Source organism: Phyllobates terribilis, unplaced genomic scaffold (genome assembly GCF_046119375.1).
Source record: "Phyllobates terribilis strain yellow unplaced genomic scaffold, ASM4611937v1 Scaffold_7__3_contigs__length_470593459, whole genome shotgun sequence".
Classification (NCBI taxonomy): domain Eukaryota; kingdom Metazoa; phylum Chordata; class Amphibia; order Anura; family Dendrobatidae; genus Phyllobates; species Phyllobates terribilis.
In genome coordinates, this window is record NW_027362767.1 from 361,565,186 (window position 1) to 361,703,501 (window position 138,316).

The window sequence follows — 138,316 nt, forward strand, 5'->3', positions numbered from 1 at the left end:
GCATGGACAGCCTCTTCAAATGATCCCACAGATGTTCAATGATATTCAGGTCTGGGGACTGGGATGGCCATTCCAGAACATTGTAATTGTTCCTCTGCATGAATGCCTGAGTAGATTTGGAGCGGTGTTTTGGATCATTGTCTTGCTGAAAGATCCATCCACTGCGTAACTTCAACTTTATCACTGATTCTTGAACACTATTGCCAAGAATCTGCTGATACTGAGTGGAATCCATGCGTCCCTCAACTTTAACAAGATTCCCAGTGCCGGCATTGACCACACAGCCCCAAAGCATGATGGAACCTCCACCAAATTTTACTGTGGGTAGCAAGTGTTTTTCTTGGAATGCTGTGTTTTTTTGCCACCATGCATAACGCCTTTTTGTATGACCAAACAACTCAATCTTGGTTTCATCAGTCCACAGGACCTTCTTCCAAAAAGAAATAGGCTTCTTCAAATGTGCTTTTGCATACCTCAGCCGACTCTGTTTGTGCGTACTTGCAGAAACGGCTTCTTTCGCATCACTCTCCCATACAGCTTCACTTTGTGCAAAGTGCGTTGTATAGTTGACCGATGCACAGTGACACCATCTGCAGCAAGTTGATGCTGCAGCTCTCTGGAGGTGGTCTGAGGATTGTCCTTGACTGATCTCACCATTCTTCTTCTCTGCCTTTCTGATGTTTTTCTTGTCCTGACACTTCTGGCCTTAACAAGAACTGTCCCTATGTTCTTCCATTTCCTTACTATGTTCCTCACAGTGGAAACTGACAGGTTAAATCTCTGAGACAGCTTTTTGTATCCTTCCCCTGAACAACTATGTTGAATAATCTTTGTTTTCAGATCATTTGACAGTTGTTTTGAGGAGCCCATGATGCCACTCTTCAGAGGAGATTCAAACAGGAGAACAACTTGCAAGTGGCCACTTTAAGTAGCTTTTCTCATGATTGCATACACCTGGCTATAAAGTTGAAAGCTCAATGAGGTTACAAAACCAAAAAAAGTGCTTTAGTAAGTCAGTAAAAAGTAGGCAGGAGTATTTAAAACAAGAAAATGATAAGGGTGCCCATACTTATGCACAGGTCAAATTTTGTTTGAATGCAGATTGCACATTTTCTGTTAGCACAATAAACCTCATTTCAAGGCAGAAACATTACTGTGTCCATCAGTTATTACATATATCAAACTGAAATAGCTGTTGCAAAAACACCAATTTTAAGAAAACATTAAGCTTAAGATTAATAGGGGTGCCCAAACTTTTTCATATGACTGTAACAGACACCTCCACCCTTCCACCTCATACCACCAGAGGAAGCCTGTTAGGGATATATATAGACTGGAAGGTGGAGTTAGAGTCAGAGTGTGTGCTTGAACGAGAGATCAGTGAGAAGCAGCATGTGAGCTGCTGTGCTGAGGGCCAGCCAGGGCCTAAAGCACGTGCTGAAGCCTCAGGGCCTAGAGCGTGGCCGGAGGCAATGAGAAGAGTGAGAGGAGTTATGGGGGCAGAGGAGCATCTTAGGCTCACCCCAGAACACAAGCCGGACACCGGGTCCACGTCTACAGGGTCCTCTACGCCCAGTAGGAATAACTGGTATACCAGGAGGATTCTAGACCCCTGGTCCACCTGAAGATACAATCATTTAAAGAACTAGGAACCACGAAGGTCCCAGCATCCAGGGATAGGGGTAGCCAGAAGAAAGTTCTTACCACCAAGCATGCAGGTGAGGAGAGTGAAAGAGTACAGAAGCTAGGCCTAATTTCAGGCTGGTCAGAAGCTTCAGAGTGAGAGGAAGAAAAGGATCAGGAGGCCTTATACCCGCTCACTGGGGAGAGTGCACCCTTCCTATCAAGTACCCTGGACCGTACCTGCCATCTACACCAGTAAAAGTACTGAAGCGAACCCCCTGTGTGCATGTCTGTTATTCTCCCCTGGCCCGGCTGGGCCACCTCTCACCTGCATCCCTTCCATCAACACTGCCCCGGGGGCCCGCTCCGCCTGTGGGGAGCAGAAACATCCCAGCTGCCATCCTATCACCCCCGGAGGTCTGCAGCAGCGCCGCTACTCATTACCGGGAACCATAGGTGGCGTCACGAGACAAAACTGTTAACAATCCCCTTTTTAAAGAGTGACCCCAGGGTACGGGCCCGGGAGCCGACTGCCGTGACATCCCAAGAAGGTAAAGGCCTGGGTACCGAGTCCCCCATATTCCCCTGGGCGAGTCAGCGACATGAAGTGATGAAGCTTCTTGTGTGACACAAGGTCTTCGGCAAGCTACACGCGAGTTGAGCAGACATCATTGCCTTCCTTCTGCAGAGTCAGTACCATCTCAACCTTTTCTGCGGTTGGAACCTCAATGTCAAAAAAAGCCATAATCTCATTGAGGGACCACAGGCGTATGTTGAAAGTTTTCATTGCTGCCTCAGCAACCTGCGCATTGATTCCTTTGTATGCCACAATTTCTTTCAGTATTGTCAAGTCTCTGCAAAGTGGCTGGGATCTGACAGAAGTACCAAGCCTTCAAGTATATGCGGACAGTAAGGCTATGTGCACACTGTGCGTTTTTGGTGAGTTTTTTGTGCGTTTTTTCTGCGCAGAAATGGGCCAAAAACGCATTGCACACCTTATCCCATGATTTCCTATGACATTTTGCAAGTTCTGCACACATGATCAGGATTTTTCCTGACTGAATATCTTGTGCAGAAAAAGAAGCAACATGTCCATTCTTTGTGCGTTTTTGTCTGCGTTTTTCCAATACAATGCATTAGAAAAAACGCATGGCCAATCCGCAGGCAAAGACACACAAAAAAAGCATGAAAACGCATCAAAAACGTTGTGGATTTTCTGCAGCGTTTTTGCTGCCAAGAGATGCAGAAACGCTGCAGAAATTTCTGCAAGCAATTCCTGATGGTGCGCACATAGCCTAAAAGTGCAAAATTGATGGAGATTTTTTAACTCTGTCAAAGTTAAATGAAATTGGTGACGAAACATGAAGATCTTCAGAGTGTATATCACTTTGGCCATCCATCGGATGCCTGGAGTGTTGATGTGTATGTCTGGGTTTGCCGGCGAACCAAGGAACAGGAGTGCCAGTGTTAACAATTCCTTGTAATCATCTCTTGGATGTGCAAGCTGGTTGGGGCAAAATTCAACTAGACATTCCTTAAGTGGATTTTAAATAGCCAAATATTTATAGTACAGGATAATAATAGTATACTCCTTAGCAATGTATTGTGTTCAGCAAGAGTATTTCTAAAAGATAACCTAACCTTTAATTAGATATTTTAAAATAACATAAACCACATATTAAAGTGCTCTTAGTGCCAGTGCTCAATAAAAATCACGATCTCACCCAGAATTGATGACTCAGTTGGGTCCTATGAACGGCGACAGGCCAGCCAAAATGCAGGGGTACCAATAAATGTTTCTTGTGTACCCTGTCGTGCCCTGTTTGTCTCTCACTCTAAAAAGAGCAGTATAACCTACCGGTATATACAATAATAACCCCAAAAGAAAAAATGCCCTCCCAACGCATTTCTACCTCAATGGCGAGACCTCATCAGGGCAGTGTATTTGAAATAGCTTGGCTTATAGGGACTGAGGGTCCATTTACATATGCAGTGTAAGAAAAGCCATAAAAAGTCTGGATACGTAAAAAGTTACAAGAGTCCTCCATTTTTTTGATCAGGCAGAACTCTGCAAGGACTTTTCATTGTGTGACTGCCACTGCAGTACATGGCAGTGTAACTTTTTGCATGTTCACACCTCTTATGGTTTTTATAGGGTACAGCTTGGGTACTGCTCATCAATTCTGGGTGAGATCATGATTTTTATTGAGCACTAAGAGCACATTATTATGTGGTTTATGTTATTTTAATATATCTAATTAAAGGTTATGTGTTAGAAATACTATTACTGAATACAACTGGACGGAGCTAAGTTGAAACTGTCATCTTCCATTCCAGCCGAAAACTTTTTTTTATCTAGTTCATTCCAGGCAGCCGAAAATCTCTTGAACAACTTTATATTTGGACCTGTTGATGCCGGCCACAATTTATCAATCACTCTTGCAATAATTAGCTCGTGAATGTGGTGCCTACATGGTAAACTCAGTAGTTCTTTCTGCAGTTTCTGTTGCAATAGGACGCATGTACCGGCGTTGTACCAGTGTTACTGTGATGTTCCCTTAATATCTCTTTCATATAGTTCAATCTACTGTTCTATTGTTACCTGTTCATGCTTGTCTGCTGCCCCCTGCTGACCAGAAGCTTTGTGTCACTCCCTCGCTCCTCCTTTTACATTTTTTCTAGAATGTGGGAGTGTCCTGCAGTTCTGTGTACTACCTCACTTCCTGGCATCCATTTTTACTCCAGCCACCAGCGTGAGAGGCACACATCCCCCATTGGGCTGCAGAAAGCAAAGTCTTTTGACCAGCAGCTGCTTCCGCAGCTCAGTAGCGGCTCCAGAGGTGAACACCTACAAGACTATTACAGTACTGGCTACTTGTATCATCTGCACTGTATTACTGTACCTCACTGTCTTCGGGTATGGTTCAGATAAACCACCGCTGATTCATCTCTCTGCATCCACGTTTGTCTTCATCCACCTTGAGCCGCACTAGGTCCTGTCTGCCTCGCTTCAAGGATCAGAAGGTAACACCTCTCATATTATAATTTTACTGCGCACCTTCAGTCGCCTTAAGTGGGGACAGAACAGTCAAAAGACTCCTTTAAGCCCAGCAAAAACAGTGCCTTAAGATCATTATCCGGCTACTGACTCCCTAAGAATCCAGCACCTCACTCTGGAATCTGCCCAGCAACAGCGCTTGCCTGGGTAAGCCTAAGGAAGCCCTCACATCTATGCCCGAGGTTTCCCTCCGCCCATACCCTGATATACTCTTGCAGCATATTATACCACATCGCTGTTGATCGTGGGACCGAAAAACAAACAAAAAGCCCACATTTCTCTACAAAACACCTTAGGAATCTTATCAGGGCATCTTAACAAAGCTGTACCGCGATTTCCAACCCCCAATTCAAAAGTTTTGTTTCTTAAAGACACAGCACACCTTAAACCGAAATGGCCGAAAAAGACCTTGCACAGTTCCCCACTGCTGAAACAGAGCAAATACAACCCGATACTGTCAACGATGAAGAGCAGGAAGCAGAAATCACGCTCCCAGCAGATCAAGTTGTTCGACAAAGACGCTCTGTCAAACCAATAATATAGGCTATAGAGAACTTTCACAATACAAAAGACGAACTATGTGACAACCTTGAAGAACTATGGGAACGGGTTTCTTACCACATTTCAAAACTTCAACCCTCTTCAGGCGACACTGCAAACTTACAAGCTGCCATTGAACGACTGAACACAGCTCAAGAAAAATACCAGAGGCTGTTTACGAGGTACACTACCTTTCTAAAAGTCTCCAATCTTGACGAAGCCCTTTCAGATCTGAGCAAGGCAGAATTGGTATACAGGGAAAGAGACGCCAAGATACAAAATGTCAAAGATGAAGCAGAATACCGTATTTCTTACCAGCAAGAAACTAGGTCTCACAGAACAACCTCATCTAGACACTCCTCTCGGTCATCAAGAGCATCATCCTCAAGAAGCTTAGCCTTGAGTGACAGAATACTAGAGGCCCGCATAAGAGCAGAACAATCCAAGGTGAGACTTTCCTTCACAGAAAGAGAAGTAGAAGCAGAGAAAAAGAGGGCAGAAGCGGAGGCTCGGATAAAGGTTCTTCATTCACAGATGGAAGAGGAAGTTGCGTTAGCTGAAGTGAAGCTACTCCAGCAAGCGTTGAGCCAAGGTCCTGATCCAGTTTGCTCTCCACCACAGGAAATAGACGATCCGGTTGATCGCACCAGAGACTATGTGCTGAACCAGTTACCTGAGTCAACCCCAGGCTGCATCACCGTCCAAGCCAACAACACTGAGATCTCCAAGTCAGCTCCACCGGCAGCACCAAAGCCTTCCACAGCACCTGAGCAAGTTAATGACAGTCACCAAGAGGTGCCTTCTCAAATGCAGTCACTACAGCAAGCTGGCTACCAAGCATTTCTTCATCCACCTCCACAGCTCTAGCAGCAGTCATCAGACTCTACAGAGGCTAAACCACAGCTCAACACTGCCGCAACATCATTCTACCCGGAAACATCTCAACCTTTCACGCCAGGCAACCCATACGCCCAAAGGACATCACAAGTTGTCGTGGCAACAAGCAGTGAGAAATCCGATATGTCGGAGTTTGCCAGGTTTATGGTGATCAGAGAGCTAATCAACACCAGTCTTTCCAAATTTGATGATTGTGCAGAGAACTACAGGGCCTGGAAGGCAACCTTCAAGGCTGCAATCGCCAACCTCAGTCTCACCGCAGAACAGGAGCTTGACCTCATGATCAAATGGTTGGGTCCAGATTCTACAAACCGTATCAAGAACCTTAGAACTGTCTACGTGGGACAAGCAGGAGCAGGTCTCGCTGCTGCCTGGCAAAGACTGGAACGCACCTTTGGCAGTGCAGAAGCAATAGAAAAGGCCCTATTCAAGAGACTTCAGAACGTCCCAAAGATCAACCTCAAGGAAGTCCACAAGCTTCAAGACCTAAGTGATTTGCTTATGGAGCTGGAGCTCGCCAAAAGAGACCCTCGTCTGTCTGGCCTGTGTTACCTGGATACAGCACATGGAGTGAACCCAATCGCGATGAAGCTACCGTACAGTTTGCAGGAGAAGTGGGCAACGTCAGTCACAAGGTACAAGAGAGTGCATGACGTCACCTTCACCCATTCATTCATTTCTGCAGGTTCATCGACGAGCAATCCCAGATGAGGAACGACCTCAGCCTCGACTTCCTACAGCTTAACACTGCAACTTCAACTACACCATCATTGAAGTATGAAGGTGTAATACAGAAACGTAGAGACGTTGAGAACACTGTGAGTGTTAGAAAGCCTAATCTCCCATCACCTGCAGTACCCACCGGTACACAGTACACCGCATCATCAGGAGACAAGTCCTTCAATCAGGAATGTCCCATTCACAAGAAGCCTCACTCACTGAGCAAGTGCAGAGGGTTCAGGTCAAAGGCCCTTCAGGAGCGCAAGAAAGTCCTCACTGAGCTTGGGGTATGTTTCAGATGCTGCGCTTCAGTGGAGCATATGGCCAAAGACTGTGAAGCTGTCATCAAGTGTGAGGAGTGTAATAGCGAAGAATACACCTCAGCTATGCACCCAACCCCGCTCGCCAGAGATTCATCGACTGCAGTCTCCGACATCGCTCCCACTCCAAGTCATGGCGGGGAGCCCCAGAATCAGTCTAACACCACCACAGCCGTCTCATGTTCATGCTCTAAGGTATGTGGTGAGGGTCAAAGGGAGAAGTGTTGTGCCCGAATATGTCTAATCAAGGTCTATCCGGAAGGGCTTCCAGAAAAGGCAGTGAAGATGTATGCCATAATAGACGACCAAAGCAGCCGGTCCTCGGCAGGACCCAAGTTTTTTGAAGCCTTCGGAATTAAAGGTCCATCAGAACCCTACACCTTAAATACCTGTTCAGGCCGTATAGAGACTAGGGGCAGGAGAGCGCGAGGATTCATTGCTTCTCCTATCAATGGAGATACCGAAATACCCCTACCAACTCTTATTGAATGTGACCAAATAACTAATCACAAGGACGAGATTCCTACTCCCGAAGCTGCACTTCACCAACCACACCTAAGGCACCTGGTCAGTGTTATTCCTCCTATGGATGTCAACGTCGAGGTTCTGCTCCTGCTCGGTAGAGACAATCTAAGGGTACACAAGGTGCGTCAACAGTGTAATGGACCTGACTATGCACCATACGCCCAGAGACTGGACTTAGGATGGGTAGTCATAGGAAATGTATGTGCAAATCGTTCAGAGATTAATTCCTTCAAGATTTACGTGCGTGGAGATGGACGCACTACCTTTATCAAGCCATGTCCTCATCATTATGGGGTGAAAGAGAAGTCTCCAGGCCCCACACAGACAACTGTCATTGCTTCTCTATGTATTAGCAACTTGGGAAGATCAGTCTTCCACACAACTAAGGACGACGACAAGGTAGCCCTGTCAGTAGAGGACAAAGAATTTATCAAAATAATGGACTGTGAGTTCTCTAAAGACGAAACAGACCACTGGGTTTCTCCATTACCCTTCCGAGCTACCAGGGTAAGACTCCCAAACAATCGGGAACAAGTTCTGTCTAGATTTAACTCCCTTCAGCGTAACCATGGATCCAGAAGCCCCAACCATTTTGACTCCCGCAATTCTTATCACTCAAAAGATCAACAACGCAATATTGCCTAGCGGAGATTTTACTCATGCGAACATTTATCAGAAGCATTTGAAACGTGTTCAATACTTGGCGGACTATTTCTGGAACAGGTGGAGAAAGGAGTACATCATCATTCTGCAAGTGAGAAGGAAGTGACAACACCCCAAGCCGAACCTCAAAGAAGGAGACCTAGTGCTCATGAAAGATCAACCCACAGAAAGGTCTGATTGGCCTATGGGACTAATTTCTAAAGCACTCCCGAGCCAGGATGGCAAAGTTCGGAAGGTGGAATTGAAGGTCGTCAGGAAAGGCGAGCCAAAGACTTTTATAAGACCCATCCACGAACTTGTTCTGTTGTTGCCTGTTGAGAGCATCCCTACTGAATGAACAGTACAAGTCGTACCTTTGAGTCTTCTTCTTCGATACGGACTTGACTTATGTGTTTTAACATGCCTTTTCTTTACAGGTTGTTTTTAGTTATAGACTCTAGTAGTGAAATCCCCAAAGTGAATTTCAGACGGGGAGTGTGCTGCTCCCTTAATATCTCTTTCATATAGTTCAATATACTGTTCTATTGTTACCTGTTCATGCTTGTCTGCTGCCCCCTGCTGACCAGAAGCTTTGTGTCACCCCCTCGCTCCTCCTTTTACACTAGAATGTGGGAGTGTCCTGCAGTTCTGTGTACTGCCTCACTTCCTGGCATCCATTTTTACTCCAGCCACCAGCGTGAGAGGCACACATCCCCCATTGGGCTGCAGAAAGCAAAGTGTTTTGACCAGCAGCAGCTTCTGCAGCTCAGTAGCGGCTCCAAGGGTGAACACCCACAAGACTATTACAGTACTGGCTACTTGTATCATCTGCACTGTATTACCTCACTGTCTTCGGGTATGGTTCAGATAAACCACCGCTGATTCATCTCTCTGCGTCCACGTTTGTCTTCATCCACCTGGAGCCGCACTTGGTCCTGTCTGCCTCGCTTCAAGGATAAGAAGGTAACACCTCTCATATTATAATTTTACTGCGCACCTTCAATCGCCTTAAGTGGGGACAGAACAGTTACTACTGGTCGTGTCCGATGACATAAACTTCACTTTACCCTATTGCTGCAAATCACCCTAGTATCGCTCATCAACACTTGCAAATTACTATTATAAACTAAAGTAAGTGAATTTCAGGCAAAAATGTAATTAGACAGTAAAAGACACAATGGGAGTGGTATAGGCTGCTGCGGGAATATATAGAGATTAGACTTACCTAAAACAGTGAATAATACTAAATGTCTGTAATCTGATAAGTTTACTTTGAAACAGGAATTAAAACAACCAAAATCCTATTTTATTGGCTATTAAGTGTTCAAGGGCTGAGAAAATAAACAATTTTTTAAAAGATATTACTGATCATTATGTGTAATAATTATATTTTTTATTTTTTCTATAAAACGTATTGTCACTCTAACATATATATATATATATATAAATATATCTACAGCGGGTGAAATAAGTATTGAATATATCACCAATTTTCTAAGTATATATATTTGTAAAGGTTTTCTTGACATGAAATTCTCACCAGATGTCAGTAACAACCCATCCAATCCACACAGGCAAAGAAATCAAACCATACATGTCCATAAATTAAGTTATGTGTAATAATGAGAAATGACACAGGGAAAAAGTATTGAAGGTGCTTACTGAAATTTATTTAATACTTCGTATAAAAGCCTTTGTTGGTGATGAAGCTTCAAGATGCCTCCTGTATGGAGAAACTAGTCGCAGATATTGCTCGGGTGTGATTTTGGCCCATTCTTCCACACAAACACTCCTCACCTCCTGAAGGTCCCGTGGGCTTCTTCTATGAACTCTGAGCTTTAGTTCCTTCCATTCTAGCAGCTTCATTTTCTTTCTCTGAAAGCAATTGAGAGTTTCCTTGGCTGTGTGTTTGGGATAATTGTCTTGCTGAAATGTCCACCCTCTTTTCATCTTCATCCTGGTAGATAGCAGCAGATTTTTATCATGAATGTCTCGGTACATTTGTCCATTAATCCTTCCCTTCAATTATATGAAGTTTGCTAGTGCAGTATGCTGAAAACCAGCCCCACACCATGATGTTCCCACCTCCAAACTTCACTGTTGGTATGGTGTTTTTGGGGTGATATGAGGTGCCTTTTGGCCTCCAAACATAGTGTGTATTATGACATCCAAAGAGTTCAATTTTGGTCTCATCTGACCAGACTATATTCTCCCAGTATTTCACAGGCTTGTCTGAATGGTCACAATATTCAGATTTATATTTGTAAAATATTTAGAAAAATGTGCATTATTTCCTTTACACTTCACAAATACTTTCAACTTTGTGTTAGTATATCACACATCTCAATAAATACATTTACGTTTGTGGGTGTTTATATGCTGGTAAAATACAGATTGTTGGGGTGAAATAAGTATGCTATATACAGTTATATGAAAAAGTTTGGGCACCCCTATTAATCTTAAGCTTAATGTTTTATAAAAATTGGTGTTTTTGCAACAGCTATTTCAGTTTGATATATGTAATAACTGTTGGACACAGTAATGTTTCTGCCTTGAAATGAGGTTTATTGTACTAACAGAAAATGTGCAATCTGCATTCAAACAAAATTTGACAGGTGCATAAGTATGGGCACCTCACCAGAAAAGTGACATTAATATTTAGTAGATCCTCCTTTTGCAAAAATAACAGCCTCTAGTCGCTTCCTGTAGCTTTTAATGAGTTCCTGGATCCTGGATGAAGGTATTTTTGACCATTCCTCTTTACAAAACAATTCCAGTTCAGTTAAGTTTGATGGTCGCCGAGCATGGACAGCCCTCTTCAAATGATCCCACAAATGTTCAATGATATTCAGGTCTGGGGACTGGGATGGCCATTCCAGAACATTGTAATTGTTCCTCTGCATGAATGCCTGAGTAGATTTGGAGCGGTGTTTTGGATCATTGTCTTGCTGAAAGATCCATCCCCTGTGTAACTTCAACTTTATCACTGATTCTTGAACATTATTGTCAAGAATCTGCTGATACTGAGTGGAATCCATGCATCCCTCAACTTTAACAAGATTCCTAGTGCCGGCATTGGCCACACAGCCCCAAAGCATGATGGAACCTCCACCAAATTTTACTGTGGGTAGCAAGTGATTTTCTTGGAATGCTGTGTTTTTTGCCGCCATGCATAACGCCTTTTTGTATGACCAAACAACTCAATCTTGGTTTCATCAGTCCACAGGACCTTCTTCCAAAAAGAAATTGGCTTCTCCAAATGTGCTTTTGCATACCTCAGCCGACTGTTTGTGGCGTGCTTGCAGAAACGGCTTCTTTCACATCATTCTCCCATACAGCTTCTCCTTGTGCAAAGTGCGTTGTATAGTTGACCGATGCACAGTGACACCATCTGCAGCAAGTTGATGCTGCAGCTCTCTGGAGGTGGTCTGAGGATTGTCCTTGACTGATCTCACCATTCTTCTTCTCTGCCTTTCTGGTGTTTTTCTTGGCCTGCCACATCTGGCATTAACAAGAACTGTCCCTGTGTTCTTCCATTTCCTTACTATGTTCCTCACAGTGGAAACTGACAGGTTAAATCTCTGAGACAGCTTTTTGTATCCTTCCCCTGAACAACTATGTTGAATAATCTTTGTTTTCAGATCATTTGACAGTTGTTTTGAGGAGCCCATGATGCCACTCTTCAGAGGAGATTCAAACAGGAGAACAACTTGCAAGTGTCCCCTTTAAGTAGCTTTTCTCATGATTGCATACACCTGGCTATGAAGTTCAAAGCTCAATGAGGTTACAAAACCAAAAAAAGTGCTTTAGTACGTCAGTAAAAAGTAGGTAGAAGTATTTAAAACAAGAAAATGATAAGGGTGCCCATACTTATGCACCTGTCAAATTTTGTTTGAATGCAGATTGCACATTTTCTGTTAGTACAATAAACCTCATTTCAAGGCAAAAACATTACTGTGTCCAACAGTTATTGCATATATCAAACTGAAATAGCTGTTGCAAAAACACCAATTTTTAAAAAACATTAAGCTTAAGATTAATAGGGGTGCCCAAACTTTTTCATATAACTGTGTATATATATATATATATATATATACAGTACAGACCAAAAGTTTGGACACACCTCATTTAAAGATTTTTCTGTATTTTCATGACTATGAAAATTGTACATTCACACTGAAGGCATCAAAACTATGAATTAACACATGTGGAATTATATACTTAACAAAAAAAGTGTGAAACAACTGAAAATATGTCTTATATTCTAGGTTCTTCAAAGTAGCCACCTTTTGCTTTGATGACTGCTTTGCACACTCTTGGCATTCTCTTGATGAGCTTCAAGAGGTAGTCACCGGAAATGGTTTTCACTTCACAGGTGTGCCCTGTCAGGTTTAATAAGTGGGATTTCTTGCCTTATAAATGGTGTTGGGACCATCAGGTGTGTTGTGCTGAAGTCTGGTGGATACACAGCTGATAGTCCTACTGAACTATTAGAATGTTAGAATTTGTATTATGGCAAGAAAAAAGCAGCTAAGTAAAGAAAAACGAGTGGCCATCATTATTTTAAGAAATGAAGGTCAGTCAGTCCGAAAAATTGGGCAAACTTTGAATGTGTCCCCAAGTGCAGTTGCAAAAACCATCAAGCGCTACAAAGAAACTGGCTCACATGAGGACCGCCCCAGGAAAGGAAGACCAAGAGTCACCTCTGCTTCTGAGGATAAGTTTATCCGAGTCACCAGCCTCAGAAATCGCAGGTTAACAGCAGCTCATTGACCAGGTCAATGTGACGCGCCCCCTGGGCCGTGGGGTACTCGGGGCTGGGCCAGTCGTCGTTTGGGCAGATGTCACAGTGGCTGTGACCCGGTCCGTGACCCAGGGCGGTCATTCAACAAGGAGATTATTTACAGGGAATTTATATACAAAGTTCGTGACGCCACCTGTGGTATGCGGCTATGTGGAGCCGCCGCTGCGGAGCAGGTCCTCTGGAGCTGATGTCAGTGCAGCAAAGCTGGTGTGGCTCTCCACATGTAGAGCTTAGCTCCAGGGCAGTGTAGATGGTATAGGTTGTGCTGGGCATTGTAGTGCAGGATTTGATGGCACAGCAATAATCACAGAAACAATGGGGTGCAGTCCCCAGGGTCTTTACTCACGGTTATTGCAGTCTAAGTTACAGGTACCAGCGTAACTTCCCTAGTCGTGCTGCGCTTACTCAGGGAGGGGTTCGGGCAACCCTCAGATATCTCCGGAGTACTTAGCGGGACCCCCTTCTGTGTGTTCTCTTTCTGGCCGTCTCCCTGCACCTCATACCAAGTGTCCCAATCCGGTACCTGCGGGCCTTGTCAGGCGACGTCTGTTCCGTCCCCTGGGTCCTCTACAGCTACCTTCTTGATGAGACTGATATGGACTGTTGGCTGCAGGGCTTGAAATACTGCAGCCTCTGGTTTCTAGTTGAGTTATTCTCATTTGCACAAGGAAAGACTAGAAGCAATGGGATGAAACTAAATGGGAGGAGACACAGATTAGATATTAGAAAAAACTTTTTGACAGCTAGGGTGATTAATGAGTGGAACAGGCTGCCACGAGAGGTGGTGAGTTCCCCTTCAATGGACGTCTTCAAACAGAGGCTGGACAGACATCTGTCTGAGATGATCTAGTGCAGAGGTCCCCAACCGCCGGTCCGCGGACCAGGACCGGGCCGTTGGGGTTTTTCAGCCGGTCCGCGGCACCGCCACAGACAATCACTAAACATTGACAGTGTGCTCTGGTCTGCGGTGGCTCAGAGCACACTGTGTGGGGTGGATGCTGCCCGCTGTTCTAGACTCCCGCAGGGTAGACCTGTAGAGGACCTGTGATGACATCAAGGTACATAACTGTGATGTCACCACAGGTCCTGAAGCAAGGGCGGAACTACCGCCCGTGCAGCCGGTTCATTGAACGGGGGCCCCGAGGGAGAGGGGGCCCCTCCAGCCTCCAGCAGGGCCGCCATCAGGGCATGACTGCCCTGACTCCAGTATGGGGCCCGGCCGGTAGGAGCCCCCTCGGAGCCCCCCTCTTGTGCGTCTCTCTCCTCATGGGGCCCCCGGCCCCATGCAAAGCGCCGGGTCCAGGACATCTCATAATTTCTCTGACTTCCGGTCATGTGACGGTGTCGTCACATGACCGGAAGGCAGGAGAACCTGGTGTCAGCGATTTGGATGAGCGCCAGGATTCTGCAGGGATCGCATGGGGGTAAGTATAACAAGTTTTATTTTTTTTTAAATACAATTAACTAGGAGTGGGGGGAATGGGAGATGCACACGGGGGGAGGGGAGAGATGAGAGATGCACATGGGGGAGGGGAGAGATGAGAGATCCACATGGGGGGGAGGGGAGAGATGAGAGATGCACATGGGGGGGAGGGGAGAGATAAGAGATGCACATGGGGGGGAGGGCAGAGATGAGAGATGCACATGGGGGGGAGAGGAGAGATGAGAGATGCACATGGGGGGGAGAGATGAGAGATGCACATGGGGGAGGGGAGAGATGAGAGATGCACATGGGGGAGGGGAGAGATGAGAGATGCACATGGGGGGAGGGGAGAGATGAGAGATGCACATGGGGGGAGGGGAGAGATGAGAGATGCACATGGGGGGGAGGGGAGAGATGAGAGATGCACGGGGGGGATGAGAGATGCACGGGGGGATGAGAGATGCACGGGGGGGATGAGAGATGCACGGGCGGGATGAGAGATGCACGGAGGGGATGAGAGATGCACGGGGGGTGGATGAGAGATGCACGGGGGGTGAGAGATGCACAGAGGGGGATGAGAGATGCACGGAGGGGGATGAGAGATGCACGGGGGGTGAGCTGCACATGGGGGGGTGAGAGATGCACATGGGGGGGTTATGTTTACATAACTTTGTTGCCTTATGAAGGGCGGGGGGGGCCCCCAAAAATTTCTTGCACAGGGGCCCACTACAGTCTGTGTCTGCCCCTGGGATGAAGTAAATGCAGCTGAACAGCAGCTGTCAGGACAGCTGCCCTGTCCTGCTGCAGGGCATGATGGGGCCTCAGTGATGCGGCTCCTGGCATAGCTCCTGGCGGGGACCTGGTCTACACTATATGATAAGTATGCACTAAACTCCAAATCCCTCCATTACCCCGCCCCCATATGACCAAAGCCCCGCCCACCCCACCCCCTCGTTGCTGGGCCATGGAAAAATTATCTTGCTTCAAGCCGGTCCCTGGTGCAAAAAAGGTTGGGGATCACTGATCTAGTGAATCCTGCTTTGAGCAGGGGGTTGGACCAGATGACCCAGGAGGTCCCTTCCAACTCTACCATTCTATGATTCTATGATTCTATGAGTTATAGAGTGCTCTGCTAGTTGAGGGACCGGTCCCCTTTGTGTGGCCTGACCCCTCCACCTCCTGGTAGATTCGGGCGTATGGGTGGCCTCCAGCACTACCCGTACCCCTGGGGTCCTTTCCTTCATTCCTGGAACCCTTCCTGCTCCTTCTCCTCTTCCTTCAGTCCTGGGCCTCTCCTCAGGCCCTCTGCCTGAGCAGAGCTCCTACAGAGCGCCTGCTCCCAACTCCTCTCATTGTAGACTGTTCTCACTCACTGCTCACTGTTCTGATCTGGACTAAGCTGTCCTCACTAAACAAGATAGCTTCTCTATTTATACCTTCCTTCATGTGCTCCCCTAAGCTACTTCCTCCACCCACACCCACTATATAGCTCCTCCCAACAGCTAGGGACCCAGGACTGTGCTCTCCCTTAGGAGCAATCTCGCCCTACCCCCACTGCGGGTATGTGTTGGATGCAGGTGTTAGGGTCCCGAGCTGTACTCCTTCCTTACCTGAGAGTGAGATACCACACCTCTGGGTGAGATGCAGTACCTCTGTGGCGACCGATCCCTCAGGGGCGCCACAAATGCCACACAGAGGTCTAGCAGCAGACACATCTCTTCAACAACTGTTAAGAGGAGACTTTGTGCAGCAGGCCTTCATGGTAAAATAGCTGCTAGGAAACCACTGCTAAAGACAGGCAACAAGGAGAAGAGACAAGTTTGGGCTAAAGAACACAAGGAATGGACATTAGACCAGTGGAAATCTGTGCTTTGGTCTGATGAGTCCAAATTTGAGATCTTTGGTTCCAACCACCGTGCGACGCAGAAAAGGTGAACGGATGGACTCTACATGCCTAGTTCCCACCGTGAAGCATGGAAGAGGAGGCGTGATGGTGTTGGGGTGCTTTGCTGGTGACACTGTTGGGGATTTATTCAAAATTGAAGGCATACTGAACCAGCATGGCTACAACAGCATCTTGCAGCGGCATGCTATTCCATCCGGTTTGCGTTTAGTTCGACCATCATTTATTTTTCAACAGGACAATGACCCCAAACACACCTCCAAGCTGTGTAATAGCTATTTGACCAAGAAGGAGAGTGATGGGGTGCTACGCCAGATCACCTGGCCTCCACAGTCACCAGACCTGAACCCAATCGAGATGGTTTGGGGTGAGCTGGACCGCAGAGTGAAGGCAAAAGGGCCAACAAGTGCTAAGCATCTCTGGGAACTCCTTCAAGATTGTTGGAAGACCATTTCCGGTGACTACCTCTTGAAGCTCATCAAGAGAATGCCAAGAGTGTGCAAAGCAGTCATCAAAGCAAAAGGTGGCTACTTTGAAGAACCTAGAATATAAGACATATTTTCAGTTGTTTCACACTTTTTTGTTAAGTATATAATTCCACATGTGTTAATTCATAGTTTTGATGCCTTCAGTGTGAATGTACAATTTTCATAGTCATGAAAATACAGAAAAATCTTTAAATGAGAAGGTGTGTCCAAACGTTTGGTCTGTACTGTATATGAATAAATATCTACATATACATATATAACTACAAAACTATTTATTGCTGCAACTGTCCTCCTGTATAGCTGTCACTATCTTGTTTCTGGACTGAAGTTATTGCCTTGCTGGTTTTATCAGTTCCCTGTAGATGGCGCCATCTGCACACATCTGACGTGCCCGCCTAATATTCATCATACACGGTGTAGACTAAGTCTATGTCGGAGCTGCCTCAAATAAAGAATTTAGTGTCATTTTTTAGAACGTATCGTAATATATATACAGAATATAATTATATATTATCATTATTCACACAAATGGATTATGTCGTATTACCTATGCAATGGCTCAATTTTTTCCTTTTTTTTAGGTGCACTGGAATAATAAAACAATAAATATTACACCCTTAAAAATAACATCTTGTCTTTGATTGGTTGTTTCGGGCTACAAGGACAGTTTTTCTGGATACAGTTATAATAAATGAGGCTCATTTGGACTTTAAAAATGTTGTGCTGCGGAGACTTGAGCTATTACACATGACGTCCGCACTCCTAGTCTGGGACACGACAAATGTGACTTCAGCATTATCAATGATCCGATGATAATTTGATTCATCATCAGCTTGGTTATCATCATTTACCAGGTTTTCTCCTATGTGCTCAGCTGCATACCGTGGCGAGGATTCATCACACATCGCTCAGCACATATCAGCTCGTCGGTGCCTCTTCCAGAACGTCATACATCAGGTCACCACCGTATGGGATTAAAGAAATAGTTCTAGAATATAAACATCGTAGATATGATGTGACATGTGGACTCAGCTGTCACTATGTTTGCAGTCTGTCGTTACTTGTAGATGACATGTCAAGGAGTCAGATGTGCTGCTGTGAACCTCTATACGGGTATCTACTATAAGACAAGATTGTGCACAAGCCTCAAGCATCGAGATAGAAAAAATAGAACAAAAAAAGTTGTTTTTTTCTGCAAGATAGATTTGATTACTGGGGGTGCACAATGTGCAGAATGGTAAAAAAAAAATAGAAAAACGGAAAACAAGCAGCACCGAACTGTGATTGTGGCCAATGTGCCAACTGTTTATTTATTTTCAACTATTAAAAGCAAAAGTCAAAACTGAAAAAAATTAAAATGTCAATATTTTTTATGGGACTAGGGTCTCATGGGTAAAGCCAAGTGCAATGCATATGAATGGCAGTACGTGGAGGTCCTACTCAGGAGCCATATGGCATCTGTACAATGGTGCACACGTTCCTTGGAATACCAAATGTACTAAAATATACAATGATAGAAACATGCTTCTACCGAAGAATAACTCCATATATGAAGCATCCTATGGAACAGTTTGGATTTGTTCATCAAGGGCCCATATGGATCAAAAGTCAGAATAGTTTCCTGTGTGGATAAGACAGTATGGATGACCCAGATGATGGTTGTCTGGATGACCAAAAACCAAAGACTTTCCCTAAAGGACTGTTTTCTTTGTTTTTGGCTGCCCTAAAGGCTGTTTGTTTGCATTTTACTTTCTGAACGGTTTATGAAGTCAATAAACCGCTATGAACATTTAAAGGAACATGCCTCCTGTGTGAGTGAGTAAAATACCTACAAGTGGCGCTCCCAGCTGACACGTGTGACTGCTATAAGAAGAACTGCATGTCTTGGGTGAAGTCTACTATAAGCCAGCAAGCATCGCCAGACAAAATGGAGGACCTGCTGAAACACCTCCCTCAGTTGCAGCAGCCGCAACCGGAGACCAACTGGCTGTGGTTATAGCACATTCAGCAGCACCAGCAGGAACAGCGGCAGCAGATTCTGGCAACCATCATCCAGGGCTGGACAAGCGCCCCAACCACAAGTCCGGCTAATGACGCCCACGTCCGGAAGGCGGTAAGACGGCCTTACAGAAAATTACCCCGCGGGATGACGTTGAGGTCTTCCTGACAGTGTTTGAAAGGGTCGCCGAGAGGGAGAAATTTCCGCAACAGCAGTGGGCAGAGGTGCTGACGCCATACCTGACAGAGGAGCCCCAGAAGGCGTACTATGACCTAGCTTTGCAAGACGCTAAGGAGTATGGCAAGCTAAAGACCGAGATACTGGTGCGCTTGGGGGTGACAATGACTGTCAGGGCACAGCGGGTCCACCGCTGGTCATATTTCCGGACAAACCACCTCGCTCCCAAATGTTTGACCTTTTGCACCTGGTCCAGAAGTGGCTGCAGCCGGAGTCCTCTACACCTGCGCAGATGGTAGAGCTGGTGGTAATGGACAGGTTTGTGCACTCCCTGCCAAGGCCCATACAGACTTCGGTTGCCCAGGGTGATCCCCGGAACGCAGATGAACTGGTCAGACTGGTTGAGAGATACCAGGGGGTTGAGGGTTCCTTGGGAAGGCAGCCCACTCAATATCTCAGTAGAGGAAATGATTCTGTGAAGATCTTGGGTCCCTAGAAGGGTCGTCCTCTGGTACATTTGCCAACTAGTCCAACCATATATAGGTTCTTTTTTTCTACTGTATGAGACCCGATATGGTTCTGTATGAAAAAGATTCAATTTAATGTATGTTGTATTTATGATTTGGAGGGGGCATAAGACTCAAGTGTTGGGGGCAATTGTCTATTATTCTAATACGCTTTGTCTCCTGCTTATCTGGGGTTCATAGCATCAGAACTGCTTCTCCAAAGTGGATGACGTGTTTACGTAAACAAACAGTTGGTCACTAACATTTTGACTAGGGATGGACAGACCCAAGAATGTTTGGGTCTGTCAGGTTCGGCTGAACTTTATAAAAAAGTTTGGTTCGGGTACCAGAATGGTAGCTGAACTTGATCCCGAACCCAAACTCCATTCAAGTTAATGAGGGGCCCGCACAGCCAGTGGTTCCCATGCGGTCCTCTGCATAACAGCGTGGGAAACAGTGGCTCTGACCGGCGGTAACCTTACTGAAGTAACCGCTGGTGACAGCGGCTTGGTATCGAGGACTGCTGTGGGTTCCCACGCTTTCACACAGTGGACAGCGTGTGAGCCAGCAGCTGTGACCGGCGATGACAAGGTTACCATCAGCCAGGCACCGGCTGATGACTACTACTGTCATCAGCATCGCCTGCTCTCGCTGATAGCAGAGAGAGCAGGTGACACTGATGAGAGTATTCATCAGCTGGCGCATGTGCATAGCAGAAGCTTTAGGCCATGGCCCCACTCTCAGTATTCGGTCAGTATTTGATCAGTATTTTTTCTCAGGAGTGGGAGCCAAAAGCAGGTGAAGAACAGGTGAGAAAAGGTATAATAGAAAGAAGTCACCAATTCTGCATTTATCACCCACTCCTTAGAAAAAATACTGACCGAATACTGACCAAATACTGATAGTGAGGCCGTGGCCTTATTGCTATCCACAGACACCGGAGACCAAGAAGATGAACGTGGATTACTTAGTGGGTTAATTTCATTAATAAATTGGTGAACGTGGGCTAGTGTGGGGGAGTCTTAAATTCAAATAAAGTTTTTTTCTGTGTGTGGGTTTATTTATTTTTACTATTGGGTTAGTAATGGGGGTATCTGACTGAAACATCTCCATTACTAACCCCAAAACAATTACCCCGATTGCCATCGCCCCATGGCAATTGGGAAGAGCTTAGGCTAAAAGCCAGAATTGGCGCATCAAAAATGATGTGCCACTTCTGGTGTGGCTGCAGGCTCATATTTGTAGGTTGGGAATGGCCCAATAACCATAGGCATTCCCAGTCTATTAATATCAGCACCCAGCTGTCTGCTTTCCCTTAGCTGGTTATTAAAAATAGGGGGGACCCCACGCCATTTTTTAAATTTATTTATTTATTACCAATAAATAAATGAAAAAAATAACACGGGGTCCCCCCTATTTTTAATAACCAGCCAAGGGAAAGCAGACAGCTGTGAGCTGGTCTTATTATTCTGGGAAGTGACCAATATTTATGGACCTTCCCAGTCTATTAATATCAGCCCACAGCTGTCTGCTTTGCTTTTGCTGGTTATTTAAAATGGGGGGAACCTAAAAAAAATACATGGGGTCCCCCCTATTTTTAATAACCAGCTAAAGCAAAGCAGACGGCTGAAGGCTGACATTATCAGGCTGGGGAGGGTCATACAGTAGATATGGGCCCCTTCCCAGGTTAATTATACCAGCCCTCAGCCGCCCCAGAAATGGCGCATCCATTCGATGGGCCAATTCTCGTGCTTAGCCTTGGCTCTTCCTGATTGTCTTGGTGCATTGGCAATTGGGGTAATAAATAGGATTGTAGGGTTGATGTCAGCTGTGTAATGTCCACTGATATCAAGCCCACGGGTTAGTAATGGAGAGTAATCTATCAGACACTCCCTTTACTAAACCAGTAAGTAAAAAGAGAAGAAAATACACAGAAAAATAATCTTTATTTGAAAAAACCTCCCCAACAATTTCCCTCTTTCCCCCATTCATTAAATACTTGGCATGGCTGTGATGAGGCCGGAAGTGCCCACACCAGAAAGCCATGATGATTGGCTGCACTGCAGCCTTTCAACAAGCTTTGTTTGGGCTGCCGTACCTGAACAGTAACATGGACTTCTATGAGAAGTCCCTGTTGGAGTCCGTGCACTGACACTTCGTGTCCAGTACGGACCCCAAACTATAGCGTTCGGGTTCGCCCATCACTAATTTTAACCTATCATACAGATCCTTCTTTTCAGGATCCTATGGACGTATGGTGGACCTGAGATAAAAATGTCTTACAATTATTGATATTAAAGAGAATCTTAGGTTTTTGCTACTACATATAAGAGCAGCAAGATGTAGAGACAGAGACCTTTATTCCAGCAATATGTCACTTACTGGGCTTATTCCTGCAGTTATGACAAAATAACAGTTTTCTCTGCTGCAGATCTAGCAGTTCTCTGAAAGCTGATCTCTGTATAACCCCGCCCACACCACTGATTGAATAGACAGTGACTGTGAAGGGAGAAGCGCACCATAGGGTAAAACCCTAATATAGGAGACAGTAAAAACAATAGGTTTGCTCACCTTGGGTTGGTATCTGAAGACACAACCACTATAAAGGTTTACATAGCCAGCTGCCGCTGCCCCGTGGCTGGGGCAAACATCCGCCAGAGGGAAAATACCAAAACAGAATAAAAACACGTTTAAAAATTGGCTGCGCTGCTGGAAAGAAGTCTCCTGCTGCGATACTCATTGGAAGGTTCTTTATTGTCCGCTACGCGTTTCAATGCCGTACTGGCATCTTTATCAAGTGTAAAAAAACCAACAGGTTACACAGACTGGTACATGGAGATATCTATAGACCAAAATGGGCGCCAAAAAGCATAGGGCACAATCCACTGAGGAACGGGGTTCAAATTCAAAAGGAGGCCTGGAAGACAGGAAAAGGAGGAAGAGAAATAAAAAAAAACCCGCTCTGAGGGCTTGGAGTTCTGGGGAGGCATGGAAGACAGAAAGAGGAAGAAGGAAACAGAGAAAAAAATGTGTGCAAAGTACAAGATATACTACCATAAAGAGTTGATAGGACAAATATGGAAACAACGTTTTCTCTCCTGCAGGTCTTTCACTTCTCTGAATGCTGAGCTCTTTATAACCCCGCCCACACTACTGATTGGCAGCTTTCTTTGTACACTGTGCATAGGCGGAAAGTTGCTAATCAATGGTGGGGGCAGGGCTATGCAGAGCTCATGAACATGGCCACATGATTACTAGTCCTCTACACTGTGTTCATAATTATTATGCAAATAATATTTTCTCAGATTTTCCCAAATTACCTATATGAATTGCAGTCATTGTAATTTTCCAGTCAAATAACTATTAGAGTACAATTGAAAGGTTTTTGTACAAACTGCCTATGATAACAGTATATTTAAAAAAAATTAAAAAACTCAAACTGCACTCAAAATGCATGTTCCAAATTATTATGCACAGGAAAGTTTTCAACCTTTGCATTTTAATAAAGAACAAAAAAATAGTCATTTTTGAAACTATAAGCATTAGCAGGTTATTACAAACTGAAATCAAACAGTTTTCAACTCAAAACTTTATTCTAGGTGATGTTACATTTGCACATAGGACCCCTTGTTCGAAAGGAGCTTCTGAACTCTCTCGTCCATTGAATTTGTCAGGTTTTGGATGGTTTCTGCTTCAATTGTTTTGCATGAGGACAGAATACCCTCCCAGAGCTGTTGCTTAGATGTGAACTGCCTCCCGCCATCATAGACACTCCTTTTGATGATGCTCCAGAGGTTCTCAATGGGGTTGAGATCAGGGGAGCATGGGGGCCACACCATAAGTTTGTCCCCTTTTATGCCCATAGCAGCCAGAGATGCAGATGTGTTATGTGCAGCATGAGACGGGTGTTATTGGTAGTATTGCTTCTTTTGTCACCAATATTCCAATTGTTGAGGTTGCCTGAATTTTGAGTGATACATTTGCAGGTAATCATTGGAAAATCTCTCATGCATTTATGACGCTATGACATAGGTGGCGCTGTTCTCCTGTTTTTGGAGGTAGCGGCGTTTCAATACCTTGGAGAAATTGTCGTTGTTATTTCCAAGGGTATAAATCTGCTGCATCACTCACTGAATGTTTTTTCTGTTTCGGTTGTTTGTAGTCACAGTCCAGGGCTATGCGTGGGTTGTCGTGCAATCCTTAGAAAACTATATTTTCAAAGTTAGGCTATTTGCACGCAGTGATCAGACACTTATCCAGTGCAATTTTTTTGGTCAACCTCTAAGGTGCCACCACAATGAAAATAATTCCAAACTGAATAAAACCTTCATACATAAAATACCTCGATAACAGTGACAAACACTTTTTTTTTCAATAATCCAGCTATACAATCGATAGTGGTTGTAAGTGCCAACTTAAGCAAAAGAAAAAAACACTGTTTTCGACGTGGAGTGAATTTTTCTAGATAAGCTTGTACATGCTGATATTGGCCCTTTTAAAAAATTACCGGTACAAACATTTTTGAATACTCCTAAACAAGGAACTTTTCCTTGTTTCCACTGCCCACAGTGTGGAAACTTACAAAAGGGTGACACTTTTTTTCACCTCCATGCGGGTGAGGGGATTAAAATTCGGGGTTTTCACACTTGCGACACTTCGTATGTCGTATATGCAATCAAGTGTCTATGCGGTCTCGTATATATGTTGGGGAGACTACCAAGCATATACGAGACTGCATCTCACAACATAAGCCTAGTATACGTTCTTGGAAAACATACCTTCCTCTGCCATACTGTTTTAATATAAAAAAAAACACACAATTGCTCAATTACAGTTCCAAGTGTTGGAACATGTTCCCTTACGAGGAGAGGTGGGAACAGAATCAAGACTCTCAAAAATCGTGAATCCTTCTGGATTCACAGGTTGGACACCCTGGATCCTAGGGGATTAAACAGAGAGTATGAAGTACTTAGCTTTATTTAAAATATATTATTAATACTCCTGTTCTTTATTCTTATTTTCCAGACCCATGCCACATGATTCTCCTATGGATGGGCTTGGTGGCACATACTTATCCGGTGGTCTGTATTTTTCCTCACCCTTTAGTTATTATTGTATATCTTTTCGATATACAGTGGGTACGGAAAGTATTCAGACCCCTTTAAATTTTTCACTCTTTGTTTCATTGCAGCCATTTGGTAAATTCTAAAAAGTTCATTTTTTTTCTCTGCATCCCATCTTGACTAGTGTTGAGCCACCCCCGTAGTGTTCGAGTTCGGTTCGTCGAACACCCGTGTGTTCGCCGAACTGTTCGTCGAACTGTTCGTCGAACACCTTCGAACACCGTTAAAACCAATGGCAGGCAAACAAAAACACATAGAAACACATAGAAAACACCTTCAAAGGTGTCCAAAAGCTGACAAACTGCTCAGAAGACACAACTAACACATGGAAAAGTGACAAGTACATATAGTCATGCGAAAAGAAAAGAGGTGGAGGAGTAAAAGGAGGGGGAGACACAGATATAGGCATGTCATGCCCTTCTAAAATCCAAAAAGTGAGAAGTCAACACGCTCAGTCCGCTTCTGCCCGTGCCACCTCCGTGTCGCCGGGTTTGTGCCAGAGCCGCGGTGAACCCTGATGGCCAGCCCCCCTCTCCCAATACTGGTGCCTGTCCGCTGGTGGGTCGAGCGAGCCCCCCTGTGGTGGAGGCAGCTCTAAGCTTTTTAATTTAAATTGTCTCTCTAATTTGAATAAATACACTTTAAATCCATTTACAAGGATCTATTGGAGGGCAAGTCTCATGCCAGCAGCCGCATAATTCCAGCTCCAGTAGCGTCCACTAAAGCTGCTGCAGTTAAAAAGCTTTTATAAGGATCGAGCTCGGCTGTCCACCGCAAGGCATCCTACTGCCAGTCCGAGCCCCTATGCCTTGGGGTGCCTCCTGATGCTCTTCACTGAGTATCCCGTGGTCCCGAAGCATTTCCTTTGAAAAAATGAAGTGTCCAAACTACAGGTGGTGTAGCTTGCTTAACAGCCGGGATAATCCGCTGACTAGCAGACCCTGCTACTAGGCACAAAGTATTTCCTGGGCTAGATGCAGTTAAAAATTTGTAATTAGATACTGTCGTTGGATGCTGAGAAAGCATTCCATAGAGTCTCCTGGCACGCCATATATGATTCTCTTAAAAAGCTTGGGGTAGGGGTCTAGGGGACCCTTTTATAGCCAAAATCACGGCCCTGTATCGCAATACGTCACCTAGGCTGAAGATAAATGGAACTGTAGCACCCTGAGGGCTCGGTTGCTACAGAGGTATTGCACCTCACCCAAAGGTGTGATATCTCACTCTCAGGTAAGGATGTAGTGTGGATCAGGACCCGACACCTGCATGCATTACACCACATTGCCGTGGGGCAGGGCGACCAATATGCCCCTGAGATGGGCACGACAGTCCCTGTCCCTGGCTGGAGTGGGGGGAGGGAACATTGAGGAAGGGGAACCCTGTAGTGCAGGAGCAGGGAGGAAGCAGTTCCTGGGTGCATTGAGAAGGGAGTATAAAAGGTGGGCACCATCTTAGTTCAGTGCAAAGAAGTCTGAGCAGAAGTGGCAGGGAGCAGGGGCTCTGCATGAGCTCTGCTCCGGAGGCGGGCCTAGTAACAGAGGCCCAGGCCTGGAAGAGGGAGAAGGAAGGAAGAGGAGCGGAGAAGGCTCCAGGAACGAGGAACGAAGGGATCTCAGGGGTGCGGACGGGCGAGTCGCCACCGCACGCCCGAATCCACCTGCGTGGAGGGGTCAGGCCAAAGGGGGAGACCGGTCCCCGAAACTAGTGGAGGCAGGAAACGACCCTCAGCTAGAAACAGGAGGCTGTGACATTTTATGTGGCGCAGCCCCTCGCTACACCCGCTAGGAAGGCACCACATAGGGTCAGGGAAACTGGCGCCAAGTTTACCAAGAGGAGGCCCGAGGCAGCCGGACAGAAGGGTTGGTAAGAAAGGCCAGACAAAGGACACACAAAGGGGGTCCTGTGAAGCACTCCAAAGTTATCTGGGAGTTGTCTGAGCCCCTCACCTGGTGAGCACAGTACGATGTGGGCAGCCGTTACCTGGAGACGTGGTCTGGATAATAAGAACTGTGAGTAAAGGCCCTGGACTGCATCACTGACTCCGTGTCATTACTGCTGCTGCCCTGCACCATCACCCCCATCCTCCGCATACACTGCCCTGAGGCTATACTCCTCCCGTGGGGAGTTATGCTACGCTCTGCTGCACCCACAACACCAGCCTCAGCGGTCTGCCCTGGAGCGGCGGTTCACTCTGACCGCAATCCACGGGTGGCGTAGTCGGACATTTAAACATCAAAACCACATAAATAGTTCCGCCACTGGTTTGACCGCCCTGAGCCACAGAACCGGGTTGCCGCCACGGAGACTACAACCACCAGCATCCACCAAAAAGGGTCCGGCTCCGGGTGTCCCAAGGCCCAGGGGGCGCGTCAGAACATTTTCATCACCTTTCACAATCACCAATGGGACAAGGCAGGGATGTTCTCTGTCCCCTCTCTTATACATCCTAGTGACGGAGCACCTGCTCTCATCAATTCGCCATAACCCCAATATTAGGTGGATTGAGGTGGGAGGCACCGAGTACAAGTGCTCTCTATTTGCTGATGATGTCCTAGTATATATCACTCAATCACATATATCCATCCATGCTGTTATGGCTGAAATAGATCACTTTGTTACATGGTCAAATTTTAAAATCAATGCAGCGAAGTCTGAGGCCCTCAATGTCTCCCTCCCCAAATCCATATAGGATTCCATCCAGTCCAACTTTCCCTTTGCCTGGCCCTCACAGGGTATCAAATACTTAGGAATTCCTATTCATAGAGACCTCTCCCATCTATGTTATCTTAATTTTGGGCCCTTTATTGAACAACTCCATACAGACCACGGTTGGCAAGTTAGAACTGTAAGATTCACTACGTGAACCACTGGTGTTTTGTGGAAAAGCACATGTACACTGTGTTCCAAATTATTATGCAAAAAGTGTTTAGGAGTGATAAGGGAAGAATTTGTTTGTTTGTCAGTTAAACTCATTGATGGTGATGTGTGTCAGGGCTCTTTATATCACTGTAAGCAATTGCAGACACCTGTGCTAATTAGTTTGGCAGGTGTGTCCAATGAAAGGCAAGACTACTTAAGAAGGCTGTCTCACATTATTAAGCAGCCTACATTTTCTGCCAAAATGGGAAAGAAAAAGGATGTGTCGGCTGCTGAGAAGCAACAAATTGTGGAGTGTTTAGGTCGAGGCATGACTACAATCAACATTGTGCGATGATCAGGATGAAGTGTCTTGGCAATCAAGAAGTATGTAGCTGATTCACAGTACACACGTGTGCGTGCTGATAAGGGCAAATTGAGGACTCTTTCCTACAGGCAATTACGTCAGGTTGAAAGAGCAGCGGCAAAAAAGCCTTGTCATAGCAGCAGACAAGTTTTTGATGCTGCTTGTGCCTCCAACGTCCCCCGAACAACAAGATGCAGGGTCCTTCAGAGGTTTGCAGCTGTGCATACGCCATCCTGTCGACCTCCTCTATCCACTTCACACAAGCAGAAACGGCTCCAGTGGGCCAAACATTACATGAAGACTGATTTCAAAACTGTTTTGTTCACGGATGAGTGCCGTGCAGCGCTCGATGGTCCAGATGGATGGAGTGGAGGATGGCTGGTTGATGGACACCCCACGCAAACACGGCTACAGCGCCAACAAGGAGGAGGTGGAGTAATGTTTTGGGCTGGAATCATGGGGAGAGAGATTGTCGGCCCCTTTAGGATCCCTGAAGGCGCTAAAGATGAACTCCATAATGTATGTGGATTTTCTCAAACAGCACTTCCTGCCATGGTTCAAGAAGAAGAACCGTGTATTTCACAGCAAGATCATTTTTCTGCATGATAATGCACCATCTCATGCTGCACATAAAACATCTGCATCTCTGGCTGATATGGGCATAAAAGGGGACAAACTTATGGTGTGACCCCCATGCTCCCCTGACCTCTACCCATTCAGAACCTTTGGAGCATCATTAAAAGGAGTGTCTATGATGGCGGGAGGCAGTTCACATCTAAGCAACAGCTCTGGGAGGGTATTCTGTCCTCATGCAAAACAATTGAAGCAGAAACCATCCAAAACCTGACAAATTCAATGGACGAGAGAGTTCAGAAGCTCCTTTCGAACAAGGGGTCCTATGTGCAAATGTAACATCACCTAGAATAAAGTTTTGAGTTGAAAACTGTTTGATTTCAGTTTCTAACAACCTGCTAATGCTTATAATTTCAAAAATGACCATTTTTTTGGTCTTTATTAAAATGAAAAGGTTGATCGAAAAGTTTGGGGGATCTAAGAGTGTGGCAACCCAGTAGTCATGATTACTTCGAATTCTGACAATATGAGGGTCATGCTGCAGGTAGTGCAGCAAGAAGGCACTTATGTGTCTTGCGCATCTCGGAGCCCCAAAATTATTTTCCGGGCTAGATGCAGCTAAAAATTATTATTAATTTTAAATCTGGTGAAGCTTTAGTATAGATGGCCTAATAGGATCAGTGCTGCACACTGCTACAAAGCCCAAATTATTTTCCAGCCAAGATACAGATAAACATGATTAGTAATTTGAAAGCTTAAAACGGTTGGTAGGGTGATTTTAACCAATCATCAAGCTTTTACTCTCCCCAGGATGACACAGGGGTAGAAAAGTCGTTTCGGATCCATGATTTGTTCATCTTTATGAACGTGAGTCTGTCTACATTATCAGTGGAGAGCCGCGTGCGCTTATCTGTCAGCACACCACCAGCAGCGCTGAACACACGTTCAGACAGAACGCTGGCTGCGGGGCATGACAAGATCTCCAAGGCGTAAGTGGCTAGCTCTGGCCATTTATCCAGATTGGAAGCCCAAAAAGAGCAAGGGTCCAGTGACACAGTCGTGGCTTCAATGTTTACTTGGAGATACTCCTGTACCATCGTCTCTAGGCGTTGACTATGTGTCAGACTTCTTGTCTCCTGTGGCCTTGCAAAGGATGAGCTAAAAAAGTGGTGAAATGATTCCGCAAAATTGATGTTACCAGCAGATACTGTGGTTCTGTTACGGTTTGAGTGCTGAACATTTGACGGTCCCACGGTTGGCAAGTTGGAACTGTGAGATTCACTACGTGCACCACTGGTATTTTGTGGAAAAGCACATGTAAGATTCTGCAACAGTCTCTGCTGATACTCCTGCATGCGTGCATCCCTTTCTATGGCAGGAATAATTTCTGAAAATTTACTTTTGTACCGGGGATCTAACAGTGTGGCAACCCAGTAGTCAGGATTATTTCTAATTCTCACAATTCGAAGGTCATGTTGCAGGTAGTGCAGCAAGAAGGCACTCATGTGTGTTGCGCATCCAGGAGCACCAAGTCCCTGTTGTGTTGGTGGCGAGGTAACAATCATGCTTCCTTCCTCTGTCCTCTCCCCCCAACCTCGCACAACAGAAATGTGATCAAGGTCTCCCTCATCTGATGAGTCTTCCATCAGTTCGTCCTCCACTTCTTCCTGGGCTCCTGCACCTTCCTCACTAGTTTGGCTGCTACCATGCGCCCTGGTAAAACCATCTCCCCCACCCTCACATGCCTGCCGCCTTGGTGCTGCCGACCGTCTGGACCTTGCAGATGTTAGCCCTTCCGCATACAACTCCTCCTCCTCTACTTCCTCCACCTCCTCTTGTGCCACCACCTGACTCCGAATTCTGTTTAACATGTGCTCCAGCATGTAAATCACCGGAATAGTCATGCTGATAATGGCATCGTCAGCACTAAACATCTTCGTCGCCATTTCAAAACTGTGCAGAAGGGTGCATAGGTCCCTGATCTGAGACCACTCCTCCAGCGTGATTTGCCCCACCTCTGGATCTCGTTGGCCCAGGCTATACGTCAGAACGTATTGCACCAGGGCTTGTCGGTGCTGCCACAGTCGCTGCAACATGTGCAGAGTTGAATTCCACCGGGTAGGCACATCGCATTTTAGCCGGTGAAGTGGCAGGCCCAACGACTTCTGTAGAGATGTAAGTCGCTGAGCTGCGGGATGCGAACGGCGAAAGTGAGCACACAGCGACCGTGCCCTCTGCAGAAGGCCATCTAGTCTGGGATAGTGGGCTAAAAATTGCTGGACAACCAGGTTCAACACGTGAGCCATACAAGGCACGTGTGTGACATTGCCCCGGCGAAGGGCCGCACCCAGGTTTGCAGCATTGTCGCACACGGCCTTCCCTGGTTTCAGGTCCAGTGGAGACAACCATTCATGAAATTGGTTCTCCAGAGCTGACCACAACTCCTCAGCTCTGTGACTCACATTTCCCAGACATTTCAATGTAAAAACCGCCTGATGACGTTGAGCCCTACTGCCAGCATAGTAAGGAGGTGTGCAGGATCCCTTCTGCGCAGTTAGAAAGCTTGTGGCATGACCAGACAGGCTTTGGGTGCAGGTGGAAGACCGAGAGGAGGTTGAGGAGGCAGAAGCAGTGGAGGAACTTTGACATAAAGAGGATTGACGCACAACTCGTGGGGACGGCAAGACTTGGACAGCAGCCCCTTGTCCTGCTGTCACCATAGTTACCCAGTGCCCAGTCAGCGACATGTAACGCCCCTGTCCATGCCTACTCGTCCAAGTGTCTGTGGTGAAATGCACCCTGTCACACACAGAGTTTCTCAAAGAAGCGGTGATGTTGTGTGCGACATGCTGGTGGAGCGCAGGCACACCTTTCTTTGAGAAGTAGTGCCGACTGGGCATCTGGTACTGGGGCACTGCGACGGACATAAGGTCTCGAAAATCCTCTGTGTGCACCAGGCGGAAAGGCAGCATTTCTGTAGCCAAGAACTTGCAGATGGTGAAATTCAACCTCTTAGCTTTCTCATGGCTAGGAGGAAATGGTCTTTTACTTGTCCACATCTGAGGGACCGAGGGCTGGCTATTGTGCTTAGACGGGGTTGATAAGGGTGTCCCCGGCAAACTGCCGGTCTGTGAGGAAGATGCAGGCGGACATGTTAGGTTGCCTTGATCCAAAGGTGGTGCTATCGATGTCGGACAGCGCTCAACACCAGCTGGTGTTACCACCTCCAAAGAAAATGATGACCTGCCAATCACGCTGGCTGTTGCGGGTAAAGATGTGGCAGGTCTGCGCCCCAAAACAGGTGTGACTGCTGTCCCCCCAGTCACAGAGGATGAAGAGGCCGCGGATGCACAAGATATGGCAGACGGTGGTTGGCCCGGCCGGCTAGGCCGCATTGTAGCACACTGAGCTTCCCACTGCAACTTATGCTTCATGTCCATGTGCCGGTTCATGCATGAAGTACTCAAACTATGTATTTTTTGGCCTCTACTTAGCTTTTGCTGACAAATGTTACAGATAACACGAGTTGGGTCATCTTTATCGATCTGAAAAAATGCCCAGGCTATGCAAGGCTTAGCACCCATGCGACCTGAAGAGCCACCACGACTTGTGGTGAGAGGCAGAGTTGTGTTTGAGGATGCAGTTGTTGACGTGCTTCCAGTACTACGTCTCTGTCCAGGAAGGCGCAACCTGACCTCGTCGTCACTAGCATCTTCCTCCACCTCCTCTGCTGACCTCATCTCTTGGCTGACTGTGGGTTGACAGTAAGTGGGATCTCCAACCTCATCATCATCACCCTGTGCGTTATCACACCCGTCGTCCTCAGAGCCAACCTGTTCCTGCCCTGACAAAAAACTAAAGTTGTCGCTCCAATCAGGTATTTGAGTCTTATCATCGTCTTCCTCATTGTCTCCACCAACAGGAGTTACAGTTTGGGAATGAGGGTCTACATTATGGTCAGAACCTTCTGCGTCTGGTCCTGGATCCGACTCATAAAGATTCTGGGCATCAGTGCAGATCATTTCCTCGTCTGGATTCACAGAAGCGCTGGAGTTGACCTCTGATTCCCAGGCTATAGTATGAGTAAACAGCTCTGCAGACTCAACCATCTGTTCTACCTCATACTCAGACGGGCAGCTGGAGATTTGGGAGCTGTGAGGAAGCAAGTGCGATTGGGGTGACACCTTTGAGGACTGGAGTATTTGTGATGTTGAAGTTGATGTGGAGGAGAGCCCACTTAAAGGAGCACTTGATATCCGTTGAAGCACCTGCTGTTTTTGTGCCTCATCTGGAATTTGTAGCGATTGGCGTGGCCGTAAGAAAGGGATCTTATCACATTGTCCGCTAAAAGAAGTAGACATTTTAGTTTGGCTGGAAGATGGTCTTTCTTCTGCAGATGTTACTGTTGCTTTAACACCTACCCCACGGACACAACCTTTTTTCCCCTTCCCAACACGCCTATTCCCCTTTCCACCAGCAGCAGGCCTTTTTCCACTCATTTTGGTGGTTAACTAATTAACAACTCTGGAGTTGTTTGCACAAAAAAACAATGGATGGGAACCGAGCAGAGCTGAGTGGCCAAACTGTGGTATTAGGCCAAAACTATTGGCTGGGTTAGATGCAGAAAAAAATTATATTCAATTTGCAACCTGATGGAGGTCAGTATAGATGGACTAATAGAGAAAGTCCCACACACTGCTAGAAGGCCAAATATTTTTTCAGAGCTAGATGCAGATAAAAATTATTTTTAATTTGCAACCTGATGGAGGTCAGTATAGATGGACTAATAGAGAAAGTCCCACACACTGCTAGAAGGCCAAATATTTTTTCAGAGGTAGATGCAGAAAAAAATATATTCAGTTTGCAACCTGATGGAGGTCTGTATAGATGGATTAATAGAACAAGTCCCACACACAGCTAGAAGCCCAATATTTTTTCAGAGGTAGATGCAGAAAAAAATATATTCAGTTTGCAACCTGACGGAGGTCAGTATAGATGGACTAATACAACAAGTCCCACACACAGCTAGAAGCCCAATATTTTTTCAGAGGTAGATGCAGAAAAAAATATATTCAGTTTGCAACCTGATGGAGGTCTGTATAGATGGATTAATAGAACAAGTCCCACAGTATAGATGGACTAATAGAATGATGCTATGCCCAAAAGATTTTACTTCACTAGGTGCAGTAAAAAAATTGGTATTCTATACACAGGTGGTATATCTTGCAACACAGATAGGCTACTCCACTGACTAACACACTCTGCAATAGGCCAAAAAGGATTAGCTTTGCTAGATTCAGCCAAATGCTGTGAAAAAAACTTGCACAGCACTGGCACAGACCTGCCTGGCAAAAACTGATAGGAACTGATGTAACCTAGTCCTGAAAAGGACTCCAATTACAATTAGTCTTTACTCCCACAATCTATCTATTTAAGAGCACAGACCTGCCTGATAAAAGTCGTAGGAAATGCTGTAACCTAGTCCTTAAAAGGACTGCAATCACAACTATTCCCTACTCCCAAGCTATCTGTAGATTTGTGCGAAAATTGGCTTGAAATTAACAAGGTATAGCGCACACAGCAACAGCGGTGCCGTCTAACACGCAGCTGCAGCAGTGAGAAAATGGTGGCGACGGGGAAAATGGCTTGGTCTTATAGGGCAAGGACATGTGACATACACTGCCTTGCTTGTGTGAAAAAAAGCACTTCGCTCCGTGTGTGCGCTGCTGATAGGCTGACAGATTGCACCTCCCCACTGTAAATGCGGGAAAGAGAAAAAAAAAATGGAGATCTTCATTGTTCCTGCAGAGATTCATCCCCTGCCCCTCCCCCCACCCCGCTGTACACTCAAACTGCGTATTAACATTAATTTTCATCATTACTGAGAAAAAATCCAGTTATGATTTTGGTGCACGAACAGTTATCGAACATAACCTCGAACAGCCGAATTTTTCTCAAATTGTTCGTGTTCGCCGAACGGCTCGAACACCGCCCAAAACAGCTCGAATTTGAGATTGGCGAACAGTTCGAGTAGAACAATGCTCATCTCTAATCTTGACTAAAAAAAAAAACAAATGTAGAAATTTTTGCAAATATATTAAAAAAGAAAAACTGAAATATCACATGGTCATAAGTATTCAGACCCTTTGGTCAGTATTGAGTAGAAGCCCCCTTTTGAGCTAGCCAGCCATGAGTCTTCTTGGGAATGATGCAACAAGTTTTTCACACCTTGATTTGGGGATCCTCTGCCATTCTTCCTTGCAGATCCTCTCCATCAGGTTGGAATGTGAATGTTGGTGGACAGCCATTTTCAGGTCTCTCCAGAGATGCTCAATTGGGTTTAGGTCAGGGCTCTGGCTGGGCCAGTCAAGAATGGTCACAGAGTTGTTCTGAAGCCACTCCTTTGTTATTTTAGCTGTGTGCTTAGGGTCATTTTCTTGTTAGAAGGTGAACCTTCGGCGAAGTCTGAGTTCCAGAGCACTCTGGAAGAGGTTTTCATCCAGGATATCTCTGTACTTGGCCGCATTCATGTTTCCTTCAATTGCAACCAGTTGTTCCGTCCCTGCAGCTGAAAAACACCCCCATAGCATGATGCTGCCACCACCATGTTTCACTGTTGGGATTGTATTGGGCAGGTGATGAGCAGTGCCTGGCTTTCTCTACACATACCGCTCAAAATTATCACCAAAAAGTTCTATCTTCATGTCATCAGACCAGAGAATCTTATTTCTCATAGTCTGGGAGTCCTTCATGTGTTTTTGAGCAAACTCTATGCAGGCTTTCATATGTCTTGCACTGAGGAGAGGCTTCCGTCGGGCCACTCTGCCATAACGGCCCGACTGGTGGAGGGATGCAGTGATAGTTGACTTTTTGGAACTTTCTCCCATCTCCCTACTGCATCTCTGGAGCTCAGCCACAGTGATCTTGGGGTTCTTCTTTACCTCTCCCACCAAGGCTCTTCTCCCACGATTGCTCAGTTTGGCTGGACGGCCAGGTCTAGGAAGACTTCGGGTGGTCCTAAACTTCTTCCATTTAAGGATTAAGGAGGCCAGTGTGCTCTTAGGAACCTTGAGTAATGCAGAAATTCTTTTGTAACCTTGTCCAGATCTGTGCCTTGCCACAATTCTGTCTCTGAGCTCCTTGGGCAGTTCCTTTGAGCTCATGATTCTCATTTGGTCTGACATGCACTGTGAGCTGTGAGGTCTTATATAGACAGGTGTGTGCCTTTCCAAATCAAGTCCTATCAGTTTAATTGAACACAGCTGGACACCAATAAAGGAGTAGAACCATCTCAAGGAGGATCACAAGGAAATGGACAGCATGTGACTTAAATATAAGTGTCTGAGCAAAGGGTCTGAATACTTATGACCATGTGATATTTCAGTTTTTCTTTTTTTATAAATTTACAAAAATTTCTACATTTCTGTTTTTTTTCAGTCAAGATGCGGTGCAGAGTGTACTTTAATGAGGAAACAATTAACTTTTTAAAATTTACCAAATGGCTGCAATGAAACAAAGAGTGAAAAATTTAAAGGGGTCTGAATACTTTTTGTACCCACTGTATTCCTGGATTTATATAATCTGGGTAGAATCCTATCTACTGTCCTGACTTCTCTTCTGGACTTATATCCAGCCTACAGTTATATGAAAAAGTTTGGGCACCCCTATTAATCTTAAGCTTAATGTTTTATAAAAATTGGTGTTTTTGCAACAGCTATTTCAGTTTGATATATGTAATAACTGTTGGACACAGTAATGTTTCTGCCTTGAAATGAGGTTTATTGTACTAACAGAAAATGTGCAATCTGCATTCAAACAAAATTTGACAGGTGCATAAGTATTGGCACCTCACCAGAAAAGTGACATTAATATTTAGTAGATCCTCCTTTTGCAAAAATAACAGCCTCTAGTCGCTTCCTGTAGCTTTTAATGAGTTCCTGGATCCTGGATGAAGGTATTTTTGACCATTCCTCTTTACAAAACAATTCCAGTTCAGTTAAGTTTGATGGTCGCCGAGCATGGACAGCCCTCTTCAAATGATCCCACAGATGTTCAATGATATTCAGGTCTTGGGACTGGGATGGCCATTCCAGAACATTGTAATTGTTCCTCTGCATGAATGCCTGAGTAGATTTGGAGCGGTGTTTTGGATCATTCTCTTGCTGAAAGATCCATCCCCTGTGTAACTTCAACTTTATCACTGATTCTTGAACATTATTGTCAAGAATCTGCTGATACTGAGTGGAATCCATGCGTCCCTCAACTTTAACAAGATTCCCGGTGCCGGCATTGGCCCCACAGCCCCAAAGCATGATTGAACCTCCACCAAATTTTACTGTGGGTAGCAAGTGTTTTTCTTGGAATGCTGTGTTTTTTTGCTGCCATGCATAACGCCTTTTTGTATGACCAAACAACTCAATCTTGGTTTCATCAGTCCACAGGACCTTCTTCCAAAAAGAAATTGGCTTCTCCAAATGTGCTTTTGCATACCTCAGCCGACTCTGTTTGTGGCGTGCTTGCAGAAACGGCTTCTTTCGCATCACTCTCCCATACAGCTTCTCCTTGTGCAAAGTGCGTTGTATAGTTGACCGATGCACAGTGACACCATCTGCAGCAAGTTGATGCTGCAGCTTTCTGGAGGTGGTCTGAGGATTGTCCTTGACTGATCTCACCATTCTTCTTCTCTGCCTTTCTGATGTTTTTCTTGGCCTGCCACTTCTGGCCTTAACAAGAACTGTCCCTGTGTTCTTCCATTTCCTTACTATGTTCCTCACAGTGGAAACTGACAGGTTAAATCTCTGAGACAGCTTTTTGTATCCTTCCCCTGAACAACTATGTTGAATAATCTTTGTTTTCAGATCATTTGACAGTTGCTTTGAAGAGCCCATGATGCCACTCTTCAGAAGAGATTCAAACAGGAGAACAACTTGCAAGTGGCCACTTTAAGTAGCTTTTCTCATGATTGCATACACCTGGCTATGAAGTTCAAAGCTCAATGAGGTTACAAAACCAAAAAAGTGCTTTATTAAGTCAGTAAAAAGTAGGTAGGAGTATTTAAAACAAGAAAATGATAAGGGTGCCCATACTTATGCACCTGTCAAATTTTGTTTAGATGCAGATTGCACATTTTCTGTTAGTACAATAAACCTCATTTCAAGGCAGAAACATTACTGTGTCCAACAGTTATTACATATATCAAACTGAAATAGCTGTTGCAAAAACACCAATTTTAAGAAAACATTAAGCTTAAGATTAATAGGGGTGCCCAAACTTTTTCATATAACTGTATAAGGTCCCATCTTGCCCATCCTCTTTATCCTATTAGATCCTACTTCACCCTTTTTTTCACTCCCTTCTCCTTTTAATTTTGTCTTTTTTTGTTCCTCTGTGCGATCGGAATTTCCAGTGACACGTATATCCTGACACACTGAAACGCACACTGGAACGCATACCTTATTTCCGGTGAAGCGCAGGTCAACCCGAAGCGCGTCACTCAGAGGTAGCGCCACACACATGTAGACACAGCATCACCGCTATATAATGGCCTCATTGCCCACAATCAGGTACCGTCTTTTCCACAGCACGCAGGTGTTTCTTCTCCTTGGGCGTCATTCTCTGGGTAAATAGCTATGTATCATGGTATTTACTGGATTTGATTAGATGCTTAGCTTTCTGATGCATCGCTTTCTGATGCTTCATCTATATGTTTATACTCATGGTTTTCTTTTCCTTTTTCCTTTTTAGTCCTCCACTAAGTAACACATACTGTACCTTAAGGACGTATGGGTAATGATCGTCCAATTTTCTTGTTTTGACTTCACCAAATATTCCCCTTTCTCTTGATTGACAATAGCATGCTGTGTACTTACATGCTCTCTGTTAGCTCTGGGGACTTGATCAGGGCCAGACTGGGTCAAAAAAGCAGCCCTGCCACACAAACCCCACCAGCCCACATACTATGAGGGTATGTGCACACGGTCGGTATACTTTATGCTGCGTCTCAAGCGCTGTGGTCTGGAAAGACGCGCCACATATCCGTGTCCGTGGGTGATCTGCAGGTGCACGGAGACGCATAGTGGGCATGGGATTTCTACAAATCCCATCCACTTTGCTGTAACATCTGACCGCTGTGGACTGCACGCAGCACAAGTGCGCTGTGTGCAATCCACAGCAATTACTGATCGTGTGCACGCACCCTAACACTCATTACCCCCGATCAGTGAATTTTGCTTTACTTTGTCGTGCCCCTCACTCTCCTTAAAGGAGTTATTTGAAGAGCCGCATGTGAATGGCGCCACAGTGCGTATGATCGGCCACAGCTCCTTTTACATGGTGCTCTACAGAGCTCCGATTCTCAGGATCATGGGGGTCCCAACAGTTGGATCTCCAGCGATTGGACAGTTATCCCCTATCCAGAGGAGAGGGGATTACTTGGGATAATCAATTTAAACAGATTTACCTTCCAATATTTATTTTTATTTGGCCATAGTATTATTGAAAATACTAAACCAATATTAACACCTCTCTGACAACAGGACTGGAGAAGTGGTACTGTGCAGTGTATATATACAGGACAGGAGAAGTGGTACTGTGCAGTGTATATATACAGGACAGGAGAAGTGGTACTGTGCAGTGTATATATACAGGACAGGAGAAGTGGTACTATGCAGTGTATATACAGGACAGGAGAAGTGGTGCTGGGCAGTGTATATACAGGACAGGAGAAGTGGTACTGTGCAGTGTATATATACAGGACAGGAGAAGTGGTACTGTGCAGTGTATATATACAGGACAGGAGAAGTGGTACTGTGCAGTGTATATACAGGACAGGAGAAGTGGTACTGTGCAGTATATACACTACCGTTCAAAAGTTTGGGGTCACCCAGACAATTTTTTTGTGTTTTCCATGAAACCTCACACTTTTATTTATCAAATAAGTTGCAAAATGATTAGAAAATATAGTCCAGACATTGACAAGGTTAGAAATAATGATTTTTAGTAGAAAGAATAATTTTCTGCTTCAAACTTTGCTTTCGTCAAAGAATGCTCCCTTTGCAGCAATTCCAGCATTGCAGACCTTTGGCATTCTAGCTGTTAATTTGCTGAGATAATCTTGAGAAATTTCCCCCCATGCTTCCTGAAGCCCCTCCCATAAGTTGGATTGGCTTGATGGGCACTTTTTGTGTACCATATGGTCAAGCTGCTCCCACAACATCTTAATGGGGTTGAGATCTGGTGACTGTGATGGCCACTCCATTACAGATAGAATACCAGCTGCCTGCTTCTTCCCTAAATAGTTTATTCATGATTTGGAGGTGTGCTTTGGGTCATTGTCCTGTTGTAGGATGAAATTGGCTCCAATCAAGCACTGTCCACAGGGTATGGCATGGCGTTCCAAAATGGAGTGATAGCCTTCCTTATTCAAAATCCCATTTACCTTGTACAAATCTCCAACTTTACAAGCACCAAAGCAACCCCAGACCATCACATTACCTCCACCATGCTTGACAGATGGCATCAGGCACTCTTCCAGCATCTTTTCAGTTATTCTGCGTCTCACAAATGTTCTTCTGTGTGATCCAAACACCTCAAACTTTGATTTGTCTGTCCATAAAACTTTTTTCCAATCTTCCTCTGTCCAATGTCTGTGTTCTTTTGCCCATATTGATCTTTTCCTTTTATTAGCCAGTCTCAGATATGGCATTTTCTTTGCCACTTTGCCCTGAATGCCAGCATCCCAGACTCGCCTCCTCACTGTAGACGTTGACATTGGCGTTTTGCGTGTACTATTTAATGAAGCTGCCAGTTGAGGAGCTGTGAGGCTTCGATTTCTCACACTAGAGACTCTAATGTACTTGTCTTGTTGCTCAGTTGTGCAGCGGGGCCTCCCACTTCTCTTTCTACTCTGGTTACAGCCTGTTTGTGCTCTCCTCTGAAGGGAGTAGTACACACCGTTGTAGGAAATCTTCAGTTTCTTGGCAAATTCTCGCATGGAATAGCCTTCATTTCTAAGAACAAGAATAGACTGTCGAGTTTCACATGAAAGCTCTTTTTCTGGCCATTTTGAGAGTTTCATAGAACAAACAAATGTAATGCTCCAGATTCTCAACTAGCTCAAAGGAAGGTCAATTTTATAGCTTCTCAAATCAGCCAAACCGTTTTCAGCTGGGCTAACATACTTGTGCAAGGGTTTTCTATGGTTTTCTAAACATCCATTAGCTTCTTACACAGTTAGCAAACACAACGTACCATTAAAACACTGGAGTGGTGGTTGTTGGAAATGGGCCTCTATACACTTATGTAGATATTGCAAAAAAACAAGACGTTTGTAGCTAGAATAGTAATTTACCACATTAACAATGTATAGAGTGTATTTCTGATTCATTTAATGTTAGCTTCATTGAAAAAAAATGTGCTTTTCTTTCAAAAATAATGAAATTTCTAAATTTCCCCAAACTTTTGAACGGTAGTGTATATACAGGACAGGAGAAGTGGTACTGTGCAGTGTATATATACAGGACAGGAGAAGTGGTACTGTGCAGTGTATATATACAGGACAAGAGAAGTGGTACTGTGCAGTGTGTATATACACAGGACAGGAGAAGTGGTACTGTGCAGTGTATAGATACAGGACAGGAGAAGTGGTACTGTGCAGTGTATATATAGAGGACAGGAGAAGTGTTACTGTGCAGTGTATATATACAGGACAGGAGAAGTGGTACTCTACAGTGTATATATACAGGACAGGAGAAGTGGTACTGTGCAGTGTATATATACAAGGCAGGAGAAGTGGTACTGTGCAGTGTATATATACAGGACAAGAGAAGTGGTACTGTGCAGTGTGTATATACACAGGACAGGAGAAGTGGTACTGTGCAGTGTATATATACAGGACATGAGATGTGGTACTGTGCAGTGTATATACACAGAACATAAGAAGTGGTACTGTGCAGTGTATATATACAGGGCAGGAGGAGTGGTGCTGTGCAGTGTATATATACAGGACAGGAGAAGTGGTACTGTGCAGTGTATATATAAAGGACAGGAGAAGTGGTACTGTGCAGTGTATATGTACAGGGCAGGAGGAGTGGTACTGTGCAGTGTATATATACTGGACAGGAGAAGTGGTACTGTGCAGTGTATATATACAGGGCAGGAGGAGTGGTACTGTGCAGTGTATATATACAGGACAGGAGGAGTGGTACTGTGCAGTGTATATATACAGGACAGGAGACATGGTACTATGAGGTGCATATATACAGGACAGGAGGAGTGGTACTGTGCTGTGTACATATAAAGGACAGGAGAAGTGGTACTGTGCAGTGTGTGTATATACATATACTTAGATTTGCAGGGTCTCAGCCCAGCACCTTGTCACTTCTGGAACCCTTGCCACCTTAACATAGCTCAGCTCTGCTTCATGAACACTGTCATTTTGTAACCACATTAGTATTTTCCCAGTGAATACTGGAGGAATGTTACCTCTGTGAATGACTGTTCTGACAATGAAAAACTCTTCTGAGCAAACTGTGCAGTTAGAGGCATTAGAAGCTATTAATTGGTGCACAATATACAAGACCAGCTTTTCAAAGTCAAATCGGTGTCTGGATTGCCCATCCTGAACTCTTAGAACTCTGAGTTGTCCAGTCATTTGTTTATTTACCTTTCATAAAGATAAGTAGATAAGCAGATAACCTCAGACTACACACAGAATGTATGACTCACTGATACACAATGGTACACTGACAACAGTAGCCAAGCAGCCCATTTTATGACCTAACAGATCAGCCCACCGGGCATCTGCCCGATAAGGCAGATTAGCAGTCATCACTCTCTGAGGAAGCATGTTGCGAAACGCGCGTAGGAGTGGAGGTAGGCAGGCAGACGTGGGCATGAGTACTGGTTAGTTTATTGTACCTAAACTTGATATTTGTAATCTACTAATTGTCATGTGCAATTGCATGCTCTATGGACTATTAACTATATTGTTTTGCACTATGCATTTATAAATATTGCTAGTTATGCCTTGCACTTTGCACTTTATATTTAATCATGCTTTATAACAATGAGATTTATATATGTATAGTGAGAATTGCTCAATTAATCATGCCGTTGTAGATGCCCTCAGTCCCCCTCTTTTTTTCTACACACTTTTTATGGTTTTTTTAATTGTCATGTGGTGTCTCCAATAAAATTTGATTGTCATTTGTTTAAATCACTTGCTGGTGATTTATTGGGTTTCCGATTGGACTGTGTAGGTTTCAGACTAACAGTCTGGACTTGATTATCATCATCCCTATCCGTATGTGTTTGATTTTATGTTATATATTATTGCTATATATTCTATTGCCATATACGTAACTATTCTCGTTTCATGCATAGTTTTGATTACTTGTACCTATATTCCACATGGTTACAGATGGCCATATTATGTTTTTTGTTCCCCTGTATATGATATTATACTGATTATTGTTTGTTAATTTGTAGTTCTGAGGAAGGCCAAAAAGGCCAAAACGTCAATCATTTGCTAAACAAGTGGATATCTTGTATATAATAAAATTTTGCGTTGCATCAATTTTTTCTGGAGTACCAAATTCCTTTTACACAACTTAAGCAAAAGAATCACAGAGCTAGTCGAAAACTGCATTCTATAATTTGGAGGGTGGGATGGTCTCTATAGCTAGTTCTGCCTAGTGCAGATCTCAAGATTTAGAGAGTGCCGAATCTAGAGTCTGGCCTTTGAGGCATAAATTTGGTCTTGTGTTCTATGCATTCTGCAACAGGGCCACCAACTACCATGTCCCATTTATATTTCTGGTGTCTTCTTATGTGAAAGAGGGACCTTTGAACCCTCAGAGCCATCAAGGCCAAGGTGCAACTCCTACCTCTCCAGCTACTATACCAATGTCTTTGTCATGCACCACCCATTTAGATCCTGCACTGGAAGTAATATTCTTTCATTTTTCTTTAAGTGTTCCTTTAATATAAATTATAACGAACAGTACTGTACAAAAGTTCTAGGAAGGCATGTAAAAATGCTGCAAAGTAAGAAAGCTTTAAAAAAATAGAAGTGTTAATAGTTTATTTCTATCAATTTATTTATTTCTATCAATTAATTAATGCAAAGTGAATGAAAAGATAAATATAAATATTTGGTGCCCAACCTTTGCCTTCAAAACAGCATCAAAGCATCAATTCTTCTAGATATACTTGTACATAGTTTTTGAAGGAACTTGGCAGGGAGGTTGCTCCAAATATGTTGGTGATCTAACTACAGATCTTCTGTCGATGTAGGCTTGCACCAGACTTGATGATGTTGACATCAGGGCTTTATGGGACCATATCGTCACTTACAGGACTCCTTGTTCTTCTTTAGGCTAAAGATAGTTCTTAATGCCATTGGCTCTATGTTTGATGTTGTTGTCCTTGCTGCAGAATACATTTTTTGACCAATCAGATGCCTCCCTAATGGTACTGCATGATGGTTACGTATCTGCCTTTATTTTTGAGAAATGAGGCAACAGAAATGGCAACATTCAGGACTGTAAATTTATGCAGTAGATGAAAGACACCTCATGCTTACTTCACTTGAAGATTGGAAGATGTCCAGCAGTGCCATCGTCTCAGAACTGGCAGCAACCAGTGGGATCCACCTACACCCCTCTACTGCTCAGAGAAGTCTGTCCAGAAGTCAAAATGTGAAATATTTGGCTGTAAAAGAAGGCAGTTTATTTGCCGAAGAGCTGGTGACTCGTACAATGATGAGTGTCTACAAGCAACAGTTAAGCATGATGGAGGGTCCTGGCAAGTTTGAAGCTACATTTCTGAAGTGGGGTATAGGGCCAGTTTGCTGTGGGCCGGAATTGAGTTCTCTTTGCCCTGAAACCCCTCTTTTAAACAGGAATTTGAGTGGAGTATACTGTGTGTTGGAATTCGTTCTTTACTCACTGTTACTTCAGGGGTACTCGTTACCTCCCCATCCATGGGACCAGATCCAGCTACAAACAAGACAGGAGACCTTGGGTCCAGGTTAACAGGTTTGGCTTTAGTGTGCAATTCATTTACCCACGGCTGCAGCATACAGATAAAGACAGAGTCTCTTTTTAATGATGCTCTCTTGGTTCTGTGTCTTAACAGTCCTTGTCCCTGTCCTGTCCTGAGACCCACCATCTTCCTCTCGCTCTGTGACAGAGGTCTGCTTCTCAGTACCTATTCCAGACCTTAGGCCCAAGACTGTCCTGGCGTCCAGATGGAGCATTAGATGTGTCCTCATTCTATTAGAAAGCTTGCACTTCCTCTCAGCCGCATCTGCTTTCGGAACCTGTTTTCCTGTCTGTTCAGCCTTCTTTCTCCCCACTCCATCTCCTTTACTGAACTTTGTGAGTCATGCACTCTAGTGTAGACTGACTAACGCCTTTTCTATAACCCCTCCCAAACTGTGGGCTAATCACAATGTTAACTACTTAGTGTCCTATGCAGTGTAATGAAAACTGAATCCCTGTCTGCTGTATGGTTCCCCTAGTGGACAGACCTCCCGCATTACCAAGGACAGCCTTAGGCAAAGCCTAGAGGAGAACCGATATACAACACCAGCCATAGGGATAAAATATAACACTCTTTTATCACGCTTAACAAAACATAACATAGCACATCACACTTAACTCTTTTATTACCACGGCATCTTCATTATAAATATATAAATTAATTAGCACCTGTACTCTTTCCCCCAATTCATTACCAGTCACACTTCTGCATCCTCAACGCCTCCCACTCTGTACCTCTCAATCCCCAGATTCATTATATTTACATGCCCACATCAGCCCCAATTCATTTTGTCAAGTCCACTTTCTCTCCCATCCCCATTTCATCATCATTTACTCTCCCCCACCCCCAATTCATCATCATTTGTAGTCCCCCACCATCAGTTCATTATCCTTTCCTCTCTGGATGTTGGGGAATGTCACAGTGGCGGTGACCCGGTCCGTGACCCAGGGCGGTCAATAAAAGGGGCTATGGATAGGGAATTTATAGTGTTTTTATAGAGTTCGTGGCGCCACCTGTGGAATGCGGCTAAAGGGAGCCGCCGCTGCGGAGCAGTCCTCTGAAGCTGATGTTACTGCAGCAGGGATGGTGTGGCTCTCCACAGGAAGAGCTTAGCTCCAGGGCAGTGTAGATGTTGCACGTTGTGCTGGGCATTGTAGTGCAGGGGTTGATGGCGCAGCAATAATCAGTCCACAACTTGATGGCAGTTTACTCTTGTCTTTACTGGTGGTGATTAGACAAGCCGGGACTAGGGTACTGGTTAGAAGTGGAAGTCCGGGCAGCCTGGAAGCAAGTAAAGAATCCTCCATGCCAGGTGAAGTTGGAGGCCTTCCCTTTCCACTAAACTCTTTGGCCCTGCTGCTTGTAGCTGTGCGGTGGCCCTCGTCCCTGAGTGTAACGTTTCTGTGCTCACCCATATGGCAGACAGCTCGGGCCTTGCTGGTGCGTCGCTCCCATGTGGCGATGCTGGGCCCTCTGTGCTGCTGAGCCTCCAGGCGTCTGATGGGGCCAGGAGACCTGCAGTTTCCCGCCCTCTGGTTTCTGCTGCTGGGCCTTCGTTGCCCCACAGCCTCAGACTCCGGTGTCCGGTTCTTCTGTGCTGGTGCTTCTGGGGTGAGCTGCCGCGTAGCTCCAGTCCCCAGCTCCTCTCTTCTCGACGTCCTCTCTTCAACTCCTCACACTAAGACTAACTAACCCCGCCCCCAGATCCCAGTTGCCAAGGGGAATGGCTCCCCTTGCTGGTCTGGAGCCGGGAAAGTATTGCATGTTTAGTATACCTGACTAGGGGATCCCTGCTTGCTTCCAGGCATGGCATTACCTCTTTTGAGGGAGGCAATGCCACTGTGGCAACCGGACTCCAGGGGTGCCACACTCTCCCATGCTCAATTCATTATTTTCTCTCCCCACCCCCACTCCCTATTCATCATTTGTTTCCCCCCCCACTCCCAATTCATGATTTGCTCTCCCCACCCCCCACTCTCAGTTCATCATGTGCTCTTCCCACCTCCCAACACCATTTAATTAATTCTATCTAAAAATATAAAGTTTTATATACTTACCTCTCATGTGATCCCCTGCAGCTCCACTTCTGGACTGACATCCTGGCACTCGATGCCGGCGAGTACGCGATGACGTAATTGCGACGGCGCCATCTCCAGCCACAGAAGAGGCGGAGGAACTCCCTTGGAGCTGCATGGATCCCTGCGCCGAGATGTATGCTGCCGGCGGCGGCACGCCGGCACACGATACCCTGGGGCCCTGTGAGCAGAAGTACAAGAGGGGGGGCCCCGGGCCTGGGCCCCCACTCTGTATTTCTGGTCACCAGGCCCCATACAGCAGTAAGGGCAGTAATGCCCTGATGGCGGCCATGAATGTCATTAAGAACTATTTTTAGTGTAAAGAAGAGTAAGGAGTCCTGGAAGTGATGATACGGCCCCCAGAGAGCCCTGATCTCAGCATCATCCAGTCTGTCTGGGATTACATGAAGAGACATAAGGATTTGCACAACCTTACATACACAGAAGATCTGAGTTTAGTTCTCCAAGATGTGTGGAACAACCTCCCTGCCGAATTCTTTCAAAAACTGTGTACAAAGTACCTACAAGAATTTGATGCTTTGTTGCTGTTTTGAAGGCAAAGGATGGTCATACCAAATAGTGATTTGACTTTGATTTCTCTTTTACTCATTCACTTTGAATTTTGTTAATTGATAAAAATAAATTATTAACACGCTCATTTTTTAAAGCATTCTTACTTTGCTGCATTTTCCCCACCTGCCTAAAGATTCTGCACAGTGCTGTATATCCTCACCTGAGGTTTACATCCTTTATTCAATGGAAACTGCTGGAAGTGAAATAGAAATCAGATAAATGAATTGTAACTTTTGGCAGATCTACCAGATTCAGACAATGAGTTACTTGTATGAGTCTGCCAACAACCAACCTTTTTATTAAGTAAACATCCATTATATAACAATTCTTTATTCACGTGTTCAGTGTTCATTATTTCATCCTTAGCTGGAATTTATAGGGTTAGTCACACAATATTGCATCCTCCAATCCCAAATATTGTGAAACAATAGTGTACAGCACTGAAATCAACTGAAGAGTAATAAGTTGCTAAAAAGGATCATTGGGTTACGTGAAATCAATCAGTGAGCTCATTCTGATGACAGCGTCTGTAACTCTTATCTCTCTACTCGTGAACTCTTCTAAGCTGAGTTATAACCAGTTGAACATTCAACATCAATTTGTCATAAATCAGATTAAAAAATGGTTCAGTGGAAGAGAGATAAGCATTACAGACCTGGTCATCAGACAAGCTCACTTACAAATTCACAGTTAACTCATTCTGCAGTCTGCTATGTAGACTGATGCACAGAGGATGTTGAAGCCAAATTGCCCAAAAATTATTTTTCGCAAAAACCTCCCATGCGCTTGCCATTCCTGTGGTGTCACTATTCACTCTCTAGGGCTTCCATGTCACAACAACCGCTCGAGAGCCCCGGGGAGAGCGAGTGCTGCACTGCAGGAATGACGCCAGCATGGGAGGTGAGTATAGGCTTTACTACTTTATGGGGGCGAAACATTTTGATCAAGTAGGGGTTGTCCTAGTAGTGGACAACCCTCTTAAGAAAATAAAGGTCCCCAAAGGTGTTTACATGCTTTACTATTCCCTGCATTAAAGATGTTTTTGTTGTAACCTTAGGCTTATTGAAGATTTGTAAGTTCAATCTTAAAGTTATAAGCACTATGGTACTCAAGAATTATCAATATCCCACACACGTCAAAATGATGATGTCATAGAGATGTGACTTAGACCAGCATGGTACGGTGCTGATGCAGACTAGGGTCTCATGCACATATAGCGCTATGTGAGTGGCGAGTTTACAGAAAAGTCGTCCCTATGGCTCTGTAATGGGAGCTGTAGGCACCTTGTGCACCACCATATCAAGCCTTTTAAGGCTTCTTATTTTACCCTATCTAGCACTGTTGCCGGCGCTCCTGCATGGTTCCCCTTCTCCCTCCATGTAGGGACGCTGGCTTACTCACTGCCCCAGCTCTCAGCGCGGTCCCTAACGTGCTACTGCTCCAGCCTCCTGCTTCCTGGCATGCACTCCGCACTCTGTTCAAGCGGTGCATCTAGTGCAAGCATGCGCTCCCCTGCTCTTAAAGGGGCAGCGCACACATTTGCTAAATGCTCCCAGCTAGCAGCTGGGATGTATTTAGTTAACGTTCTCACCTGCAAGGTGTCTTCCAGCCAATAGCTGGGATACATTTTGTATAAAAGGCACCCTCCCCAATAAGGAGGTACCTGAGCAACCACTATGGTTATGTTAGGTGGTTAGTGTGTGCAACTGTATGTTGCCAGGTCCCTCGTCCCTAGTCCGTTAAAGTTATCCTGTATCCCGTATCCTAAGTCCCGTAGTCCAGTCTAGTTTGCCCTTGTTCCTGTGATGCTTCAGCGGGGTCCGAATCCTGAAACTGCATCAGAGGTACCTGTCTGCCACCCTGGGGGCTGAATACCCAGGCCTGAACTCTGAACCTGTCCCAGTGGCCATAACTTGAACCTGTCCCAGTGGCCATCCTGTCTGCACAGTCTGAACCTGTCCCAGTGGCCGTTCTCCCGGCATAGCTTAAACCTGTCACAGTGGCCGTCCTGTCTGCACAGTCTGACCTGTCCCAGTGGCCGTCATGTCTGCACAATCTGAACCAGTCCCAGTGGCCATCCTGTCTGAACCTGTTCCAGTGGCCATAATATCTGCACAGTCTGAATTTGTCCCAAATGGCGGTCCTGATCTGTATAGGAACCTTAAGTACCGTCTCTGCCCCTTGGGCAGCCCTGGAGTGGCACCTGCCAGCTATCTGCTGCACAAACCTGATCTCACCACTAGAGGCTCCATTGAACACCAAGTTAGCTGCTTACTTACCCCCCTCCAGGGTAAGTCCGATTTATGGCACTGTGGGTCCACGAACCATGTGCACCACCTAGGAGCGTAACACCCTACAAGTAACATTTCTAGAAATGAGCATCTGCCAAAAACAGCATGCAACATGCAATGGAACGTGTCAAGATTTTTCATAAGGAAGATATAAGAGAAAGTCTATATTTAAACTCCAAGGCTTATGGTGCTGAAAAAAGGGTCCCATACAATTCTGGTTTTACTTATAGAGTTCGGTGGTGTACAGTTCAGTCTGAAGAGGTTGGAGGCATAATGCAGACCTTAAAATCTGTCTATGTAATAGTTAAATGAAGCTAGCCTAAGGATAAGTGCACACGTAGTGTTTTTGATGCGTTTTCGCTGCTTTTTTTCCGGGCGGAAATGCATCAAAAACGCTATGTAATCCTTCTGCCAGCTAATGCAATGACAATCGTGATGTGCTGTGCACCTGATGCGGAATTTTCCGCTCAGGATTGTCATTGCGCTTAAATACGCAGCATGTCCATTGTATGCTGCTTTTCTGCAGCGTTTCCCGCCCATTGACTTTAATTGAACCGCAGCAAACCCGCAGGTATAAATATATCTGCGGATTTGCTGCGGTTGTTTTCTGCATATTTGACTAGTCAATGGCTCAAATACGCTGCAAAAACTCATATACAATTTGTACCCGGGTCGGCTGAGGATGACAACTTCTCCCATCATCCGACCCCCGGTCCCGCTGATAACACATGAGAGTGGCACAGCTGAGGGGAGCAGTAGCCTCCTCAGCCGAGCCGGCGCCTGTGTGCGGGTGCTGGGCGTAAAAAAAAAAACACTATTCTCACCTGTCCGGCATCCCCTGATGTTCCCCGGCAATGCGATCAGCCCTGCGGCACACTGCTGGGAGCATTCTCACTCCCGACAGTGTATATTGCTGCTGCCGGGACTGAGTTCACGTGAGGTCATCAGCTGAAGATCATCTGATGATCTCCAGGAACTCAGTTTATGGCACTGGTGCTGCGTGACCCCATACTGATACAGTATCGGGGTCACAGGGGCTGATTAGCTGATCTTCTGCTGATGAAACCAAGTGACCTCATCCCTGCAGCAGAGATGTACACTGACAAGAGTGATTTTACACTCCTGTCAGTGTACAGAGTACTGTCTTCTACAGCAGTGACATCAGTGATTGATGTGACTGCTGTAGAAGTGACCCAGATCGGCAAGGGACAATCTGGATTACATTGTGACAGCGGACAGGTGAGGGATATGGTTGTTTTTTATTTTTGTTTTTTTACAGAAGATCGAGGGGTTCGGGACTGAGCGTATAATAAAAAAAATATTAAAACCGTGTGGAATTTGATTTCAATAAAATACTTTATTTTGGCTGTGTCTTTTATTGAAAAAGTGTTGAAAACTTAACTACGCAGCTAGAAATGAGGGCGCCTTTATAGACGCCCTCCATTACTAACCTGGGCTTCATTTCAGCAGCCAATACAAGGCTGACATGAACCCCAACCCCATTACCCCACTCGCCTCCACTACAGTGGAAGAGCAGAGGCTAAGCCCCAGATTTGGCGCATCTTATGGATGCGCCATTTCTGAGACTGCTGAGGGGTGATATTATTAGCTGCGGAGGGGGCCAGGATCCATGGCCCCTTCCCTGGCTATTAATATTAGCCCGCAGCTCTCTGTTTAGCCTTTTCTGGTTAGCTTTTATAGGGGGACCCTACGTAAATTTTTTTCTATGGTCCCCCTTTAATCTAGCCAGTGAAGACTTTGCAAACAACTGTTAGCTGTTATTAATAGCCAGGAAACATTGTTGGCTAATGGCCCCTTCCCTGGCTACTAATATCAGCTCCCAGCGGTTGGCTTTCCCTCTGCTGACTATAAAAATGACGCAGGAGCCCACGCCATTTTTTTTTACATTTTAGGCTCTGTGCAGCGCTTTGGATGCACCATATTTTTGCTGCGCCCAAAACGTTGCATTCTATTGAACACAGGTAAATCCACATGTGTTCACTGAACAATGCGGATTTACCACATTCTAGTGGTCAAATTTATGTTGCGGAGACTAGCAACTCCGCAAGAGAATTTGACATGCTGCGGTCCTGAAAGACGCGTCGCATGTCAGTATCCGCTGGTGATCCGTAGCCTCAGATGCACACTTAATGGACATGGGATTTCTAGAAATCTCATCCACTATGCTGTAACATCTGGACGCTGCGGGTTTGACGCTGTATAAACACACAGCTTCAAACCTGCAGCGGCTCCTGACTGTGGCTACGTACCCAAACTCACCTGCAGCATGTCAATTTCTGTAGCGGAGACGCTGCAGATTTTGACCGAATGAAGTGTCATGGATTCATATGTACTGACAACAAAAGATCGTCATCACAACACCGCGTTTTGGATGCAACAAAAATACGCTGTGTCCAAAGCGCTGCTTGTTGCTGATTGGGGGGACGTAACGGCTGACAAAACAGCTGTGAGCTGATAATAATAGCCAGGGACCATATTTGCCTAATGGCACCTTCCTAGGCTAAAAATCATAGAATCATAGAATGGTAGAGTTGGAAGGGACCTCTTGGGTCATCTGGTCCAACCCCCTGCTCAAAGCAGGATTCACTAAATCATCTCAGACAGATGTCTGTCCAGCCTCTGTTTGAAGACGTCCGTTGAAGGGGAACTCACCACCTCTCGTGGCAGCCTGTTCCACTCATTAATCACCCTAACTGTCAAAAAGTTTTTTCTAATATCTAATCTGTGTCTCCTCCCATTTAGTTTCATCCCATTGCTTCTAGTCTTTCCTTGTGCAAATGAGAATAAAGATGATCCTTCTACAATGTGACAGCCCTTGACATATTTGTAGACAGCTATTAAGTCTCCTCTCAGTCTTCTTTTTTTGCAAGCTAAACATTCCCAAATCCTGCAACCGTTCCTCATAGGACATGGTTTGCAGACCAGTCACCATTCTGGTCGCTCTTCTCTGAACTTGCTCCAGTTTGTCTATGTCTTTTTTAAAATGTGGTGCCCAAAACTGTACACAGTATTCCAGATGAGGTCTGACCAAAGAGGAGTAAAGACCGATAATGACTTCACGTGATCTAGACTGTATGCTTCTGTTAATACATCCCAGAATTGTATTTGCCTTTTTTGCTGCTGCATCACACTGTTGACTCATGTTCAGTCTATGATCTATTAGTATACCTAAGTCTTTTTCACATGTACTGTTGCTTAGCTCTATTCCTCCCATTCTGTATATGCTTTTTTCATTTTTATTGCCCAGATGTAGTACTTTGCATTTTTCCCTGTTAAAAACCATTCTGTTGGTTGCTGCCCACTGCTCCAGTTTATTTAGGTCTTTTTGAATCCTCTCTCTCTCTTCTCTAGTATTAGCTATCCCTCCTAGCTTTGTGTCATCAGCAAATTTAATCAGTTTACCCTCAATTCCTTCATCTAAATCATTGATAAAGATGTTGAACAATACAGGTCCCAGGACGGAGCCCTGTGGTACCCCACTTGAGACATTCATCCAGCTGGATGTGAAGCCATTTACAACCACCCTTTGAGTCCGATCACTAAGCCAGTTATGAATCCACCTAACAGTTGCCTGGTCCATTGCATACTTGGTCCTTTTTTCAATAAGGATGGTGTGAGATACTTTGTCAAATGCTTTGCTGAAGTCAAGATATACTATATCTACAGCATTTCCCTGATCCACCCAGTCAGTGATTCTGTCATAGAAGGAAATTAAGTTAGTCTGACATGACTTGTTAGTTACAAACCCATGCTGACTCTGGTTAATCACTTCATTCTTATCCAGGTACTTACATACATGTTGTTTAATAATTTGTTCAAAGATCTTTCCTGGTATAGAAGTCAGACTCACCGGCCTATAGTTCCCTGGGTCCACCTCAGCTCTCAGCTGCCCCAGAAATAACATGAATGGGAATGCTAATGAGATTGGGTATATGGGATTAGTTGACACCTAGCTCTTTTTTTGGTGACAACAAGGTGTCAATCAGACCCTTTCAATACTAAACCTAATTAAACTAAAGTAAAGAGTTAAATAAACACACAGGCACAGAGCAAACAATTTATTTGAAATACAATGGACACATTCTTAAATTAACCAATATACTCACCCCAGTTCTGACGGTAATCCAAGGGTTAAAGCAATGTCCCACATTTCTTTTTCAAATAACTTTATTTAGCTTCCAACAACATGTATTTCAGTACAAAAACGCTTAAAAAAACGCATTAAAAACAGCATCAAAAATGCATCAAAAAATCGTGAAAATGCGTTTTTTTTTCCGCAGCATTTTTCCTGCCAAAAGAGATGCAGAGACGCTGCAGAAATTTCTGCTTCAAATCCTGAACGTGCGCACATAGCCTAAATGAGGTTTTGCAAGCTGTGTCCACTTTCGTTGGGCATAATTAGCTTGTTACTTATCTGTCCCGGCTTCAGAACCAGGAACCAGGCTCTCTATCCTCCCTCTGCTTCTCTGCATGTCAGGGTTATTATGTTAACCAGGGGTTCACCTCTGTAGTCACACCCAAAGGCCACGTTCACACATTCAGTATTTGGTCAGTATTTTGCATCAGTATTTGTAAGCCAAAACCAGGAGTGAGTGAAAAATACAGAAGTGGTGACGTGTTTCTATTATACTTTTCCTCTGATTGTTCCTCTCCTGATTTTGGTTTATACATACTGATGAGAAATACTGACCAAATACTGAACATGTGAACGTGGCCCAAGGCCTGAGTATTTAGGTAGTTGACACACTTGTCACAACTAGTTTACCATAGGATTCTGTTGGACTCTGCTATAATACTTCAGTCATTTGACATGCCCAACTGGGGTGTGCCTCTTTTCTCTGCTACATCAACACATTTGAGTGTCCTGACATAACCAAGTCTTCTGTGCTGCTGGGCTCTGCTTCATCTCTACTTGTGAGTCTCATGAGATACCCAGCTCTGCTGTTTTGCTGGGCTCTGCTATAGTCTTCAACTCTGCTGCTTCGCTAAGTCTCCGACTTCCCTGCGGCACACTACACTATAGCTTCAGTTACTCCAGCTGCCACCCAGCTACTATAGCCTCCATTTCCTGTACTGTTTTACCTTGCTGCGTCAACACCTCTAGTCCGTGCTGCACATCCATACCCATAGCTTACAAAGTCTACCTCAGCAGGTGAATCATAGCAGAGCTCAACAATTTAAAAATAAAATGAAAGTATAGCTCAGCGGTCCTGTAATCTACTCCTTTTCTAGCCACACGGTTAATTGGCATGTGGGTAATGAAAAAAAAAAAGAGGCTATCCAGCACTCGGTAAATGGACTTGAAAAACTTGTAACTTTTATTTTGGAAACTTATACATGAGCAGCATAAAAAAGAGTGTCTGTTCAGCAAAAACCAACGCGTTTCAACCGTAAGGACATAATCATGGTTCAGAGCTCAACGATCTTTGCATTGGTCAAGGAAATGGCTAAAATTGCCTCAATCTTCATATTTTTATATACAGGGTGGGCCATTTATATGGATACACCTAAATTAAATGGGAATGGTTGGTGATATCAACTTCCTGTTTGTGGCACATTAGTATATGGGAGGGGGAAAACTTTTCCAGATGGGTGGTGACCATGGTGGCCATTTTGGATCCAACTTTTTTCAATGGGAAGAGAGTCATGTGACACATCAAACTTATTGAGAAGTTCATAAGAAAAACAATGGTGTGCTTGGTTTTAACTTAACTTTATTCTTTCATGAGTTTTTTACAAGTTTATGACCACTTATAAAATGTGTTCAAAGTGCTGCCCATTGTGTTGGGTTGTCAATGCAACCTTCTTCTCCCACTCTTGACACACTGATAGCAACACCACAGGAGAAATGCTAGCACAGGCTTCCAGTATCCGTTGTTTCGGATGCTGCACATCTCGTATCTTCACAGCATAGACTATTGCCTTCAGATGACCCCAAAGATGAAAGTCTAAGAGGGTCGGATCGGGAGACCTTGGTGGCCATTCAACTGGCCCACGACGACCAATCCACTTTCCAGGAAACTGTTCATGTAGGAATGATCGGACCTGACACCCATAATGTGGTGGTGCACCATCTTGTTGGAAAAACTCAGGGAACGTGCCATCTTCAGTGCATAAAGAGGGCAACACATCATCATGTAGCAATTTCAGATATCCAGTGGCATTGAGGTTTCCATTGATGAAGAATGGCCCCACTATCTTTGTACCCCACATACCACACCATACCATCAAAATACGAGATGTGCAGCATCTGAAACAACGGATACTGGAAGCCTGTGCTAGCATTTCTTCTGCGGTGTTGCAATCAGTGTGTCAAGAGTGGGAGAAGAGGGTTGCATTGACAATCCAACACAATGGGCACCACTTTGAACACATTTTATAAGTGGTCATAAACTTGTAAAAACTCATGAAAGAATAAAGTTACATCAAAACCAAGCACACCATTGTTTTTCTTATGAACTTCTCAATAAGTTTGATGTGTCACATGACCCTCTTCCCATTGAAAAAAATAAAGTTAGATCCAAAATGGCTGACTTCAAAATGGCTGCCACGGTCACCACCCATCTGGAAAAGTTTTCCCCCTCCCATATACTAATGTGCCACAAACAGGAAGATGATATCACCAACCATTCCCATTTAATTTAGGTGTATCCATATAAATGGACCGCAGTGTATATAAAGGGTGGTCCAAAAGTAGGTGGACAGAAAGTGTAATAAGGTTATGAAGGGGGAGATTTATCAAACACTAAATTGCAGCCGCCTGTCTGGATCATCCTCCAATAAACCATGAATTAGATGTGGACGATAAGCTTTCCACCCAATAGATTTCAGGATTCGCATGATAGAAGCTCATGAAATTCCCAATTCCAGAGAGGCTCTTCTGTGGACTTATTTGGACTCTGAACAAATGTTTCAGCAACAAGTTGTTTATTATCTTCTGTACAGACTGTTTTGGGTCGACCAGTTTTTGGAGCATTAAGGATTGAGCCAGTGGCAGTGAATTTGTCACGAATGCGGTAAATGGTTTGTCTCTTTGGGGCTTGAGCACCAAATGTTTTCAACCCAATTTGCTCTAACGGTTTCAGCATTTTGAGATTTCCAATACTCTGTTAAAATCCATTTTCTTTGATCTGTATTTACATTATTTGCCATCATGTGTTATCTGAATTATCTGAAAAGAAAACAGATTTGGGGGAGATCTATCTGTGAAAACTAGATCTGTGAAACTGGCTCAGTTGCCCTTAGCAACCAATCAGATTCCACCTTTCATTTTACAAAGCGTCTGTGAGGAATAAAAAGTGGAATCTGATTGGTTGTTAAGGGCAACTGAGCCAGTTTCACTTTACACCATGTTTGATAAATCTCCCCCTTCATAACCTTATTACACTTTCTGTCCACCTACTTTTGGACCACCCTGTATATATGTGTGTGTGATTGTTTCACCGACCATGTTATACTAGCTCTCATTTTACACAACCTATATGTCTTCACATTTTTATTTTGGGTAAAGTCACCGTCCACAAATGAAAAGCACTGTGAAAACAAAATTGTTCTCATTACTTGAGAGGCAAAAGCTGATTTAAATATAATTTGCATATCTTTCTCTTTCAGCATAACAATATCATTGCTAATAAATTGTCCTGAATGACTACATCATATGCAGCAGTAAGAAGCAGCTGAAATAATTGCACTGTTTAACTCATCTAACTTTGGACAGAAGCAGAAAATTATAATTACTTCCAGGAGCGATCTTGAATTACATAGTATCAAAACATAATTGTAGCAGTAAAAGAAGCACAACAAGAGTGTTGCATAAATTATAGGGTTGGGATTGAAGTTCAGACAAAACGTATCGCAGATAGTCTCTTATAATGTAAAGGCTGAATATAGAGGACAGCGCCCCTCAACCTTCTTCTGTATGAGGAAAACTCAATGACCTAGGGAAAGGTATTGGAACCAAAGCTTTGACGTTTATCCAAAAACAAAAAGCATAAAGTCATTAATAATACTTTTCCTTATTGTGTCTATTCCTGTGTATCAAAGACTCAAACAAAGGGCAGGTACAGCTGAGCGTATTTTTGGTCCGAGTACAATCCAACAAAGCATTGGATCACACTTAGACCAACTTGTCTGATTTTTTTATTTCGGCTCGGTCCGAGTAAAAAATCCCTGCATGTCCGAGTTGATCCAAAATTCGGGGCGCACTCGGCCATGCAGCTCAATGAGTGCGTGGAAAACATCAGACTGCAATCCAATTTCCACAAACTGACAGAATTGAGAACATATAGACATGTTTTTCTCCATCTTCTCCTCATCCAAAAGAATCGGCTTCACACTATGATCACACTCTGATCAGAGTTTAATCAGAGTGTGATTTGCATAATCAGCCCAATAATCTTGGATGAGAGAATCTACAGCCGGCTGCACCGCCCAAAAACTGCATGTATGGTTTGAGCTTCAAAGGGAGTAGTCTTATCACACATAATGCACCATGGCAATCAGCTGATTGCCATAGAACCATCTCCTGGCACCACCAGTAAACAAAGCCCATCCTGTGTTCAAATAAATGATCTTTAATAACATTTGAGTCCACAAGAACATTAGGACATCGTATTACAGTGCTGTACATAAGCATCAAGCAACAACACAAATAGCAAGGAATTTATTAAGACTAAGCTTTCATATCCCAACCTTGAACCAACAGCCCTTATCCATGTTCAAGAGAATGCAATCTAGATTACAGCTCCAAAGTACATTTGTGGTCTGGAGTACATTATAGTAAATGTGACATATGGTGGTGGTTGACCACGTCTCTTTGTTATAGGGTTATTTGCAAGTTCTTTAATGTGTAATTTTGTAAAAAAAAAAACATAAAAAAAGGAATTTTGCCATCTACATTTTATTAAAAATCCTTTCCATTCTCAAGAACATATGGATTTTTAGTGTTACTTTTTACTGTTTGCAACCTAGCTTACCAGTCACCTCTGCAGTCTATCAGTGGTGACATGTCTCCCAGGCAAGGGGCACAGCATTTTCAAGCTCTTATCAATACAGCTTGTAAGCGCTGCTCTGAAGCTGGTTGGAACGCTGGATCCTGTTAGCTTCAGTTCTCTAAAGCTGCTTTGGCTGACAGCATTGGAGACAGCACAATTCGGACCAGCGGTGAGACGATGCTGCTGCCCTGTGCGGTTCAATCACAGGGGACAAGCCGAAAGTTAGCAGGCAGGTGTCCTTAAATAAATGTTGAGAAATCTGTAGCACCCCGAGGGCTCGGCTGCTACAGGGGTATTGCACCTCGAACCAGAGGTGTGATATTCCACTCCCGGGTAAGGATGGAGTGTGGACCAGGGCTCAGTAAGCTGCATGCACCACACACACCCCATTTCCGAGGGACAGCTCAACGGTGCTCCCACTAGACAGAAGTGCAGGCACGACAGCATCTGTTCCTGGCTGGAGTGGGGAGGGGGAGGAAAACCCAGTGGTGTAGGAGCAGATAGGGGTGGGTCTCTGGGCATAGGTAGGAGCCCATTGGTTGCTAGTCACCTGGGCTCGGGTGTTAGAAGGAGGTATAAAAGGTGGGCACCATCTTAGAACAGTAGTCAGTGCAGTGCAGAGAAGAAGCTAAGAGTGAGAGGAGAAGACAGGAAGCAGAGCCCCTGCATGGGCTCTGCTCCGCAGGCAGGCCTTGTCAGGAGGCTGGAGCCTGAGAGAGAGAGAAAGGAGAATGAACAGAAAGGACAGTAAGAAAGGAAGCAAGGAACAGGAACACAGAGAAAGGCCCAGAGACACGAGGACAGAAGGAACCCTAAGAACCCACGAGATAACGGGTGAAGGGTTGGCAGAGCAGGGTACCGGAACCCAAATTGGTGGAGGCGACTAATTCTCAGCCAAAACCGGAGGTTGTGACCACATCTTGGTGCGACCCCTCACTACATCCACCAGGAAAGCATACCACATAGGGTCAGGGAAACCGGAGAGAGGTTTCGCCAACAGAAGGCCCGAGGAAGCTGGACAAAGGTGGGTCACTGGTGGGGACGGCCAGAGAAAGGAAAGGAAGGGAGTCCTGTGCTACGCTCTGGAATTGCCTGGGAGTTGGTCGAGCCCCTTGCCTGGTGGACGCAGCACGGCTTGGGCAGTCACCGCCAGTACCGAGGTGACTAGGACCAGTAAAGAACTGTGAGTAAAGCATTGGAAACTGCAACCACACGTCTCTGTGTTTCATCGCCGCACCAGCACCATTTGTACTGGGACGCTCACACCATCACTACCATCATCTACTCTAGCTGCCCTGAGGCAATACTTCTCCCGTGGGGAGTTATCCCATTCTTGGCTGCGCGTATAACATCAGCCTCAGCGGTCGGCAGCGCAGCGGCGGTCCCCACTGACCGCAATCCACGGGTGGCGTAGTCGGACAATTACAATACCAATAGACTGCCACTGGTTTGACCGCCCTGGGCACGGACCGGGTCGCCGCCACTCGGAGACTACAACCCCCAGCATCCCACCAGCGATCCGGCTCCGGGTATCCCCTGCACAGCACAGGCCCAGGGGGCGCGTCAAATCCTCTTTAAGTTAGTTTACTTTGTAGAAAAAAAAGTTGGGACTGGCACTAAAGAAATACAGCAAAATTTGAGTACAAATTTCCTTTGTAATAAATTTGCAATTTTCTGGCACCACAAAACTGGTTAACGGAATGATAAATTTCCACGATAGTGCCGACAGGTCCATAGTACCAAACAGCAGGGACTCTAGGTGTTGTCATACTGGCTCTGTGTGCAAAGCGATGCCATATTCATGACGTCTAATAAAAATATTTTCTATGGGCTATATACTATAGGAGACAGCTAGATTACTTGTCATGAAGTGGGGGACAATTGGTACCTACCCAATCCCTCGAGCTAGGGGCACCCTACACTAGCCCTGTCCCGCGGTTTACCCCGAGTGATGGAGATGCCGGAGTCTCGTACCTTGCTATCCCTATTTTGTTCCCGCCTCCATCTAGAGAAGTGTGGGACTGAAGTGCATTGGAAAACACAAACCAGACCGACAGGGTAAACAGACAGGAATAAAAGAAAACTACTATCATAAAAATACATTCACAAAACAACAGAGTGGGAAGCGGGATGTAACGGGTCTGGGAGGCGGAACCTGTGAGCAACTTATACAAGGGGGCGGTCCTTGTAAGGAAGCGGGTGGCGACCAGGGAAGACAGGCAGGCAGTCACAGCAGGTGACCGGGACAGTCTCTGGGTAAACGGGCAGGAGGTCACAGCAAGTGACCGGGACAGTCTCTGGGTAAACGGGCAGGAGGTCACAGCAAGTGACCGGGACAGTCTCTGGGTAAATGGGCAGGAGGTCACAGCAAGTGACCGGGACAGTCTCTGGGAAAATGGGCAGGAGGTCACAGCAAGTGACCGGGACAGTCTCTGGGTAAACGGGCAGATACGACCTGTGACGGCTGAGCCTCCAGGTAGGCTAGCAGGCAGATGGCAGATGAGTGCTCCCAGGTGAGCAGGCGAGAGTCTCTGGACAGGCAGGTGGTCACAGCATGTGACGGCGGAGCCTCCAGGTAGGCTAACAGGCAGGTAGCAGATGAGCGCTCCCAGGTGAGCGGGCAAGAGTCTCTGGACTGGCAGGTGGTCACAGCACGTGACGGCGGAGCCTCTAGGTAGGCTATCAGGCAGGTAGCAGATGAGCGCTCCCAGGTGAGCGGGCAAGAGTCTCTGGACTGGCAGGTGGTCACAGCATGTGACGGCGGAGCCTCTAGGTAGGCTAACAGGCAGGTAGCAGATGAGCGCTCCCAGGTGAGCGGGCAAGAGTCTCTGGACTGGCAGGTGATCACAGCACGTGACGGCGGAGCCTCTAGGTAGGCTATCAGGCAGGTAGCAGATGAGCACTCCCAGGTGAGCGGGCAAGAGTCTCTGGACTGGCAGGTGGTCACAGCATGTGACGGCGGAGCCTCCAGGTAGGCTATCAGGCAGGTAGCAGGTGAGCGCTCCCAGGTGAGCGGGCAAGAGTCTCTGGACTGGCAGGTGGTCACAGCACGTGACGGCGGAGCCTCCAGGTAGGCTATCAGGCAGGTAGCAGGTGAGCGCTCCCAGGTGAGCGGGCAAGCTGGTCCATAGACAGACTGACAGGTGTCGGAAGGCAGACCGTCGGACCTCCGGCTAGCAAGCAGGAAAGCGGATGACAGGCAGGAATCAGGCAGCAAACTGGCAGGAGACTGGCAGGTAACTGGCAGGTAACTGGCAGGTAACTGGTAACGGGACCTGAGGGCTTAAGCAGAGTAGTGAACAGTGCAACAACATTGCTCGGGCACCTCCATTTTGGAGGAGGTGCCTTATATATGGAGGGATCCTCCGGCCATTGGCCGGGGACACCTTAGGGTGACGCGCGCGGCCCCTTTAAGAGAGGGGAAGCGCGCGCGCCCTAAGCACAGTGACCGGGGGAGAGCGGGCGCTGCAAACAGAGCGGGAGGAAGCCGCCGGGCACGGAGCAGAGAGGTGAGGGGAACAGCGTCCCTGCCTAGCAGGAGGCAGGGACGCCGACGCTACACGGGAGAAATAGGAGAGAGAAACCAAATGGGAGAGGATGAGGATAAACACGCAAACCAACTCGACGCAGATATCTCCTAAAAAAATCTCCAACCGCCTCCTCCAAACACTGAACTTTCTCCTTCAACTCCAAACCAGGAAGTAGAAAACTATCACTGGCAACTCCCAAGTGCCAGTAGCAAGCATATATACCAGAGGGGAGAGGCCAACACGAACAGCTGAGACAATTCATGATGGAGAGCTCCAGGAGATCAACAGAACTGATTAACCCTTTCTATGACAGAGCAAGGAAAACGTGCACTGTTAATAAGAAGGTTAAGCCATTCTAATCAGTGCAGGAGTTTGTGCAACCAGACACCGTAACCGGTTTGTGTAACCAGATCTTTTGGCCCCTCTCTGTCGCTGTATCCCTGTGACATCACATGAAAGTAATTTTGATACGTGAGCTGTCCGTTGTGCATGGCCAATTGTAGCTTATATGTTAGGTACCTATGGGCTCAGGTTCATGTGGATGAGAGCACAAAGCTGCACATGGGGCTAAACATGTCCGAAATTTGTGCACGTGGCTAGTCCGATAAGTCCAGCACTTGTCTGAACTTGGTTCAAGAGTTAAGATATCTTTGGAGGCCTATAAAGTACATCAATTCATAAACACCCCAAAAAATAAGGTACAAAAAACAAATGTCTGATAATGTTGACCACCGTTTATTCTTGCAACCAATGTTATCAATGTTGTAACAAAGGTTTACAATACTAAAAAAAATGCACAGAAATTGTGATGATTCTAAATGATATGTGATAACATCTGCTTCCTCAGTATCAGCTCATCACATTACTTAGACCCTCTATAATTAGGTAATGACTAGTGTTGAGCGAACATGCTCGACACTGCTCGGTACTCGCCCGAGCATCACGCTACTCGGATGTTCGGCGAGCACCGAGCATTTCCGGGTTACTCGGGCGGGAGCTCGGGTCTCCGCCCTGCATGTTTGGCGCTCTTTACAGAGCCAATGAACATGCAGGGATTGCCAGCCACTCACTGTAATTCCGCAGCCATGTTGTTTGTGGGCATTACAGTGATTGGCTGGCCGCACAGCGTCACCTCGAGTATTTAAAACCGGGCGCCGCCATCTTGGACACAGTCGCTCCAGATCAGACAGTGTAGCGACAGCGCTGCTGATTTAGGGAGAGATATATCCTGCAAAATAGTTAGTGTAGGGTCTGTAAAGGCTGCCAGATCAAACAAACAGTCCTTCTCAGGACTAATATCCATCCCAGGTATATCAGGCAGGCAGGCAGGCTGTATAGGAGACACAGTGGTTATACCAGCAAACGCTGCATTACAGTCCTGTGTGCTGCTCCTGTTGCTGAAATTGCTGGACTTAGCTCCAGGTCCCGGGGGCCAGGAAAAATCCTTTTTTTTTATCTAAATCCTCTTTTTTTTTCCTCCTTCACAATGTACAAATACCCATCTTATTAACCTTTTGGTGCCCCCCCCAAAAAAAAGTGTGCCTCTGATTTTTCAGACACAAATATATCTGTTGAAAATAGTCTGGTGTAGGCCAGAGAAATAGAAGTGTGGTTTTGCAGTTCTATGGGCCATTTGTATCTAAAAAAAACAGTTTGAGTGTGTCGCTCACTGTTCAGCCGCAAATATATACAGTACAGACCAAAAGTTTGGACACACCTTCTCATTTAAAGATTTTTCTGTATTTTCATGACTTTGAAAATTGTACATTCACACTGAAGGCATCAAAACTATGAATTAACACATGTGGAATTATATACTTAACAAAAAAGTGTGAAACAACTAAAAATATGTCTTATATTCTAGGTTCTTCAAAGTAGCCACCTATTGCTTTGATGACTGCTTTGCACACTCTTGGCATTCTCTTGATGAGCTTCAAGAGGTAGTCACCAGAAATGGTTTTCACTTCACAGGTGTGCCCTGTCAGTTTTAATAAGTGGGATTTCTTGCCTTATAAATGGGGTTGGAACCATCTGTTGTGTTGTGCAGAAGTCTGGTGGATACACAGCTGATAGTCCTACTGAATAGACTGTTAGAATTTGTATTATGGCAAGAAAAAAGCAGCTAAGTAAAGAAAAACGAGTGGCCATCATTACTTTAAGAAATGAAGGTCAGTCAGTCTGAAAAATTGGGCAAACTTTGAATGTGTCCCCAAGTGCAGTTGCAAAAACCATCAAGTGCTACAAAGAAACTGGCTCACATGAGGACCGCCCCAGGAAAGGAAGACCAAGAGTCACCTCTGCTTCAGAGGATAAGTTTATCCGAGTCACCAGCCTCAGAAATCGCAGGTTAACAGCAGCTCAGATTAGAGACCAGGTCAATGCCACACAGAGTTCTAGCAGCAGACACATCTCTACAACAACTTTTAAGAGGAGACTTTGTGCAGCAGGCCTTCATGGTAAAATAGCTGCTAGGAAACCACTGCTAAGGACAGGCAACAAGCAGAAGAGACTTGTTTGGGCTAAAGAACACAAGGAATGGACATTAGACCAGTGGAAATCTGTGCTTTGGTCTGATGAGTACAAATTTGAGATCTTTGGTTCCAACCACCGTGCCTTTGTGCAACGCAGAAAAGGTGAACGGATGGACTCTACATGCCTGGCTCCCACCGTGAAGCATGGAGGAGGAGGTGTGATGGTGTGGGGGTGCTTTGCTGGTGACACTGTTGGGGATTTATTCAAAATTGAAGGCATACTGAACCAGCATTGCTACCACAGCATCTTGCAGCGGCATGCTATTCCATCCGGTTTGCGTTTAGTTGGACCATCATTTATTTTTCAACAGGACAATGACCCCAAACACACCTCCAGGCTGTGTAAGGGCTATTTGACAAAGAAGGAGAGTGATGGGGTGCTACGCCAGATGACCTGACCTCCAGTCACCAGACCTGAACCCAATCGAGATGGTTTGGGGTGAGCTGGACCGCAGAGTGAAGGCAAAAGGGCCAACAAGTGCTAAGCATCTCTGGGAACTCCTTCAAGATTGTTGGAAGACCATTTCCGGTGACTACCTCTTGAAGCTCATCAAGAGAATGCCAAGAGTGTGCAAAGCAGTCATCAAAGCAAAAGGTGGCTACTTTGAAGAACCTAGAATATAAGACATGTTTTCAGTTGTTTCACACTTTTTTGTTAAGTATATAATTCCACATGTTTTAATTCATAGTTTTGATGCCTTCAGTGTGAATGTACAATTTTCAAAGTCATGAAAATACAGAAAAATCTTTAAATGAGAAGGTGTGTCCAAACTTTTGGTCTGTACTGTATATATTTTAAAAAGCCTGGTATACACCAGTAAATTATTACTGTGGTTTTGATGTTCCACGGTAAAACATCTCTATTATCCTGTTTTTGGCATTTTTTGCTGTATAAAAATAATAAGTGTCTCCGTGATTTTTCAGACACAAATATATCTGTTGAAAATAGTCTGGTGTAGGCCAGAGAGACAGAAGAGTGCTTTTGCTGTTCCACGGTAAAAAATCTCTATTATCCTGCTTTTTGCATTTTTTGCTGTAAAAAAAAAAAAATAGTGTCTCCCTGATTTTTCAGACACAAATATATCTGTTGAAAATAGTCTGGTGTAGGCCCGAGAAATACAAGTGTGGTTTTGCAGTTCCATGGTACAAACCTCTGTATTATCCACTTTTGGGCCATTTGTATCTAAAAAAAACAGTTTGAGTGTGTCGCTCACTGTTCAGCCGCAAATATATATATATTTTAAAAAGCCTGGTATACACCAGTAAATTATTACTGTGGTTTTGATGTTCCACGGTAAAACATCTCTATTATCCTGTTTTTGGCATTTTTTGCTGTATAAAAATAATAATAGTGTCTCCCTGATTTTTCAGACACAAATATATCTGTTGAAAATAGTCTGGTGTAGGCCAGAGAGACAGAAGTGTGCTTTTGCTGTTCCACGGTAAAAAATCTCTATTATCCTGATTTTTGCATTTTTTGCTGTAAAAAAAAAAAAAATAGTGTCTCCCTGATTTTTCAGACACAAATATATCTGTTGAAAATAGTCTGGTGTAGGCCCGAGAAATACAAGTGTGGTTTTGCAGTTCCACGGTACAAACCTCTGTATTATCCACTTTTGGGCCATTTGTATCTAAAAAAACAGTTTGAGTGTGTCGCTCACTGTTCAGCCGCAAATATATATATATTTTAAAAAGCCTGGTATACACCAGTAAATTATTACTGTGGTTTTGATGTTCCACGGTAAAACATCTCTATTATCCTGTTTTTGGCATTTTTTGCTGTATAAAAATAATAATAGTGTCTCCCTGATTTTTCAGACACAAATGTACCTGTTGAAAATAGTCTGGTGTAGGCCAGAGAGACAGAAGTGTGCTTTTGCTGTTCCACGGTAAAAAATCTCTATTATCCTGCTTTTTGCATTTTTTGCTGTAAAAAAAAAAAAAAATAGTGTCTCCCTGATTTTTCAGACACAAATATATCTGTTGAAAATAGTCTGGTGTAGGCCCGAGAAATACAAGTGTGGTTTTGCAGTTCCACGGTACAAACCTCTGTATTATCCACTTTTGGGCCATTTGTATCTAAAAAAACAGTTTGAGTGTGTCGCTCACTGTTCAGCCGCAAATATATATATATTTTAAAAAGCCTGGTATACACCAGTAAATTATAACTGTGGTTTTGCTGTTCCACGGTAAAAAATCTCTATTATTCAGGTTTTGGTAGTTTTTTCCGTAAAGAAAAACAGTAGTGTCTCCTGACTGTTGTGACACAAAAATATATCTGTTGAAAATAGTCTTGTGTAGGCCCGACATCCCAGTGTGGTTTCGCAGTTCCACGGGTCAAATCGCTGTACTATCCAGTTTTGGGCCTTTGGTATCTAAAAAAAAAGCAGTTTGAGTGTGTCGCTCACTGTTCAGCCGCAAATATCTCTATTTAAAAAAGTGTGGTATACCCCAGTAAACAATAACTGTGGTTTTCCTCTTCCACGGTTCTAATCTACTCTTTATTACCCTTTTTCCATTGATAGTGCAAGTGTAAGCTATTTTACTTCATTTACAATGGGAAAGGCGCGTGGCAAGGGACGTGGAAGTGGACGTTCTGGTGATGGTTCGTGCAGAGGACGGGGCCGTGACCAAGGTGAAAATGTTCCACAACCAACAGCCACATCTTCTCGCTCCCACTTCTTGACCGAATTACTAGGGAAGCACAGAACAACACCAGTATTGAGAACTGATCAGTGTGAACAGGTTATTAATTGGATAGCAGACAATACTTCCAGTTACCTGGGCACCACCACCTCCGGTCTGTCTTCCACACGGTCAACTCTTAGTAGCCGTGAGTCTCGACCGAATACTCCTCCTCACCCTGATGCTCCTTCCTCCCACCATGCCGAGTGTCGTCAGACAGCAACTGATCCCACACTTGGACACTCTGAAGAGCTGTTCACTGGTCCATTTCCATATTTGGGCCCCTCGCCTGATACGCTTGAAGTGGTGGAAGAGGAGATCCCATGTTGCGATGCCCAAATATTTGAACAGCCACGTCCACAGGAAGTCGACGTTGGCAATCTGTCACAAGAGGTGGACGATGACGAGACACAATTGCCAGGAAGTGAGGAGGAGGATCGTCGTGCGCAAGTGGAAGAGGAGGAGGTGGTGGATGATCTAGTAACTGACCCAACGTAGAAGGAGGACATGCAGAGTGAGGCCAGCAGCACACAGGGGGAGGGAGGCAAAGTACCCCAACAGGCAGGAAGAAGCAGTGTCGTGGCCGCAGACAGAAGGCAGGCAACAGTTCCCCGTAACACCAACACGAGGGACGTTGCCAGTACAAGCGGTAGGTCTTCCAGAGTCTGGAATTTTTTTAAAGACTCTGCTGATAACCCCAAAAAGGCCATATGTTCCACCTGCCATGCCAGCATCAGCAGGGGTGACAAAACTACCAGCCTGACCACCACCAGCATGATCAGACACATGGCAGCAAAGCACCCGACTTTGTGGGGTGAAACCCAGGGTCCACGACCAGTGTCAGCGGGTGTCACCACTGCTTCTTCCACTGTTGTGCGTGCAATAGAACCCCCTGTTGTGTGTGTGACTCGCCCCCTGGGCCGTGGGGCACTCGGATCCGGGCAATAGGGAACGATGGGGGTAGTAGTGGCAACCCGGTTCCGTGGCTCAGGGTGGTCAGGCCAGTGGTAGTCCGTTATGTGCTATTGATTATGTCCGACTACGCCACCCGTGGATTGCGGTTATTAGGAACCGCCGCTGCATGCAGACCGCTGGGGCTGATGAGGTATGCAGCTAGGATAGTGTGACTCCCCACGGGAAGAGTGCGGCCCCAGGGCAGTATAATGGATGTTGGGAGTGATGGTAGTGAGAGTCCCAGTGATGATGGTGCTGGAGGAGCAAGGAGCACGCAGACAACAGGTTGCAGTCCAGGGTCTTTACTAGAACAGGTAAGTTGACCCACAAACAGTCCCAGCTAGGAGGGGACCTGGATGTCTGAGAGCAACGGGGAAATTGGCCCTGGTCAGGGTGAGGGTGTAGGCCTACCGTGCTTTCTGTGCTCCTTCTGGCTATCTCCTCGTTATAGGGTAACAGTCCACGTTTCCGAGCTTTCCGTGTATTCTCGCCTGTATGGTCTGCAACGTGGGTTCCTTTCTGCTCCCAGCCTTGTACGGCTTTGCTGGTCCCTTCTGTTGTGGCAGGGCCTCCAGGCTTCTTAGGCCAAGGAATATACAGTCCCTTGTGGACTGGTTCTCTGCTGGAGGATGTAGAATCCTCCCAGCCTCAGACACCAAAGTCTGGTAAAGTCAGTCTCTTATCTGCCAAGACAGGCTTGCTTTGCCTCTTGTCTCTGGCTTGTGGCTCTCCTCCTGCCACACTTCCTCTTAGGTGCAGTGCAACTGTCTGTCCCTGCTCTGCTCTGGGACAAGTCTCAGTGCTGAGACAGTCCATCAAGTTCTCCCTAACCCTGCCCCCAGCACCAGCTTTTATAGGGGCAGCCTGCTCCCCCTACTGGCCTGAGACAGGAGACATTGCATGCTAATGTTCCCCTGACTAGAGAACCTCCCCCTTGCTCTCAGACACAGATTTAATTACACTTGTGGCATCCAGGCCAGGGTGACACATGTGCAAGGCAATCCCCTGTCCATACTGCATGTAAAGATGCCCCCTCCTCTCAGTCTTCACTTGTTATGGCAGTTTCTCAAGAAACAGCATCAACATCCACGTCCACGTCCCACCGCAGCGTTCAATTATCCATATCCCAGACCTTTGAACGAAAGCGGAAATTCACAGCTAACGCCCCACAGGCCACAGTCCTAAATTCGCACATTTCACAACTGCTTGCATTGGAAATGCTGCCTTTTAGGCTGATGGAGACGGAATCCTTCCGCAATCTTATGGCGGTGGCCGTCCCTCGGTACTCGGTCCCCAGCCGACACTATTTTGCCCGGTGTGCCATCCCTGCACTACACAAGCACGTGTCCCAAAGCATCTGCCGTGCCCTCAACAACGCAGTTACTGGGAGAGTCCACCTGACAACGGACACGTGGACAAGTGCTTGTGGCCAGGGATGGTACATCTCTCTGACGGCACACTGGGTAAACATAGTGGAAGCCGGGACCCAGTCGGACCTTGGGACGGAACACATCCTCCCCACACCGAGGATTGCGGGCCCTATGTCAGTCAGAGTTGCCCCCACAGTGTACAGCTCCTGCGCATCCTCCTCCTCCTCCTCATGTTCAGCCTCCATCTCAGATATCACCACATCAGTTACAAGCTGGAAGCATTGCAGTACTGCCTCCGCCAAGCGGCAACAGGCTGTGCTGAAACTCATAAGCTTAGGTGATAAACCTCACACTGCTTGTGAGTTGTGGACAGCTGTGAAAGAGCAGGCAGATCTGTGGCTGAGACCGCTGAACCTACATCCCGGCATGGTCGTGTGTGACAATGGCCGTAACCTGGTGGCGGCTCTGAGGCGAGGCGAGATCACACACGTACCATGCCTGGCTCTTGTGCTTAACCTCGTGGTTCAGCGGTTTCTTAAATCGTACCCCGAGTTGCCAGATCTGCTCGTGAAAGTACGCCGCCTGTCAGCTCATTTTCACAAGTCGGCTACAGCTTCCGCCGCCCTTGCTGTGTTGCAGCAGCGTTTGCAGCTTCCGGCACACCGACTGGTGTGTGATGTCCCCACACGTTGGAACTCTACCCTCCACATGTTGCAAAGGATTTGTGAGCAGAAGAGAGCAGTTGTGGAGTACCAGCTGCAACAAGGCCGTCGATATTCAGGTCAGACTCCACACATAAGACCTCAGGAGTGGACCTGGATGTCTGACATATGTACCATCCTGACAAACTTTGAGGAGGCCACCAAGATAGTGAGTGGCGATGACGCCATCATTAGTGTCAGCATCCCACTTGTCTGTCTTATGCAACGCTCTCTGCAGAGAATTAAAGAGGAGGCATTGCAGCCAGAGTATGATGAGATGGATCAAGAAGCCGTAGCGGGCGATTACACACAGCCCAGCCTCATCTCATCCCAACGTGCATTGGGGGACAATGAGGGAGAGGAGGAGGAGGAGGAGGAGGAGGAAGAACAGGAGCTGCTATCATGCGTTGTAGACGGTAGTACCTGTACAAGTGTCATACCGTCGGTTCAGCGTGGGTGGCCTGAGGACAGGGGGGAGGAGGAAGAGGAGGAGGAGGAGAGCATGGTCAGTCGTCATCTTGGTGAGGACACGGAAATCTTGCCCGTTACCAGTCTGGCACGCATGGCTGACTTTATGTTACGCTGCCTTAACTGTGACCCTCGCATTGTCAAAATGTTGGGTGACAGTCATTACTGGTTGGTGACACTTGTAGACCCCCGCTACAAGGAGAACTTTCACTCTCTTATTCCTGAGGTGGAGAGGTCTACAAAAATGGGGCAATACCAGAAGGCCCTTGCTGCAGAACTCTTAAAAAAATTCCCATCTGAACACGCTAGCGGCAGAGGTCACAGTTCGTTGCCCAACCAAGGCGTACAGGCGAGAGAGATGCAACTCCAATCCAGCAGAGGCAGGGGAACACTATCAACGTTCTGGGACAGTTTTCTGACACCTGCCCAGCTTACAGGCCCTGAGGCGCGGGGTACTCTCACAAGGAGTTTCAAAAGATGGTGAGGGAATACCTTGCCGATCGTACCAGCGTCCTCCGTGATTCCTCTGTGCCTTTTAATTATTGGGTATCCAAGCTGGACACTTGGAATGAACTCGCTCTGTACGCCTTGGAGGTCCTGGCCTGCCCTGCCACTAGCGTGTTATCGGATCGTGTTTTTAGTGCCGCTGGGGGAATTATAACTGATAAGCGCACTCGCCTGTCAACTGACAATGCTGACAAGCTGACCCTTATCAAAATGAACAAGGGCTGGATTGGGCCAGACTTCTCATCACCACCAAATGACAGCAGAGTAACATAAAGTCAAATCCACTGTGTTATTTCGGGAGGTGTATTCACATGCACCGCTTCACACCCACACATGGGTATACGCTTCCTCGTTTCGGCTGTTTAATCTTCTTCTCCTTATCCTCAGCCTCCACCACCACTATACCACCAGGGTGCCAGCATTGCAAGTTCCTCCGCCCTAATTTTTGGCAGCTTTTCTGGGAAAGCATAAGCAAATACCATGGGACACCCACTCCCCAATAATGGGACTTATGTTTGTAATATGCTGTACTGCATGGCTCTTTTAAGGGGCATTGCAAGTTGCTCCGTCCTAATTTTTGGCAGCTTTTGCTGGGAAAGCATAAGCAAATACTATGGGAGACCCACTCCCCAATAATGGGACTTATGTTTGTAATATGCTGTACTGCATGGCTCTTGTAAGGGGCATTTCAAGTTGCTCCGTCCTAATTTTTGGCAGCTTTTGCTGGGAAAGCATAAGCAAATACTATGGGACACCCACTCCCCAATAATGGGACTTATGTTTGTAATATGCTGTACTGCATGGCTCTTGTAAGGGGCATTGCAAGTTGCTCCGTCCTAATTTTTGGCAGCTTTTGCTTGCAAGGCATAAGCAAATACTATGGGACACCCACTCCCCAATAATGGGACTTATGTTTGTAATATGCTGTACTGCATGTGACGCGCCCCCTGGGCCGTGTGTCACTTGTGTGGGATACCCGGTGCCGGGTCTCTGGGGTCTGTAGTCTCCGTGGCGGTGACCCGGTCCCGTGGCTCAGGCTGGTTAAACCAGTGGCAATCTTTCTTAGGTTTTGAGGTTAATTGTCCGACTGTGTCACCCGTGGATTGCGGTCAGGGAGTACCACCGCTGCGAGGCAGACCGCTGAGGCTGGTGTTGTGTGCGCAGCATAAAATGGGATAACTCCCCTCGGGAGGAGTATAGCCTCATGGCAGTGAGTGTGGATGATGGGGGTGATGGTGCACGAGCGCAGCAGGAATGACTCAGAGTCTTTGCAGTGCTGTTCAGGGTCTTTACTGATGATTATAAGGTAGACCCTCCCGGGAGTACTGGCTAGCATAAGAGGCCTGGTCAGTCTGTGAGCAAGCAGGAGTTCCCCTGGCCAGGTGGAGTTGTAGGCCTCCCCGTCTGTCTGCACTCTTCCTGGCTACCATGCTGTAAGCGGGTAGAAGTAGCCCACGTCCCTGAGTGTACCGTGTAGTGCTCACCCGTATGGCTGGTGACTTAGGGCCTTCTGTTAGCCTCTGCTCCACGACGGCGGTGCTGGTCCCTTGCTTGTGACTGAGCCTCCGGGCTTCTATGGCCAGAGGACCTGAAATCCCCTGCCGGCTGGTTTCTGCTGCTGGATATATAAGTCCTCACAGCTTCGGACTCCTGTGTCCGGTTCCTATTGTCTTCTGCCAGGGCGAGCTCTGCTCAGCTTCCAGCCCCTCGTCTTTAGCTCCTAGCTCCTACAGAGCTCCTTGCTGTTACTTTCCCTTGCTCTCACTCTGACTCTGACTGTTCTCTGTTCTCTGACTCACTCAACCCCACCCCAGATCCAGTTTATAAGGGCAGAATTCTCCCCTCCCAGGACTGGGGCAGGAGGATGTTGCATGTTTAAGGGATCCTGACCAGGAAACCTCCCACTTGCTCTCCGACGTAATCTCTATTACTGTGGTGACCAGACCCCTGGGGTGCCACACATGGCTCTTGTAAGGGGCATTGCAGTACCTCATAATTTTTGGAAAGCATTACATTCACTGCTTAGGCCAACAGTGCACAGGAGACCCAGTTGCTATAAATGGAAAAAAAGGTTTAGTTAACGCCCTCTGACCTCTATGTCATTTCCAAGGGGCATTGGAGTGCCTCGAAATTTTTGGTAGGCATTGCACTCACTGTATGCCCTATAACTGTGTAGCCGAACCGCTCCTTTTGTTACAGAAACATATCCTACAAGACTTATCTGGTTGACTGGCCTGATATTGATGTGAATGGTCCCTGTTCCTCCTGCTCTTTCTCCTTTGCCACTACCTCATCCATCATTTATCACCTGAAGCTTTGTTTTAACGGGAGTCATAGAACTTGGATAGTAGCAGGAAAACATCCAGCAATCCTCGGAGGAGGTAGGATATGCGCCAAAACGCTGACCTCCTCAGGCCTAGCCGCTACTACATACATGCGCTTGCATTACAACAAAACAAAGCAGATGCTAACTTCTATCATTCTCATCATGCTCCTCACCTTGGCACTCTCAACTCCCCTGATGGAGAAGCCAGGGCCCACCGGAGGAGTCTGATAGTCCGGTGGGCTCGGCCCATGCTGCCCTAAAGCAGGCCAGGCTAAGAAAAGTGTGGGAAAGGTTACCGGTACAAATAGGGGTGGCTGGGGACCGAGTATGGACACCCGGCCACCCCCTGGAGGCTGGCGAGCAAGCAGGGACACCCGGCCACCAGGCGGCTGGGGACTGAGTATGGATATCAGGCCGCCGACACAGCCATGGCGTGGTGGCCAGATTCCGCCTCCACATGCCTAAAAGGCCCAATTTAAAGTGCAAGCAAGCAAGCAGTATGGTATTGCAGCCTGGGGGTGGGTGGGTGGCAGGCTGCATACTTGCGCTTGCATTGCAAGGAATGGGAGAGGTACAATTGAACACTGCCCTGGGACAAGGACTTGAATGGGGATAGTTGCAAGTCTGCAACGACAGATGCAAGGTGGGAGGCATCTTCGCATGTACCATGAACAGGGGTTTGGCATGCACACACTACAGTGGAATAGGCTCTCCTTCCCACTAAATGCACTGGGGAGGGCACAGGTAATGTTTTGGTATACGCGCTTAATCTTATGTATAAGGCACACCAGAACAAATAGGGGCGGCTGGGGACTGAGTATGGATACCTCGCTGCCGAAGCAGCCATGAGGTAGTGGCCAGCTTCGGCCTCCTCTAAACTAAAAGGCCCCATTTCAAGTGCAAGCTAGCAGTATGAATTGCAGTCTGGGGGTGGGCGGGTGGCAGGCTGCACACTTACACTTGCATTAAAAGAAAACATAGCAGATGCTAACTTCTGTCATCATCATCATGCTCCTCACCTTGGCACTCTCAACTCCACCGATGGAGAAGTCAGGGCCCACCGGAGGAGTCTGGTTCTCTGGTGGGCTCGTCCAATGCTGCCTAAAGCAGGCCGGGCTAAGAAAAGTGTGTGGGGGGATGTTCCAAGGAGAAATGGGAGCGGCTGGGGACCGTTTATGGACACCCGACTGCCCCCAGGCGGCTGGGGACCGTGTGGACACTCGGCCGCGGGGCGGCTGGGGACTGAGTATGGACACCCGGCTGCCGGGCGGCTGGGGACTGAGTATGGATTCCAGGCCACCAACACAGCCATGACGTGGTGGCCAGATTCCGCCTCCACATGCCTAAAAGGCCCAATTTCAAGTTCAAGCAAGCAAGCAGTATGGTATTGCAGCCTGGGGGTGGGTGGGTGGCAGGCTGCATACTTGCGCTTGTATTGCAAGGAATGGGGGAGGTACAATTGACCACTGCCCTGGGACTAGAACTTGCATGGGGATAGTTGCAAGTCTGCATCTTCTGATGCGGCAAGGATCACTTATGATGGGCACACTTTTAGACAGTGACCTGGTAGTCAGAGATGCTTCCAGGGGTCTTCCCCATGCTGTTCCCATGTCTTTTCAGCACTTTATGCATGTGTCACACAGCACATGGCCAGATAAGGTTGTAAAACGTTAAAATGACATTTCCCGGTGAATGCATTTGTCATAGTTGAAAGCAATACAAAAGTGCAAAAACGCATAAAAAATGCTACTTGTGAACATAGCCGAAGGTGTGGAGGAGTATTTTTGTTTTTGGTCATTTATTTTAACTTATACACAAGTCTTTTCCCTGGAAAGGATGTTCCTTAACATATTTCACAGGAAAAAAGTTTCACTTTCGTTTTATTGTGAGCCTGTAAAAGTGGCTTAATACCTCTGACCACGTTGTTGACAGCAGTGACCTGGGGGTCAGAAATGCTTCCTGGGGCGATCCCCATGCTGTCCCCATGTCATTTGAGCACTGTCACTATCGTTTTGGGCACTTGTTAGGCTTTTAAAAGACTGCCGAGGGTGCCACCGCAAAAATGCTCGAGTCTCCCATAGACTAACATTGTGCTCGTTGCTCGGGTCGAGCACCCGAGTATCACGGCGAGCTCGGCCTGAGCTTCGAGCACCCGAGCATTTTAGTGCTCGCTCAACACTAGTAATGACCCTTTAAAAGGGTCCCCAGATAACTCAAACTGTTCCCAGAAGATCAGTGTAGCTGGAGATCTGTTCTATAGTAAAAATCTGAACATTCCTAAACTAACTTGGCCCCGACTATAAAGTAAAACAGGATATGCAAAAAGTCTGACATCTGTTGTGAGATAAATAAAAAGGCAATGGCTTAAAGGATAGAATAAAATAAATCAGCTCAAGAAGCCAGAGGTCTTTAGTAACCCTTTTATTACTAGGAGGGATGCAATTTCAAAGCTGGTTCCATCACATTACCTAAAAGACTCTAGACAATGTGTTGTGCAGAATTATCTTCTTACCAGGTGTAATGTGAATGCCATGGTAATCTACAATTTTTAGCCGCAACACTGAGCTATGGCATTTGTTGGGAATTTGACCTTAAAGGGTTATTCCTAAAATAGTAAATTATCCCCTATCCATAGGGTAGGAAATAACTTAATGATTGGTGGTAGTCCGATCACTACAGAGATGCATATGTTCGATCTCTGTTCCTCTCGTTGCCAGAATTACCGAGCGTTGTTCTATTTTGTGTGTTTTTGATAATTTTTTTAATCCTTTTTTTTTTGCAATAATGAACAGAAAACCATGAATTTGAAATTGGTTTTATCTTTAGTTTTTGGGGTATTCGCAGTCAGTATAATTACCATTTGAACTTTATTCACCAGGTTGATACAATTACAGCGGCATCAAATGTATAACTTATTTTTTTTAGAACACAGATAGTTGTAACATTTGCAATGTAAAGTTCTCATATTGTGTAAAACCATGGGAAGCAACATATAAACTGGTAAACTAAGAAATCATTTAATTATTACTTTTTAGACACAATGTATTTGAGAGAACTAAACCAAGATATAAAACTACAAATGTTTTGATCTCTTCATGTTTGATATTATGTGATGAAGACAAAGTCTTGGCTTGACCGAGGTGCAGCTTATGGAACTATGTAAAATAAAACAAAATTTTTTCACTATCTCATAACACCAAACAATAAAATATTGAATATCTTACTAATTGCAGCACAATGCATGTTGTCTATGTTATTCAGTGTGAACAGTACCTCATCCAATACGTAGGATGCATGAGAACCATCAGATAGGAGAACACATCATGGATATTAACAATTCCATTAATCACAATGTTTCAACTGCATCACAACACTTAATAGGCATTTTAAATTACTTTAAAGCCATTCCTATTGACTATGTAAAAAAAACTACAAAGTGGGGATTGGCATATAAAAAGTATTAGGTAGGGAAGCAATCTAGATTTTGGAATTGGAGACTCGACATCTAAAGGGGTTATGATTACGGTCAGATTTAAATTATATCTATCAACCCAAATTTTGCATCTGATACTTATACTATAATATCCAATTCTTGATATATTATATATTTTGCATTATTCAGTGGTGATATCATGTGCCTTTTTTTAATCCAACTATTAAAAGAAATGACGGTACGCACCTTAATCATAGATATTTACTAAATTTGCATTGTGGGAGTCCACTCTTCACACATAAGAAAGCAGGTCAGTAGCTTACTAGGTATGTCATGATTAAAAACAGTTCAGATATACTGGTTCGAAACGCGTAGGCCAGTGTTAGTCTTTTGCCAGGATGTCCTGTTTTTGTGGATGTTTTTTATCCAAACATGGATTGAATAAAATTATATTTTATCTTACTACTTTTGGAGTCTTTGTGTCGGACTACTCACCCCCTACTTTCCTGTGAATGATCTTCATGTTTACCTGATTCCAATCAGGGTTCTTTTTGACCTTGTTTCGTAAGAGGTGAGCTGAACAAACATGCATTTTTTTGTGAATGATAAACTCCAAGCATTGATTAGGCAAGAATGTGTTGCCATCAGTGAAGATTTAGCCCAGATGATATTCAGCATGCCAGGGCGAACTGTGAAGACCAAAATTTGTGCCAGTCTCAAAACTTTTGACCACAACTGTACATTATTAGACCTTGCGAGCTGCTCTTTTAAGAAAATAGCTGATTGCAGATCATACACAAACCATGTGCTCTGCAGCCGGAGGAAAAAGCTGGAACTGATCCCAAAGTCCTGGAGGTGAGATGTGCTGTTGACTGGGACTTTACACTGCACATTCAGGTTCTAGAAACTCCCAGTATTACAGGGGGTGAGCACAATTGTGGTATACCAAATAAAATGTAAACTTTTTGTAATGTAACCAGGATGTTCCTTCTTTGTGGTGATAACTGAGAGGAAACAATTTCATGTTATGCAACTAAGAAGTAACAGATCATTTTTTGCCTTATTTAGTCCAACGTAGACTGAACTTGGTCTCATGATCTATAAACCAATGAGAAAGTTTGAAAAACTTACATTACACTAGTTTAGTATACTTATGTTAACTTTAGTTTAACATATATATAAAAATAGACCTTTGTTGCATATACTTAGGGATACAGTAATACCTTGCGTATTCGCGTTTCAGGATTCACAAATTCACGGATTCGCGAAATACTTATTGTAACCTAATAATTTGCATTCACAATTTTTTCACAGGTCTGCGAAACCATGCCGTATAACTCGTGCAAGGATCGCACCGCAAACTCCGCACTGGCGGTCAGCTCACCTGACCTGAGCGTGACAGCCACATAGAAGTACATCACGCTGTCATGCTCAGGCCAGGAGAGGTGCCGGGACAGCCCGTGCAGCGTAATGCGACCATCGCATGAGTTACTGTATATGGCATGGTAGTCTATCTCTGCCCAAAGTGTTTAGCTCAGATGCTGCATCGGGTGTGGTGTGGGCTATGATGTAGGCTACATTACGACACACTATTGGCTGGAAAAGTTGGAAAGTATCCAGTCACACGGGTTATTGCTGATTGATTGTTGTGGATGCTTTGTGTACAGTACTATACGAGGGAACTCTCAAGATGCCTAAACGTCCCGCATATTTTAAGGCCCCTAGCAGTGTTCCTAAGCGTCAGAAGACGGTGATGACAGTACAAGAAAAGTTAAAGTTTTAGATATGTTGAATTCTGGTGAGACTGCTACAAGTGTAGGGTGCCAATATGGTGTGAATGAAAGCACCATATGCTCTATAAAGAGTAAGGAGGCCGAAATAGAAAAATTGGTCTCCAAAAACTACCTGCATCTAGCAAAGCAGGTTTCGACCAAAAGCGACCCGTTCATTGTTAAGATGGAATCTGCCCTTTCATTATATATTGAAGACTGCCGTACAAAGGACTGCAACGTGATTCGGGAGAAGGTTTTAAATCTTTATAAGAAGCTTGTTGAAGAGGATACACAAGACCCGCAGCCAGGAACATCGACAACAGCACACTCTGAAATTTTTCAGTCCAGCAGGGGATGGTTTAAAAAGTTTTCAAACTGCTATAACCTAAAGAATGTGAGATTGCATGGAGAGGCTGCATCTGCTGACGTAGAAGCCGCAGAGAGATATCTGGAGACCTTGAAAACAAATCATCCAGAAGAAGGGATACAGACCCGAACAGGTCTTCAACATGGATGAAACTGGATTATTCTGGAAGAAATTGCCATCGAGAACACACTTGATGAAGGAAGAGGCCAAAGCTCCTGCATTTAAGGCACAAAAGGACAGAATTACGCTCATAATGTGTGGAAATGCTGCTGGCCACTTGCTTAAACCAGGCCTGATTTATAAGTCTGCAAACCCCAGGGCCCTCAAGAACAAGAATAAGAATGCCCTGCCTGTCTACTGGATGAATAACCCCAAGGCCTGGATAACCAAAGCATCCAACTGGTTACACCGGTGTTTCATCCCTGAAGTGGAGAATTACCTTCTCAACCTAAGCCTTGAATTTAAGGAATTGCTAGTCATGGACAGTGCCAGAGGGCACTCCCTAGATCTGTCATATGATTGTGTGCAGATCGAATTTCTCCCTGCCAAAACCACCTCCCTCATACAAACTATGGACCAAGGCAACATCCGTGCATTTAAGGCCCTCTACACACGTAACTCTTTGCAACACCTAGTCAATGCCATGGACATGATGGAGGACTTCACCTTAAAAGAATACTGGAAGAAATTCACCATAACATCGTGCTTTACAATAATTCAGTATGCCCTCAAAGAAATGAAAAATGAAACTCTCAATGCATGCTGGAAAAAAACTATGGCCAGATGCAGTACCTGACTACAAGGTCTTCTTGCCGGAGGAGATTCACAATGAGGTTGTCAACAAGGCTGTGAGACTGGCAAAATTGCTTGGCGGTGAAGGATTTGATGTTTGCACCGAAGAAGAAGTCAACACACTCATCGATGCCCACTCTGACCCCCTGACGGATGATGACTTGCTTGAGCTGACCAAATCTGCAAGTGAAGAGGAAGAGGAATCAGCTCAAGAACAACAAGAGGAGGACGAAGGTCTTTTAATTGAATGTCTTGGAATAATTTTGAGGGTTCAACAGCAGTTGCAATCCAACATAGAAGAGTGGGATCCCTATTTTGAACGTGCTCTGAAAACGATAAATGGCTTAAATTCAGACATGGAGACATACAAAACCCTCTACACCACTATGAAAAAACAGCAGCAGCAGAGCAAAATAACTTGGTTCTTTGATTGGAAACCAAAACCCTCACTCGAACCACCCAAAGAAGCCCTGACAGAAGTAGTCCTGGCAGAAGTGTCTCCTCTACCTGAAGAGGGGGACTCTGAGGAGCTGTAACTCCTCAAGTACGCTGTGCAGTCATTTTCATTATTTTCACTGTATTGCACAGCTAATTCATCATTATCTTCAATCAATATTCATCATTGATGAGTACCCATACCACTATTTTTTTAGTAAATATTTTTAATGTGAACAGTACGGTATATGTATTTTTATTTTAAATGGAACTAAGAGCATAATTTGGGTCATATTTAGGGGTTAAACTCTAAAAATAAGCATTTATTAGCATTTTTAGTGACTCGCACCAAACATTTGCGATTCCTCCAGATCCACGACGGGTTCTGGAACCTAACCTCGCGAATGTTCAATGTACTACTGTATACAACTTTTTTTTTGGTCTGATGGCAAATCCCATAGGTTGCAAATCCCATAGGTTTGATCCCATTTTGACACCCTTTGATAGAATGGTCACAATACACATTTTGGCTGTAAACACATGGCTCCTGCAGCTAATCACAAGGCTCAGCTGTATGTAATTTGCATATATGCGGTAATGTGCCGACTAGATAGGCACGGCCTCGCTCAATGCAAGTGCATTGAGTGACGATGGATATGTCTACTCTGAATAAGGCAGGAGTATGCCAATCACATACTTGTGGTCACATGGCTGCCCGCTCACGGCCCTGGCATCGGAGGGTCTTCACAGCATGTAGTGCACATGATGTGAGGATTCACAAGTCTGCAGTCACAAAGAGTAACTGCAGACTAGTACTCTAAGGCCGGACAACCCCTATAACTCCCCTCTCCATTGTTCTGCAGTAGTAGACATTTCGCACCCTGTTCTTTACTCTCTCCACTGCTCCCAAGCATTTCTCCCCTTGGCTCAGGAGAAATGGGGATGACATGCAAGACAACGGATACATCATATGCAATGTCAGTGAGTACCAGAACTTTATCCCACTCATAAGCAGTTTATGTAATCTGTGAAGCTATTGAGTAATTACAGTGCTACCTTATACCAATAAGCAACTGTAAATTACAAATACATTAGTAATCCTGCTCACAATAAGTCCTGGCAGCATGAAAACAAAGGTGCTGCACAGAGCTAGGTAAAACAGTTTAATACCTTAACAGTAGACCATACAGGTGGAAGATGTACCATATTTATTAACCCCTAACCGACATCTGCCATACATGAGTGGGAGTGGTGGAGATGATGTTCCACTCTCTGACACCCCAAGTGGTTAAATGTATTTGATAGCAATGTATGTTATCTGAAAGCAAAACCCCCTGGGGATGCAGTATAGCCTAGACAGGGTTGACCGTAATGGCCGGCCAAGATTGGGTAGGGGGAACTGAGAGTTAGTGTCAAGTTCAGGAAGTGTTAGCTCAGTTAGAGAAAGTGTGGTGAAGTGATAGCAATGGTCATAGGCAGTAGGCTGCTAGGGCCAACATGAGCCCGTTACTCTGGAAGTGGATTGGCATAGAACCCTACTGTGTGAATCTGTCTCTCGGCCAGGGGAGCTTGAGATGGATGTCGAGGCCTTTGGGTACACTAAGCCTGCTGCAGGGAAAGATGGACTCAGACTCTCAGAGGCGGAAACTAATGGAATCCGGGAGCACTGCCTTAGGTGGAGAAGAATTCCTAGTGCTAGAGGAGTTAGCAAGAGGGATGCTCTACACAGACCGAGAACTAGGGCTGAAGTTATGTCCGGTACCTTTGGGAAAGACTGTAACCTGTTGTGCCCTATCCTACATGTTTCATTGTAATGACCGTAAACTGCTCAGTAAAGGTTTGACTATTATCAAGCATTCAGTGTCCCCTGGATTGTGTGCTGCGGTTCTGGAACATGGACGCCTGGAGCCAGTGGAGACTTATGGGCCACAAGTAAGTGTGATGCACCGCACACACAGCAGCACACTGGACACAATTTTCCTGTAGGGTGCCAGAGTGTGCAGAAGCAGCAGCTCGTCCACGACTACCTCACTCAGGCACCTTATACATGTTCGGTGCAAACTGGGAGCGGGAGTATGGAGCTGGCTCACAGACTGAGCATGCCCCATAACCAGTAGATAATGGCTGTGTGTCACAGACAGTACCTGCCTCTAATAGCGGTGGGTGGAACGGTAAGGAATTTTCAAGTAAAGTAAATAAAATAAATAGTAAATAGATACTTCATTTTAGATATCTGAAAACTCATTTAAATAGAAAAAAAGTAATTGCAATATCTTAATTGTCTTTAGTAAAAATGTCCTAAAATTTTAAGTCCTGAGCAACCTCCATGGTAACTGACTGCAAACAAACTCTGAATGTAAACAATTTATATAACTAGTTTTGAGGAATAGAATAAAGTTAACATGTAACCTCAAAAAATAAAATCTATGCTTTATTAAGTAATTTTAAAAAACGGACTGACAGACAAATATCCAACCTAGAGGACACAGAAAACCATATTGGGTCACTCGATTCTTATGCATACTTATATGGTGAGATCAGAACTCATGGATCAAATAACATGTCCAACCAATGCAGATAACAATCTCACTACTAGCAGAATCAGTGGTCTGAGTACACCCTCAACAATGGGTATTAAGTGTCCTCAGGACAAAGTGCAAAAAAAGTGATATAGTGCAAAAAGAACACAAAATTACTTAATAAAGCATAGATTTTATTTTTTGAGGTTACATGTTAACTTTATTCTATTCCTAAAAACTAGTTATATAAATTGTTTATTCACTGTTATTGGCTGATTATGGCAAGTTTTTTGACAGGGCCCATTAATACTGACTCATGGATTGAGGATACAAGCCAGGCTCTTTTTCTGTCTGAACAGGGGCCAAAATCCAGTAATTCCCTTTCACTTAAATATATATTCAATGAACTCTACTCTACATATAAGGAGCAAATCAGATCTTGGTGGGAGGTGAAAGCATTAGAAAATTATACCTAGAACAGAATAGTACCCAAAGGTAAGATATTGTAATAATGTGTAAACTTCTGAAGATGTTTGTCACCGCACTATTGTTGGATATCCCGGGGCCATGGGGCTCCTTCCCTAACCCTAAAGCTAGGGGCGCTTTAGCTATCCCTGCTCCCCAGATTACTTCTAATGGTGAAGACGCTGGGTCCATGTGCCTTGCTGAGCTCCTGAATCAGCCCTTATCTGTCCCCTCCCCCACCCAGAGAAGTGGAGAGTAGTAGTGTATAAGAATACACAAACCAGGCTAACAAGGGAAGACGTAGAGGAATAAATGAAAATACCAATCATACAAATATGCACTCAAAAACAACAGAGTGGAACACCGGGGAGAAAAGGAAGGAAAAACCAAATAGGAGAGGATGATTATATGCACACATACTAATCACCAAGCAACAGTCTTTAGAATAACACACCAAACGCCTCCTCAAACAACCAACTCCTCCAACACCAGAACCAGGCAGTATGAAATTAACACTGGCAATCTCAGATTACCAGAGGCGAGTATATATAGCAGAGGGGAGTGGCCAACACTGAACAGCTGAAACCATCAAAGCAGGAAAGCTTCAGAAGTTCTCAATTGAACAGATTAACCCCTGCACTGCTAGCAGAAACCTGCACTGTTTAATGTGATGGTGAAGTACTTCTAATCAGTGCAGGAGTACATGAAATCAGACACCGCAGTCTTCTGGCCCCTATCTGTCTTGGTAAACCTGTGACAATGTAGCTGCATGTCATCAGGAAGTTAAAGGGTTATTCCCCAAAATTATCCAAGAATAGGAGATCACTGGGGGTCAAACCACTGGCAGATGCATAGATAGATAGATAGATAGATAGATAGATAGATAGATAGATAGATAGATAGATAGATAGATGGGCAGACATATCATTGTTGCAATTTGGGCAGCCACACAGGAACCCAAGAGGTCAGGGGGCCACATCCACCTCCAAAGCAGGTGAAATTGTGTATTACGATAAGCTTTTGGGCTTCAAAGGGTCCATATATTATTCTTGCACAGGGGACTCTTCTATCTGTGTCCACCAGTGAATAGATAGATAGACAGACAACAGAGACTAAATTTTTCTTGCTTCCTGTATTACAACTACGTATCAGACATATTTGACCATTGCTATAGTATAATATTAGCCTCTAGTGATCAATCCTTGTGATGATGTCTTTTCTTTGAACACAGCTCTGTTTTGCTTGACTCTGGTTAGTCTGTATTTCATTCAGCTTTTATGATCTTATTACTTTGCCCAGATAGATTCCTGTCCACAATAAACCTCATGCTAGCCCATCTTTCTAGACCTTGAGAGCAGTAGTTTTGGGATCAAAGAAAAGTAATGATTGATTTTGATTTATTAAAGCCAGGAGCCAAGAAAAAAGACTTTGGTAAGTGAAAAAAAACACTCCAAATAAAAAGTAAATTCCTGATGACCTTTTATGGTTAAATACAGGATTATAAAACAATATAATAAACTACAGCTCATAAATTATAAATAATTTCGATTAAATCTAGCTAAAAGTTATTTCAGGAGGCCCTGGAGATTCCATTTACAACAGACGCAGAAATGCTTAGTGGTAACGATCACATTTTACTAGTCCAATAAATCCAGCATTGCAGTACAGTATCAAACACTCTGATATCTGTCCACGTAGGTCTCCTCTTGGTTAATCTAGAACTTTTGCTTTAAAGTGTATTGCAATTATATTGTTATTTCTACTGAAAAGTGCATAAAATGTGGTTACAATTTGGTAAGTGTTTTTCCTAGTTTTTGTGGATTTTGTTTCTCCCCAGGGTGAGATGCAGCTCAGTCTGCCATGCCCATGGAACGGGTTCGGTATTTTTGCCATTCACCACGCGGAAAGAACGTGAAAAAAAGTGACCCACTGTAAGGTGCCAAAAATGATATAGAGCAAGTAGCGAGGGGGAAGAGGTGGTAGTCTGTGCTGCCGATGTTGGATTCAGGAAACCAAAGGACATTAATGGAATATGACCATGCGGTTTCGAAGTTGGACCAACTTCTTCATTAGGAGAACCATAGTAATCAAAGATGATAAAGAGTCAATGTTCCTGTCTCGCAGGTTTCAACAAATGATATTGGTTACGAAGGGAGAGTCGTTTGTACACAATAAAGTCTTGCAGTGTTCAGGAAGAGCTGTCTTTTCTTGTAACGGGCATAGTAAAAGCTGTGGCAACTGCAGTTCACTTGGCGTAAGTTGATCCTACAGTGCGCACTGAAGATCAAGCGACTAGGGTAGTCTGGACTCTTTCAATACAGTTGTTTTTGCACCTCCACCAGACAAGGGCATGAAGTGTTAAGACAAGTCTCCCATTGCCACTTCCTCTTTACACTAACGTTAAAGAATTGTGCCTCTCTGTAGGAGGTGATTGTGTTGCTCATATGTTGGCCAGATGGCTACGACTTCTAAGGACCATCCTGATGGATTGCAATCTTCTTAGTAATGGTAAATTGTTGGAACAACAGACTTGTCTTATCCTATTTATGGTGCACAACTATCACAGCACAAAGATTTAGATATGAAGGGTCACTACATCCATAGTCCATATAGTGTTTCTTAGCTTAATGTGTACGGGTCCCAGTGCTCCAGCTGACTGTCCTTTTCACAAATATAGAAAAAAAGAGCGGTACATCCAAGGAATAAAATAACAGAATATACAGTACTTTATTGCATAACAAAAATGGATAACAAAACTTTGCAATGGAAAAGGTTCACATGATAGCCATGAAGGACTGACGCGTTTCCAGCGAAACAATATCGCCCCTACTTATAGTCTAGATCAGTGTTTCCCAAACTCCAGTCCTTTCCCAAACTCCAGTCCTTGAGTAGGTGATTGAATCATTATTAAGGTTTCAGACACTGCCACAGGTTCTCACACCTGTGCAATATTAAGGAAATCCTGAAACCATGATGTGTTGGAGGCCGTGAGGACGGGGTTTGGGAAACACAGGTCTAGATCTACCCCATCTTGGTTGTTGTGATCTGTAAAGTCACAATAGTCAATTTCATGCCAGAAACATTTAGACTTTTTTTTTTACGAATAGGCAGTGAATGTTTAGCATCGCACAATTCTTTTAAGAACTGTGTTTCAACTTTAAAAGTCAAAGTCAAGTTTTATGAGGATGAGTTACAAATGTATTATTTATTCGTTGGGCTAAGCCAATATTTTTTTTTACACAATCCTTTTTGCAAACACAAGTAACTCGGGTATATTTCCACTTCATAGCATGATGTTTTTAATGGATTGACCAGTTTGAAGTTTCTCTGTTTGTTCCCAGTGACCTTGGACACGTCATCCTTTTTTTGCCATGTGCGCGCTGCTCTATAAATAGATGGTAATGGATTCAATGTACCTGCATTGTTCCAGAATGCAGAGCGCACTGTGCCCAGGCTGACACCATCTGAAAGAAATGGAAATAAAAGCCAAAGCAAGTGTATCAGTGAGACAGAGAGGATGGTGCTGGTGAGCCTGGATTTAATACTGATAGAGAGGCAGGATGTGTTTCTGTCCTGTGCAGATTCTGCTGGTCTAGCAAAGCGTATTTATTCTGCATGTGTCTAGGACAAGGTGACTAGCGCAATATTTCTTCAAGCTTTTAATAAATTCAATTACTGCTTACTCTGCTGCCGCTTCATTTACTTTACTCTTATAACAGCTTTAACCTTTTGTTTTTTATTCATTTTAAAGGAGAACTCCACCCGCAATCATAGTGTAGACCAACCATTGCCTTGGCTGCCTTCTGCCTCCAGTAAAGAGGTTCTGTGGATAAAACAATGGTCATGTTATACTGTATATGCCTCCATCCACGTGAGCACTGATTCTCAGGGACTTTGGTTTCAAGGGTACAAAGCTCTGAATTTTCATTTAATAATAAACATTGGAGTTATGTTTTAACACCATCATATTCCACAGCACCTTACAGACATCATCTCTGTCCCCATAGGGGCTCACAATCTACATTCCCTATAAGGATGTCTTTGGAGTGTGGGAGGAAACCAGAGAACCCGGAGAAAACCAACGCAAACATGGGGAGAACATACAAACTCCTTGCAGATGTTGTCCTTGGTGGGATTTGAACCCAAGATCTCAGAGCTGCAAGTGCTAACCACTGAGCCACCATGTGAAACCATTTAAGTCTTTGGTCACTTATAGCCAATCAAAAGCTTTTTTGCTCTAAAGTTACAAGCACTCAAATCTCCAGTGGTTTGTTACAACTGGCAGTAGAGCACCTAACCTACTATCTGCAGGAGGTTCTGAATCTTACAATGAGTTATTTGACCGTTCATCACTTCACACACTAGTGGAAATTTTGGACAATTAATTTCTGTTCACCCTACTAGGAAATTTGTAGGTAACAGATTGTCAGGCATGATAAATGTTAGGCGGACTCAACAAACTATTTCCAATGGTGTTTGGAGTGGGCTCCAAGCAGGGAAACTGGACAGAACTTCACCTGGGAAAGCATTCTTTTTCTTTTAACTAGAAATTTAATTTCTTTAGCACATACATCCAAAAATACTAATTTATTTGTAGTTTTTTTGTGGCACAGAAGCAGAGTATTAGATTGCAAACATGCCTTTTGGACAACTCCTTAATTGGCATGTTTTCCCAGAGTAAAATAACAACACTTACAGTACACTCACCTCCGGTGCTGTGTCGGCACTCACTCTCCCGGGGCTCACCTCACATTGTTATGTCGCTCGAATCCTGCAGATTATCAGTGTTGGCTTCAATCTCCACGCCTTAGGATGGATCAACTAAGGCAGCTCTGACTTCCTCTTGATGTTTGATTCATTTAAAGGTGGGGACAGTGAAGACTTTGGCTGCAGGGCTCGCGTGACATAACCATGTGACGTGAGCCCCGGGAGAGCGAGTGCTAACAGCGCCAGCACCGGAGGTGAGTATACGTGTTGTTATTTTACTCAGGGCAAATATGCGGATTGAGAAGGGGGTATCCAAGTAATGGACAACCCCTTTAAGTTGAAAATGTTATTTGATTAATTTATATTTCAAGATAATGATTTTTCAGCAATCTTTCCACAGAAGAATCATTGATGTTATGTTCATGTATACCTGGATCTATTATCCATTCTTAGCGAAACAGGTAAGGGAGGACTTTGCCTGGAGGGTGCAGGAACTGAATCCGCTGGTAGAAGAACGAGTCAAACTTGTATGGAGTTCTCCTTGCGGTGGATGGGACTTTTCTCAAAGTACATGCACATAATACTGAAAATGAAAACTTGTATGGCTTATGTTGTAGATTAATATTTGTATGGTTTTGAATTGTAAGTATCCGGGCTTTGAATGGTATATACTCTTGGTTTTAATTGCACAGGATATTGACAGTTTTTTTATTTGCATTTATATGCTGGACATTTAAAATTATGTTATTAATCTGATGAAGGCGTAAGCTCTGTGCTGAAATGCATTGTTCCCATATTTCAATGCATTGTTCCAATAAAAAATAAAATAGTTTATGTCACAATGGGCCTTTAATGTCCAGCACCCAGTCCACAGAAGCAATATCAGTTTTGCATTCGTATATGCAAATGAACCAGAAATAAGTTGGGAAAAATTAGAGATGGCACTATTAACGCACCTCATTTTGCCAAAGTTCTGCCACATAACCTCTTTGTGTAAAAACAGAATTCACTGGATTGAAAATTTTCCGTGGTTGGAGGGGGACGGTCACAGCTTTATGTAATTTTTATCTAAAATGTAGACATATGAGAATGATAACTTTTAAATAATCCTGGCAGTCAAGCAGTATGCTGGCACTGGACTTTAGTGGGCAAGTCCGCCTTCAATTTCAGCACTTTTCATAAACTTTACATTTCACTCTCTGCCGGCTGTGATTTCTCCTTTGGATAAAGATAATATTTCCAATAGAAACTAGAAAAAAAGAATAACATCTCACAAGAGTAGAATAACGCAGCAGCAGAACCGCGCGGAAGATGGCATTCTCAAAAGTATGGGGGCGCTTTCTGTTGACCATCATATATCTTTTTAATATACAGTTGTACAGTTATATGGGGGGAAAGGAGTAACCAAACCAGAAATGGGGGTTTAGTAAACAAGTGTGAGGAATAAGAGGGAATAAAGAGGTGTTACGAACCCATTACCCCAAGACGCTTTCAAGATCCTCAGTTAAGAGTTGAAGGCAGTCAGTTGGGTCATCCAGCATCTAGAGTCAAATTCAGCATTCTTACAATATCCAATTGATGTTGACCAATTGGCAGAATATTAACATTTAGTTGTCAATTTATATCTACATTTTCAGGAAAAATAACAGAGGATTATCACTTACAAAACAAAGTGTTACAGAATCGTTATTTTATGGGGAATATAAGTAGCTGGCCATAAAATACATGCAATGTTCATTTTTCTTATGAGATTTTCACACCGACGATCAAGTATTGGATTACAAGTCAATATTCTGCTTTCCTGCAAATGTGAACCCCTCTTATATGGAACTGATCCTGACCACATAATGAAATCTTGAACTGCGGAGAGTTAATCTGATATGGCTCCCTCTATGTCTCGTATAGATTTGATTAAACAAGTCAGCATAAGTTTCTCATCTAAACATTACTTAAAATGCTGAAATAATATAAATGTTATTGGACACGATTGCAAAACATTGCATGCAACAGATGGCAGATAGAAGTGATTATTTTGCAGTTTATTTTTCGTTATAGTTAATGGTTAGACACGAGGAGTACACAAACACACAGCCTGACAGAGTAGACTATAAACTGCTGCAAAATCTCAGGATAGGTAGTTTTAGTAGAGTTCATTAGCTGTGATATGTGCAATATCCAAGTTCTTTCTTACATACACACATGGTCAAAATTGTTGGTACCCCTCGTTTAATGAAAGAAAAACCCAGAATGGTCACAGAAATAACTTGAATCTGACAAAAGTAATAATAAATTAAAAATCTATGAAAATGAACAAATAAAAGTCAGACATTGCTTTTCTGCTTACACAGAATTTAAAAAAAAAATTAAACTCATGAAATAGGCCTGGACAGAAATGATGGTTCCCCTGAAAATAATGTGACAAAGGGGAAAGGTGAAATCAAGTTGTGTCCACTAATTAGCATCACAGGTATCTACAATCTTGTAATCAGTCAGTGGGCCTGTATATAGGGCTACAGATACTCTCTGTGCTGTTTGGTGACATGGTGCGTACCACACTCAACATGGACCAGAGGAAGCAAAGGAAAGAGTTGTCTCAGGAGATTAGAAAGAAAAACAAGCATGTTAAAGGTAAAGGTTATAAGACCATCTCCAAGCAGCTTGATGCTCCTGTGACTACAGTTGCACATATCATTCAGAAATTTAAGATCCATGGGACTGTAGCCTACCTCCCTGGACGTGGCCGCGGGAGGAAAATTCATGACAAATCAAAGAGACGGATAATATGAATGGTAACAAAAGAGCCCAGGATAACTTCTAAAGAGATTAAAGGTGACATTCAAGCTCAAGGAACATCAGTGTCAGATCGCACCATCCATCGTTGTTTGATCCAAAGTGGACTTCATGGGAGACAACCAAGGAGAACACCATTGTTGAAAAAAAATCATAAAAAAGCCAGACAGGAATTTGCCAAACTACATGTTGACAAGTCACAAAGCTTCTCCTATGGACAGATAAGACAAAAATGGAAGTTTTTGGCAAGGCACATCAGCTCTATGTTCACAGATGGAAAAATGAAGCATATCAAGAAAAGAACACTGTCCCTACTACCTAAATCCTATTGAGCATCTTTTGGAAAGAGCTGAAACCTGCCGTCTGGAAAAGGCAACCTTCAAACACAAGACAACTGGAGCAGTTTGATCATGAGGGGTGGGCCAAAATACCTGTCGAGAGGTGCAGAAGTCTCATTGACAGCTACAGGAATCGTTTGATTGCAGAGATTGTCTCAAAAGGTTGTTCAACAAAATATTAAGTTAAGAGTACCATCATTTCTGTCCAGGCCTATTTCATGAGTTTAATGTTTTAAAAAATTCTGTGGAAGCAGGGTTAAAAAGCAATGACTGACTTTCATTTGTTCCTTTTTGACAGATTTTTAATTTATTATTACTTTTGTCAGATTCAAGTTCTTTTTGTGACCATTGTGGGTTTTTCTTTCATTAAACAAGGGGTACCAACAATTTTGACCACGTGTGTAGGTGTTATTTAGAAAAAAAAAGTCCTAGCAACATTTCTGCATGCTTGGTGTCTGTATGACGACATACAAAGTCATCACAGCTCTGTAATATATAGCAAAACCAAAGAAACGAGCCGGAGCATAAGTTGGTATATGTGTAGAAGCACATTCACACTGTGGCCATTTCACAGACAAAGCCCAAGAAATAAGCAAAATGAGCATATACCTTGTAGTAAATAAATAAGTAAATAGTAATAGTGCATGTAAATAACATAGGGTACTTAGTTAACACTATTTTGATCAAAAAAGGTATAAAAGCCATCCCACCACGACAAGGTGTACTCAATTGGGACGGTCTACCGCCACCGGTGCCATTTTACTGAAGACTGCCGGGAGATCAATCTGCGCAAGGGCAGCCTGCGGCTATGACGGCTTCAGCATGAAATTTAAAACAGGAAGAAGATAGGGATAGTGCTGGGATAGGGAAAGTTAATGTCTGGGACTAGTCCAGAGTAGGAGGGACTAAGATGAAAGGAAAGTGACAGTTTCCTGTCAGAGAGGCAGATAGGGCCTGGAGTGCTTAGAAAGAGGACCTAAGGTCCAGTGTGGGCAGTGCTGTATTCTGGGGTGTCCCTAAAGTGAGAGGAGACTGAAGGAAAGAGATAACGAGATCCAGAGCAGAACTGACTAAGGGACAGAGTGATTTTCCGGAGATGGGTCTCGGGAGGGGATGCCTAGCGGCGAGGTCCAGACTTTATAACTTCAAGAGGTAACGGCGCCGGGATTTGACAGCTATAGTACATGTAAAAATGTTCACTAATATTAAATATAGTCACGTGCTGCAAATATATAAAAAAGATATAAAAAAGATCCGCACTGCAATAGATCATGTGAAGTTTACATAAGGTACAAAGAGTAAGTAGATAGACTCACAGTGCAAAGATAGTCAATGAGGCAGCAAATTGTATAGTGAAACAGAGTATAAGGTAAATATGAATAACAGAGCTGTACTGACCCGTAAGACCTAGATCCAACGCGCGTTTCGCCTGGGCTTTAACGAGGATATCACATGATCTATTGCAGTGCGGATCTTTTTAATATCTTTTTTATATATTTGCAGCACGTGACTATATTTAATATTAGTGAACATTTTTACATGTACTATAGCTGTCAAATCCCAGCGACCTTTGTTTGTGTTGCTTTCCTTCCCTTATTATATTTATGCATTTTTCATTGTTTTTAATACATCAATAATAAATGTTATATTTTATATATTATTGTCCAGGTGTCATATTATAGGTTTTTGCTGTTTATGGAGACACATGGGCATTTTGATGGTTCTGTGTGACTTAGCTCTCTGATCCAAGAGGTAACGGGTCTGAACAGGACAGTATGTGAGATGAATATATTGTCCCAGGCGGGAGTTCCAGAGCGTCAGCATATTGGCACCATAGCTTCTTTAATGGGAGAGAAGACGTGGAACCGCAGGCCGAGTAAAGGACCCTTGCTAAAACAGGACTGTAGTGTTGAGCTGGGTTGTGGTGAAGTAGTGTGAAACAGTGAATACAAAGGGCAAGTACAAAAAATAAAGAAGAAAGTTGAAGATAGAGAAAGAAACTGTGTGGAAAAATGCTTCGAGTTGTAAAGGAAATGTTCATAAGACGGTGTACCTGCTATCTACTGTATATATTCCCTACCAAGTTCCCGTTCAGTAAAAAGTTTATTTTGACTGGTGGTCTTTCTCAATGAACTGTAAAACACTGAGCCAGGACCCCTATCCTCATGTAACATGCTGGGGCGCAGGAGTATCTCGCCCATGGCTAATGCTTCTCGCCACATACACAAACTTCTTATCAGAAGATCTGCGGATAAATGAAGAAATGAAGATTGCTAATTGAAACTTAGTGCAAAGATCTGTGAAGAGGGAATAAAGTATATCAAAGGGCACAGAAAGCAAGCTACAGGCAATAAGTAAAGCACACAAGAAGTGTAGAATCAGAGCTGTTCTGATACATGAGTTAAAGGGGTTGTCCAGTCAAAAGTGATAAGTCTGCAATCAATCTGTGTGACTGCAGACTTATTAATCCCCCAAGCACAGGCACTGTGCATTGCGGGGATTCGCCGGTATGAGACCTGGGACCGGAGGCTATGTATACGTTATACATACCCCCGGCCATTCAGCCCCGCCTCGCCCCGTACACTTGTACGGAGTGAGGCTGTGGCACCCCTGCGGGTCCAGTAGCCACAGAGGTACTGCATCTCACCCAGAGGTGTGGTACCCCACTCTCAGGTAAGAACGGAGTACTACCCAGGACCCACACACCCACATCCAATACACTCCACTTCAGTAGGGAAGGGCGAGATTGCTCCTAAGGGAAAGCACAGTCCCTGGTCCCTAGCTGGAGGGTGGAACTAGGTAGAGGAGGTCGGTGGAGGAAGAATTTCAGTGGAGCACAGAGGGTAAGAGTATAAGAAGAAGGGGAATCCTCTAGAAGTAGTCAGTTGAGAGTCCAGTTCAGAGGAGAGACAGTTGGGAGTGGGAGCTCAGGAGGAGCTCCGCTCAGGAGAGAGATGAGTCGTTCCTAGTAAGAGAGGCCCAGGAGGTGAGTGAGAGAGGACGGGAGCAGAAGGAAAGGCTCCAGAGACATAAGGGATCCCAGAGGCACGGTGAGTGCAGGAAGCCACCCGTGCGCCCAAATTCATGCTGATGGGGAGGGATCAGGCCGCAGAAGGGGACCGGCCCCAGACTAGTGGAGAACAACCAGGCTCAGCTAGCCAATCGGAGGCTGCAGCATTTTCAACGTGTTGCAGCCAAAACCCACAATTATATCGCTGAAAAAGTGGCCACATAGGGTCCAGGGGATTGCAAGTCGCCCGACAAGGCCCAAGGCTACTGGCTTGGGACACTGATTGTGAGGTGCAGGGCAGGAGGGTGAGAGCCAGCGCAGTGAGACGACCAGGAACGGTACATAGAACGGGGTCTCGTCCAAGTGCTCCTGAAATACCTGAGAGTTTGCTGGATCATTACCCCGGAGGACACAGGACGACGTGGGCAGTTGCACACTGGTGACTGTAACTTGGAGAACTTAAGAACTGTGAGCAAAACTTGAAGACTACACCCCACTGTGTCTGTGAATAATTGCTGCGCCATGGCCTGCATTACACCTCACCAAAAACATCAACTTCCACAATTCTCCATCTACTGCCCTGGAGCTTAGGCCTTCCTTGTGGAGAGCTGAACCAACCCTGCTGAGTCACCATCAGCTCAAGTGGATCAGCGACAGCCTCATATAGCCGCATACCACAGGTGGCGTCACAAACATTATTCTCTAAAAACTTTATTCCCCTTTTCCTTTAATTATTTGACCACCCGTGGCCACGGACCGGGTCCCTGCCACCTTGACATCCCCAGCACCGACCGGCCCGGTTACCGAGTACCCCACGGCCCCAGGGGGTGTGTCAAGGCCACTCCCCGTCTAGTGATATGGACAGCCAGTGGGCGCAGCCTCGCACAATACAAGTGCATGGAGAGCAAAGCCGCGACCACTGGCCCTGGGTGTGTATAACACATACATACCCTCCGTTACCGGGTCTCATACCGGTGAATCCCCGCAGCACACAGTGCCTGAGCTGGGGGGATTCAGAAGTCTGCAGTCACACAGAGTGACTGCAGACGTATCACTTTAGACCGGACAACCCCTTTAAGGAAGAAAGTCCTGGATCTACAAAAATCTCTCATCCAACCTGTATTACTTGGAGACACATAGAGCTCACATACAGCCTATATTACTGGGAGAGAGATTCCTACAACAAAAAAAATCTAAAACTTAAGTCAGACTGTAAACTTCATAACAGGGGGTCTGATGATGTATGAGGAAATAAGAATTACAGAGTGAAAGTTAGTGCAATTTTATTAATTAAAGGTAACCACTAGCAATTGTAAGAATCATATTAACGGCGTCCATAACCTGTAAAGGAGCTATCTCATCCAGAAAATGCCTTCTCATATAAGAACACCTTGCTGATCATATGAGTCTGACTACATAGGTTGTACACGGCATCAAAATAAACATATCTAGTACATGAACCATTATTTGCTGCAGCTTCCCTCTTTGACTAATAGAAAGGGTCAACAAAAAACCTGTGTTCCAAATGTGTTACTTATGTGCTGCTTTGGTGCATTAGTGGTGCGGGTTCTCAGTCATCATCATTCAAATGAAGAAATCCTAGTCTGATTTGCAATGTAATGGAGGCTATCGTAAATGTTCTGCTTCTAATGTGTTTTTTCCTGTGAATTTTCTCCCAGCTATCATGAGGAAATCAGATTCCAACTATGTAACTAAAGCATGAGAGGAGCACTATATGCAGAAATGTCACTGTGTGCGATGAATGCTTTTTCTCTGTTAAATCTTTTTTTTTTTTTCCAAAAGTGCTGTAAACAGTGAATCAGTCATAGCTTTTAGATACTTCTGCAATTATGCATACAAACGAATGCTGAGAAAAAGTGTAGTGCTACTTGTGATGACCAAACAGATGCCTGGTTACATCCATATGTTCCCAATGTGTTAGATTATATTAGTACATTACTAATATTGAGTTGAGAGTCTCTAATGTACAATGATATATGCAAAACATAAAAAAAAAAATATTTTGAGTTGCACACAGAAAACGTGTGGCTCCTGTACACACACCAGCGTTTGTTGGATCAGCGTAGGGTTACTAGTCATAGAGCACCGAATCTGAGGCATTCAGGAAACTCTAACTTTTCCACAGTATAGATAATATATGTAGGATCCATTTACATTAGTGAGACAGATGGAGATAGAGCCATAGTCTCATAGAAGTGAACAGAGCAGTGCACGCATGATCACTGTAGCACTATTCATTTACACAGAAGTCTTTGCAACGTCCATTCTCGGGAGCAGTAATAAATGTATTTCGTGGGAAGTTCCCTTTACTAGACCCAGGGCCGGCGTCAGCACCCGGTGTACCCGGGCAAGTGCCGGGGCCCTGGACCATCAGGGGGGCCCACTCGTTATCGGGGCCCGGGCTTCCCCGGCATCTGTGCAGGGCCACCGGTGCTGTTCAAGCCCTGCTCTGCTACATGCAGCAGCAGTCAGTGTGCGGTCAGTGTGCTGCTGCTCCACCAATCAGGCCCAGTGCTGTCACTTTCCAGACATGGCCGCTGTGCGCAGTGCGGCTGTGTCTTTTAGTAATGACAAGCAGGGGCGACACTGCGCCTTTAATTGTGCTTGTGTGTCGCCCCTGCCGCGTCATTACTACCAGACACAGCGCACAGCGGCCATGTCTGGAAAGTGACAGCACTGGGCCTGATTGATGGAGCAGCAGCACACAGACCGCACACTGCTGCTGCTGCATGCAGCAGAGCAGGGCTTGAACAGTAACGGTGGTCCTGCACAGATGCCGGGGAAGCGGCCCGGGCCCTGAAGGCGAGTGGGCCCCCCTGATGGTCCAGGGTCATGTGACACGCCTGAGGCCCTGTACTGCCACATGACTGAGGAGCTGGACGGGACACAGGCCAGGGGGCAGGTGAGCGAGCTTCCCCAATCCCCATATAAAAAATATTTCTAATGTGTGTGTGCATGTATGATGTGAATGTCTGTGTATGTCAGTGTGTATGACTGTGTATATATATTTATGTCTGTTTTATATGTGTTTTTAAGAATGTGTTCAAATATGTATGTGTATGTATCAGTGCGTGTCTGTGTATTGTGTGTGTATATCTGTGTACCATGTTCATGTGTGTATGTGTGTGTGCATGCCTGCACACCGTATGCATGCGCATGTCTGTGTACTGTGTGTGCGTGTCTGCGTATTGTGTGCATGTCTGTGTATTGTGTGCGTGTCTGTGTATTGTGTGCGGGTCTGCGTATTGAGTGCGTGTCTGCGTATTGTGTGTGCGTGTCTGCGTATTGTGTGTGCGTGTCTGCGTATTGTGTGTGTGTGCGTGTCTGCATATTGTGTTTGTGCGTGTCTGCGTATTCTTTGTGTGTGTCTGCGTATTGTGTGTGTGGGTGCGTGTCTGCGTACTGTGTGTGTGTGCGTGTCCGCGTATTGTGTGTGTGCTTGTCTGCGTATTGTGTGTGTGCGTGTCTGCGTATTGTGTGTGTGCAAGTCTGCGTATTGTGTGTGTGCGTGTCTGCGTCCTGTGTGTGTGGGTGTCTGCGTACTGTGTGTGTGCGTGCGTGTCTGCGTGCGTGTCTGTGTACTGTGTGTGTGTGTGCGTGTCTGCGTACTGTGTGTGTGTGCGTGTGTAATAGTGGGGAAGGGCGTAGCCTTCCCTTGGTACTGAGATAGTTAAAGGAAGTATTCCTGAAGTCAGACCTCTCTGAACTGTTGGTAGACCAAGCTAAGGGGTTAGCTTTAGTGGTCCAGTCAGTAGAGTAAAGGGGGAACTTAGTGTCACGGGTGTGTTGCCACGAAGATCGTCACGAGTACACAGCCTGACTTCTCGCAGCTGACTTGTTGGTGCTTTGTGTCTCTCGGCAGTGAGGGAGTTAATTCTCTCTCTCTCTGGGCTAGATGAGGTCCAGCCTCGCCCAGCTGCAATCAATACTTCTGTAGTGAGACTCCTTCATATACCTGCTGGTCTGTTTGGGAGGTGTCGGTGAAAGCATTTCTTTCAGACTGACAGAGCGGATCGTGGTGTTTGGAGTTGTTGAGATAAGTGTATTTGGAAGTGTTTTTCCCTTTCCTCGCTTTATCATTTATCTCCTTTCCCGTTGGTTTTCCCTCTGTTGTAGTTGAGTAGTTGTTTGTATGCAAGGTGGTTTTGGTTTTTCCCTTGTACTGTCTCGTTCGTCTAAGTATTGTGTTTGGGCATATTATGTCTTGTTCCCTTTGGTTGTGATCGGGGTCCTTCTCAGGACTAGATTACTGTGGTGCAGGGATCTTCAGGAGGTAGGGGTTACGCTGGCGGCCTGGACCTCTGTACCTTTAACAGTACCTCCAGGTTGAGGGATTAGTCAGGGCCCCAGCTTAGGGTCAGCTTAGGCCCCCTACCTCCAGTATACGGAGACAGCGTGACATTTTCACCGACCCAACTTAGTTTTTCTCCAGCTACCATGGATCCAGCAGCCGGTCTAGCTCGGCAATTGCAGAGTTTGTCCATGGAGCTGGCGGACGTTAGGTCCAAGGTTTGGCATCCTCAGGAGCAAGCCGGACCAGAACCTAAAGTAGCTCTCCCTGATAGGTTCACTGGGGGGCGGGACAAGTTTTTTGTTTTCCGGGAGGCATGCAAATTGTACTTTCGGCTGCGGCCTTGGTCATCGGGGAGTGAAGAACAAAGGGTGGGAATTGTCATCTCGCTCCTACAAGGGGACCCACAATCCTGGGCGTTCTCTCTTCCCCCGGGTTCCCCGGCTCTCCAGTCAGTGGATAGGTTTTTCGCTGCTCTGGGACTCGTATATGATGACCCAGATCGGATCTCCCTTGCTGAGTCTAAGTTACGTAGGATCCAGCAGGGAGATCGTCCGGCGGAGGAATTCTGTTCGGATTTCCGTAGGTGGGCCACGGACACCCAGTGGAATGACCCGGCTCTTAGGAGCCAGTTTTGTCATGGTTTATCCGACAAATTACAGGATGTGTTGGCACAGTATGACTCTCCCGTGTCACTGGAAGCCGCTATGGCCCTTGCTATTCGCGTGGACAGACGGCTTCGGGAGAGGTGCGGGATAATTCTACCCCCTGTGATGACTCCACCTCCTACAAGGTCCCCTCATATGGTGGTTCCCCTGGTCAGTCCAGAGGAGCCTATGCAATTAGGAGGGACATCATTTCGGGGGAGGGGACCGGTGGTGTGCCATAAGGCAGGAAGGTGTTTCTTCTGCGGGAGAAAGGGACATTTTATTGGGGGGTGTCCATCCCGTCCCTTGCAGAGTGAAGAGTCGTCGGAAAACTGTTAATCCCAGGTTGTGTGGTGGACGGCAATCTGGGAGTAGGTATTTCGTCCCTAGGTTCGTCTCAGTTTCTCGTACCGGCGGAGGTGGTGGTGGGTACGAGAACTGAGAGGATATCTGTTCTTCTGGATAGTGGGGCCGGGGCTAATCTGGTTGATGCTCGGTTTGCCCGGGTCCAAGGTATGCGGTTGAGTGAGTTGGCTAAACCCATCCCCATATTCTCGATCGATGCCAGGCCTCTCGGTCAGGGAAGTTTTTTGCAAGCTGTGCATGACGTAAAACTTCAAGTGGGGGCAATACATAAAGAACTGTTGTCTTGCTACGTGTTGGAGGGTCTTCCCACTCCTATTGTGTTGGGCCTTCCTTGGTTAGCTAAGCATAACCCGGTTATTAATTGGCAAACCAGGGAGATAAGCCAATGGAGTAAATTCTGTAATAAAAACTGCATGAACACGGTCATTGGTGCGGTTACTCCTTGGGTCTTACCTCCATTTCTGGCGGACTTTGAGGATGTATTCTCGGAGAAAGGGTGTCAGGAACTACCTCCTCATCGCGTGTATGACTGTTCTGTAAAACTGCTCCCTGAGGCCAAGTTACCTAAAGCTAGGTTGTATAACCTTTCTGGTCCTGAGAGGCAGGCCATGAAGGATTATATCTCAGAAAGTCTGGCTAAGGGGCATATTAGACCTTCATCTTCACCGGTGGCTGCGGGGTTCTTCTTTGTTAAGAAGAAAGATGGAGGCCTACGCCCTTGCCTGGATTTCCGTGAACTTAATCGGATTACGGTCCGAGATCCGTATCCGCTCCCACTTATTCCCGATCTCTTTAATCAGATCGTGGGCGCCAAATGGTTCTCTAAGTTGGATCTCAGGGGGGCGTACAATCTGATTAGGATGAAAGAGGGGGATGAGTGGAAGACGGCGTTTAACACTCCGGAGGGGCATTATGAGAACCTTGTCATGCCATTCGGTCTGACTAATGCCCCGGCGGTGTTTCAACACTTTGTTAATGACATCTTTCGCCGCCTGGTGGGACAGTTTGTTGTCATATATCTGGATGATATCTTAATTTACTCGCCGGATCTGGTGTCTCATCAGGAGCACGTTAGGCAGGTGTTACAGATCTTGCGGGATAATAAACTGTATGCCAAGTGGGAAAAGTGTGTGTTCGCCGTACAGGAACTCCAGTTTTTAGGCTTCCTGGTTTCAGCGTCCGGTTTTCGTATGGACCCTGGGAAAGTGCGGGCAGTTCTTGAGTGGGATCGGCCAGAGAATCTTAAGGCACTACAACGTTTCCTGGGGTTTGCTAATTATTACCGGAAGTTCATTCGTAATTTCTCGTCCATGGTTAAGCCTCTCACAGACATGACTAAAAAGGGGACGGATTTTTCTAGGTGGTCTGACAAGGCTTGTCAAGCATTCTCCTCTTTGAAAAAATGTTTTGCCTCGGCGCCCATACTCATTCAACCTGATGCGTCTCAGCCATTCATTGTAGAGGTAGACGCTTCCGAGGTAGGGGTGGGAGCAGTATTGTCACAGGGTTCGTCCCCTGGTAAGTGGCATCCGTGCGCCTTTTTCTCTAAAAAATTGTCGTCCGCTGAGAGGAATTACGATGTCGGCAATAGGGAACTCTTGGCCATTAAGTTAGCTTTTGAGGAGTGGCGCCATTTTTTGGAGGGGGCAGTTCATCCGGTCACCGTCATCACCGATCACAAGAACCTGCTATATCTGGAGTCTGCGAAACGTCTGAATCCCAGACAAGCTAGGTGGTCATTGTTTTTTACCAGGTTTAATTTTGTCGTTACATATCGTCCTGGGTCAAAAAATGTAAAGGCGGATGCCTTATCTCGTAGTTTCCCGGGGGCCGGGAATACGGACGACCCGATTCCTATCCTTCAGGAGGGGGTGGTGGTTTCGGCAGTATGCTCTGAGCTGGAGGAGGAGGTATTGGAGGCTCAGGGGGACGCCCCTGTTGGACCTCCAGGGAGACTGTTTGTTCCAGATCAGTTGCGACAAAAGGTGATCGAGGCACACCATAACTCTGTTTTTGCAGGACACCCGGGGAGTAAAGCAACTGTGGATCTCCTCTCGCGTCGGTTTTGGTGGCCTAACTTACATAAGGAGGTGGTAACTTTTGTCGCATCCTGTGGGGTTTGTGCGCGCTCTAAGACCTCACATACCCGTCCGTCTGGGGCCCTCTTACCTTTGAAGATCCCGGAGCGTCCTTGGACTCATCTGTCTATGGACTTTATTACGGACCTCCCTCCGTCTTCGGGTAAAACGGTCATACTCGTTGTAGTGGACAGGTTCAGCAAGATGGCACATTTTATCGCTCTTCCGGCTCTCCCTAATGCTAAAACTCTTGCGCAGGTGTTCATTGGGGAGATTGTGAGGCTTCACGGGGTACCCTCCGAGGTGGTGTCTGATCGGGGGTCTCAGTTTGTGTCTAAGTTCTGGAAGGCGTTTTGTGCACGGCGGGGGATGCAGTTGTCATTCTCTTCGGCTTTTCATCCTCAGACCAATGGTCAGACGGAACGTATGAACCAGAGCTTGGAGACATATCTCCGGTGTTTTGTGTCAGAGAACCAGGAGGACTGGGCTTCTTTCTTACCTCTGGCAGAGTTTGCTCTTAATAATAGGCGGAGCGAGTCCACTGGTAAGTCCCCGTTTTTTGGAGCATATGGTTTTCACCCCCAGTTTTGTACTTTCAGTAGGGGGGGCTCTTCGGGGGTTCCTGAGGAGGAACGATTTTCCTCATCACTCGCTTCAGTATGGAGAGGGGTGCTGAAGAATCTGAATACTATGGGGAACCGATACAAACGTATGGCTGATAGGAGGAGAGTGTCTGGTCCGGACCTAAGTGTGAAGGATCGGGTATGGTTGTCTACCAGGAATATTAAACTTAAGGTTCCCTCCTGGAAATTGGGTCCCAGGTTCATTGGGCCGTACAGAATCAGTTCTATTATTAATCCGGTGGCATTCCGTCTTGATCTCCCCCCTACGTTTAAAATTCACAACGTGTTTCACAGATCATTGCTTAAGAGGTATGTGGCGCCGGTGGTACCGTCACCTTTACCTCCCCCTCCAGTGGTTGTCAATGGTAACTTGGAGTTCCAGGTATCGAGGGTCATTGATTCACGCTTTAATCGCCGGTCCCTTCAGTACCTGGTTCATTGGAAGGGGTATGGTCCTGAGGAGAGGATGTGGGTTCCTGCGTCGGATATTAACGCAGACCGATTAGTTCGGGCCTTCCACACGACTCACCCGGATAAACCTGGCCCTGAGGGTCCGGAGGCCCCTCGTAGAAGGGGGGGTACTGTCACGGGTGTGTTGCCACGAAGATCGTCACGAGTACACAGCCTGACTTCTCGCAGCTGACTTGTTGGTGCTTTGTGTCTCTCGGCAGTGAGGGAGTTAATTCTCTCTCTCTCTGGGCTAGATGAGGTCCAGCCTCGCCCAGCTGCAATCAATACTTCTGTAGTGAGACTCCTTCATATACCTGCTGGTCTGTTTGGGAGGTGTCGGTGAAAGCATTTCTTTCAGACTGACAGAGCGGATCGTGGTGTTTGGAGTTGTTGAGATAAGTGTATTTGGAAGTGTTTTTCCCTTTCCTCGCTTTATCATTTATCTCCTTTCCCGTTGGTTTTCCCTCTGTTGTAGTTGAGTAGTTGTTTGTATGCAAGGTGGTTTTGGTTTTTCCCTTGTACTGTCTCGTTCGTCTAAGTATTGTGTTTGGGCATATTATGTCTTGTTCCCTTTGGTTGTGATCGGGGTCCTTCTCAGGACTAGATTACTGTGGTGCAGGGATCTTCAGGAGGTAGGGGTTACGCTGGCGGCCTGGACCTCTGTACCTTTAACAGTACCTCCAGGTTGAGGGATTAGTCAGGGCCCCAGCTTAGGGTCAGCTTAGGCCCCCTACCTCCAGTATACGGAGACAGCGTGACACTTAGTGCCCTGATCAAGCCTTGAGTGACATAGAGCTTGTTCCTGGCATAATTCCTTGTGGGCTGCAGTACCTGTAAACAGCCACAAGATGCCACTGTTCTGGGTGCAGATGTCAGGTTGAGTCTGCTAGCAGGGGTACAGACAGTGATGAGTTAATGCTGTGTGATGACAGCTCACCGAGAGTGGGCACTTTAGGAAAATTCCTGTTTAAGTTTCCAGAAAGCAGGAAGTGTAGTCCAGTAAGAGATTGGACAGAGAATCCTACAGGCAGCCTGAATATATTGGCTGCTAGGGTAGACGGGAGCTCCATACCCTCAGACAGTGGGATCACTAGTGTGCAAGTCTCCCTACGCAAGAGCACGAGTCCTGTTAGCCGGCCGGAGAAACTCATCAAAGGTAGTGTGGACCCGGGGCACTTCTAGTCTGCAGGAAGCAGAGAAAGATAAATAGGACTCCAGGCTAAGACGTGGGGGAGAGATTGGATCCAGATCACTGTCAGTATTACAGAAGAGTCTCTTGGGCTAGAGATAGAGTCACAGAGATGCTTCACTCAAAGAGGGAACCAGGGCTGAAGGAGTTGCCAGCGCCTGTGAGAGAGATGATAACCTGTTGGGCCTTATCCATTATATCTGCCTGTAAATACTGTACATATTCCTCTTCCCCAAGTAAAGTTCAAGTTCTGGTTAAGAACCTCGTGTCCTCTGAATTTATTGCCGCCCTGGTCCCAGAAGAGAAATGCCTGGAGACGGCCGCGATCGTATAGCTTGAAGTAAGTGAAGAGCACCACATACACAGCCACACTTCAGAGGGAGGACACGTATTGTCTGTAGGGTGCCAGAGCAAGAGGGGGCTACAGCTCGCCCACGACTACCTCGCTGGGGCACCTTACACGTGCATGTTTGCGTATTGTGTGTGCGTGCATGTCTGTGTACTGTGTGTGTGCGTGCATGTCTGAGTACTGTGTGTGTGCGTGCATGTTTGCATATGTGAAGGATGAGGGGGCACCCTGGGACCTGTGTTGTATACCTATATTTCCCCACCGTATCTGTGCATCATGAATCGTGGTATGTGCTATAGGGGCCCACTGAGACTCTTTCGCCCGGTGCCCACAAAAACCTGGAGCCAGCCCTGACTAGACCATCCACAATACACTGACAATTATAAGAACCTTCTACCCCAGTAATGGGGAACATCTGGCCCTCGGGCAGATTCCTGGGGACCATAATGCTTCTGCTGCCGGCTGTCATGCTACTGAGTTCGAACCCTTGAGCTTGTGTTTTGTAGTAGTCTTCACAGCAGACACACCTTTTCTCCGAATGTTTAGGTTCTGTTAATCTGGCTGCAGTCTGTTTAGCATAACACAGATGTTTTCAATTGTCTATGTGGCGCCTCTGCGGGTTCAGTCGCCACAGAGGTACTGCATCTCACCCAGAGGTGTGGTATCTCACTCTCAGGTAAGGATGGAGTATTGCCCGGGACCCACGCACTTGCATTCATTACACTCCACTTCAGAGGGCAGGGCGAGATTGCTCATAAGGGAGAGCACAGTCCCTGGGCCCTAGCTGGAGGGTGGAACCATGTAGTGGGTGTGGGTGGAGGAAGAGGAACAGGGGAGCACTTCAGGAGTGGTATAAAAAGGGAAGCCATCTTGGGAGCGGTCAGAACAGTGGAGAGAGAGACATGGAGAGGAGAAGTAGTGGGAGCAGGAGCTCTGCAGGAGTTCTGCTCAGGAGGAGCGGGCCTGAGTGAGAGAGGCCTAGGAGGTGAGACTGCCTGAAGAGAGGAGAGGAGCAGGAAGGAAGGCTCCAGAAGGAAAGAGGGGATCCTAGGGGTAAGGGAAGTGCTGGAGGCCACCTGTACACCCGAATCTACCAGGACGTGGAGGGATCAAACCGCAGAGGGGACCAGCCCCTAACTAGTGAGAATTGCAATATTCAGAAAGAAACCGGATGCTGCTCACAGCCGCAACTATATCGCCGAAAAGGTAGCCACACAGGATTCAGGGAACTGCAGGTTGCCCACCAAGATCCAAGGTTACCGGCTTGGGACACTGGTTATGAGGCGCAGGGCAGGAGAGTGAGAGCCAGCGCAGGAAGACGACTTAGGAAGGCACACAGAAAGGGGTCCCGTTAAGTGCTCTTGAATTACCCGAGGGATTACTGAACCCCTCCCGTGGTGAACGAAGGACAACGTGGGTGGTTATAATCTGCAGTTGTAACCGGGAGCAACGTGTTAATCGTGAGTAAACCCTGAAGACTGCACCCCACTGTCTCTGTGAACTATTACTGCTCCATCATCCCCCCTGCACTACACTGCACAACAACACCTACCTCATCTATAATCACCACAGCAATGCCATGGACCCTAGCTCTACCTGTGGAGAGCTGAACCAACTCTGCTGCATTACCAACAGCTCCAGAGGACCTGCTCCGCAGCGGCGGCTCCCTATAGCCGCATACCACAGGTGGCGTCACGAACATTTATATAAAAACTTTAATTCCCCTTTTCTCAACATCCCCTTTTATTGATCCCCCTGGGTCACTGACCGGGTCACCGCCACTGTGACATCCCTAGCAACGACCGGCCCGGCACCAAGTACCCCATGGCCCAGGGGGCGCGTCATCTACCCTATCACCTTTTGGGTGCTTTATATTCTGCTCCCATGCTGGCATTTCCTGCTGATGATAGTTTTTTGTGGATGTTTAGCCCTTCTGCTGTAGTTTAAAGCGCACCTGTCAGCAGGACTGTGCTCAGTAAACTACATACAATGTCTGGTGGGTGACATTACAATGATTAATATGATACCTTGGTTGATGAAATCCGTTCTGTGGTTCTTTTATAATCTTTACTTTCAGTTTAGAGATAATGTTATGCCCGTGCTTCAGGGGTGGCCTTTGGGGGGCGCTCTATCTGGTGCTCTCCTTACATATTCATCTGTATGTTCTTATGACAGCTCACTGTGCCTTCACTGACACCTGCCTCCTATATTATCTAGCCCCGCACTACTAGATGCATTATGTAAAATTATGCACGAGCACAATCTTAAATACTTTATACTTTATTTTGTATTTCAATCTTAATGCTTTATACTTTATTTTGTATTTCATGGTTTATTTTATTCACCCTGGAATCTTTTCCTTTTGTCAGCACACTTTCACTTTTGTCGGTAATTCACACTCTACTCTGCCTTCCAGTTCTGTAGGAGGAAAATGACGCACTCGACGGCCTTTTAGGCAGCATATTTCTGAGTTGCCATCTTCTAGTCTGTGGTTAGGGCAATCTCTGCTCACGCAGGAACCACTAGGGACTGTGGGGTCAGGATCTCTCGTCTCTACAGGAACTAGCGGGGTCAGTGCAGTAATTAGATTTACCTATAATCTCGAGTGAGTAGCTACTCTAGCATACCACCGGCCCTTTAATGCTCCCTACACTGTGAGCACATGCACGCAGCATTCACAACCGAACACTGTGAAGCATGAAATGAAGGCTCCTTTGTGAGTGTGGTTAACATGTTTTGTGCTTCCGACCCTCTGATGATGAAGCCAGTAGTTGCAGCATCTCCTTTGTGATGTATGCACCAACCCCACTGTCTCACTGTCTTCTCCAATATAATATATACACCAGTCTCAGTGTCTGTTATGTGAGGTATATATACCAGCTGCAGTGTCTGCTATATGATGTATATACACCAGCCCATTGTCTCCTATGTGATGTAAAAACACCAGCTCCAGCGTCTCCTATGTAAAGTATATACTGCAGTCACACTGTCTTCTACGTGATGTATATGCACTTGTCCTGATGTCTCCTATGTGATGTATATATGGAAGTCTCAGTGTCTCCTATGTGATTTATATACAGCAGTCTCTGTGTCTCTTATGTGTTGTATATATAGCAGCATCAGTGACTCCTATGTGATGTATATACAGCAGTCCCAGTGTCTTCTATGTGATGTATATACAGCAATATCAATGTCTCCTATGTGATGAATATACAGCAGTTCCAGTGTCTTCTGCGTGAAGTAAATGCACCATTCCCGGTGTCTCCTATATGATGTATATACAGTAGTTTCGGTGTCTTCTACATTATGTAAATGCACCATTCCCGGTGTCTCCTATATGATGTATATACAGCAGTCTCTGTGTCTCCTATGTAATGTACAGTACAGACCAAAAGTTTGGACACACCTTCTCATTTAAAGATTTTTCTGTATTTTCATGACTGAAAATTGTACATTCACACTGAAGGCATCAAAACTATGAATTAACACATGTGGAATTATATACTTAACAAAAAAGTGTGAAACAACTGAAAATATGTCTTATATTCTAGGTTCTTCAAAGTAGCCACCTTTTGGTTTGATGACTGCTTTGCACACTCTTGGCATTCTCTTGATGAGCTTCAAGAGGTAGTCACCGGATATGGTTTTCACTTCACAGGTGTGCCCTGTCAGGTTTAATAAGTGGGATTTCTTGCCTTATAAATGGGGTTGGGACCATCAGTTGTGTTGTGCACAAGTCAGGTGGATACACAGCTGATAGTCCTACTGAATAGACTGTTAGAATTTGTATTATGGCAAGAAAAAAGCAGCAGCTAAGTAAAGAAAAACGAGTGGCCATCATTACTTAAAGAAATTAAGGTCAGTCAGTGCGAAAAATTGGGAAAACTTTGAAAGTGTCCCCAAGTGCAGTTGCAAAAACCATGAAGCGCTACAAAGAAACTGGCTCACATGAGGACCGCCCCAGGAAAGGAAGACCAAGAGTCACCTCTGCTTCAGAGGATAAGTTTATCCAAGTACCAGCCTCAGAAATCGCAGGTTAACAGCAGCTCAGATTAGAGACCAGGTCAATGCCACACAGAGTTCTAGCAGCAGACACATCTCTTCAACAACTGTTAAGAGGAGACTTTGTGCAGCAGGCCTTCATGGTAAAATAGCTGCTAGGAAACCACTGCTAATGACAGGCAACAAGCAGAAGAAACTTGGGGTAAAGAACACAAGGAATGGACATTAGACTACTGGAAATCTGTGCTTTGGTCTGGTGAGTCCAAATTTGAGATCTTTGATTCCAACCACCGTGTCTTTGTGCGACGCAGAAAAGGTGAACGGATGGACTCTACATGCCTGGTTCCCACCGTGAAGCATGGAGGAGGAGGTGTGATGGTGTGGGGGTGCTTTGCTGGTGACACTGTTGGGGATTTATTCAAAATTGAAGGCATACTGAACCAGCATGGCTACCACAGCATCTTGCAGCGGCATGCTATTCCATCCGGTTTGCGTTTAGTTGTACCATCATTTATTTTTCAACAGGACAATGACCCCAAACACACCTCCAGGCTGTGTAAGGGCTATTTGACCAAGGATGAGAGTGATGGGGTGCTACGACAGATGACCTGGCCTCCACAGTCACCAGACCTGAACCCAATCGAGATGGTTTGGGGTGAGCTGGACCGCAGAGTGAAGGCAAAAGGGCCAACAAGTGCTAAGCATCTCTGGGAACTCCTTCAAGATTGTTGGAAGACCATTTCCGGTGACTACCTCTTGAAGCTCATCAAGAGAATGCCAAGAGTGTGAGTGTCACCCTGGCCTGGATGCCACAAAATGTAATAAAGCTGTGTCTGAGAGCAAGGGGGAGGTTCTCTAGTCAGGGGAACATTAGCATGCAGTACCTCCTGTCTCAGGCCAGTAGGGGGAGCAGGCTGCCCCTATAAAAGCTGGTGCTGGGGGCAGGGTTAGAGAGAACTGGATGACCTGTCTCAGTACTGAGACTTGTCCCGGAGCAGAGCAGGGACAGAAAGTTGTATTGCACCTACGAGGAAGTGTGGCTGGAGGAGAGCCACAAGCCAGAGACAAGAGGTGAAGTGAGCCTGTCTTAGCAGATAAAGGACTTAATTTACCAGACTTTGGTGTCTGAGGCTGGGAGGATTCCACATCCCACAGCAGCTAACCAGTCCGCAGGGGACTGTATGTTCCTTGGCCTAAGAAACCTGGAGGCTCTGCCACAACAGAAGGGACCAGTAAAGCCGTACCAGGCCGGGAGCAGAAAGGAACCCACGTCGCAGGCCATACAGGCGAGAGTACACGGAAAGCTCGGAAACGTGGGCTGTTACCCTATAAGGAGGAGATAGCCAGAAGGAGCACAGAAAGCACGTTAGGCCTACACCCTCACCCTGACCAGGGCCAATTTCCCCATTGCTCTCAGACATCCAGGTCCCCTCCTAGCCGGGACTGTTTATGGGTCAGTTTACCTGTTTTAGTAAAGGCCCTGGACTGCAACCTGTTGTCTGTGTGCTCCTTCGCGCCTCCAGCACTACTGGTACTGGGACTCTCACCACCATCACTCCCACCATCCATTATACTGCCCTGGGGCCGCACTCTTCCCGTGGGGAGTCACACTACCCTAGCTGCACACCTCATCAGCGCCAGCGGTCTGCATGCAGCGGCGGTTCCTAAAAACTGCAATCCACGGGTGGCGTAGTCGGACATAATCATCAGCGCATAACGGACTACCACTGGCCTGACCACCCTGAGCCACGGAACCGGGTTGCCACTACTACTCCCATTGTTCCCCTACTGCCCGGATCCGAGTGCCCCACGGCCCAGTGGGCGAGTCATGTGCAAAGCAGTCATCAAAGCAAAGGGTGGCTACTTTGAAGAACCTAGAATATAAGACATATTTTCAGTTGTTTCACACTTTTTTGTTACGCATATAATTCCACATGTGTTAATTCATAGTTTTGATGCCTTCAGTGTGAATGTACAATATTCATAGTCATGAAAATACAGAAAAATCTTTAAATGAGGTGTGTCCAAACTTTTGGTCTGTACTGTATATATAGCAGTCTCTGTCTCTCCTATGTGTTGTATATACAGCAATATTAGAGTCTTCAATGTGATGTATATACAGCAGTCCCAGTGTCTCCTATGTGATGTATATACTGTATACCTGCTTGAGTTCTTTAAATGTAATGTGAGCGGTGATGAATTTCGCACTGTGAGGAGACCTGAATTGTAATATATATTGGCGCTCAGAACTTACTGCTGCGACTTGTTGACAAAATTTATCGCAAAGAGTCACCTGTGCTCCAGAATTGTGTAAACTTGGAAAAGCATTTACGAGTAGCAACATAATCCATACCACCTAACATCACAGCCTCACCAAAGAAAAGTAGTTCCAGCTATCACATAAGGGTTGAGTTAGTTAAATGTATGACTAAATATAGCAGGATAAATTCCAAGTGGATAATTTTGTGTGGCCCCGGAGTGATGGTCTAAATATCCAAATGGCCGCTGGCAGAAAAAAGGTTCCCCACCCTTGGTCTAATCAGGTCATGATACCTTAGTGAAATTCTCTATGCTCCATAAGAAGCTATGTTTTATAATCCGTTAATGTAGCCATAGATAGTATGAAAAATGCCATAAATGGTTTTCACCCTGATTTTTATATGACAGCAAGTTTTTAGGAATATGATTGTTTCTAGATCTCAATAATCTTTTATCTGCCCCAGAGGTGGTTTAGTTTAATTGTGTTGTGCAGATATTTACCTGCGGGTGTAACCTGTGTACTTCAGCGTGGAGCAATAATGAACAATATCTCCCTTAATCCTTGTTTATCTAAATTTTATGGGACCGAGATTAATTTCCTTCATATTGAATGGGTTTTTCAGTATTATGAATCATATGCAGTGAAAACTTGTAAAAATTACTACCACAAGTTATTACTATTTGTACTCAAATTTTAACATTAAAGGGGTTGTCCACTTTCAGGAAAGTGAGCCCCAAATTGTACCTAAATAGCTAAACTCAGCAGGCACTCACCACCCCTCGGTCCAGCGCTGTCTCCCCGAGGCTGCTCCAGTCCCTGTGTTTTGGCTGCAACGGTGACGTCAAGTCAACAGTGTGCGTGTTAGAACCTTGCTCTTAGGTTTTTTTTTTCCTTTGCTGGTCACATGACCTTGTTGGCCTATTTAAGCCTGCTCCGCCCTTCTGGCTTTGCTGGACTTCATTGTATATCTACTTTCTAGCTAGCCTGTGCTCTGTGTCTTGCTCTGTTAGTTTGCTTGGTCTACTGACCTCTATGTTCTATATATTTTGTTTGTTCGTCTGTCTGCTACTATTTCTGTTAGGAGGTTTCCCATATTCCTCCCAGTCCTTAGTACTTGTAGGGATTCCTTCCCCACATCTATAGGTCTCCGTACAGACTAGCTTAGGACTTTAGCAGGTCTGATCGCAGGATCAGGTCCCCTGTTACATCGTAGGGATTAAGCTGAGTTCTATCGTAGGGACAGATCTCCTCTCTTTCCTTAGCTCTGGTAGCAGAACATAACAGTAAGTCCAGCCAGCAAATTCTCTAAGCAAAGATTTTTCTGTTCCATCATGGTGTCGGTTCAGGATTTGGTTCATCGCCTGCAGGGACTCTCTCTGGAGGTGGCCGAGCTCCGTCAGCACGTGAGTAACTGTCCTGGAGCACATTTCTTGGAGCCTAAGGTATGTTTGCCGGATTTATTTTTTGGTGAACACCGAGAATTTTTTTCATTTAAAAATGCTTGCTTATTGTATTTTCGTTTGAGACCTAAGTCCTCTGGGGATGAATCCCAGCGCGTAGGGTTCATAATGTCACTTTTGCGCAAAGAGCCTCAGGAGTGGGCCTTTTCTTTGCAACCTAGTGATACATGCTTCAGATCAGTGGATAGTTTTTTTTCTGCTTTGGTACTATTATATGATGATCCTGACCGTGTCGCATCAGCTGAGACTGAGTTGAGACGTTTAAAACAGGGATCAGGTAATGTGGAAAAATATTGTACTCATTTCCGTCGTTGGTCTACTCAAACAGGGTGGAACGATTCTGCTCTGAAAAGTCTATTTCTTGCTGGGCTCAGTGAAAGGGTTAAAGACCTGCTAATTGCTTATCCTACACCTGAAGATTTGCAACAGGCTATGCAATTAGCTATACGGGTGGATAGGAGACTGCGTGCTAGGGTTAATGAGAGCAAATCCTCTGCTATGTCAGTTTCTGGTTATGAGAATGTGTGTACTAACAGTGGTGAACCGATGGAGATTGGATCGGTGGCACCTCGCTCTCAAGAAAAAGACCGTCGATTTTCTGAAGGCTTGTGTTTCTATTGCGGAAAATCTGGTCATTTGATTAAAGGTTGTGAGCTTCGTATGAAGAAAGAAAAAAAAATGGTCAGTCACGCCCGTATTGCCTGTTTAAATTCCAAGGGTATATTTTTAGCTGCTTCCACGATTGCTCAGAAAAAATTAATGGAATTTCGGGTGTTTGTCGATTGTGGGTCTACTCTGAATGTAATTGATGGGGGATTCGTGGAAAGACTCAATTTAAAACCTGAACCTTTATCATCCCCCATTGCTGTGGTTTCTGTGGATGGTTCCCCTTTGAAGAATATTACTCTCAAGGTCTGTGAATTTCCTCTCACTATTAATGGTGTTCACCATGAGAAATTGGATTTGGTAGTGTTGAATAACTTGCCTTCTCCAGTAATATTGGGATTGCCCTGGTTAAAATTTCACAATCCTGTATTGGATTGGTCTACCAGTGAAATTAAATCCTGGAGCCATAAATGTTATGACAAGTGTTGTAACGGGCGTATTGCAGCTTTGGATAGGGGAGAATTGCCGGTTCCTATTCAGGATTTTTGGAGAGTTTTTTCTGAGAAGGAATCGCAGGTTTTGCCTCCCCATAGAGACTATGATTGTTCTATTGAATTTGTCCCTGGAGCGACTCTTCCTAAAAGTCGTTTATTTAACCTTACTATTCCTGAGAGGAAGGCTTTGGAATAATACATACAGACAAGTTTGGCCGCCGGTCACATTAGGCCCTCTAAGTCTCCTGTGGCGGTTGGATTTTTTTTTTGTAAAAAAAAAGGACGGCGGTTTACGTCCTTGTCTGGATTTTCGTGAGATTAACAAAATTACTGTACGCAATCCTTACCCACTGCCATTGATTCCTGATCTGTTTAACCAGTTAATGGGGGCCAAGTGGTTCTCTAAAATTGACCTTAAGGGGGCATACAATCTGTTGCGCATGAAGGAGGGTGACGAATGGAAGACTGCTTTTAACACTCCTGTGGGTCATTTTGAGAATCTGGTTATGCCTTTTGGTCTTACTAATGCTCCTGCATTTTTTCAGAATCTGATTAATGACATCCTTAGACCTTTGATCGTCAAAAATGTGGTTGTGTATTTGGATGACATTTTGATTTATTCGCCGGATCTGGAGTCTCATTGGCGGAGCGTGCGTGAGGTATTACAGTTATTAATGGACAATTCGCTTTTTGCTAAGCTGGAGAAATGTGAGTTCGCTGTACAGAGAATTAGTTTTTTGGGCTACATTATCTCCAGCAAAGGTTTTGAGATGGATCCGGTTAAGGTTCAGGCTGTGCAGGAATGGCCTAGGCCTATTGGTTTGAAATCGATACAGAGGTTTTTGGGTTTCGCCAATTACTACAGAAAATTCATAAAAAAAATTTCTAGTATTGTCAAACCTCTGACTGATCTCACCAGGAAAGGTGCTGATGCGGTTCAGTGGTCTTCTGAGGCCATTGAAGCTTTTGTGTATCTCAAGGAGAGGTTCACCTCTGCTCCCATCCTTATGCAGCCTGATGTTACTAGGCCGTTTTTGGTTGAGGTTGATGCTTCCTCTGTGGGGGTTGGCGCAGTATTGTCTCAGGATAACGGGGATGGATTACATCCCTGTGCCTTTTTTTCAAAAAAATTTTCGGAGACTGAACTGAATTACGATATTGGTAATCGGGAATTATTGGCTATTAAACTCGCATTTGAACACTGGCGCCACTTCTTGGAAGGTGCGGAATTTCCCGTTCAGGTTCTTACGGATCATAAAAATCTGATATATCTTGATGCTGCCAAGCAGCTGAATGCCCGTCAGGCTAGGTGGGCACTGTTTTTCTCGCGGTTTAATTTCTCCGTTACTTACATCCCTGGTACTAAGAATGTTAAGGCGGATGCCTTGTCTCGCAGTTTTTCTCCCATAGTCGGTGCTGAGAAAGAGGAGAACATTTTACAAGAAGGTGTTGTGATAGCTGCTTTGGACTCCGTTTTGGAAAATGAGATTCTTAAAGCACAGGAGAATGCCCCTTCTAACACTCCTCATGGGAGGTTGTTTGTGCCTGGGACCTTTAGGAGAGATTTGTTTGTTGAGTGTCACGAATCTCGGTTGGCAGGTCATCCCGGAATCTCTGAGACCAAGAGACTGGTGGGTCGCAGTTTTTGGTGGCCTGGATGGCAGAAGGAAGTCATTAAGTGGGTGCGTCAGTGTACTATATGTGCTAGATCTAAGTCCTCACATACTCCTGCTGCGGGGTTGCTTTGTCCTTTGGAGGTTCCCAGTGCTCCTTGGACACATTTGGCTATGGACTTTATAACTGACCTTCCCCCCTCTGAGGGTTTTACTGTCATCTGGGTGGTCGTGGACCGTTTTAGCAAGATGTGTCACTTGGTTCCCTTTGTCAAACTGCCCTGCGCTAAAACTCTCGCTAAGGCCTTTGTCAAGGAAATTGTCAGACTTCATGGCGTTCCTACTGACATTGTTTCTGATAGGGGTCCTCAGTTCGTGGCTCGTTTTTGGCGTGCCTTTTGTGACAGGTTGGGAGTTCATTTATCGTTCTCGTCCGGATATCATCCTGAATCTAATGGCCAGACAGAAAGGAAAAACCAGGATGTTGAGCAGTTCTTGCGTTGTTTTGTGGCAGACAATCAAGAGGGGTGGTCTGAGTTTCTGCCACTTGCTGAATTTGCTCTGAACAATCATACATCTTCTTCTGCTGGTTGTTCGCCTTTTTTTTGTTGTTCTGGGAGACATCCGTCGTTTGGGTCGTTCTCCAAGTTGGGATCTGCCGTGCCTGAGGAGGAGAATTTTTCCGGTGATTTGGAGAGAGTTTGGACGGATGTGCGTGGTAATCTTCAGGAGGCCAACAGAAAATCTAAGGACTACTTTGATAAGAAACGACAGGAGGTTTTGTTCGCTGTTGGTGACATGGTTTGGTTGTCCTCTAGGAATCTGCGGTTGAGGATTCCTTCTAAGAAATTGGGTCCCAAGTTTGTAGGGCCCTTTAAGGTGCTTCAGGTTGTCAACCAATCTGCTGTTAGGTTGGAGGTTCCTACCTCCTGGAGAATTAATCCGGTATTTCATGTCTCTCTGTTGAAAAAAGCTGTTGTATCGGATTCTGACGCCTCTGCCTCTGTTCCTCCGGTGGTGGAGGACGGGGAATATGAAATTTCTCGCATCCTTAACTCTAGACTGTATAGAGGTAGTTTGCAGTATCTTGTGGCCTGGAAAGGTTTCGGACCCGAGGATAACTCTTGGGTGAGGTCGGATGATGTTTCCGCGTCCAGACTTATCAGAGCGTTTCACAGGAGATTTCCTGATAAGCCTGGTCCTAGGGGATCCGGAGGATCCTCTTAGAAGGGGGGGTACTGTTAGAACCTTGCTCTTAGGTTTTTTTTTCCTTTGCTGGTCACATGACCTTGTTGGCCTATTTAAGCCTGCTCCGCCCTTCTGGCTTTGCTGGACTTCATTGTATATCTACTTTCTAGCTAGCCTGTGCTCTGTGTCTTGCTCTGTTAGTTTGCTTGGTCTACTGACCTCTATGTTCTATATATTTTGTTTGTTCGTCTGTCTGCTACTATTTCTGTTAGGAGGTTTCCCATATTCCTCCCAGTCCTTAGTACTTGTAGGGATTCCTTCCTCACATCTATAGGTCTCCGTACAGACTAGCTTAGGACTTTAGCAGGTCTGATCGCAGGATCAGGTCCCCTGTTACATCGTAGGGATTAAGCTGAGTTCTATCGTAGGGACAGATCTCCTCTCTTTCCTTAGCTCTGGTAGCAGAACATAACAGTGCGTCACCGTTCTAGCCGGGCACTGATCTCAGCAGCTGTGCAGACTGGAGCAGCAATGGAGAGCTAGCGCTGGACCAAGGAAGGGGAAGCACCTGCTGAGTTTGTTATTTTAGGCATTTTACAGCGTTTGGGGCCCGCTTTCCTGAAAATGGACAACTCCTTTAACATTATATCTCACTTGAGGTCACACAGGATTTTGCAATGATCCCTATATTAACCCGAAACCACAAGGAATACTTGCCGCAACTCCTCTGGCAATAACTTGTGCACTGTTTTAGACTTCCAGTGATGGCGTCATTAAATGGGTTGTACCTAGTGTGGAAGTTATCCTTTATCCATTAGATTGCTGGGAACTTCACCAATCCAGAGAACCCAGGCTCTAAATAGCGGTGATTGATCATGAGCATATCAGCTCCATTCATTCTTATGGGGAGTGCTGTAGACAAGCAGCGATCAGGAACTATTTATTAGGGTGTAACGTGGGGTAGGAACCTTCAACCACCCCCTCACAAGGGAATAACTTCCAAACTTTAACTTTTTGTCTTCCCTAGACCACCAGAAATACCAACAAGATTACTTTCCATCCCTAATGCTCAACAGGTTATATTAGTGTACCTCATGTACATAGTGCAACATAAAAACTCAGATTATTGTTTGTGTTCCCATTGGCTGTATAAAGAATCATCCCAATGAACAATCATCCACAAAATTACAGATTATTCTCGGTGTTTGTTGCTTGTTGTAGACTTCATATGTAGTAAAAAAAATGAGACGTATCCTCTTCCACAAAATAACAACCGTTCTGTTGTGATCCCTTACCCACTTGGCACTCTCACCTCTGTCCTGCAGAAATAAAACAATAGGTCTCCTGTCAGCCAGCAGGTGCAGAGGGTGGTACTCCCAGCAATGTCTTACCTTACTGAAAACAAGACCAAGGTGTTTTCTTTGCTATTTACCTTCATGATGTTGGCAGCTTAGAAAGTCATATTGTCTTTGCTCACTAAACAGATAGCATGTCCTCCAGTAATGCCATAATTGTCAGACTTCATGTGTCTCCCAATCTACATGAGCCACTATTGCCAGTTTTTAATGTTAGGGCAGTGTGGAAGGTGCATCAGAGTTGGTTCTTGACTTACCTGCTGTCCTTATGTAGAGTGTACTAATATATAATCAGTTTTAATATTAAAAGGGTTGTCCAGGCTTAGGCTACAAATCTGCAGTTACTCTATGTCACTGCAGATTTGTGAATCCTCACATTGTGTGCACTGCACGCTGTGAGTATTTTCCGGTCCAGTGCCGAGAGCGGCAGGCGCGAGAGCACAAGTATGCGATTTGCATACATGCAGTCAAGTGCCAACTAGAAGTGTGCAATCTCACCCAATGCAAGTGAACTGATCAAGTCCAGACCACGTCTAGTCGGAATGTGACCGGTAGTGTGCAAATCACATACTTGTGGTCACATGACCTCTCGTTCCCAGCTTCAGCACCGGAGAAAAATGATCATGGCACAATGGTTCACCCATATAGGCCCCCTTCACACATCCATCGACTACATCAGATTCCCTGGACTTTGTCGGACCAGCATGTTTTTTTTCTTTTAATAATTTGGCGAACCAGGGAAAGTGTTGGGGAGTGTTTATTCAAATAAAGTATTTTTTGTGGTTTTTTTTATTACTGGGTTAGTAATGGGGGTGTCTGATAGAAATCTGTCCATTACTAATGGCAGGGTTTGATGTCAGCTGTGTTTTTTGACATTTCACAGTTGACTTCAACCTTTCAACCCTAATTACCATTTCCCCGATTGCCACCGCACCAGGGCAATCAGGAAGAGCGAAGGCGAAGCGTCAGAACTGGTGCATCTAATGTGATGCGCCACATCCAGAGTGGCTGTTGGCTGGTATTTTTTTAGACTGGGAAAGGCCCAATAACCATGGACCTTCTCAGCCTGATTATATCAGTTCTCAGGTGTCTGCTTTACCTTTGTTGGTTATCAAAAATAGGGAGGACCTCAAGTCATTTTTTTCACTCATTTATTTATTTATTAGCTTAATCCTCTATTTACCACATATCTATCTATCTATCTATCTATCTATCTATCTATCTATCTATCTATACATATCTATCTATCCATATATCTAAAAGAAAAAATCCAAAAACAGCACAAAATATATATTCAGGTGCACATGGCTTGAGAAAGGTCCCCAGTTTGGTACCGAAACGTCGCCACAGCCACATGGGCTATTAAAACAACTATTTTTCACTTTATGCTTGAGTGCTGCCTCCAATTTTTTTGGATATTCATATATCTATCTATTCAATAAGAAAACAAGGCAGCACTCCAAAAATTGTGAAAAAATAGGGACTTTATTAGTCTATCAGATGTGGCCACATCTGATGGACTAATAAAGTCCTTATTTTTTCACAATTTTTGGAGTGCTGCCTTGTTTTCTTATTGAATATATAATATTGGACAAAGGGAATCATTGCTGTTCCATTTTCTTATTTAACATATATCTATCTATATATTTATCTACCTATCTGCCCATCTTTATCACCTAAACATCTGTCATTTCTATTCTGCATTCTATTCCGATACAAGTCCCATGGACGGCACATGGACGGCACATGGATGGCACACGTACACACGGATAGCACACGGATGGCACACAAATGACGTACACATACACACGGACACGAATAACACCGGTACTGTTTTTTCCAGTACCGGAAACATCAGGATGAGTGAAGGGGGCCTTTGGTACAGTTCACAAGATTATTGCTTAGAACAATGCAATAGATATTAGGTTGTGCAAACTCTGCAAGGTGATATAGCCATTGGCTTGAGTAGATCATTTAAAGGGTTGTGCCATAAATGAAAGTCTATACACAGGATACACAATAACTTGCTGATCACTGCGCTGAGCCACCCACGGATTCAAAGAATCAAGCCCTAGAGTACACCATATGAACAGAGCAGTGGACCTGCGAGCCAACCATCATGTGCTCAAACAGTAGGTTTTGAACAAATATTGATGCATTCATGCGAAATTGGCAAACAAATTGTGAAGATAATTCTCCTTATGAAAGTAAAAAATAGAGGCTAAAGCAAGATTTTAGTGGGATAAAACCTAATTTTTACATCCTATTATTATAAACGTTGGTGAAGTAACTTTGGCTTCTAAATAGTCACTTCGCTCATGAATTCTTTGAGCATGTAGTTTCCAAAGTGGTGGGAGGGGGAAAGGGTTGCCAACTTGACTTTTTATTTTTCCTGGACACCTTATGAAAAAATCACTGACCGACAATATTTTTTACGGACATATTGGAAAAACCATAATAAATCATTATGATTATCAGTGATCCATGTCAATAGCCCATCATTTTAACATTAAGTCATTGACTGTATTCACTGTAAAATGTAAAATGATGAGAATTACAGTCAAGCTTTCTTCAAAAAAATCACAAACGCCCTAATTTTTTTTTTCACGGAAAGGAAAAAAGTGCCCTATTTTTACGGACTGTCCTGGAATTTCTGGACTGTTGGCAACCCTGGGGGGGAAATGCTTCTGCTGTTTTTGCACCTCCAGGGCTTTTGCAAATTAAACATGCATTCCAGCCTAGTTAACGCTGAAAAACTCAAATGATGCACCCTATCTGACATGCCATGCTGTGTGCCCAAACAGTAGATTCCAAGCACAAATAGAGTATGGCCTTATTTAGGAGACATGGGGTAATTTATTTTGGTGTCCATTTTCTCCAGCAACCCATTGTAAAAATAAATACTTTTTGAGGAAAAAATAAATACATTTCCATTTTTTGTCGCAATATTATAAACTTTTGTGAAGCACTTTTGGGTTCAAAATGGTCACTAAACCCCTATATGAACTTCATGAGGAGATTATGAAGTTCTCAGGATCATTGTGGGTCCCAGTTTAGTAGATGGTAACTTGCATTTATAGCACAATCCTTTTAATAGCTGCAAGTTAAGGTGTATTAACACTGGCCGATAATAATCAGGAAAGAGCTTCCCAATTATCAGCCAGGCTGATGATCGTCCAATGAATAAACAAAACACTTGTTTGTTGGGTGAAATGATTTTTGCAATATTACATTTTAAATAACATACATGTACCGGTGTCCAAAGAACACTGGAAGACAAGATTCAAGTACGGCACAGCAGACGGGGAGGCAGAAACAAAACTCCGGCTTTATTATGTACAAAGGAATTATAAGTCGAGAGATGTGAATAACAGTATTTACAATGATAATATTAATAACATGAATATAGGAAGAAATAGCTGAAGCGAGTGACAAAACTATGCTCCAGCTATGGCAATGAAAACTCAATACAAACAGTACAAATCAAGTTTCACAAACTACTCTAGGCTAATTCTCTATCTGGCTTTCCGCTAATCGGGCCATGCTGCTACAGCGTCCTAACTAAAGAAAACTACACTAAACCCTAACAGTTCACCACTGGTGAGTCACTCACAATTGTGCAGGTCAGGAACAGAAAGACAGTTGCTGCTTGTTTCGGAGTAGCTGAGCCGAATCAGTTACATTTGAGTCCTTTCTCCTGTATATTGGATCTCTTTCCCTCTGCAGGTAGGCAAGCCTTGTTTCACTTTCAATGTTGAGAGATGACTGGCACTCTGTGTTGTCTGTGTGGTCACCAATCCTGAGGAAAGCTGTTCTACAGAATGGATGACGTCTTCTACTTTTGGACACAGTCCTGTCAATAAAGCTTGCAATAGTCTGTACTTTTATCTTTCTAGGGAATAATCAGTTCCTCTTTTAGTCTCTCCTTATCAGGGAACCAGCAGAAGTCTCCCTGTTACCTCAGACACACACGAGGTCTCTCTACTTCCTGGTTCATCTCCCACACTCAGCACACACCAAAACAACAGGGGGGAAGGTGACTAGTCCAAAAGCAAAACCCAGAGGGGAGCATGGTCTCTTAAAGCCACAGTGTCATTCAATGTCCAGTAAGGGCTGACCCCCTACATGCCTCCCCACTTAAAGGTGGTCATCCTCGGCCTCGCTGTATAGTCATGCAAAGAATAAGGCTCTATGCAGCGGTATACATAACAGGACCACTTTCATCACAATACATATGAGTGGACCAAATAAACTGATCAGCATTGCACCTGTCTGGTGGAACCCTTATATTAGGCCTACTGGATCTCCAGAGATCCTGACTGTCCTCCATGGGCATAGCAGCCGTAGGACTGTCCTCTACAGCTGAAGGTTCGGCTGGAGCCTTAGGTTCCTCTCCTCCATGAGCTGGCAATGTTTCCGTGTCAGGAATGTCACCTTCCACGGACTGGGGGCCTTCTGCGGACTCGGGAACGGTCCACCAGTCTTCACCAAAGTCACTGTCTGGGAAAACCGGTCTTGATGAAGGAACAGGAGGAGTAACTCTTGGGACAGATGTAGGATCTTCAGAGTGGCATGGCCATAACATATTCCTGTGTGGAGTTCTCGGACCAGACTCCTCATTTTCAGCTTGCACTTCGTACACTGGACTGTTGGGATACACTCTTGATCACTTTGTATGGTTGCACCTCCCAACGTCTGCTCAGCTTCCCTTTGGGGCGTTTTTTCTGTACAAGCACTCGGACTCCAGGCTGGAGTGGAACTTCCTGAATTGGGGGTTGGCTGTTATGCATCTTCTCTTGTAACCGCTGGCCTGCTGGCCGGCGGATGGTCTGAAGTCGTCGCCAATGCTCTTTCATCCAGGAGGTGGTAGATCGTTCGAACAGATCCTCAGGCTGTTCCAGATTCAGCTCAATGATTTCTCGGCCGGCTCTCTTAAACAGTAGCGTGTATGGGGTATAACCCGTGGTGGTATGGACCCGATTGTTTTAGGTCCATACTAGTTCAGGTACATAATCAGGCCAATGCGTCTTCTTGTCTTCTTCTAATGTCCTCAACATTTGCAGCAGAGTCTGTTTAAAGCGCTCACAGGCCCCATTACCTTGGGGGTGATATGCAGTTATCCGGGACCTTTCGATGCCATACAGTCGGTACAGTTCCTCCATCACTTCACCCTGAAAACACACTCCTTGGTCTGAATGAATTTGCTTTGTACACAATAGACCTGGATGAAATCCTGACAGACGGCTCATGCAGCAGACTCAGCCGCCTGGTCCCGAGTTGGGGTGACCACTGCAAACTTGTAGAAGTGGTTGGTAATGACCAGGCAGTACTGTGGGCCTCTAATCAATTGTCCCACGAGGAGGTAATCTATTATCAACACTTCAAGTGGTTCCTTGGTCCGTATGGTCTGTACGGGTGCCCTCTGTTCTGTGCTTTTGGTGAGGTCACACATTCGGCGCTGTCGGCAAGCTTCTTCGACCGTCTCCTCCAGCTTGGGGCAATATACATAACGCTGCAGCCACTTGTAGGTCTTCACCGGTCCAAAGTGAGCTCCAAAATCCTGAGCTTCTTTGGCATTTCTCGTGACACTTTTCTAGGGACTACTACTTGCCACCTTGCCTCTAAGTCAGAAGGCTGTTGCCTCTTGCGATATAGAATGGCTTCTCGAACTTCCAATCTATCCCACTGGCGTATTATGGACTTCCTTTCGGGATCTAGGGCAGCACTTTCTTCCTTGTCAGGCCATTTTCCCTGGGCTACCCAGCTTTTCACTTGCTGCAACCCTGCATCTTCATCTTGGACTTGACCCCATTCTTCGTTAGTCCTTCCCAGTGACGTGGATAGGGGTCGAGCCTCCCCACTTGACTGTGCCGCTACTGTGGTGGGTGTGAAATTGCGGAATCTTGGATTTTTTCTTTTTTGAGGTGTTCATCACGGTCTTCTCCCGGAGTCTCGAAGGTTACTGTTGACAATCCATCAGCGTTGGTATTCTCCGTAGCAGAGCGGTAGCGAATCGAGAAGTCAAATTTTGCGAGGCGAGCAACCCAATGCTGTTCCAGGGCCCCCAGCTTGGCAGTGTCCAGATGGGCCAACGGGTTGTTATCCGTTTGCACTAGGATCTTGGCTCCTGTTAGGTATTCTGCGATTTTCTCTGTCATAGCCCACACTAGGGCAAGGAGTTCCAGCCGGAAGGAACTGTAGTTGTGGGGGGTTCCGCTCCGTATCCCTCAAGGACCTACTGCCATAGGCGATAACTCTTTCATGCCCATCTTGAAGCTGTGAAAGGACTGCTCCGAGTCCATGAAGACTGCCATCAGTGTATAAGAGGAACGGCCGGTCGAAATCTGCATAGGCCAAGATAGGGGCTGATGTTAGGGCATCTTTCAGTGTCTGGAAGATCTCCTCCTGTTTCTGTTCCCGGGTTATGCCCTGATTCCTGGGTCCCCCAACAGTTCCTCTCAGCAGTTTGTTCAGAGGGCCCGCTATTTTCGCATAGTCTTTGATAAACCACCGATCTGACCTGGTGTTGGTAAGGCATTATCTTTTACTGTGATGTTTTTTGAAATGATGTCCAATGTTAGCCATTTTTAATGTTTAGTGTTAGGACTCGCAAATATGAGGACCCTTGACGTTGGGTTGCGAGCTTGCGTATTTTGGCCAAAATATCGACCAATACCTCATGTGGTGTATTTATCTTATACACTATTTTTCATCTTTTTTAGCACATTTTTATGCAGGATGCGGTCAGGTCTCTTCATTGTTGGCTGGGTGAATTGGGGCATCTGTCCTGAGGGGGTGCACGTATATAGTGCTGGGCAACCCGCCTGATCTAATAGTATGGGCGTCATCAATAGGCTGCAAGCCATACACTGTGCATCACACATATCTGTGTGACTGGCGCCCTAAGCAAATTCCATTGGTGTGCATGTATAATACTACACAGCCACCCCCTCCATGAATTGGTAGGTTAGTGAGTGACTGTCTGCATCAGTATCCTGCACATGTGCTGCCCCTGCCTTTTATTATGGAGGCTTGCTGCATCCTGCAGTGCATTGGTAATCTGACCTGGTGTTGGTAAGGCATTATCTTTTACTGTGATGTTTTTTATAAACCACCGATAGTACCCAGTCAATCCGAGAAAGGCCTTTAACTCCCGTAGGGTTCTAGGTGCTGGCCTTTTTGTATCGCAGCTACTCTAGCTTGGGAAGGCAAGACTCCATCCTGAGACACCTTGTGGCCCAGGTGCTCGATCTCTTTCTTGAAAAGATGACGCTTCGTTGGCTTTATCTTCAGGCCATGGGCCTGTAATCGTCTGAGCACCTGCCCGAGTCTGTCCAGATGTTCCTGAAAGGTAGCAGAGTACACAATATCATCCAGGTATATCAGAGTAGCTTCAAAGTTTAGGTCACCCAAGCACTTCTCCATCAACCGCTGGAATGTCCCCAGCGCGTTGGATAGTCTGAATGACATTCTGTAACATCCCTGGCGGCGTGCTGGCATGGCTTACCACCTCTCACCATGCAAGACCGCCATCTTACCTGTTAGTCCAGGCTCCACATTTTGCTCCAGTACCTGCTGTGTGCATGTTTCTTGTCTGATTGCTTAGGGCGGCGGCGCGGTTACTGCCTGATTCTTATAGTTACTGTTTTCGCACTCATAATGCATCCCCAGCCTATTGTTGTGAATCACTGGATACCTAAACCCCCTCCACCCAGTAGGAGGTGCCTGAGCAACACTTTCTTTCAGTGTGTTCTGTGCAACTGAGTTGCCAGGTCCTGTCCTGTATCTTGTCTGTTTCCGCCACCCTGGGGGCTTGTATACCCAGGCCTGTTACCTGTATCTGTGACTTCTAGTCTGTTCCGCCACCCTGGGAGCTGAGTTCCCAGGCTTGTTCCTGTATCTTGTTCCTGGTTCAGTTCCTGTCTGAACAGTGTCCTAGCCCGTTACTTGTTTGTCTCTATGTTCGTATCTTCCCTTTTTCTGCAGTGTCTGAACCTGCACCTAACACCAACTCGTTGTCTCTGTACTTCTGTTTGTAAGTTTAGTGTTCACTCGCTACTTCATTGTAAGTACCTTGTGTGTATCTGCTCTGCTTGTCTACCGCACCTGCGGTTTTGCTCTGCTCTGCTTGTCTACCGCACCTGCGGGTTCTGCTCTGCTCTGCTTGTATACCGCACTTGCGGGTTTTGCTCTGCTCTGCTTGTCTACAGCACCTGCGGGTTTTGCTCTGCTCTGCTTGTCTACTGCACTTGCGGGTTTTGCTCTGCTCTGCTTGTCTACCGCACCTGCGGGTTTTGCTCTGCTCTGCTTGTCTACCACACCTGTGGGTTTTGCTCTGCTCTGCTTGCAACTGTACTTGCGGGTTTTCCTCTGCTCTGCTTGTCTACCGCACCTGCGGGTTTTGCTCTGCTTTGCTTGTCTACCGCACCTGCGGGTTTTGCTCTGCTCTGCTTGTCTACCGCACCTGCGGGTTTTGCTCTGCTCTGCTTGTCTACCGCACCTGCGGGTTTTGCTCTGCTCTGCTTGTCTACCGCACCTGCGGGTTTTGCTCTGCTCTGCTTGTCTACCGCACCTGCGGGTTTTGCTCTGCTCTGCTTGTCTACCGCACCTGCGGGTTTTGCTCTGCTCTGCTTGTCTACCGCACCTGCGGGTTTTGCTCTGCTCTGCTTGTCTATCGCACCTGCGGGTTTTGCTCTGCTCTGCTTGTCTACCGCACCTGCGGGTTTTGCTCTGCTCTGCTCGTCTGCTGCATCTGCGGGTTTTGCTCTGCTCTGCTTGTCTGCCGCATCTGCGGCTCTGTTCCTGTATCCCAGTCTGTACTGGTCCCTATCCTGCCTGCGTTCCTACCTGCCAATACCCACCTGTCTGCATACCAGCCGTGCCTGCCAGTACCCACCTTTCTGCATACCAGCCGTGCCAGCCAGTACCCACCTGTCAGTATGTCAGCCTAAACTGCCTGTTCCTGCATTCCCCAGTATGGGTCAACAGCTGTGACTGGGGTCTGACCTGGAGTAGCAATTGATGCCTCTACTCTGTTCCACCCTGGTTCACGGAGTCGACTGAGCCACCGTGCAACCTTGGTCGGACCGAGTTGATACTTAGTCACGCCCCTCCAGGCACTCATCAGTTCATGGTCCAGTGGGATCACTAACCACGCTCACGCCAGTCAGTCCGGGCGTGTGCGTAACAGTTTGCTCAGGCCATGGTCTCCGTTGAGCCCCACGGCCCTTCGCTCTCGGAGACATTTGAATTCTTGTCTGGCGAATACGTACACCAAGGAAAATTTTTTTCTCAAGCTGAGGTCCAGCCGATTTACGCACCAGCCCAAATGGAGCTATCAGCACTCGTTCCTGCGGATCCACCACGGTACTATGGGGATCCAAAACAAAGCCGTGCGTTTGTGGAGCAATGTATGCTGCATTTCAAATTCTATGCTCACTATTTTCCCACTGATTGGGTTAAAGTAGCATTTATGATGTCCTACTTAGCGGGTGATGCCTTGAATTGGATCACCCCCCTATGGGAAGCATGGGATCCTATCGTCTTTGACCTGCAGGCCTTTCTAATGGTCTTCGATGATTCTAACCCTGAGGCTTCTGCTAAAGCTTCCCTTCCCAATATCCTGGAGCAGTCCCGATGGGTGATGCGTGTAGGTAGCCTACCAGCTCTCCAGCCTGAAGAGACTGCTGCCCACACAGAATCTACACAGGATGACAATGCTCCACGGAATACTTCTCTTCCCAACCTCAAGAGGCAGTCCAGACGTGCAAGGCGCAGAGGTAAATCGTCACGCCAGGTTCTGTCCTCCCAAAGACCTCCTGTTCCCCAGCCTGTAGAGGCAGCTAGTCGCACAGAATCAATGAAGGATGACCATGTTCGTCAGGCAAAGCAGAGGCCGGAACTCAGTCACAAAATCGGATTGCGGTCCCGCTGCGGTTGTTTGAGACACCTTGATGGTCTTTGTCCAGCAAAGGTTGGAGAATCCCAAGACATTAGGCTTGTAGGAGAGGCTGCCCTTGGCGTTAGTGTTTCCTCTCTACAGATGACCGTGACTGTCTCCGTGGCAAGTGAAGGCCTCGGATTAACTGGAAGTTTCGGGCGTAAAGCCTTGAAGAGTCGGTGTCTGATTCCCGTCTGACAACTCCAGAATCTGGTTTGGGCATTGTCAGCGGAACGACGAGCCCTACTCAGAAACAGTCAAAATATGTCTGTACAAATTAAGCTCCAGATTGGAGCATTACACATGAAGAAGTTCACATTCCAGGTGCTGTCTGGTTTACCCACAGGTCGTCCAGAGCCGAGAGATCTACTGCCCGCTTGGGTCTGGAGATCCTGTATGGTCTTTCCAGGGGGACTGCTGAGGTAGAAGGGGTGTCCAGTCCCCATATCTTCAGGACGGTCAGCAGTGTCTTCTTCTTCTTCTTCACCAGATCTGCTAGTCGCTGACTCACTGTGCGCTGAAGTCTCTGAAGGAAGGGAAGCGGAGGCATTGTCCCCACACAGTCTCGACGATTGTACCAATGATCTGGCTTCAGGTACCGCCCTACCTTGCAGACGTGTCATCTCAGAAACCAGACTGAAGTTGGTCCCTAAGCAAGGATTCTCCATCTCTAATAAATCTGGCAATAAGTCCATCAAGGCGGTGGCTACCTTCAAGTCTCTGCACCCCTCCAACCAGGCGGAGAACTTCCAGTTGTCTCCTGAATCCACCGGGGTGCTACCTGATAACAAATGGAGAGAGACTTTTCTGCACCCTGTACCTGGCACTTCGCCCACATCATCCAGTAAGTTTGGCAAAGTGTACATCAAGTCGGTGGTTACCCCCGAGTCTATGGACCCCTCCAACCCAGTGGAGGATCTCCAGTTGTCCCGTGAATCCTTTCGGGTGCTACCCGATATTAACAAATGGAGAGATACTTTCCTGTGTCCCGTTCCTGGTACTTCACTCACTTCATCTGTTGCTGAGGATGGCTCGATGGGAGGAAGCATCCTTGTCACCAAGGTGATGAGACCAGTTTCGTTCCCTCTAGTGGACAGAAGACGTAATCTTCTTGAAGAGAAGGATCGGCCTCCAAATTCTCTGCAGAAAATCCTTGCAGGCTTGAAGAAGAGGGAGCGTAAAGGGGGGGGGTACTGTAACATCCCTGGCGGCGTGCTCGCATGGCTTACCACCTCCCACCATGCAAGACCGCCATCTTACCTGTCAGTCCAGGCTGCACACTTTGCTCCAGTACCTGCTATGTGCATGTCTCTTGTCTGATTGCTTAGGGCAGCGGCGCGGTTACTGCCTGATTCTTATAGTTATGTGTGTGCACTCCTAATGCATCCCCAGCCTATTGTTGTGAGTTACTGGATACTTAAACGCCCTCCACCCAGTAGGAGGTGCCTGAGCAACGCTTTCTTTTAGTGTGTTCTGTGACACTGAGTTGCCAGGTCCTGCCCTGTATCTTGTCTGTTCCGCCACCCTGGGGGCTGTATACCCAGGCCTGTTACCTGTATCTGTGACTTCTAGTCTGTTCTGCCACCCTGGGGGCTGTAAACCCAGGCCTATTACCTGTATCTGTGACTTCTAGTCTGTTTCCGCCACCCTGGGGGCTAAGTTCCCAGTCTCGTTCCTGTATCTTGTTCCTGGTTCAGTTCCTGTCTGAACAGTGTCCTAGCCCATTACTTGTTTGTCTCTATGTTCGTATCTTCCCTTTTTCTGCAGTGTCTGAACCTGCACCTAACTCCAACTCGTTGTCTCTGTACTTCTGTTTGTAAGTTTAGTGTCCACTCGCTACTTCATTGTAAGTACCTTGTGTGTATCTGCTCTGCTTGTCTACCGCACCTGCGGGTTTTGCTCTGCTCTGCTTGTCTACCGCACCTGCGGATTTTGCTCTGCTCTGCTTGTCTACCGCACCTGCGGGTTTTGCTCTGCTCTGCTCGTCTACCGCACCTGTGGGTTTTTCTCTGCTCTGCTTGTCTACCGCACCTGCGGGTTTTGCTCTGCTCTGCTTGTCTACCGCACTTGCGGGTTTTGCTCTGCTCTGCTTGTCTACCGCACCTGCGGGTTTTGCTTTGCTTGTCTACCGCACTTGCGGGTTTTGCTCTGCTCTGCTTGTCTACCGCACCTGCGGGTTTTGCTCTGCTCTGCTTGTCTACCGCACCTGCGGGTTTTGCTCTGCTCTGCTTGTCTATCGCACTTGCGGGTTTTGCTGTGCTCTGCTTGTCTACCGCACCTGCGGGTTTTGCTCTGCTCTGCTCGTCTACCACATCTGCGGGTTTTGCTCTGCTCTGCTTGTCTACCGCACCTGCGGGTTTTGCTCTGCTCTGCTTGTCTACCGCACCTGCGGGTTTTGCTCTGCTCTGCTTGTCTACCGCACCTGCGGGTTTTGCTCTGCTCTGCTTGTCTACCGCACCTGCGGGTTTTGCTCTGCTCTGCTCGTCTACCGCATCAGTGGGTTTTGCTCTGCTCTGCTTGTCTGCCGCATCTGCGGCTCTGTTCCTGTATCCCAGTCTGTACTGGTCCCTATCCTGCCTGCGTTCCTACCTGCCAGTACCCACCTGTCTGCATACCAGCCGTGCCTGCCAGTACCCACCTGTCTGCATACCAGCCGTGCCTGCCAGTACCCACCTGTCAGTATGTCAGCCTAAACTGCCTGTTCCTGCATTCCCCAGTATGGGTCAACAGCTGTGACCGGGGTCTGACCTGGAGTAGCACCTGGTCCCTCTGCTCGGTTCCTCCCTGGTTCACGGAGTCGACTGAGCCGCCGTGCGACCTTGGTCGGACCAAGTTGATACTTAGTCACGCCCCTCCAGGCACTCCTCGGTTCATGGTCCAGTGGGATCACTAACCACGCTCACGCCAGTCAGTCCGGGCGTGTGTGTAACACATTCTATTAAATTCAAACAGTCTAATGAGGAGTATGAACTTTGCCTTTGTCTTGACCTTTTCTGCCACCGGTACTTGCCAGCACCCACTAGCTAAATCCAGAGTAGAAAAGTATTTTGCTTTTCCCAGGGCCATCAAGGACTCTTTCGATATGAGGCATGGGGTATGAGTCTCGCATGGTGCATGTGTTCAACCGCCTGTAGTCCACGCAAAAACAAAGAGCTCAGTCCTTTTTCTTGACAAGCACCACTGTGCTGCCCATGGGCTCTGACTACTCTGCACTACTCTCAATTCCAACATCTGTTTCAGCAGGGACTTCACCTCTTGGTACAGCTTAGGGGGTATCTGTCAATATTTTTCTCGAATCGGAGGAGTGTCCCCCTTCAGTATCTCATGGGTGATGGCGTCTGTGCAGCCAAAGTCGTCGGCGTGACGGGCAAATGAGGCCTAATTCTCCAACAGCATTGCTTCCACATCCACCCGCATCTGGGTCAAGAGGGCTCGTCCATTCCATTCTGGATTCGGTAAGCCGTTCTCTTCGGCCGTGACAGCCAGGGTCCAGACTGCAATATCTACTGGGGCCAAGGTCATTTCTCTTGGACTCAATACTTCACTTCGATGTAGGTACATCCGAGCTAGTTCCACTCTCGGGGATAAGTGGACTTCTCTCTGCCCCATATTCATGACTCGGATGGGTACTCTCCCTTCTTGGACCACTGCCAGTATCTGGGCCGCCAGGACATTCTGGTCTATTTCACCTAGGCCCACCAGTTCAATAGCCATCTCCATACCTTCAAGGATGCGGAAAGTTCCCACAGGCAGTGGGAGGATGGTCTCTTGACCAGGAGGGAGGGTGAGGGACGCCCTTCCCGACACTCAGATAATCCCCAAAGACTGGTGTATCGGGATGCTCTTCTGTGTCCCACAAACATGGATCAGCTGTTGAAACAATTTGAGTGGTCTTATGCGGGGTGGCCTGTTTCCAGTAGCCAGGCCCCCATTTAGTGAACATTAAAACCAGTACATCTTCTTTGAATGGTTCAGGGAATAACAGGATGCCTTTCATTCCCACATCTTGTCCACATAACCGCACGTTCATCTACACAACCCCCGTGACTGGGATCGGTTGCTGATAAGCCGCCGTCACCCGAATTAACGTCTCCCGCTCTGGCTTGGCCATTGCTTGAAAGTAACGATTGAAGTACGACTAGGGCATAGTCGTTACCTGTGATCCGGTATCCACCAAACAGTCCATTGGGATTCCTTCGAACTCGGCTTGCAGGATGGGACTGCCTGCAACCAGATGTTCAGAGTTGTGCTGGGTGGTTTGTTCTTCTACCCCCCCTGCAGTATGCCCCACTACTGTAGGGGCAGTAAGTTTAACGGCGGCTCTGGATATCCCTGCAAATAACTCCAACTCTCTCAAGCGAAGTGTCTTTCACTTCCACATCGCCAGCACTGTACAACCTGACGTCTCTCTCTTCATCCGCGTGTGGGAGGCGCCCGTGACATCCAACCAGCTGGTCGCGGTGAGGGACACTGGGGCCTCAGGTAGAGTGGCTCAGGCCGGGGGACTGCTGGGGAACCGTAAGGGTTCAATGGACCAGTGTAAGGAGGCCCAAGTTCAGGAGCCTCAGGGAAGGTCTGATAAGGATCTGCTAGGGCTGGGTATGTTATCACAGTGGCTGTCCTCATCCTCTTTTCCATTTGAGTTAATTTTTCTTGCATAATATTCAGGGAACTCTGCAGGTCTTGCACGACCCTGAACAGAGTCTCTTCACTCCCTCTGCCCCCGACAGTTGTGACAGCCTGAGTCCACACCACTCCGGAGGCGCAGCTGTCTTCTTTGCTTTGGGCCACCGCTTCTGCTAATATTTGTATTTGTCAAAAGCTTAAGGCCGAATCCACTCTTACTCGCTCGCGCAGAATCTGTCTCAGGGAAGTACTGTAGAGTCCCAGAATAAATTGTTCTTGTAATATCCGGTTCACAGATCCCATGCCACCTACTCCTTTTGCCTCTTTCTTTTGTACGTACCTCTGCAAGTACCTCCTGTAGCGCTGTGGCGTATTGGGAGACTCCCTCCCCTTCTCGCTGCAACCGATAGAAGAATTTTTCCCAGAGATGCTCCGCACTAGCCGTTTCACCTTATATCTCTTCCAAAAACTTCACCATCTCTTTTAAAGTGCTACATGTGGCTTCCGGTTGCAAGAAGACATTTCTGTGCGCCTCACAGTCCAGGGCGGTCGGATCGATTTCAACTTGTAGTTCTGGACTGACATTATAAATCTTGGCAGTGCTCTGCAATCTGGTGACCCAGTCTGTCAGTGACATATTCTGGCCATCAAATTTGGGCAGAACACTAAACAACGTGCTCATAGCGAGGGCGCTTGCAGGGGTTCCACCATTACCTGCAGTACTCACATTAGCCACATTGCTGTCAGCCATCTCCAACTCTGTAACCATACCCTGCTCGCAGCGCCACTTGTAGCGGTGTCCGAAGAACACCGCAAGGCAGGATTCAAGTACGGCACAGCAGACGGGGAGGCAGAAACAAAACTCTGGCTTTATTATGCAAAAAGGAATTATATGCCGGGAGATGAGAATAACAGTATTTACAATGATAATATTTATAACATGAATATAGGAAAAAATAGCTGAAGCGAGTGACAAAACTATGCTCCAACTATGGCAATGAAAGCTCAGTACAAACAGTACAAATCAAGTTTTAAAAACTACTCTAGACGAATTCTTTCTCTGGCTTTCCGCTAATCAGGCTACACTGCCACAGCATCCTAACTAAAGAAAACTAAGCTAAACCCTAACACAGTTCACCACCAGTGACTCACTCACAATTGTGCAGGTCAGGAACAGAAAGACAGGTGCTGCTTGTTTCAAAGTAGCTGAGCCGAATCAGTCACACTTGAGCCCTTTCTCCTGTATATTGGATCTCTTTCCCTCTGCAGGTAGGAAAGCCTTGTTTCACTTTCAATGTTGAGAGATGGCTGGCACTCTGTGTTGTCTGTACCTCAAGTCAACAATCCTCAGGGAAGCTGTTCTACCGAAGGGATGACGTATTCGACTTTTGGACACAGTCCTGTCAACAAATCTTGCAATAGTCCATACTTTTATCTTTCTAGGGAATAATCAGTTCCTCTTTTAGTCTCTCCTTATCAGGAAACCAGCAGAAGTCTCCCTGTTACCTCAGACACACACAAGGTCTCTCTACTTACTGGTTCATCTCCCTCTCTCAGCACACACCAAAAACAACAGCGGGGAAGGCAACTAGTCCAAAAGCAAAACCCAGAGGGGAGCATGGTCTCTTAAAGCCACAGTGTCATTCAATGTCCAGTAAGGGCTGACCCCTTACATACAGATGGGTTATCTTGTACAAATCAGATTAGGAATTTGACTTGAAAACTTTTTATTGTTAAAAAAAATAATTAATTATAGGGCAAGATGGTGGCTCAGTGGTTATCTTTGTTGCTTTGCAGTGCTGGGGTCCTGGGTTCAAAGCCCGCCAAGAACAACATCTGCAAGAAGTTTGCATGTTTTCCCTGCATTTCTGTGGGCTTCCTCCAAATAAATAGTGATAGGGAATTTATTTTTGAAGCCCCAATGGGGACAGTATTGATGCTGTCTGTAAAGCACAGTGGAATATGTTGGTGCTATATAAGCAAGCAAAATAAATTAATTGTAAATTCTTTATTTACCATTGTTTGTATGTGAAATGATGAATGAAGAATATGACATGCAAAAACAAATCTATCGCTACTTGTAGGATTATTTATTAACATTTAAAGGATTCACTAAGCCATAAATATTAATGACTTATCCAAAGGGCAGGAAGTGTTGTCATAGGGACATAAGGTCTTCTTATGCAGAGTCTGTAACAAGACAGTTGATCATTTGACGTGTGAATAAAATATTCACATTTTTTACCTGAATTTTAAAACACTAAATGAGCTTTGCTATGTCTCCTAGCATTGCCCCTTTAAGATGGAATAACTCCTCTATGTATTCAGAAGGTATTATGTTTCCAAACACAATTAACCTGGAAGCCTGTTACAAAGGACATAGAGGGCTCTCATATGAATATAAATGGATTACCAGCTTGCCTTTCATACCTGGAAGACATAGAGGCAAGAAATTATGTTCACAGGTTAGACAATTATTTATTTCCCCAGTTTCTGCGGCTCATTGCTGATCTTCTGTCCATCCCGCTGTAATAAAGTAAGGCTGAGGCTGAAAATAGGGAATAGATGGATGAATGCTGTCAGGAAGCCATTAAATATGCATTATTTAATTTATCCTGCCTCTTACAAGTGAATGTACCTTATATGTTATGCATAAGAAATTAATAGAATACATATAACTGTCTCTGTCATCAAAGGGACACTAATGTGAAAACTGCCTTATATCAGGATTTTTATCAACAATGAAGACACTGGACAAGGTCTTCAAATCGAAAACATTTCACTGGTGGTGAAGACAGGGCTCATACATAGTCTGATCTTTTCTGTAACATATGGATGGAAAACCTGGATGATAAAGAAACAAGACAGAAGAAAAATCATCGCCTTCAAAATGTGGTGCTGAAGAAGGATGTTATCAATACCATGGATGGCAAGAAGAACAAACAAATCAATTTTGGAACAAATCAAGCCAGAAATGTCATTCAAAGCAAGGATCACCAAGCTACAACTTGACTACTTTGGACACATCATACGAAGAAAGCAATCACTGGAGAAGGACATTATGGTCAGAAGTAGAGATGAGCGTTGTTCTACTCGAACTGTTCGCCAATCTCAAATTCGAGCTGTTTTGGGCGGTGTTCGAGCCGTTCGGCGAACACGAACAATTTGAGAAAAATTTGGCTGTTCGAGGTTATGTTCGATAACTGTTCGTGCACCAAAATCATAACTGGATTTTTTCTCAGTAATGATGAAAATTAATGTTAATACGCAGTTTGAGTGTACAGCGGGGTGGGGGGAGGGGCAGGGGATGGATCTCTGCAGGAAAAATGAAGATCTCCTTTTTTTTTCTCTTTCCCGCATTTACAGTGGGGAGGTGCAATCTGTCAGCCTATCAGCAGCGCACACACGGAGCGAAGTGCTTTTTTTCACACAAGCAAGGGCATGTGTCATTGGCAGTGTATGTCACATGTCCTTGCCCTATAAGACCAAGCCATTTTCCCCGTCGCCACCATTTTCTCACTGCTGCAGCTGCGTGTTAGACGGCACCGCTGTTGCTGTGTGCGCTATACCTTGTTAATTTCAAGCCAATTTTCGCACAAATATACAGATAGCTTGGGAGTAGGGAATAGTTGTGATTGCAGTCCTTTTAAGGACTAGGTTACAGCATTTCCTACGACTTTTATCAGGCAGGTCTGTGCTCTTAAATAGATAGGTTGTGGGAGTAAAGACAAATTGTAATTGGAGTCCTTTTCAGGACTAGGTTACATCAGTTCCTATCAGTTTTTGCCAGGCAGGTCTGTGCCAGTGCTGTGCAAGTTTTTTTCACAGCATTTGGCTGAATCTAGCAAAGCTAATCCTTTTTGGCCTATTGCAGAGTGTGTTAGTCAGTGGAGTAGCCTATCTGTGTTGCAAGATATACCACCTGTGTATAGAATACCAATTTTTTTACTGCACCTAGTGAAGTAAAATCTTTTGGGCATAGCATCATTCTATTAGTCCATCTATACTGACCTCCATCAGGTTGCAAACTGAATCTAATTTTTTTCTGCATCTAGCTCTGAAAAAATATTGGGCTTCTAGCTGTGTGTGGGTCTTGTTCTATTAATCCATCTATACTGACCTCCATCAGGTTGCAAACTGAATATAATTTTTTTCGGCATCTACCTCTGAAAAAATATTGGGCTTCTAGCTGTGTGTGGGTCTTGTTCTATTAATCCATCTATACTGACCTCCATCAGGTTGCAAACTGAATATAATTTTTTTCTGCATCTAGCTCTGAAAAAATATTTGGCCTTCTAGCAGTGTGTGGGACTTGTTCTATTAGTCCACCTATACTGACCTGCATCAGGTTGCAAACTGAATATATTTTTTTCTGCATCTACCTCTGAAAAAATATTGGGCTTCTAGCTGTGTGTGGGACTTGTTGTATTAGTCCATCTATACTGACCTCCATCAGGTTGCAAACTGAATATATTTTTTTCTGCATCTACCTCTGAAAAAATATTGGGCTTCTAGCTGTGTGTGGGTCTTGTTCTATTAATCCATCTATACAGACCTCCATCAGGTTGCAAACTGAATATAATTTTTTTCTGCATCTAGCTCTGAAAAAATATTTGGCCTTCTAGTAGTGTGTGGGACTTTCTCTGTTAGTCCATCTATACTGACCTCCATCAGGTTGCAAACTGAATATATTTTTTTCTGCATCTACCTCTGAAAAAATATTGGGCTTCTAGCTGTGTGTGGGTCTTGTTCTATTAATCCATCTATACTGACCTCCATCAGGTTGCAAACTGAATATAATTTTTTTCTGCATCTAGCTCTGAAAAAATATTTGGCCTTCTAGTAGTGTGTGGGACTTTCTCTGTTAGTCCATCTATACTGACCTCCATCAGGTTGCAAACTGAATATATTTTTTTCTGCATCTACCTCTGAAAAAATATTGGGCTTCTAGCTGTGTGTGGGTCTTGTTCTATTAATCCATCTATACTGACCTCCATCAGGTTGCAAACTGAATATAATTTTTTTCTGCATCTAGCTCTGAAAAAATATTTGGCCTTCTAGCAGTGTGTCGGACTTTCTCTATTAGTCCATCTATACTGAACTCCATCAGGTTGCAAATTAAAAATAATTTTTATCTGCATCTACAGTACCTCTGAAAAAATATTTGGGCTTCTAGCTGTGTGTGGGACTTGTTGTATTAGTCCATCTATACTGACCTCCATCAGGTTGCAAACTGAATATATTTTTTTCTGCATCTAGCTCTGAAAAAATATTTGGCCTTCTAGTAGTGTGTCGGACTTTCTCTATTAGTCCATCTATACTGACCTCCATCAGGTTGCAAATTAAAAATAATTTTTATCTGCATCTACAGTACCTCTGAAAAAATATTTGGGCTTCTAGCTGTGTGTGGGACTTGTTGTATTAGTCCATCTATACTGACCTCCATCAGGTTGCAAACTGAATATATTTTTTTCTGCATCTACCTCTGAAAAAATATTGGGCTTCTAGCTGTGTGTGGGACTTGTTGTATTAGTCCATCTATACTGACCTCCATCAGGTTGCAAATTGAATATAATTTTTTTCTGCATCTAACCCAGCCAATAGTTTGGCCACTCAGCTCTGCTCGGTTACCATCCATTGTTTTTTTGTGCAAACAACTCCAGAGTTGTGAATTAGTTAACCACCAAAATGAGTGGAAAAAGGCCTGCTGCTGGTGGAAAGGGGAATAGGCGTGTTGGGAAGGGGAAAAAAGGTTGTGTCCGTGGGGTAGGTGTTAAAGCAACAGTAACATCTGCAGAAGAAAGACCATCTTCCAGCCAAACTAAAATGTCTACTTCTTTTAGCGGACAATGTGATAAGATCCCTTTCTTACGGCCACGCCAATCGCTACAAATTCCAGATGAGGCACAAAAACAGCAGGTGCTTCAACGGATATCAAGTGCTCCTTTAAGTGGGCTCTACTCCACATCAACTTCAACATCACAAATACTCCAGTCCTCAAAGGTGTCACCCAAATCGCACTTGCTTCCTCACAGCTCCCAAATCTCCAGCTGCCCATCTGAGTATGAGGTAGAACAGATGGTTGAGTCTGCAGAGCTATTTACTCATACTATAGCCTGGGAATCAGAGGTCGACTCCAGCGCTTCTGTGAATCCAGACGAGGAAATGATTTGCATGGATGCCCAGAATCTTTATGAGTCGGATCCAGGACCAGACGCAGAAGGTTGTGACCATAATGTAGACCCTCATTCCCAAACTGTAACTCCTGTTGGTGGAGACAATGAGGAAGACGATGATAAGACTCAAATACCTGATTGGAGCGACAACTTTAGTTTTTTGTCAGGGCAGGAACAGGTTGGCTCTGAGGACGACGGGTGTGATAACACACAGGGTGATGATGATGAGGTTGGAGATCCCACTTACTGTCAACCCACAGTCAGCCAAGAGATGAGGTCAGCAGAGGAGGTGGAGGAAGATGCTAGTGACGACGAGGTCAGGTTGCGCCTTCCTGGACAGA

General features: G+C 45.5%; 2 long non-coding RNA genes across 2 annotated transcripts; one reads left to right on the forward strand and one right to left on the reverse strand.

Annotated features, from left to right (window-relative positions):
* Positions 1–9,984: 9,984 nt before the first annotated feature.
* Positions 9,985–88,275, reverse strand: LOC141154837 (uncharacterized). Its single transcript, XR_012247484.1, has 4 exons — positions 88,104–88,275; positions 79,978–80,157; positions 17,795–17,931; positions 9,985–10,282 (listed from the first exon to the last, which is right to left on the reverse strand). It is a non-coding gene; the product is annotated as an uncharacterized lncRNA (long non-coding RNA).
* On the forward strand, positions 86,819–89,642 carry LOC141154838 (uncharacterized). The gene is made up of 3 exons (XR_012247485.1): positions 86,819–87,027; positions 87,148–87,267; positions 87,404–89,642. It is a non-coding gene; the product is annotated as an uncharacterized lncRNA (long non-coding RNA).
* Positions 89,643–138,316: the final 48,674 nt, after the last annotated feature.